General features: G+C 45.4%; 1 protein-coding gene across 6 annotated transcripts; it reads left to right on the top strand.

The window, feature by feature from the left end:
• Positions 1 to 14,014: 14,014 nt before the first annotated feature.
• On the top strand, positions 14,015 to 98,655 carry BCL9 (BCL9 transcription coactivator). 6 transcript variants are annotated; one of them, XM_042953690.1, is made up of 10 exons: positions 14,015 to 14,292; positions 77,444 to 77,578; positions 79,680 to 79,771; positions 84,226 to 84,538; positions 85,753 to 86,069; positions 87,286 to 87,475; positions 88,363 to 88,516; positions 91,338 to 93,579; positions 94,849 to 95,109; positions 96,215 to 98,655. In XM_042953690.1, the coding sequence occupies exons 4-10, from the start codon at positions 84,486 to 84,488 to the stop codon at positions 97,330 to 97,332; spliced, it is 4,335 nt and encodes a 1,444-aa protein (XP_042809624.1). In that variant the 5' UTR covers positions 14,015 to 14,292; positions 77,444 to 77,578; positions 79,680 to 79,771; positions 84,226 to 84,485; the 3' UTR covers positions 97,333 to 98,655. The 6 variants fall into 6 exon arrangements, with proteins under 6 accessions (XP_042809624.1, XP_042809625.1, XP_042809623.1 ...); XM_042953691.1 differs by lacking the exon at positions 14,015 to 14,292 and adding an exon at positions 73,360 to 73,377; XM_042953689.1 differs by lacking the exon at positions 14,015 to 14,292 and adding an exon at positions 73,737 to 73,850.
• Positions 98,656 to 119,774: the final 21,119 nt, after the last annotated feature.

Consider the following 119,774-nt stretch of genomic DNA (forward strand, 5'->3'; position numbering starts at 1 on the left):
ACAGCTTTTTAAATGTCAAGCCTCAAGTGACAATACAAGAACTAAACCAGAACTCCATTCCACTCTGTGGTGAAAATAACACATCAGGAAGGATCGGCCAGCACCTGCCTGGGTGGAGACCAAGTGCTGTGGGGCTTAGCAAGCCCTGGAGAAGGGGCTGGCTCTTGGCCGTTGTCACCCTCCCATGTGGCGCCCCTGAGACGTCTCGTTCCCGAGGTCTGCAGGCCTGCTCTGAGCCACGTGCACGGGCGTCATCGGGACTGCGAGGGCTCTTCCCGTCTCTCCCGGGGAAAGGCCAGAGGACTCCCAGCTCCTGTCTTTGTCTTTCTCATTCCTGCTACCACATGGTGACCGAAGGGTAAAGGATGAAAAGAAATGTTGGGAGATGAAATGGAGTGGGAAATATTAATTTGTACCTTGAGACACTATCCTGCCACATAATAAGAGTCCTATTTTGGGAAAACCAGTTCACGACATTGGACAGGGTCTGGTGGAGTGAGGAGACAACCAAGGAAATGGGGAGGCCAATTAGGAGCCTACCGGGGTCACGGGGTGTTGTATGGGCCACACAGAGTTACTCTTGAGCAACTCGCGTATGAACCGCGTGGGTCCACTTACACGCGGGTTTTTTGGGATGAGTACCGTACACAACTCTAAATGTATTTTCTCCTCCTTATGATTTTTTAAATAACATTTTCTTTTCCCTAGCTTCCTTTCCTGTAAAAGCACAGCGTGTAGTGTATATAACGTATAGAATATGGGCTAATCAACTGTCTATGCTATCGGTAAGGCTTCCGGCCAACAGGAGCTTTTGGGGGAGTCAAAAGTTATGCTTGGGTTTTTGACTGTGCAGAGGCGTGGCGTCCCTAACCCCCACAAGCATCAACTATAATTTATAATGGGCTCTCCCCTCTCGCTTGATGTTCACAGGGACTCTGTCATTTGGTCTTGTGATTCCCATTTTACAGATAAGGCAACTGTGCGAAGTTAAGCAGACAAAGCCACCTTGCCAGCTTAAATTAAACCTCGGTCCTGCATCGAAAACCTTTAAGGGAAGGAGCAACCCTTGTGCCCTCACAACCCACGCACATCCCGCAACACCTCCTTGCCTCTCCGGGAATACGACGCCTAAACATCAGAGCCCAAAGGTGCATGTGGTGGCTCTATGTTGAGAGAAGATCCCACTGGGAAGGAAGGCTGCAAGCCTTAAAGCATTCCTCTGGGCTTTGGAGGGACTTCCCACAGAGAGCTGCTTGGAGCAGCACCACACAGCCTTCCGCAGGCCCCGCTGTAACTTCGCTGTTGAGGCTCAGCGTACAGCCGGCTCTGACAACCGTCCTCTGATCCATGCTGAATGAATCCCGGGTACACACTGTCAGAATCTAAGAGGCAGGTGTGGCTCCCCTGACGCTTTGAATAGGAACTTGTTCAAATCATGTAGCCTCTCTAGGAATGGTTTTTCAAAGGAGTGGTTTATAATTTCTCCTCTGCAGCAGGAGTCAGGGGGTGGGTTGGGAGGAGGAAAGAGGAAGTACTGATGGGGGAGGCAGGGAGAGAGACACCTTCCTGGATCACAGCAGCAAAGATCAAAGGAGAGGGGTGATCCCGGCTTCTGGAGATGAGAGGCGGGGAGAGAGTGCCTGAGTAGGTAAAGGAGAGAAAGAAATGAGATGTGGCAGGTGGAGTCCTCTCTAGAGAGAACGAGAGGAGGTTTCCGTTTCCCACAGGAGTTTGCTATTCAGGGCTCCCTGGCCCCACCCTCAGCCTCTGTAACCACTTCCTCTTCGTCCAAGCTACAGCTTCTGGTCCCTACTCTTCCTGACCTTCCTCCCCACCGTCTCCTCCTCTCCTCCTGTGGTTTATGCGTTCCTACCCCTATACATCCACTCACGTAGATAGCCCCCAACCCTTCACCCTCTCTCATTGATCAGGACCAAGTTTAAAAGCTGAATGCCCTGTTAGTCTGACCTGAGCCTCCAGCCCCAGAACCGAATCGCCTACACCTGTGCTTTCAGGCGCTAGCCCACCTCAGAATCACCTGGGGGGCTTTATAAAACACAGACTGCTGGGACCCCCCCCCCACCAGTTCCAGATTCAGCACACCCGAGGTGGGGCCTGAGAACCGACATCGCTAACAAATTTCTAAGTGATGCTGAGCTAGTGGTCCGAGGACCACTAATCTAGATCATTCACGTAGCCTTAATCACGCACTGCCCCAGGGGCGCCTGGGTGACTCAGTCGGTTAAGCGTCGGACTTTGGCTCAGGTCATGATCTCACAGCTCGTGAGTTTGAGCCCCGTGTCAGGCTCTGTGCTGACAGCTCAGAGCCTGGAGCCTGTCTCAGATTGTATGTGTCTTTCTCTGCCCCTTCCCTGCCCACGTTCTGTGTGTGTGTCTCTCTCTCAAATAAATAAACATTTACAAAAATTTTTTAAAAATCATGCACTGCCCTGTATTGATACCTTAATTGAGTGTGTGTATCCTGCCTCCCAGATGAAACTGAACAGTTCAAAGGCAGTGGTAAGTACATGACTGTCTCCTCCCCCTACCTCCCGCAGTACTGAGCCGGCAGACTCTGAGCAGGTACCCAGATCCAATAAAATTTATTAATTGGTTGTGAAGGGTTAGTTTTGATTTTGGGTAAAATTATGAAATAGGCAGTTTGTCCACAGGAACCCTCCCACTTTCTTCTCCTCTTTTTCTCTGATTTCTGTGCCATTCACTCTTCCTCTTCCAGGTTGAACCTGCTCCCCAAACCATATGACCGTCCTAAAAACCCAGGGTTCTATTGTTTGCCCCCTTAGTGTCTATCAACAATTCTTATAAGCAGTTGGGCTGAGAAGGAGAAAAGTGAGACCAGGCAGTAGCCATAGAGGATACAGGGCCCAGGGGGCCTGTATTTTTATTTTATTTTACGTTATGTTATGTTATGATATGTTATTTTGTTTAAAGATGAGGGGAACTTGAGCTTATTTAAAGACTGACCGAAAGAAGCCAGCAAGGTGATGGTATGAAAAAGACAGTATGATGGACAGAGGGTGAAGATTGAGGGGGGGCAGGGGGATCCAGAGGAGGAGAAGGATTGACACAGACAGGAGCAGGGACTCCTCTCTCACTGTAGATAGAAAAAGGGAAGGGGTTTAGATTCAGGGACAATGAGGCTTTGGACTTTAGGTGACTCCTCACTCTAACATCTTATGATTCCACGAAATTAAATTGCCACAGAGTCAGTGGCTTAAGTCAGTGGCACCTGTCTTTGGCCAAGTTTTTCTTTTTTTTTAAAGATTTTAAAGTAATCTCCACACCCAGTGGAGGTGGGTCTCGAACTCCCAACCCTGAGATCAAGAGTCACACTGTCCACTGACTGAGCCAGCCAGGCAACCTTACTTCTCCTTAGCTAAGCTTTAACCCAAAGAAAATAATTTTTCCTGCAGAAGTCTCAGGCATAGGAGGCCTGGCAGTGGGGCCTTCCAGTGGCCTCAAACACCTGTTGTCCTACTCCATAAGGTGGAGTTGGAAAAGCAGGCCAAATACGTCCAACTGTGACAATGTGAGGTCTAGAGCAGGGTCACAGTGCCAAGCAAGTGCTGGAACCAGATTTGGAACCCTCCTCCACCTGACCCGAGAAGCCATCCAATCCACCCCTCTACACTCATTCGTTCTCTGACCACCTAAAATTGCAAGGAAGTGGGGGCAATTTTAAGACAGCTTTTCTCAGCCCTCGGCATTGAGACTGGAGATCCACGCAGCCCTAGCCCATCTCTGAGAAAGAGAAGAGTAGTAACAGCAATAATAACAAGTTGTAATACATCCTCAATTACGTTAGCATGCCAAGTCCTGCTACATTGTAGGAACAGGTCAATAAGTGTAGGTCGCCATCATCTTCTTCCTCCATCCTTCTCCTTACCATCATCGTCCCCACCATCATCATCATCACCATCACCACCATCACTGTGTGTCCAGGTCCAGGCACCATACCATGCTATGTACTTATGTGTTTATTTACTTTTAAAGTATATGTTTTTCCTAATTACAAAAGTAATAGATGGGCAGTGTTAAAAAGTTCTAACAAGAAATCCATAACAGAAGAAGTGCAAGTGTGGTGTCCTGGGAAGAGGGAAAGCCCTGGGCTCAGACTGCCTGTGTTCATATTAGGGCTCTACTGATGTTGGCTGTGTGATCTTGTTTAGCTCTTCTGTGCCTCAGTTTCCTGATTTGCTAGGTGAGGGCAAGAAGAGTTCTTAACGTCATACAGTTCTTAGGAAATTTAAGTAAGATGTTGTATACATAAAACATTGATCACCGTGCTCGGTACATAGTAAGCAGTCAGGAAAAGGGGATTGTAATTGATATTATTGCTGCTGTTCTGTAAATGAACTCCCCACAATTCACATCTCAGAAGTAACCAGTATTGACAGCTCTTTGCATATCTTTTCAGGTTTTGTTTCTATCTATCTATATCTATCTATCTATCTATCTATCTATCTATCTAATACAGGGCCCAAAATATGTATACTATTTCACATCTTTGTTCACATGACAAATATTCTAGATGATTCTCAAACAGTCCTACAAAGTACATATTGGTAACACCATTTGTTATGGATATCCATCAGTTATGGATAACTGATATACCCTCTCTGAAGGTGGCATCTTCATATCCCAAATGTTCCAAGGAAACCTTTGGAGGCTGAAGTATAGGGTGTAGGTCAGCAATCTTTTTCCACAAAGGGCCAGAAAGAAATAGTTTGTACTTTGCAGACCATATGGTTTCTCTTGCAACTACTTAACTCCATGGTTCTAGTATGAAAGCAACTGTAGATACTATGTGAAGGAATAAGGGTGATTGTGTTGCAATAAAACTTTATTCATGGAGACCAATTTGAATTTCATCTAATATTTACATGTCATGAAATAGTCATCTTTTAAAAAATTTTTCCAGCCATTATTTTGAAATGTAAAAACCATTCTTAGATTTCAGGCTATACCGTACAAAAATGCTACAGGTCGAATATGGCCCATGGGTCCTAGGGGGCACCCTAGATTGCCGTGCTGGAACGTGGTTGAAAACTAGAGAGGCAATGACGTGTAGAAGTAATACCTTAATATGACCCTTCCTACCTTCTCTGTAGTAAGTATCTTTTCCTCTGCTTGAAATGCATGAGCCCACCAAATCTCTTCAAATCCTACTCCAGGTTTAGATCACACACTGCATCCTCTGTGAAAGTTTCCCAAAATTCCTCTGAAGAAAGAAATGCTTGTTTCCTCCCCAGATTCTCTTAACACTACTTTCATAGTACTATATACGTACTTTTCACCTACCAGAATCCCTACTAGGCCTCAAACTCCTTGTGAGTTCGACTTATTTAATGTGCATCTGGAACAAGTATGCTGCTTGGCATCTAAGAAGGGTTGAACTGAGTTACTGAGCTTCATTCTCTCTACTGGGGGCAAGAAAGAGACACCTGTTAGAAGTAGTCTGGGGGGAGAGCTGGAGAGGGGTTATTTAGTGTCCTGAACATCTCAAGGGACCTCAGTTCAGGAAGCCTCCCCCAGAGCAGACAAGCAAGGATACTTTCTCTCTCTCTCTCTGTCAAGCCACAAGGATTCTCCTCTCTACCTCTCTGAGTAGGCTGATTTCATTACTTTTCTTCCCCCACTCAGAAGTTCTCTCAATTCAGGAGCTAAGAGAGATCAACTAGCTTCTCTTAAGTCCTGATTCAATTTCTTAGAGACAGAATGTTACTGGCCAGGGGAGCTGGTTACATCGTATAAACATAAGTGCTCCAGCTTTTCTGAGCAGGTGGCCTGGGTGTTATACTCCAGGAATGGAGGACATGTTTTGGGCAGAAACCTCAAAATATGTCCAATACCTGGGTTCCTGGCTGGCTCTGTTGGTAGAGCACGCGACTCTTGATCTCAGGGTTGTGAGTTCTAGCCCCACATGAGGCCTTCTTTAAAAAAAAAAAAAAAATGCCTGTGACACCTGTTGGCTTCATTTACCTTGTGATGGCTGGTGTTTTCATTTGGAAGCACCTCTCTCTTTTCCACTATCTAGAGGGCATGCTCCTTTAGAACAGAGGCAGTCTTACTCATTTTGGTGGCGCCAGGCCGAGCACGGTGTTTCGCACACAACAGGTCATAGCAAATGTTTATTGAATTGGACTGAAAATACCACCTTCTATTCAGTCTTTACTTCATCTTTCATCTTTATGAAAGGTACACATTCCATTGCTAGGCAAAAGACAGGTGGCATGAAAGATAAATTTCCTTTTCCTGGCTTCGGGATTTTTTTTTTTTTTATTAAATTGTCTTAAGCTCAGATAATTGCATTATTTCCATTCCAGGTTTTCAGAGGTCAAACGACCTCGGGTCCAGATGTACTATGAATGCCACTATCATAGTTGCAGAGCAATTATCTCCTTCCAGCTCTGCAGGGCGGAACAGCTCCAACTCTGGAGCCAGTCTAGGCAGAGATCCTTGTGTAAGTACCCCTCTCAGAGTGAGGGAAAAGTGAACTCCCAGCCGCTTGGAGCAGAGGATTACGTGGTTGTGGCTGGTGGCTGAGGCACTGGCTGCCTGAGCTGGCTTCTAAGCAGGCCCCGGAGCAGCTGAGGGCCTCAGGTCACACCTGAACCCCTCTGCCATTAACCAAGGCCAGGGAGGCCGAGCCTCCAAGGTCAATCAGGGGAGGCAGTCCTTCCCTGGCTGTCTCCCTGACTGCTGGAGAGAAGCTCTCTAGCCAAGTTACTACATCGCCTCTGATCTGTTCCCTTGGGGGAGAAGTTGGCTCATTGTTTACCAAAACCTGCAGCTCCCATCGGTACCTCTGCTGCCTCTTTCTGTGCTGATGAGCTACAAGCTTTGTATATGTATAGAAGCAGATCTCCGGGAAGGGGCATTACAGATAAAGCCCTCGGCAAATGCAGCGTGTTCTATAGTTTGTGCCTTCCTGGCCTTGGCTAATATCGATTCCTCAGGCCTTCTAAGCTCCCTTCCACATCTAGCTTAGAGGGGAGGGAGACGGGACACAGTGGCCTCTCTGTCCCACTGAAATGCCAGTTCCTAACAGACACTCTACAACCTGCATAGTTGGGGTACTTAATCATGCAGATCCGGGCCCACCTCTCTCCCAAGACACTGTGTGCGTGAGCACGTACATATGTGCCACGTCCCCCCTGTGAAATGCACAGAACTCCAAATTATCATTAGTTAACCCACTTAAACAACAATTATAAATATGAAGCAAATACATATGAACTCCAGCAAATCTCCGACTATCCTTTATCTCCTTTATCATTCAATTAGGGTCCTCTACAAGCATGCATAGGTCCTTTGCAACAATTAGAGCTTTTTCAGAAAGTTGCCTGGAAAAAAAAAAAAGATGAAATAACTCGAGCTTAAAAAATGGTGTGTGAAGACCTTGGGGCATTGAATCTGTTGGCCGCTTCCAGAATGGTTATCCTGTCAGCCTCCCCACATTGAGCCTGTTCTTCTGATTTATTGTACTTTAAAGAGAAGGAAGAAGCCGTATTCGTTCACTCTGCAGGAGAGGGGTTTCTGTTCCTCACTACGTGATGATCTGTGGTCACCTGCCATCTCTCACTGGAGCTCAATTATGTGAATCTCTCGTTAAGATACAAACTTAAGTTGTGCTCCCTTTAAATATTTTTTGCCTGTAAAATAGATCTTCTCAAATTTCTACGCATCTCTTAACATTTGGGGTGGGAGCGTACTATGGTTTGTAGATTACCTACATGCTTTGTTCTTCTTATTTTTTAAAAATCTTTTTAATGTTTGTTTATTTTTGAGAGAGACAGAGACAGCCAGAGTATGAACAGGGGAAGGGCTGAGAAAGAGAGAGACACGGAATCTGAAGCAGGCTCCAGGCTCTGAGCTGTCAGCACGGAGCCCGACACAGGGCTCCAGCTCAAGAACCGTGAGATCATGACCTGAGCCGAAGTCGGATGCTCAACCGACTGAGCCACCCAGGCGCCCCTGTTCTTTCTTCTCCACTATACTTTTTGGCCACTTATGCTCTTTTTTTGACCTGAAGCTTAGCTGAGAAGAGAAGATAAAATTCAAACTAATAATTTTTAAGTTCTAAAACACTAGTCTGCCACAACCATTTTCTGAGATGCTCACACTCTGCTCCAGGATTACTTGGAGGGATCCTTCCAACTAGTGTTTTCAAATAATAACATCATTTCTCTAAGATGTGCTATATGGAAAGTATTTTCCTTGAGTGTTTATGTTTACAGACCAACAGTTCACGTGGGAAAGCTAATAAAGGGTAAAGCAAATGATGATGCCATTAACATGTCCTTTCAATTACCTGCGGTTCAGAAAAATCAATGGCGAGATAGACAATATAAAAGAACAGTGAAGAGCAGGGGCTCTGGGTCCAACAGGACCACATTTGGGTGCCTTATATGTATAAGCCGTGTGACCTTGAGCAAAGCATTTCATCTCCCCACGTTTGTGAAATGAGAACAAATATAACATCTAACGTCTGCTGATTACTTTTCATGTGCTGGGCACTGTGCTAATTATGTCACATGCATTCATTATCTCATTTCTTCCTCAAAATAATCCCATGAGGAAGGTACTGTTGATATCCTCATTTTGCAAACGAAGAACCTGAAACTCAGAAAGGTTGAGTAATTTGTCTGAAATCACAGAGTGACTGTGACTCACTGTAACACGATACCATGCCCAGCTGGCTCTAGAGACCCAGTGTGAGCACGAAAGCACCGTGTTGCATTGTGTTAGCAGTACTTTTCTTACAGGGTGAGTTGTAGCAATTAAATGAGATACTGCATGTCAAAAGCAGCCCTGATGCATAGTAGGGCTCTTATTGTCACAAATGTTTACCTATTACTTGCTAAAATTTGTATAGCGCTTTACTCTTCATCAAGCCCATTGACACAGTAACTCATCACTTCATGATATCATGTGAAGTATCATCAAACTGTGGCTCAGAAAGGTTAAAAGCCTTGGCCAAGGGCATTTAGCTTAGACGTACATCGCATCAGAACTCATATCTTTCAATTCCAGAACCCAGAAACTTCACCCTGCCTTTTAATCCTGGAGGAGGTAGCTATATTTTTATGGAACGTAATTTATTTAATTTATTATTAGGAGAAGTGGCTATTTTCAAATCAGGTGAGTTCTAATCTTGCCTGCCCTCTAAATTGCTGCTTTATCTTGCTAAATCTTGAAACTTGGTTCTTGATTTTCTGCTTGATTCTCTCCTTTATGTCAGACAGTTCACCTTCCAGAAATGTGGACAGAGAAACCTCTTTTGTCTGACTCCCACATTTTTCCCCACAGTGAAATACATACAGGTAGATGGACATCAAATTATGAATGGGCTGGGTTTTGTAACATTAATTTGTGAGTTGGGTGTTTGGAGGGCTGAGCATTTTTCCCTCATAAAAACCATGTTTGAAATGGAACTTGAGCCCCATAGGGACCCCGCAGGGACCTATTATGAGCATGTGTCAGGTGCAGGGAAAGGAGAGTGTGGAGGATGAAATCAGGGTCCCTCTTCCTGTATGTATGTATTTATTATTTTTTAATGTTTATTTATTTTTGAAAGAAAGAGAGAGAGTCAGAGACAGAGTGTGAGTGGGGGGAGGGGCAGAAAGAGAGAGGGAAACACAGAATCTGAAACAGGCTCAGGCTCTGAACTATCAGCACAGAGCCCGACGCGGGCCCTGAACCCATGAACTGTGAGATCATGACCTGAGCCGAAGTCAGATGTTTAACCGACCGAGCCACCCAGGCGCCGCAATTTTTAAATTTTTTAAAAAAGATTTTATTTTATTTTTTAAAGTTTATTTATTTCTGACAGAGAGAGAGAGAGAGAGCTGAGCAGGGGCAGAGAGAGATGGAGACACAGAATCCAAAGCAGGCTCCAGGCTGTGAGCTGTCAGCACAGAGCCCGACGCAGGGCTCGAACCCATGAACCGTGAGATCACGACCTGAGCTGAAGTCCAGTGCTTAACCAACTGAGCCACCCAGGCACCCCTAAAAGATTTTATTTTTAAGTAATCTCTATACCCAACATGGGGCTTGAACTCACAGCCCTGAGATCAAGAGTTGCATGCTCTATGGACTGAGCCAGCCACGTGCCCTGGTCCTTCTTCCTTGAATTCCAGACTCGCCTCAGATACAATTTTGAAACTATTTGCCTTTATTGTGTTCTCACCTTCTCATAGTTAATGCCATCCCCTCGTGGCCCTTTATCTTCTCCCGCTTCGAGCAAGCCCCAAATCAGGCCTGTCTTAAACCAAGACGCTTCTCAATTCTGAAACTATTTACCTGCTTCCCCTAGTCTTTTCCACTTCACTCTCTAAGCTAACTGGCCATTTGATATGAATTAGGTATTTGGAGGAAAGTAGCCTAATGAAATAATTCACACTAACCTAAGACTGGCTGATTTTCCTTATCCCCTCTAGAAGCGTTTGTCTTTTTTTTTAAGATTGTTAATATTGCAAGCGAACGTGCAATTGTTGGAAATTCTGGCAGTGAAAGAAAATAAAGTGAAAAATAGCTATCACGTGGTAGGTATCTGGGGGGAGATGTGCCATGATTTGGGTAGATCCGCCCAAAGAGTCTTCCTTGCTCTATCCCTTCATGCCATGACCCTCTCCGGCACACATGTAAACACGTACCCAAACACACGTCTCATCAGCTACCTTGGCTTTGACCAGGGAAACTTACCAGAACGATAGCGTTTTAGTGCTAGACATGGCGCTAGGGCTGATGGCGTCAGCTCATTTTATAACTGACGACACCAAGCTCGGACAGAAGGGCCTGGTTCACATCCCCGTGAGTGGTAGAATGGCACTAGAATCCAGATCTTCCACTCAAGAATCCAGGACATTTTCTACCCTCCTCCATTCTTAGCGTTCAGAAGTCTCCTAAAATAAACTGAGGAACACTCACACTGTGACCTTGCTCACTTGCCTATTTGGATTTTCTCTTCTTGGCTCTTTGGACTTGGCAGGTGCAAACCATCAGTGGTAGAGGCAAGATAGTACAACCTGGCGTTCCTATCAACATGTTGTGACCCAGGCGCTGGCGAGTCTCGGCCCTCTGCCAGGTGGGACTATGGAGGAATTGGAAAACTGGGGCTGTCGGGGGGGACCCTGGCATAGGCTTTCTTCTCCATTAGCCCCTCCTGGAGATGTCACGTGAAGACATTAGCATTGTTATTGCCTCTCTCCTCTCTCTCTCTCTCTCTCTCTCTCTCTCTCGCTGAGCATTCAGATTGTCACTCTAATAACTGGAAAGGGTCTTCACTCTCCCACTACTGTGCAGCCGTGGAGATCACAGTCTCTGGAGAGGAGGGCCGCCTGGGGCCACATCTCAGCCAGCACTTCCTGCCTCACTGAGCTTGGCACCTTACTGAACCTCCGTGCCTCAGCTTCTTCATCTAGGAAATGGGAGCGGTAACAGTTTATACCTTATGGGGTTGTCTAACAGACGGAGGAGCTTAATAAATGTTAGCTACCGTCATCATCATCATTATCGTCAACACCTTGCGGGTGTTTTTAGTTTGCTTTTATTCTTTTTTTAAGGAAGGGAAGCCTTCCTGGCCTTAGCTGCCTTTCTCCATTGCCTGGCAATCTGTAAATCGTGTAGTCATTAAAGGTTAAGTTGACCCTTTATGCAATTTTTGCCTAGAAGGCCCCATTGTGTATAGTGAGTCATCATGGCTTAGAAGTGGACGGTGAGTCAGTAGCCTGTTAAGGGGAGGTCAGAAGGTCCCCTGGCTCAGAGTGAGAGGACTCAAATCCAGTTCTGAGGTGCAGAAGGAAACAATGCATTTGTATGGCCGAGTGGGGTGTTATGGAGAACCCGAGCTATGCAGGTGAGAGGGCATAAACTAGTGGGCAAATGCCGGGCCTTTGGAATCACACAGACCTGATTTCAGGGTCTGATTTCAGCTCCACTTGTACCTTGCTGTGTGACCTCAGGGAAGTTATTTAACCTCTCTGTGCCTCATTTTTTATCATCTGTAAATGGAGATGGTCTGAATAGAAATGCTTTCATGGTACAAATGCTTGGACAAGTGCTAACAATTAAGTAAATACTCAATCAAAAGTAGTTACTATTCTGGGGCACCTGGGTGGTTCAGTTGGTTAAGTGTCCAACTCTTGATCCTAGCTCAGGTCTCAATCTCAGCGCTGTGAGTTCAAGCCCGGAGTTGGGCTCCATACTGGGTGCGGAGCCCATTTAAAAAAAATAATAAAGTGGTTATTATTCTTATGATCACCATGAATGGGAGTTGGGACAGAAAATTCTAGGGATCGGCCCTAATGGAGAAGCAAACTAGGTGATGAAGTAACAGGAACAAGGATGTGCCTTTGACCTGGTGAGTTTTAGGCAGTGACAAGCCATGTAGTCAGCATTAGGTTTAAAGAGCCCTAATTTCCCCTTTGTCGCACCTCTACGAAGAGTGAGTGATGTGCGTCCATGTAATTTGCATTTTGTAGAAGATTCTGAGAAATAGAGTCTAAGCCACCTTCCTGTAAGAATGCAGGTCTAGATCAGCTCCAGTTAGGAGCTAAGCTTCCCCACAGACCCCGCGTGCTGGGGGGTCACTTCCTGGCCTAGGGGGAGACCTTGTCAGGTCTGTGACTGCACAACACAGTAAGCATATGAATGTCACATAATCATCCTGTCCTTCTTCTTGATCTCAATCGGCCCTCCTGATTTCATGCCATCTGCAAATTCGCACATCTTTTGTGCTCCTTCTTGTTCACATTTTATGCCTTCGTTTGCCATCTCAGTTCCCCCACATGTTTCAATCTCTGGGCTTCCATTTTTCTTCTTCCTTTTTCAATGCAGTCTCTCTCTCTCTCTCTCTCTCTTTCCCCCCCTTCTCTTCTCTCCTTTACACCCCCACCTTCCTCCTCCCTCCACACCAATCAAATTCCTGCTTGCTTCATGCCATATTCATTATCCTACCTCATTCCCCCCTCATTCCTCGAAAACAGCTCACTGAGACTCACCCTCCCCCCCTCCCCCCTTCCCCGCAACTCGCAGCGCCCACCCTCCATACATTCCAGCCGCCTGGCAATCAGTAACTGTAGCATCACACTTCACAGCTCTCGGAGTTTACACTACTTGTTACTACTCTCCTGGCTACTGCTCTCTAGGGTTTCTGCAAAACAAAAACAAAAACAAAAACAAAAACAAAACAAAAAACAAAACCCAAAAAACAAAAAAACAAATCCACTTTAAAAATATCCCGGGTACAAGTTGAACCCACAGTTAAAGTTTACGCGCACCTTGACACGTTTCATGGTTTTATTTTAGCTAGTAGCTCAGGTCTGGGCTCAGTTATGCAGTGAAGAGAGACCAGTTCCTCAGGGGACCAATTTTTGTCTACCTGAGAGAAGAAAAGGCACCTATAACATTCTACAGACGCGCCGGAGCTGGGCCCACCTACCCTCTCACGTCCCCACTCCCCCAGTGTGGAGCTGACGGGACCTTGCTGTTTTGTTTGTGGAGTCATTTCTTTCACTCTTCCTGGAGCTCAGGCTACCCCCAGGGGTTGGGGGGGGGGGGCGTCTCTGTGCACACGTGTGTGGCCACTGCTGTTTTTCCAAAGGGCTCACCTCTCTTCTGCCATTTTACCAGGACACAGGAGGCTCTCCTGCTCTCCCGCTCCCTCTCTCTTTCTCTCCCTGCCCCCAACTCAGCCTAGGCTTTTTCCTGTCTCTTAACTCCACCAGTGCAGCAACTAGCTGAGCTGCTTGCGTGTGAGTGAGTGAGAGAGAGAGAGAGAGAGAGAGAGAGTGTGTGTGTGTGTGTGTGTTTCTGCCTGCGCAGCTAGGCCAAGCCTGCGAGCCTGCCTGTCACTGGAGAGTTTTAGTTTGCATTCAGAAGAAAGGAGGAGGGGAGACAAGGGGGGAGGAGGAAAAGGTGGAGGGGGAGGAGTGGGGGGGGGGGGGCGCCCAGAAGGGAGGGAGAATGTCTTGTTTGTGGCTTGTCAGCAATTGCTTGAGACAAGCTTCCATGTGTGAAAGCTACTTGGCATGAATGCCTGGGCCGTACCAAGTGTCACCGCAGCAAGAGGGGGAGTCAGAAGAAAAACAGATCAGACCAGAGCAGACAATAGGCCCCTAAAGTGTTCCCCCTAAGTTGCTTTGATGTTGTCCTAGTGTCTTGATACCAGGAGGCCGGGGATTGCAGGAAAAGGGCCTTTTTTGTCTTCATTCACTTTCCCCCCTCAGTTTCTGAAATGATTCTCCAGAATTTCTCCTCATAAAAAAGGTAAGAGCCCTAACAATTCCTTCTTCTGTGGCTGGCTCGTTCGCCCGTGCCTGCAAGTGGGGGTCTCATTCCTGCGCTGCTCAGGAGGGAGCGCTGGGGTCCTGCCGCTGGAGCTCTTGCCTTTGCCCCTAGAAGTGCTGCAGGGCTGGGGATGGCCCCTCTTTCGAGGGAACCCCAGTAACACGATCTGTGCCTCTGGGTTGGTGGGGGAGAAGGGGTGGATGGAGAGGGGCGGGAGGAGGGTGTGAGGGTGGAGGTGTGAGGGGGAAAGAGAGAGAGGAGAGAGAGAGGGGAGGCTGAAAGAGAGGGAGAGAAGGGCAGAGCCCTCGTTCGGAGCAGCCCCAGCCTGGAGCCCAAGGAGGCCTTGCAGGCTGGGAGCTGTGCGTTCTCAGGCAGGGCTAGGGCTGGCCGGGGGGCGCCTGCAGAGATGGCCTCAAGCTTTGTGTGTGCGAGGGTGTGCGTGTGGACTTCCCCCACATGGCTCTGGCCCCCCTTGTGAAGGGGAGGCACCCCAGCCCTCATCACCCCGAGCCCAGACTCGGAGGCAGAGCGGCAAGCAGACGAGAAGGGAGAGCAGGAGAACTCTGCTGCGAGACAATCCAGAAACTTTTCCAGTCTCGGGGATTTCTCTGGTGGTAGATTCAGTAAAGGAGTTGTGTGGGGGGGTGGGGTGCGGGGGGGTGGGGAAGGGGGGCGTGCCTCAGTTTCCCCTTCTGTACAATCCAGAGAGCTGAGTGGGGATGCCGCAGGTCTGCCTGGGATTTGGCGACACAGTACAGATCCTTGTGTCTAAGAGGCATGGAGACATCTTCGAGCTGGCAATCCTGCAGGATCCCCAAGTAGAACTGTTATCATCATCATCGTCAAACCATCATTAAAGACACCCCGAGACAAAAAACCAGGGAACACAGATCAAGTGTCTGAGCATTTCTAAGGAAACAAAATGCCTTTTTCCACCTGTTGGCTTCTGTCCTTTCCTCTTGTGTCTTTTCGTTAGATTTATTGGCCGATTTGTACAGAGAATGGGGTGGGAGGGCTTAGGTTTTCCCCTTTCCTCCTCCCTTGTACATATTTTTTTTTAAAAGAAGGTCCCTGTAAGATGCTTGAGAGAAAATGTGCCTCCTGTTAGAGTAGTTTATTCAAGACCTTGTGTTTTCTGGCTCTGGTAAGGCTTGTAGACACATCTGTAAACTCTGCCTTGGAGGTTAAAGATTTTTATTGTGGCTTTTAGAGATTAAATGAGATTTATTTACAATTGCTGTTTATCAGAGAGTAAATGTCTTACTGTGTGTGTGAGGGTAAGAATGTGAAGGCTGTTTACTCGCTGGTGGTTTTGTGGATAAAACCTTTTGCTTTTTAAAGTGACATCTTGAGAGATGGGAAGAGAAGGCGAAAATCAGTGCCTAATACTCATCTTAAAAAAATTTTTTTAAGAAAAAAAAATGTCTGCTTATTTTCTTGAACTGTGTATTTCCTTTCTTTTCTTACGCGGCAAGGCTCTCAGTTGTAGCTCTCTTTGAATTCTCTGGGGGAATTTTGCTTTCTTACCTAATTGTAGGTTTTCTGTGACTCTGCTAGTTGTCCCCCCCAAGAAAAAAATCTGTGAAAGTCTGGGAGGCTGTGCCTCCTTCCATTCGAACTGCAAATGTTTATCAGACTGACTCCCTGTGATAGCTAGAGATTGAAGCAAAGGGCCAGCCCTGGTTCAGAATATTTATGTTTTTCTCTGGGAGGCCTGGAGAACCTGACTTCTGGGTGTGAGAAGGGCTGAAAGAGAGATACTAATTGGCCTGGATCGGGCAAGAAGCGCCCTCCACGCACCCATATAATGTTTCACTGGAATAGAACTGAACTTCGTATTTAAAAACTTAATTCTTTTCCACTTCGTAAAGCAAAAGATCTTACCATGGTTTGGTTCCGGATATCTTCCTAAAATGTTAGAGTTTCAGAACTGCCAGGGGAAAGAAAGGGTATTTATTCCTCAGGTCTTAAATGAGAACACCAAAGGCCTGGAAGGATCAGCAGTGATCTGAGGGGTTCAACGAAGCTGCCCTGGGGTTCTGGGTGCCCCGATGGTGTTGCGCTGGCCCCCTTCCCTGGCCTCCACGCTGGACCCTGTACGGCCCAGCACTCGGGTCTGCCAAGAAGATTGGCACCTTTTGGCTTCTGCTTGCTGTGCTGGACTAGAGCGGTACACTCAGCCCTGCTCACGGCACATGGAGCGGACAGGGCGACCCCGTGTGACAGCGTGAGTTCGCAGGAATTCATTCCTGTATTCACTTGTCTGTTCAAGTGATATTTGAGGGGCATTTCCTAGGTACCAGGCACCTTGCTGGACACCGAGGACACAGACACAGGGAAGGACCAGGCGCGTGGTCCCTTGCTCTTGGAGCACTTGGTCCTGGTGGTGTAATCAACATTCACCACACAGTTAAATTATAATCATAATACCGATAATTCACACCGAACAGCATGCAGATACCGTCGTAGGGCAGAGCATAAAGGCGTAGAGGTAACTGCCCTAAATTTGTAGCTAGACTTAAGCTAGCTGTCCTTTTCTCTTGGCTGAGTTCTCCCCCCAGCCAACTTCCATTTCACTGGAGGCATCCCAACTCCCGTAGAGTCCAGTGTTTGCAGTTAGAACCCCTCCCCCCACCTGCCCACAGTGCAACAGAGATACAAATAGTATCTATTAACCCTTTACACTTGTACTATTAAATAACTTCACACTCATTGTGAGTTGGCCTCTGTGGCAGCCATTGCCTGGGTGACTCACGTTAGCTGTGGCCTCTGCACCCTGTTAACCTCTAATGGGCATTGGGAGAGACATGTGGTTCGTGAAGCCCTTGTCTCATTTCACTTATTCCATAGTTTCTCCAGTTGATGCCAACTAACCACGTAGCTCTGGGAAACCCCGCCATTAGCACTGTCCCCTCACAATTCCAAAGACCATAGTGTAATGACACGGCTTTTCCCATTCCTCCTGACAAGGACGTGTATCTACAAAGGGCAAAATATTTTAAAGCCTCTTCATCTTACCATAGTCCCCTTTGGGCTGGGTTATTAAAATCTGACTGGCTTGATCCCCCAAAGTAGGAGAATCTCCCGTCCCCATTTTGGTTTTGCTTGGAGGGAACGTATGGTTGAATATGCCAGTCTCTTCCGTGCCGGCAGACTTGTGCTCACGCTTGTATCCCCATTTTCTACATGGTGTGTTTCTCTAGTACTCAGAGGAGTGCTGTCAATCCATCTTTTTTTTTTTCTAGGCTAATTTAGTAGTTTAAAAGGGAGACAGACATGCCCACCCACACATAAATCATAGGTTTGGTGCCTCTACTTGGGGAACCTACACAGGTCGTGTGGTTAAGTCGTGTGATGAGTCATGTCTCTGCACCCAACGTTGTTACGCGGTGAAGTACCGGCCTACATTGTAGCAACAGCCCTATCCACAGCTTGCCATCGTCATCTGCATTTGGCACCTGTGGCCATTGCCTTCTCCTGTGAGCTGTATGACTTCATTTGCAAGTATTTGATCACTTCCGACACACTCTGCCCGCCCCCCAATGTGTTACTCACTGGGGCGCTGCCTCTGGGGGAGGCAATCTGAGTCCGCTTTGGAAGAGTAATCCAAGGAGGGGAGTGGGGAGCTAAGATGTGGATAGAAGGAGGATCTGGTTGAGGGAGAAATTTAACAGAACTGGGAAGCCAGACAACAGTCATCAGGTCGTCCTTAACTCTGGGGGAATAAAAATGAAGACTGATGACATTTAAAAAGTGCATTGTTTGCGCACTGTGTGTAAATAAAGGTGCGAGAGCTTCTAGTCCCTCTGAAGGTAAAACCGTTACTACGTGCGGGACATTCCCCAAACTCCTTGGTTACAAATGCCGATTTTGCATGTAACTTTAGTGAAGGGAATTGTGTGTGTGTGTGTGTGTGTGTGTGTGTGTGTGTGTGTGTGTTTTCCCCCAAAAGATATAAATATAAGGTGTAAAATGGAAATTTTCTCCATTTCTTTTAAGCCTTGACATTTTAATGCACTTTAAAATATCTGCTCAGCCCTCTCTTACAATAGCCCTATGAATTAAGTAGTATCGTTATCCTTCTGTTATAGTTGAGTAAGGTTATGTGACTCACCCAAGGGCTCACAAGAAAATAAGGGACACCATGGCTAGCTGATTAAATTTCTGTTTTTCCATTAGGCCAAATCCCTTCAAGAGATGAGAAGCAGAGACGTGAAGCAGTCACCATTGATATTCCAGACAAATTTACCCCTTTCTTTAAAGACTTAAGAGTTAGAGTGTTCAGGTGCCTGGGTGGCTCAGTCGGTTGGGCCTCCGACTTCGGCTCAGGTCATGATCTCGTGGTTCGTGGGTTTGAGCCCCGCGTCTGGCTCTGTGCTGACAGCTCAGAGCCTGGAATCTGCTTCTGATTCTGTGTCTTCCTCTCTCTCTGCTCCTCCCCTGCTCATGTTATGTCTCTGTCTCTCAAAAATAAATAAATGTTAAAAAAAAAAAAAAAAAAAAGATTTAGAGTGTTGATCAAAAAAGAAGGGGCCCAATTCTAATTTAAGCTTTACATGGTTTTTACGAGTGTATTGGACCAGTTTCTGGTTTTGGTTTTGCCATTCTATGACCCAGGACTCCCCATTCTGCTCCTCTGGATCTCTTTCAGAATGAGGGGCTGGGCTGCCTCATATCTAAGTTTCCTTCCTGTTGTTCCCTATGTCTCGAATTCTGTGAAGAGAATGTTCCATGGATCTGGTCTTTTGGTTACATTTTACAAAGCCCAATTCAAGAACTGTGGTCCCCAGAGGGGAGATGTGAGTTTTGTGGGTATATGGGATTCATTCCTACACATCCAAACCACGTTGACGTTTTGAAGTGAAAAGCACAATAAGCAAAAGTGGGATTTTAATTTATGGATTTGAAGAGAATTGGCCAGTCAGCATGCAGGCGCATGTGCAAGGAGACTAAAGAACCAGTTCCAAAAGAATAGGCTGTTTTGAATGCACATCTTCCTGTATAATAAGTATGAATTGAAAATGGACGGGCCCCGGGTACATCTCTTAGCTTCACCATGCTTACTGCTTCCTCCCAGAAATTGTGCTGTTCCTTTTCGTACTATGCTTGCATACTGTTTTGAGGGCGCAAGGGACCAGTTTAAGCAACAGCAGTGCCGATGACACACGCTACGTGTTAAACACCGTGCTTTGGGGGATGAGAGGGCTACTGACGATCTTTATGATCAGCAGCTCCTGAAGGATATTGCTGAAGACTTGCTGATATGATGTGTGAGATATATATATATATACACACACACACATACATATGTGGAATATACCTTTAGGACGTGAGTGAAAAACTGCCTCTGAAATGTGACCAAGAGAGACAGATAGGGTGGAGACTGAATGATGTTTTTATTAATCATGTTTTGTGTGAGTAATTCCAAGCACTAGTCACTTGAAACTGGCTAAATCTTTGAAAAGATAGAATTTAAAAATTTCACATGGTAGCTCTTAATGCAATTTTTGGAATCTGGAGTAAGAACTTGTACCATATTTTTGGACTATCATCTTACTTGTGGCAAGGGAGACTAGTTCAAGGCACTTTGAGGATCAGTAAACCACTGACTCTCTTTGAATTGGTCTTACTTCTGTCTGCTAAAAAAAAAAAAGTATCTAAGATATAATTACTTTTAACTGGGGAAGGGAATTTGGAAGACCATATTTAATAATATTTTGACTTATACCTTTATTTTTGGTTGTTTAAAATTCCTAACATTGGGTATCTAGCTTAACTTCATAAAATCCTAAGAAGTAACTACGTAAGAGAAATATATTATTGACTTTATAGATGGGAAAACATGAACAGGTTTGTGAAATGATATACCAGCAAGCTTTTTAGAACATAAGACTATGCTCTATAGGGGCGCCTGGGTGGCTCAGACGGTTGAACGTCCGACTTCGGTTCAGGTCATGATCTCACAGTTCGAGCGTTCGAGCCCTGCGTCTCGAAACCTTCTTCGGATTCTGTGTCTCCCTCCCTCTCTCTCTCTGCCCCTCTCCTGCTTGTGCTCTGTCTCTCAAAAATAATTAAATAAACTTAAGAAAAAAGACTATGCTCTATAGAAATATGTGAAATGTGGTTATTGTTGAATGCTAAACTTGAAGGAAAAGAAAAACATATTCTTTTTTTTAATTTTTTTTTTTTTTCAACGTTTATTTATTTTTGGGACAGAGAGAGACAGAGCATGAACGGGGGAGGGACAGAGAGAGAGGGAGACACAGAATCGGAAACAGGCTCCAGGCTCTGAGCCATCAGCCCAGAGCCTGACGCGGGGCTCGAACTCACGGACCGTGAGATCGTGACCTGGCTGAAGTCGGACGCTTAACCGACTGCGCCACCCAGGCGCCCCAGAAAAACATATTCTATATATCAGTGTAGCCAATCTAACTTTTGATGATCAAGATAATTATCAAAAGTATTTTTTATGCTATATGTTAACAATACTGGAATTAAAATAAAAATCTTAAAGTATTTTTATTTTGTTCGTGGAAAGGTTCGAAATGCCTCTAATCAAAAGTTTTGGAGAGCTTTAGTAATTTACGTGAAAACCATAGTCGTTGGGGTGCCTGGGTGGCTACGGTTGAGCATCTGACTTCGGCCCAGGTCATGATCTCGCGGTTTGTGGGTTCGAGCTCCACGTCGGGCTCTGTGCTGATGGCTCAGAGCCTGGAGCCTGCTTCGGATTCTATGTCTCCTCCTCTCTCTGCCCCTCCCATGCTCATGCTTTGTCTCTCTCTGTCTCTCAATAATAAATAAAGTGTTAAGAAAAAAAATTTTTTTAATAAAAAGAAGAAAACCATAATCATTCTTTTCCTCGAAAAATACATACACAAACTCAAAATGAACAGTAATGACAGTTGAAAGGAACCAAGCCATCATTTGCTCAGAAGAGAAACTTGGGAGCCTTGCGGTAGCTTTACCTTGTCTAGTACTAGCTACGTTGGATTTTCTGCTATCCTTGGGGCTGGCATAGTTAGCGTATGGTTGGGGAGAAAAACTTTGCTTAATGTGTATGACTAAGGGACTTTTTGAATGTGAGTCAAGGGCATACTTGCCTTTTCTAAAGACGCCTGGATTGGTGGCTTATTGTACGGAAGTCCATGATATCCCGGGGTCTTTAAGGCAACTGTGGTCTAAAGGATGCAGAGCATTAGTGCCCAGGTCATTACCTTCGCCTGGACATCTTTCCGCCTCATCTTTTCCAAGCCAACTCCTGCCGCTCCTTCAAGACTTATCCTGGGCATTTCTTCTGGGAAGCTTCTTAGATCCTATCTCTGTCCCACTGCCTCTTCGTCCGGGCGTATGCTTATGTGGCCTTTATGACACTGCGCTGGAATAGGATACTTCCTGCTCTGGGCTGTAGCCCCTTCAAGGTTTGGGACTGTCTTTAGCTTTTGTGCACCTGCTGCCTAGCACAGGGTGAAACAGCAGGTGGTCATTTGTTGCTGTCAAGTGAATAGGTAATTCACAGTGAAATGTAGCTTATTAAGAAATTTAACTAAACCGGGGCACCTAGGTGGCTCATTCGGCGACTCTTGATCTCAGCTCAGGTCTTGATCTCAGGGTTGTGAGTTCAAGCCCTGCACTGGGTTCTGTGCTGGGCATGAAGCCTACTTAAAAAAAGAAGAAGAAATTTAGCTAAATGCAAAAAGAACAACAGGTAAAAATCTTAAATTATACAACCTTACATCCCAAGTTAAAAAAAGGAAGTTTCTTGTATTCACCCTTTTCCTCCTTTGCAGAGTAAACTATACCTTCATAGCAAAGTATTTTGTGAATCCCTGAATCTTTCCTCTTCTTGTGCTCAGCTTTTCTCCTGTAAAGTTTGTTAGTTGTGTTTCTCATTGGTCTAAGAGTTTACTTCTTATGTCAAAGGGTCATAGGCGATAAATGAGTGGTGCGGTCTGTACTGATATTTAGGTAGTAGCTAACAGGAGAAGTTTCTCCTATCTCAGAAACAGGGAAAATAGATCTTTGAGGAAGTCTGGACAATCAGAGGGTAGTCAGGTGAACGAATGACTGACTTCCAGGAATCTGCAGCTGAGACTCACCTGAAACAAGAGAACAATACAATTTAAACTTCATTTTCTAAAAGAGGTTTTAAGTGCTGAACCCTCAAGAAAAGGCCTTCTGGTTGCAAGAACTGACTCATGGAAGTTTCCTCAAGGAAAGGGATTTCCCTGTGGGGATGCTCAAGAAGGAACTTGAAATCAGAACTGAAGTCTTTCAGGACCTGAGGCAGCTCCAAGGGCAACCTCTTCTTTTATATCAATCTCGTTCTCTCACTGTGTGTTTGCCTTACTAGCTCCTTTTGCTACATGCTGATTTGGTCTTCCAGCTTTATTCGGCGTAACCTCTCTCCATCTCATAGCTTTTGCTTACACCTAGTGTTGCTTCTTTGACTTGCCAAGACTTCCATGTCCAGAACTCTACCCTCTCTACCCTGCTTCTTTTGTTTCTTCTTCCTCGCGCCTTCTTTCCCTACATTTTTCATCTGTAATTTTCCCTGATAATTGCTTCATTCTCTCAGGTTTTCCTAATTCAGATACCCAAGAAAGAATCCAATAACCCAGCTAGCCTTTTCCTTGCCCTTCTTCTAAGTCCCTAACCAGCCTTGCCCGAGGGTCAGACGCAAACCTCTAGCCTAGAGTGCCGCGGTAAAGGGAGGTGGGTGAGGGTGGGGGGGGGGGTGTTAATATAAAACTAGATTGCCGTTTAGTAGGAACTATGGAAGGGCCATCTTCCCTTCTATGTAGGTGTCAACAAATGTATTTGACATATCTAATATAAGTCCATTATGGAAATGTAAAGAAATTAAGGGTAACCAGATTATTAAAAATTAAAATGTTTCATGGTTGACAGTATACAGAGATAAGAAGACTGTGGGAACAAATAGCAAATTTGTAACCAGGAAAGAAATTAGGAGAGGGAAATGTATTAGAGTTAGTTCTTAGATGAGTGACATCATTTCATACATTTATTAAAAAGCTGGAGTGTGTGAATAGTGAAAGTGAGAATATATTGTGTCAGATCCCAGAGGCTGGCTTAAAAAGCAAGCCTAATCGAGGCACCTGGGTGGCTCCATCGGTTGAACGTCGAACTTCGGCTCAGGTCATGATCTCACGGTTCGTGGGTTCATGCCCCGTGGCGGGCTCTGTGCTAACAGGTGGGAGCCTGGAGCCTGATTCGGATTCTGTGTCTCCCTCTCTCTCTGCTCCTCCCTTGCTCGCACTCTGTCTCTCTCTCAAAAATAAATAAAGATTAAAAAAGTAAACAAAAAGCAAGCATAATCCAGGGCGCCTGGGTGGCTCAGTCAGTTAAACGTCCCACTTTGGCTCAGGTCATGATCTCACGGTTCATGGGTTCGAGCCCCATGTTGGGCTCTGTCCTGACAGTTTGGAGCCTGGAGCCTGCTTCGGATTCTGTGTCTCCCTCTCTCTCTCTCTGCCTCTCCCCAGGTTGTGCTCTGTCGTTCTCTCTCTCAAAAATAAATAAACATTAAAATTAAAAAAAAAAAAAGCAAGCATAATCTTGAAACTGGGGATTAGGGTGGGGATAAATAGGCTTCTTAGGGAGTTTCTGCCTATACTTTCTGCCTGTATTTTCTTTCTCTGCTTCCTATTCTGTTCTTGATCCCACTTACTTTAGCTTCTGGAACAATCTGTCATGAACTAATGATGTGACCTTGGGCTGGTTATTTATTCTCTCTGAAACTCAATTTACTCATCTGTAAAATAGGGATAATGATTATTATCTCGATAGCTTATTACAAGAATTAAGTTAGATGGCATAATATATTTAAAGGCATAATATATTACCTAGGATAGGTAATGAGCACATAGGTGCTCAGTCCATTGTAACAATTATTCTAGCACACAGGAAGGAAGGAAACACTGACTGAATGTGTTGGGTAAAATTTTGCTTCTTATATCATTTATCTCTTGTAAGAATCCTAAAGGGTTTGTATTATTATTTCTACTTTATGAACAAGGCTACAATTTTAATAATTAATTGAGTATTTGCTACGTGCAAAGCACTGACCTGAACCTTTTCCTGTGTTGTCTTATTTAAATCAAGTTAGGTGCTCGTTATGTTTCATGTCGTAGTTGAGGAAATTGAGGTCTAGAGAGTTTAACTTGCCCAAAGCCGTACAACTGGTAAGCGCCAATCAGAGTTTATGTGTAAGTCTGTCTGAACTCAGGTCCATCTGACTCGAATGTTTTCCAAAGTCACTTAGTGGCTGAATGTGAGTGTGATGGAATCGAGATTCTGGTCTTGTGTAGGGCAGCGTTCTTGAAGTTCACCACCAGAGGTATGCACTGACTGAATGACAGATAGTGGTAAGCACACACACACTTACGCTGCATCTGAGTCTGAATGCCATGACTAGACAGACAAGGGCAAATTTTGGAAAGAGTACAAAGGAAAAAAAATTTAAAAATTAAAATATGTCCAAATAGGCCTCCCAGACCTGATGAAACGATTTAACAAACATGTGTTGAATGTCTACTGTGTGTCAGGCAATGAAAAATGATCTTGGCCTTGTGAGAATGCAAGGCAAGTAAGACTGAATTCCTTCCTTTAAGGTGCTTTCATTCTGGTGGAAAGAGATAGATGCTCATACAGTTAATAAAGCATGTAGCGCTGGATCAAGGAACTATGGGAGTCAAGGGAGAGAACGGTTAGTTTGGTGGGTGAAGGAAACGGTGGTAGAAGGAACAGAGGAAGACTTCATGCAGTAGACAACATCTGCCGTGGTCTTTGAGGGGACAAATACAGAAGGACAAGAGGCCTCCTATAGTTTCCTTTTTCTTGATACCAATGGTTTTACAAAGGGTGGTACAAAGTAACTCCTGCAGTAATATATTGAGAGTTAGTAGTGTTTTTAAAGATTAGGTTCGTTGAGTGTGAAGAAACAGCTACTTTTGTTAATCATAAGAATATATTTGGGGCGTCGGGGGGGCTCAGTTGGTTAAATGTCCGACTTCGGCTCAGGTCATGATCTTGCGTTCATGAGTTTGAGCCCCGTGTCGGGCTCTGTGCTGACAGCTCGGAGCCTGGAGCCTGCTTCGGAGTCTGTGTCTCCCTCTCTCTCTGCCCCTCCCCAGCTCACACTCTGTCTCTGTCTCTCTCTCTCTCTCAAAATAAATAAATGTTAAAGTTTTTGTTTTTGTTTTAAAGAATATATTTGTGTTTTCCTGGTCTGCACTTACATGTGTTTCTATTAAAAGGACCAGAAAATGGAATCCTGTTTTCTATGCATTCTAGTTTGAAGATCTCAAGTTGTCCAGCAATCCAACAAGAAACTACAAGTCCCCCAAGTGGCCAAATGGTACACCAGTGTCCGCTTTCAGCTGTATCGTGAGGCGTTAAAAGTACTAAGTTACCGGCAAGTGGGTCACCTATCCATTTAAATTTGGAATGGAGATTTTAGTCTGTGGTTGGGAGTTCTCAATTTTTCTTACATACAATACCAGGTTTTCTGAAAAAAACAAAAAGAAAACAAAACAAAAAACAAAACAAACTAACAAAAGAAAGCAAAATACCAGTCCCAATTTAAAACGTTCTGCCTTCGCTCCATACGTATATTCATGATTGGTAATCTATGTGTTCTGATTGTAATTCAAAGTCATCAATTAAATGTTTGGAGAGGCCTGTAGACATCTTGTGCTCACAGACTTTGTCCCTTGTTTTTGTTTGGTTCTTTGCTCAAGTCCCTTTTTTCCCCGATCTCTGTTGATGGACATTATGCTCACCCTTCCTAGAGCCTGAGGAGTCTCTCCATCCCCAGAGTGTCCATGTTATCTGGTTCTTTTCTTGAAGTGACCATAAGAGCTCTACACATTCACCATCACAAATCCCTTAATAGACGATAAATAAGAGGGCAGGTTTTAGGTGCCATTCACCTACAGATCCCTGTAAACACCCAACACGGCCCCTGCCTTACGAGTAGCTGGCGCTCAGAGATGTTTACTGAACTGAACTGAATTGAGTTCTGGGTTTTGTTGGACTGGGTTTTTCAGAGCTATTTATTTATCTTGAGAGACACAGAGACAGTGCGAGTGGGGGAGGGGCAGAGAGGGAGAGGGAGAGAGAGAATCCCAAGCAGGCTCCACGCAGCCAGCGCAAAGCCCCACGCGGGGCTCGAATTCGCGAAACCATGAGATCATGACCTGAGGTAACACCGAGAGTCAGACGCTTAACCGACTGAGCCACCCAGGTGCCCCACGTCGGGCTGGCTTTGGGTCTAGTAACATTGATGTCTGACCTCCAGTTCCCTTTTGGAAAAGAAACGTTGTTTTAAAAAGAAAGCCTTTTAACTGATTTTAGGATGAAAGAAACCATGTAGTATAAACAGTAATTGTAATTATTATTAATACACATAATTAAAATAGCATGAACTGGTAGAAGTGCTTCCATGCTTACTCTTGCTGGCAGAGTGGGCAGGCCTGATGAACTAACTGGTCTTTTCCATCTGTAATATGTATGATTCTTTGAAATTTTATGTAGACAAGTGCGAGCTAATGTACACTGGAAAGAACAATTGAAACAGCTCATACTCACTGATGGGCTCTGAATTACTCCACTTGTAAGTGCCCAGGAAAAAGATCTCGGATTCATTGTGGATTGCTCAATGGAGACATCTGCTTGCTGTGCAGAGGCAGCCAGAAGAATGAATGAGATATAATAGGCTGTATTAACTTTGAGAATGGGATAAAGAATGATGCAGAAAATAATATAGTGCACATAATTTGGCATTGACTAGTTCTGTAATTACAATAAAACATTTTAATGACATACATTGATGTTATGACTTCACCTTAAAATCAGAATTCGGCATTGGGTCCTTTCGTCTCAAAGAAAACAAAGCAGAAATACAAAAGACCTAGAGAAAAACAACAGACCATCTCCAAGACATGCAAAGGATTTGCCTATAATGAGAAACTGAAAAGACAAGGACATTTTAATTTGGATAAAGGGGAAGGGGGGGAATGACATTGTATAAATTTATTTAAAATTAATGAAAGTTTCAGAAAATTGCTCGAGCTCGCTTCAGATTATCCTTGGTAATGGAGGTCAGAGATAGGCAGGATAATTGAAATCCTTGATAATCTCCAACCCTCATTTGAGCTATTAGTTGCAGCCTCCCGTCCTATGAAAAGTTTTAACAAATGAACAAATAGGGACATTGCAGCCCACGGTTTGTGAACTAAACGGCCGACAAGAAAGGCAGCCAGGGTGTTGGGAAGCTCACAGAGTTTGAAATCAGGTGACCAGGGTTCTGGTCCATATTCTGTGCTTATCATCTGTCCAACCTTGAGTGCTATGCTTGACTTCTAGGAGACCCAGTCCCCTCATCTGTAAGATGGAGATAATAGCAATACTTGCTTTGCACGCTTGTTGGGAGAACCAAATGGGTCCATTGAAAGTGGTGGGTGAGCCTTGATGTTTGATATTGCGGATTGGTTGTTAAGAGTATTGGCTTGCCGGTCTCCTGGCACCTGGGAACTTACATCACACCTTCCCTTCTCTTGAACTTTCTCCAGCTTATGTTTGTGGCAGGAAATTTTAGAAGAGGTGTGCCACATTTCTTTAATCTCCAGGATCATCCACAGATTGTCTTACTCCCTTGCTCCCAGTAAGCCTTAAGATAATTTTGCAATGTTTTTATTAATGCATGATTATCTAAAGGTCATCTCCTGTAATTTTCACAACAGTCTGCTGAGGTACAGACCCACAGTTGTCTTCATCTTCCAGATATAGACACGGAAGCACACACGACTTGCTTAAGGACACATAGCAATGACTGAACAGAGTCAGACCTGTGTTGTCTTACCTCTGGGTTGATTGACAAAGTCTAGAAAGCCGACTTTTGTGACTATGCTGATTCGTCTCCTGGGGAGTGACTGGCTTACTTATTTCCCTAGGAACGCCTACTCTATTCTTTGGCACCCAATTCAGGACTAACCTCCTCCATGGAGCCTGTCCTGAGCCCTCCTTTCCCCAAGAAGAAGTCGTCTTGTATGCCTCAGCCCCCCATATTGTAGCTTTAAACATACTATTATGTTAACAGTGGAAACTCTTATGCCCTATGCAATGAATAGTTGGTGATTTGGTTGAACAAGTTAGTTAAAGCAGGAATCATACAAAATGATGGAATCGTTCCTTAAGCTTTTATTTCAACTTAAAACATCCCTCAAATTTTTGATGTAGGGCCAAGGCCTCTCTTGTCTTTTGAGTTTCAGGCCTCCCATTAGAGTTCTGTGCCCTATTTCTCATATAAGCCACACCTCTGAGGTTTTTGCAATCATTTTGTCTTGGTTTCCTTTAAAGTAGAGCAAGATCTTAAAGCCATTCTGTGAAGCAATCAGATTTTTCCAGATTTTTTACAGGTGGCTCTCCCACGCATACACTGACGGCACATGTTTTTAGTAATTCACCTTTCCTGTGCCTTTCCCAAACATTCACCTGAGCTCCGGTAGAAACAAATTCTCTCTTCTTTATTCGTATTCCTTATGTTGAGTACGTTTACTTAAATTGTGTAATAACAGTGATGAGAGGAACTAGCCTAAGTAGGTTTGGAAACAAACATGCCAACTTCTGGTGGGCGGACAACTCGGCTGCGGGAATAGCAGAGGGCAGGCCTCCTAGAGGAGCCCACCACTGGCCGTGATCACCCCGCATCATGGGCCTATGTCTGTACCTTTACAGATGGAGTGGAGGCCACAGATGAGTCAGTGAAGTGTCAGTCACTCAAGGGAGCCCCTGCTCAGTGTGGCTTCTGCTCCATGTCTGGCCTCGAAGATGAATGCCTTGAAGGTCTAGCATTTATCTTTCTGGTTAGGATCTAGCACAGTGACGGGTATATAGTGAGCCCTCAATAAGCATCAACTAACACACCAACTAGCCGTGCCAAGAGAAACAAAACATAACTTTGCCACTGTTCATTTTCTGGTGGGAGTACTAAACAGCGATCACCTGTCCAGAAGTTGGTTTAGGGAGAGAGAAGAGCTAGCAAGTGAATTTCAAATATTAATGGAAGATAAGATAATATGTACCATTAAACAGTTAAATGTGAGGCAGCTATAAAGGATTGGATTTTGTTTAGGGGCGCCTGGGCGGCTAAGTCGGTTAAGCGTCCAACTCTTGATCTCAGCTCAGGTCTTGATCTCAGGGTCGTGCGTTCAAGCCCCGTGTTGGGCTCCACGCTGGGCCTGAAGCCTACTTAAAAAAATAAATAAAAAAAGGAAAGAAAGAAAGAAAGAAAAAAGAATCGGATTTTGTGTAATATGTAATTAACCTGTGTAACTCTAACACAAAAAAATGACATTGAGACAAGCATGCTTGATAACATTTTATAAAAGACAAGATATGTCCTTACGTGAGACAAAAATCCACACTTAAAACCATAGTATCTGACTACAAAGAGCCTCTCTGGTGATTATGTTCAGGGCCAGCCAGGTCATGAAAAAATTTCCCTTACTCATATATCATTGGAGCATGGAGTTGATTATACGCTTCTTGTGACAAAGTAAAGCATCTTGAATTGAGCACCAGAAGAGGAAAGGAGTCAGATGTGAAGGATATTAAACTTGACAAAGACATTCTGTGGTAGGTGATTGGTTTGGAAGATGGTGGTAGACTTCTGGTGAAGGCAAGGATATCCTCTTTCCCAAGATAAAGTAGGCAAAACATTTAGCCTTGCGCTCAATAAATGTTGAACCAAAATATACTCACTAAGCAAAGTTGGAAAATTATAGAAGGTTTACGCGACCACAGGAAATGGGATGATAAAAAATACACACACACACACACACACACATATATGTATATATATAAAGAATATATATATAAATATAAATTTATATAAAGTATATAAAGAATGTGTATGTGTGTGTGTGTGTGTGTGTGTGTGTGTGTGTGTGTAGAATAGAATGAATTCTCCGTAGGATCTAGTGCGAACTTTCTCCTTAGTTTACCATAGCGAGAATCTGTAGACCAGTACCAATTATTAATTCTTGAGGACCTCCCTGTTTCTCAAGAGGTTGTGAAGGTGTTATCTATCAAAGGAAAAAGGTAATTAGAATGGCACTGAGTGCTCATGGTGTGCCAGTCATTATGCCAAGTGTTTAATATGTGTTATATTCCTTTGAATATAAGTCGCCATTGATTTTTGTAAGACCCATATTACTTTATGTGCCACTATGACACAAAATAACACTCTCAATTAAACTATGGCACACTACCAGTGTTAAAGTGCATCTTGAGGGGTTGGGGGAGAGGGGAAAGTGGGTGATGGGCATTGAGGAGAGCACTTGTTGGGATGAGCACTGGGTGTTGTATGGAAACCAATTTGACAAGAAATTATATTTTAAAAGAATGCATCTTGATTTACGAGCTATTAAAAGGTGAAAAACTACCCATCTTAGAATTGAGGCGATATGGTATCTCATTTAATCCTCCCAACGACCCTTGAAATAAGTATTAATATTGCCAGATGAAGAAAGTGAGGCTCAGAGGAGTCAAGTAATTGGCCTAAATGCAAATAGCTGGCAAGCTCCAGGGCTGGAATTTGACCCCAATTAGTGTCTCCAAATCCAGTCCCCTTTTCATAGTCCTGTGCTGCTGATTGAAATCAGGGCTTGCTACAGAACTCAGAGATTTTTTTCCCAATAAAATGTGTTCTACTAAAAGTATTTACCTTAGGACCTATCTCCCAAAGACATTTCCTTGAGGGAAAACTGTGAGCGACACTGGGGTCAATGATGGCCATGGATTTCTAAGAGTAGAAGGAAAATTTGAGTTCCTCTGGTGCATGAACCCCTGATGATAACATTCTCCCAAGGAGCCACGCAGCCTCTGAGAATCACCAGCAGGACAGTCACTTGGGCGGCCCAGTGCACCTGTTGTGAGCTCGGCTTTCATCTACTCTCTAGTCCTCGTTCTGTCTGCAGAAATATATAGAGTTGGCCTCACTGTCTTAACCCCTTGTGGCCCCTTCCCATGTTTGAAACAGCTATGAGGGTCTCTCTAAGGCTTCTTTTCTCCAAGTTGAATACTCTGAGTTCTTCATAGGACATGGTATAGAAATCTTTATCTTTGGCCACTCTCCTGAATGCACCTCAGTTTGTCTGTGTTCCTTTTACAGAAAGGTATGCAGAATTGATCATTTTGCTCCATAGGAGTAGAGAATGATCACCTCCCTTGCTTTAGGTACCATACTTCTCTTGGTACAACCTGCAAGTACATCCAATTTTTCCAGCATCTCATCAGAGAAGTGTTATCTCTCCTTTCCCTGCTCTTTCTCCTTCCTTACTCTCCTCTAGAGTCTCCTTTTTTTTTTTTTTTTTTTTTTTTTTGAACACATGCTGCTATGTGGGCAACCTGGACTTTTTGGTAATTTCTGTGTTGGACCTAAGTCATTTATGCTTTGGTCACTTTGAAAATTCCTTTTGTTAGCACTGACATTTTGAGGATTTTTGACTTTGGGTTTTTTGTTTGTTTGCGTTTGATGGCCGTGACTCCCAATTTTGTAACATCCACAAATGAAAACATTTAAAAACGTCTTCTATAGCTTTAAATCATTGCTGTACAAATGGAGCAGGACAGGGCCAAAGACAGAGTCCTTTGGGAAGTCATAGTTGTTGAGTTACCAAGCTACCACATTTTTCTGTTGTTCCCCCCATATGTTTCCATCTTGTCTAGAAGAATATAAGAGGCTTCACATATGCCATCCCTTGTAACCTGGGCAGATAATACTGCTCCTCTTTAACAGATGGGCAAACTGAGCCTCACCAGGGGCCAGTGTTGGAGGAGGGGGTCGCTTACCCAGGACTGCCCATTTGTTAGGAGTAGAATTGGCATTTGCACCCAGTTTCTCCCATCCCATCCACTCTGCATGGCTGTACCCATTATGAATTACTTTGCTGCGATCCAAAGATGCAAATGTTACCCCGTTTTCCTGAGCTACAGGAGAGCCCTTCTGACCTCAAAGAGCCAAATGTTACAACAGAACCGCACTCTCTTCCTCCTTCCCCTAGAGAACCACAGGCAAGAGTGTGGATACCTCAGTCCTCTCTAGGCATAGGACTTACGCCCTCACCTTCCCATCGATGTCTCTTAGAAAGAGGTGTGAGAACAGTGTTTGAAAAAGATTTCCTGGACATTCTGGGCAATTTGAGTAGTTGGGTCCTGAAGGTGAGAAACTAGTCCCAGAGAAAACAGAGGTTTTTAAGAAGCTGGAAAAAGGCTGTTTACCTAAACTCTTGGTAATAAAGTCACACACACACACACACACACACACACACACACACTCTAGAAACCAGACTTAGAAAGCCTTTGCTCTCACTCCTCACCTTAGGACATGTTACAAGGACTTCATATTTCAGAATAAGTTACTATTGTGATGTTTAAAAAGAAAAGAAAAACAACAGAAATGATACAGGGAACTACTCCTGGGGCTCAAATCCCACAACTGGTATCCAGCTTGCTGGTGGGTGAGAAGCTGTGTTGGCGTGGATGAGATTCACAGGGGGCGGCAGCCCAGGGTGAGGTAAGACATCCTGAGCAAGTATCAACCTTCACATGTCTCAGTGATGGACGGACCTCTGGTGTATCCCTTAATCTTCCAGGAGGAGTCTGTTAACTCTTAGGAAGGAATAAAAACAGGTACCATTGCTTCGTGAGATCTTCATGATTCTCGGCTCTAATTAATAACAGATGGTTCACAGTGAAACCATGTACTAACAATATGCATAGCTTAAAAAAACAACACGGACATCTAGTTTTCCCCTTTCATGAAAAGAGTCAAGTCAAGATCAATGCATGACACCCAAGATAGTCGTGAGGAAAGGTTATCTTCTTGCTTCCCCAGCAAATGTACCCATTTTCTACATAAATAGGGGCCTTTCCTCCGTGGGGACATTCATTCAGTACTTTCTTCCAAAGCAAAGTCACTTACGATAAGTGAGCTCACAACACAATTGATTGAGGTAAACCCCAACACACTAAGTCAGTCTTTCTGGAATGCTAATATACTAATACTACAGTGAAGAATGAGGGAATTAGATGAAACTTTTATCTTTTTTTTTTTCTGAAAAGGAACTGCTCGACTCAAAATTAATTGCTAAGGGAAATGGTTCTACATTATTTCCCTAAACCTACCTTGGGGATTGAAGGACTATGGGTAGTGGGGAGCCCCAGACATGGAATCTATGTCCTAGGGCACTGTTAACACAGTGCATAATTTTCAGCAACTCCCAAGTGACTTTTTCTGACATCCATTCCATGTAAAACAATGGAAACCTATTTCCATGCTTATTTGTGTTTCCCGGGAGCCCTGAGATGCCATGGTGAAGATTAAAGGGCTAGACCCTTCTTCTTATTCCCTCTTATGATTATTCATAATTTTCTAAAATCATCTCATTGAACAATGCCGCCTAAAGATGAATTTTAGGTATATTTTTCTATTCATTTGTTCATTCATTCAACAAATATTTATTAACCACCTCCTGCATGCTATGTTCTCTGCTAGGGACTAACAAGCATAAAAAATGAATAAGCTTCAATCATCATCCTCAAGGAGCTAATCATTTAGTAGAGGAGTAAGATGTACGCGGATAGCTGTAATACAAAGAACAGTGGAATAAATGCCTTAAAAAGGTTCCGACAGAATCCTGTGGGAGGTTCACATCTAGTCAGAAAAAACAGAGGAGGCAGCGTGAAGATGGTGTCATTCGACTCTGGGGATAGAGCAGCGTAGGATCTCAACAGATGTGACCGGAGGGGGCATGCATTCAGACCCAGAACATCACAAAAGTAAAAGCAAAGGCGTGTTCCCAGAAGAGCCAAGTAGATTAGTTTGGCCAAAGCATAGAAGGGAACTGGGTGAGTGTGGAGAGAGGCACAGTTTAGGATGCATGCTGTAGGATCTTGAATACTGGGTTAGAGAATTACAGCTTAGCTTCGTAGGCAGCGGGGAGCCATTGAAAGTTCTTGAGCAGAGAGGTGGTGTAAGCAGATCTTTAGTTTGGGAAGATTCATTTGGCTGTGGTATGTGGGGTGGGCTGCAGAAGGGTTAGATGAGAGTCCGGAAGACCAGTGGGGGAGCTACCGAAGTCTTTCTGGCGTGAAGGCTTGAGGACTAGAATTGCGGTGATGGCCGTGGAAAGGCAGAGGGGGGGTTGAGTTTCAGAAACACTGGAGGCAGACCTGGTAGGATTTGGCAACAGATTACACGGGGGTGGGGGTTGACTCACACATGACAGAAAACTGGCAAAATGACGCCGCTCTTAAGAGGAACTGAACGCGTGCACGTGCACACTTGCACTTACGTGTTTGGGCGAGGGGGTGGCAGGATTAGGGGGAACCTTTTTAAAAGGCAAATCATATCTCATTGCTCCCTGCTTAGTAATATCCAAATGGCCTTCCACTGCATTTAGAATAAAATCCAAACTTCTTACCACTGCCCGGCGTAAGCTCCACATGAGCTGGCCCTGATCTGCTCCAACCTTATCTCCCAGCACTCTGTCCTGCTTCCGTTTTAGCCACATTGCCCACCTGGCAGTCCCTCAAATGTACCAAGGTCATTTCTGCCTCAGGGCCTTTGCATTTAATATACACTCTGCCCACAACACTCTGCCCTCAGATCTTCACCTACCTGGCCCTTTCTTGCCAGTCAGGACTCAGCTTAAATGTCACCTCCTAGGAGAGGCCTTTCCTACCCAATCCATTACCATACCCTTTGCCCACAGCCACCCTTTATCACATCATCCTGCTTTTTATTCTTCACGGCATTTACCATAATCCGAAATGCTCTTATTTATTTGTCCCCTTTGTTTGTGTCTGTTCCCCTCTACCAAAAGCAAGCTCTAGGAGTGCGTCTTGTTCGTAGCCATAGTCTATAAAACCAAGCCTGGCACGTATGAGGTGTTTCATGAATCGTTGCCAAGTGAATGAACGAATGAGAATCTGTTCTTCCGGGGGTATGTTGGCTTTTTATGCAGGTGTTACATTCACGTAGAGATGGACAACGAGGACTAGGGTATGTGGGGTTAGAGCTCAAGAGAGGACCATGTTTGCTATTTGTCTCACAGGAGTTGGAAAGTCAGGAAAAGTCAGCTCCTGGGCCACTTTGAGCAAAGGCATCTTTTCACTGCTTCTGCCTTAATCACTGATGCTAAACTTATAGTCAACTCAACCTGTGGTGTCCAAGTGAGTGTCTGTTGCCCTCCAGAGATTGTCTACTTGGTAGACTTTAGCAAAAATGCTACCTTGTCTGAAGTAGTTTTTGAAATTCCTGTTTTAGAACTGCAGACAGTCTGCAGCATCTCAATAATATTGTGAAATATTAATAACACTATTCACTAAGCACTTGTGCCAGGCACTGATACTAAGTATTCTCAGAAATTAGTTCACTAAGTCTACCTCAAAACCTTGTAAGGCAGGTAAAAAGATTCCCCGGTTTTGCATTGAGGAAACCGAGACCCAGAAACGTAAATCCCATGAGCAATGTCAGATGTGAGGTTCACATGGAGTCTGGGGGACTCCCAAGCCTGCATGCTTTCCTGCTGTACAGCGTCCTCTGTGATGAGGTGTGGGAGGGCAGGCAGGGGGTGGGTGTCTTCCTCGTTTTTGAACGTGAATGTGACTTTTATAAACAGCCAGGAGCTGTAGCACACAATCCTGGTTATACCACTCAATAGGTGTGTGATCTCAGACTAGGAACTTTCCCAATAATACAATCCTGCTGAGATGCTCCTCATAGAAGTGTTCTGTCAACTCTAATCTGCAAAAGCCTGGCACATAGTGGGACTTCATTTTGTACTCCTTTCTCTCTTATAAGACACACCACTAACTCTTGGTTTTTTCAGGGTTTGATTATATAGGTGGTAGATCACCGAGTCCCTTGCTTTCTTCCCATCTTTCTTATTCTTATCATGTTTAGAAGGATTATATAATTTGTTTCCACTTCTGTTGGTGAAGTTAGGTGAGAGGAAGGATTGGAGGTTGTACTGTCTGAGAAAGGAACTGGAGAAAATGCGGTCTGAAGTGATGGCTTCAGATTTCTACTTCATTTTTGTTTGAAGCCTGTGACCTTGGGCAAGCATCTGTGTCTCAATGTCCTCATCTGTAAAATGAGATCACATGACTTGTCTTCTACATCACAGGGTTATTGTGAGGATCAAATTATAGCCATAAAAGAACTTGGGAGAGCATAGAGTTATAAACAATTGTAAGATATCGTTATCATTGCCATCCTTACAAAATGAGAGTCCATCCTTCTTTTCAGAGGTCTAATACAATAATAGTACTTGCTCTGTCTGTAAATTGCCTGAATTAAACTCATGCCTTTCTTTATTCTTCAATTGAAACAATTCCCAAATCACTCCCTTAATCTTTTATGTTTATACTTAAAGTTCTTGCTTACAATGCAGTTGATATCTGCCCTATCCAATATGGTGGCCAATATCCACATGTAGCCAGTTACATTGAAATTAAGTAGAATTAAATAAAGTTTAAAACTCAGTTTTTCCATTACACTGGCCTCATTTCAAGAACTTAGTAGCCACATGTAGCTAATGACCACCATTTTGGACAGTGTCACTAGAGAACATTTCCAGCCTTGCAGGAAGTTCTGTTGAACAGCACCATTGTTGATTTTCCTGAGTTTCATTTTTCCATGCTTTCTCATAACTCTATAGCCACAATAAAACCAAGCTAGTTGTTCTTCAGATGAGGACATTGAAACCTAATGTATTTGCCAACGCCTATATGAAGAATATCAAGAATCGTAAGCCATCACCTACTCCAACTTTCTAATTTTACACACGAGACAATTGAAGCCCAAAGAGGTGAGATCACTTGCTCCAGCCCATACAACTCTTCAGTGGATTTCCACTGCTCTTCACACAGTGTAACTGTGGACACATGAGTAATAGAATAGGCTGATATTCCTTTTGCAGGGCTGCTAATACCATCCATCTCAGAAGAAGATATGCCTGAGACAGAATTTACAAGTAGCTTGCTATTGTCGTTCAGCATCCTTCTCTTGCCTGGCTAAGTGAACCCCCACTCGGTCACAGTGAAGATGTGCTGAAAGCTGGAGAGCATGCCCCTTCCATGCTGTCTCTAAGTTACAAGTGCCCTAGAAAATGGCTGCCCTGCAGACCAGAGTATTCCATGATGCAGAATTTGAATCAATTCCCCAGACCAGCTCAAATTACTGAGATTGGCTTCACTTCATCTTTGCACTTATTTAAATCATGAAATATTGATCTTTAAGCAAACTGCTAGGGAATTTAGAATGGGGATTGTTATTCCCCAGGCTTACATGCAATATGGATGTAAACTGCTAAATAGCGCTTGGTACCTAGTAGGTGCCCAATAGATGTTTAATTCCATCCCTCCAGCTCCACCCATTTCTACCCCGTCATCTCACCAGCTGCCAGCCCTGTCCTAGATAACCAACACAATACTTGTAATTCCCAGTTTGCTAGAACCCCAAACAACTGTTTTTTAAGTCTTATCGCTCTCATTAACCTTCAGAGAGAGACTACAATCAGTGTATTAACAATTTGTAAACATATGGGGAGAAGGGGGCACAAGTTTTTTTAATTTATCGTCAAGACAAAGGATCTGATTGGTTTAAAGCATTTCTAGAGGCAACAGGGAGTTGGCATTTCTACAGCCAACTTCCAATTGGAAGTAGGAAGTGTGCCAGAAAATTTGCACTGTGTGGTTGCTTTATCCCTCCGTATATGTGTGTGGACCAAGCAATATCATTAAGAAGTTTAGGAAGAGAATTCTACCCTGGCCTGCTTTTCACGGTTATAGATACCTTATTTCCAAAATATTCTAATTGAGAACACACATTTGGTATATGCTTAAGGGAAATTTAGGAGGGAAAAACAAAATGGAATCTGTTCATTTATTTCTGAGTCAAGTAAAAGCAAGGAGAAAATATTTCATTTTGAAAAACCAAATATCCGCAACAATTAATGATATAAAAATCAGTATTTTCCTAAAGCATCAAACTTGGCATGTAACTGAGCCTCAGTGGGGAATAATGCCTAACTCTGTTAGAGGAGAATATGGGTGGAAATAATGAGACCGTAAGAAGTGAAAGCGAGTAGTGTTCCTGCATAATGAAGCCTAAATCCGTTCTTGTCCTAGGACCACCCCCCCAATCTCAGGAACCAATCTCTCCTTCCTCCTAAGGCAGAGATCCCCTTATCTACTTTGAGGGTGGCTTTGCTAGTGACCCAGCAGGTCTGACTGCTTTTCCACTCTCTATTTCAAATTTTATGTTACATCTCAGTTCTAATAATTGCACTTTCAAATTGCACACAACCTACTCTGCAACGCGGTTGCACACACGAACACTAGCGAACCCCTTATACTCCCCTCCACGGAGCAAGCTTCATCCTCCCAGGAATGGAAGCCTTTGCCTATGGAGCTTTAGATATGCTAACGAGCCCACCTACCTCTGGAGCCAATGCCTTATCTTTTTAGACATCCAAGGCACCCTCTCATTCCAAGAAGGTTCTAGTCATGCTGCTTCTCGCCAATAGCGCTCTGTCATAGGAGTGAAGTGTTTTAGGGCACAACTGTGATCAAATGAGACTTTAAAACCCGACAGAGCAAATTCTTCGTAACAATGCCCTGTTGACACACACCACACAGAATGCTGGACTTCGTGGCACTGGGAAGTTTCAGAGACGAGATACCATTTGGTCCAACTTGTAACAGTGCTTAAATCCCTTCTCTCAGTCATTTCCTACCTGGGCAATGCTGAACCAGAAAGATGAAAAAGAAGCAAAACCAAGCAACTTTCTTAGTCGTTTTACTTGGATCCAAACAGAACAATTAGTAATCGTTGGTGACTTCTTATACCTTTACTTGAGCCTTTCACTTTTTTTTTCAAGTACAAGAAAGATGAGATGAAAAAAGGAGGACAATTTCAGGCAACCTGTTAGCAATCTTCTTTTACCTGCTTCCTTCCTTCCCACAGATCTTCCTAAAAGACTTAGTAAATGAAATCATTAGACATGAGGACGTCTTTGAAGAAAGGCGTCTTTCTGTCTAGGCCCAGATCAGAGGGCAGTTCAAGAGAGGATGCATTTCTTTTTTTTTTTATTTATTTATTTTTTTTTATTTTTTAAAATTTTTTTTTTTTCAACGTTTTTTATTTATTTTTGGGACAGAGAGAGACAGAGCATGAACGGGGGAGGGGCAGAGAGAGAGGGAGACACAGAATCGGAAACAGGCTCCAGGCTCCGAGCCATCAGCCCAGAGCCTGATGCGGGGCTCGAACTCACGGACCGCGAGATCGTGACCTGGCTGAAGTCGGACGCTTAACCGACTGCGCCACCCAGGCGCCCCGAGGATGCATTTCTTTATGTGTGTCCTTGTGCACGTGTTTCCATTTTCTATTTTTTTTTTTAAGTTTTATTTACTTATTTATTTACTTACTTATTTAATTTATTTATTTTTAAGTAATCTCTACACCCAACGTGGGGCTCGAACTCACAACCCTAAGATGAAGAGTTATGTGCTCTTCTGACTGAGCCAGCCAGGGGCTCCCCCCGCCCCCCACCATGGCTCTCTTGGTCATCTGTCCTGTCTCCCTCACCATTCTCATTATTCATTTACTTATTCAATCATTCCCTGAGTACCCACCACTGTGTCAGGGGCTAAGGATTCCTAGAAATCATAAGATAAATGCCCTCCCTACAGGAGGCATACTGTGTTATACAGTGATAAATAAATAGCCCTATATAAAGTGGCAAAAAAAAAAATATTAATTGGAGCCGAGAGGAGGGAAGGTGATGACTGGGCAGCTGGGGGAGGTAGGGGAGGAGAAATTCTTATAGGTCTAGAGGAGTCTTCTGGGTGAACAAATGGGGAAGAGAGGCAAGTAGAGGAAAGGCACCCAGTAAGAGGGAACAGAATATGCAAGATCGTGGAGCCATTTGAGACCCAAGTCTTCTTAGTAAATAACTACTTTCTTGAGGAGGATTCTTTTTGGAGAAAGTAGAAGGACATGGGCAGGGGGTTAGTGGAGGAAAAAGTCTGTCACATGATAAGGAATTTGAACTTTATCCTATAAGGTCATTCTGACAGTACTTTGGAATAGGACAAGACTGGGGACAGAGATATCAACCAGTAGACTGTCACAGGGAAACAGGAAAGAGGTGGTGAGGGTTGCTGGCAGGTAGAATGAGGAGGAAGGGGCGTATTTAAAACATATCGGAGGGACGCCTGGGTGGCTCAGTCGGTTAAGCGTCCGACTTCGGCTCAGGTCACGATCTCATGGTCCGTGAGTTCGAGTCCCGTGTCGGGCTCTGTGCTGACAGCTCAGAACCTGGGGCCTGCTTCGGATTCTGTGTCTCCCTCTCTCTCTCTCTCTCTCTGCTCCTCCCCTATTCATGCTCTGTCTCTCTCTGTCTCAAAAATAAATAAACATTAAAAAAAATAAATAAAACATATCAGAGGTAGAATCTGCAAGATAGTGTGGGAATAAGGAGTGGAAAGGGTCTAGGAGATGCTGTTTTCTGGCTCAGGCACTTTGGCATTAAAGGTGTCACTTTCTGAACAAAAAGAACAAATAGAGGTTAAAAAAGGAGGATTGACCACAGGAGATTAGTTCTGTTTATGTTGAATCTGAAGACTCTATGGGACTCTATGGGCATGGTGATGCCTAACGGGGCTTGTGTTTGGAAAAATCCAGTTAGAGCTCAGCTCATTTCAGCAAACAGTTATGGTGTGCTTTCTGTGTGCTCCCTAGGATGTCCGGGTTAGAGATATTGGTGTGAGAGCCAGCTGTTTGTAAGTGGCAATTGAAATTATGGACAATCACCCAGGAAGAGCACGTTGGGAAAAAAGACAGGTCTTGGGATGGAATGCTGGGGATCCCTGATCCTTAACGAGAAGGGAGAGGAGAGCTGAGGAAAAGTAGGGAGAATGAGAAGTAGAGAGGTGGTATCGTGGAAGCCACGTCAGGGAGAGAACCGCACGAGGCACGGAGGAGTCAATGGTGCAAATCCACAGGCAGACAAGGTGTGGGCTGGAAAGCGCTTTTTCCATTTGACAGCTGGAAGCCATTTGTGATGTAGGGGGAAGCAGTTTGTCTGAAGTGGGGCAGGCAGGGGATTTGCATCCTCATCGTCTTTGGAGTAGGGGTTGTGTTTTCAAGTTCTTATATATTTATACTCTCTACCATTTGCTGCTCTTTGTCACCCTATTCCCTTGGCCCATCCCCGCTCTGTAATATAACATTATCGACTGATTTCTCTCCCTAATTCCAGACACATTCTCAACTGCCCACAGACACTTCGATGGCCTTCCGTGGGCACCTCGAGCAAAACAAAACACATTCGCTTTCATCTAAAAAACCTGAATCTCCTCCAGTATTCCCTGTCCTAGTTAAATAATACCACCTTCCATCCAGTCCCTTAAGCTGGATACCTTGGCCTCATTGAATTCTTTCTCTCCCTTACCTTCTACGTCCAAATGGTCATGAGGATCTGTTGACTCTACCTCAAAAATGTCTCCAAATTCAGCATTTTCTTTCTCCACTGAGCACCATGTCCACACTCCTTCTCGGACTTCTTTCGTTCTGTTATAATTTTGCATATGTGCATGTTTCCTCCTTCAAATCCAGAGATCCTTGAGAATCAGACCGTTCCCTTATTTAATCTTATATCCCTACTCCTGGTACAGTGCCTGGCACCCAACTGACTCTCAACACATACCGGATGAGTGAATGAATAAGATCTTTTCATATGTGACATTCGCCTTCCTGTCTAAAAGCTTATGGAACCATTTCTCTGCCTGTGGTTCTGACCTTTCTGCTCTCTCATCTGCCCACCAACCTACCTGCTTCACTTTAGCTCTAGTTGGGTGACACGTGACTTTTGCCTGAGGAAGATCAGATGCATTAAACCAAGCAGTTATAAATTTGTCCCTCTCCAGTCCTCCAACAGGGGAAAACATTTCTCAGAGAAGAAAAATGGTAGACAACCCAGTCTTTAGGGGTGGAGACGTGAGTGTTTACCAGAGAGTAATTACTCCTTCATTGCAGGGCTACTAACTTCTCAAAGCTACCCTCATGTCAGACTCAGAATAGGAATCCAGTAAGTGCCAGCTGAACAAATGAATAAATGAATGAGCCGAAGCTTGAATGCAGAGGAGAAATGTGAATCAGACCCCCAACTTTATTTTTTTTTAATTTTTTTTGTGTTAAATTTTTGTAATATTTATTTATTTTAAAGGAGAGAGAGACAGAGGGCAAGCAGGGGAGGGGCAGAGAGAGAGACACACATACATAGAATCTGAAGCAGGCTTCAGGATCTGAGCTGTCAGCACAGAACCCAGTGCAGGGGCCTGAACTCACCAACTGTGAGATCATGACCTGAGCTGAAGTCCGACTGAGCCACCCAGATGCCCCAAAGACCCCCAACTTTAAACAAGAACCACTTTCATACCTGCAGGAAAGATTAGCTTTAAGGAAGACCCATTTTAAAGGTGGGCATGATGATTAGGTCCTTACTAGGGGCATTTTAGCCCTTCAGCCCCCCAGATGTGTCATCATGTTCTTTTTTAACAAATACTTGGCATGACACTGGTGATAGTTTCGGGGACAGGCATATTCCTTAAAGGGGACTGGACAGACATATACACAGCCTTGAAGCAACTGGCCCCCTTTGGGGCTCATCCTGGCCAGATGGGGTAAAAGAACAGGCAGGACATGATCTCCCTGATATCTCTGCCTCAGGTGACTTCCCAGTACCTCTGTCATTTGCAGGAGTCAGTCCTGGGCTGCTCAGAGCTTCATATCCACTGGGTCATTTCTGATGCCTATAAATGGGAAGCCTTGTTTTTTGGCAACTTCGTTGACTTTTTCCCCCTAAAGCAACAAATGTACAATGTTTTTGTTTTTCTTTTGCCTCAGATGAGAAGAGCTGGTATGTTTTCTCAGGCAAATATCCCAACATGCTGTCTTCAGAGGAGCATAGTTGTGTGCACGCGGGCACGTTGTGTGAGCTTTCTGGGCCACAATTTTCTCATCTGTCAAACGAAGGGGCTGGTTGACTTACCCACGTTCTCCCTTAGACCTAGTGTGCTGTGATTTGAGGATTCATAATATTTCCCTCACCACCCTCACCTCTCTGTCTGGCACGTCCTAGAAGCACAGGAAACTGAATTATCTCAGCTATATTAAGGAAACAAACCTGACATATTGAAACTCTGTATTCATACAAAAGACAAGAAGAGAATCAGGAGAATGGCACCACGATCCTTCTTATAAAAGGTGTCTTCATTTTGCGAGAGCATTTATTTATTCATTAATAGATGTGTTCATTTTTCATCCTCTTAGATTAATCACCGGTTAAGTTTACTATTATTATTATTATTATTATTATTATTATTATTTACTGTTGCTGTTCTCTTCTTCTGGAAGCTCCACACCCACCCGAGGCTCAAATACACACAACCCTGAGATCAAGAGCCGCGTGCCCTGGCCACTGAGCCAGCCAGGTGCCCCATTCACCTGTTCGTTTCTAAGGCCAGTGTTAAGAGACAGGACCCTGCTCTGTTTCAGGATTCTTTATAAGTGTGCTCTTGTAATATGTCACACTTGGGTTCCCTGGGACCAAGGGCCTCTCCCTGAGTCCCTCACTTGTCACGGCTGCCCATGCTCTTAGCCAGGGTAAGGAACCAATCCTTGTGACCCATAGCAAATGAGCAAGGAATCCTTAGTTCCTATAGGTGCTCATTCACATAAATCCATCTCTAGCAAAGGAAGGAATGGAGGTCAGGAATACCACATGTGTGTTATCTGCTGCTTAGGTCCAAAGCTCTAGAGCCACCCTGCTGGCTGAGCAGCCAGAACCAATCCCTGGCAGAGACAGATTGGTACTTGGTCTCAGGGAAGCGGCCTGCACATTCCCCATCCACCAGGCTGTACACACCGGGCCCACTCAGGTGCCCCTGAGGACACAGTGGGTCACAAGCATTCCTAAGCATATCCCACTACAAGGAGAGACAATCAGTGGGTGAGAGGTAGTCACTCACCTTTACATGACATTTGCAGGGTGCAATCAGTTGTGTTCCTCATTGTCTCTTTTGGCCCTTACCGCTCGGACGTAAGGAGGATTGGTCTCATTATCCCTGTTTTACAGGGGAAGAAAGTGAGGCTGCTGGTTCAAGACCTGAGTTTTCTGATTCCAAGTCCATTATTCCTTTTCTCCTTTGCCTTCTGATGCCCCAACCCTGCAGGTGAGGAGCGAAGCTGACAGCACCCCCCGGGGCAGAGTGCTGCAGACAGAGGCAAGGGTAGTTCTGTTTGTCAGTCTCCTAAGAGTCAGCTGCAGACAGAGACCCCCTCTTCCATCAAAGCCAGGCCTCCGGGTTGGGAGGGGCTCAGTGATCCGGGGCATTCAGACAGGGTTTACCCCCCCCCCCCCGCCCCTCCCCAGGTGACACTGAGGTCCCTGCTTCCTCCTCAGCAGGTGAGAAAGCCCCTTCATCCCTGCATCCCACTCCTGTTCCCCTCCCCCCAGAGGAAGTATAGCCACACCTCTGCAGGTTGAGGACGTGCCACGGGAAGGACGCTCCAAAGGCAAGGCACCTTCTTAGTTCCTAGGTTTTGCACCCAAACTCCTGCACTAACCCAGTACTCTAGTCGTTGGCTCCACATACATTTATTAAGCATCTACTATATGGAGGCCCTGTTCTGAGTACTAGAGATGAAACACCGTACAAAACCACTCTCCTCCTGGAGTTTACATTCCAGCGGGACACAGGCCAGAGGCCAGGTTTGCCACCAAGGCCTTTGCTGCAGAGGCTCCTAAGAGTCAGGCAACCAATGTGTTTCCATTCTAGACTTTTCTAGCATCAATAGAAATCACTTCCGGGATAGGCTGCAGCTTAGGTGGCTCAGGAAATTCCTGACCCGCACCGACCGTAGGTGACCGGCCAACACTTTGATCCCATTAACACCTTTCTAGAAGAAAAAGTCCACAGGTTGAAGGTTTCAACCCTCTGTAATACTTAAGAACAGAGGTTTGGGCTTCGTCTATTGGTGTTTGTTTTCCCCTGGTAGAGCATTCCAGCAAAGAAAATCTGTGTGTATGTGTACCCACATATTTCTGGAGTCTTTTATTAGACTCTGAAGATAAGAGACAACTAGAGAATCCCTAGCATTTTTTTCTCAGAAGAAAAAAAAAGAAACAACAAACTAAAACCCAAGTGCTAGCACTCAGATAAGATAAAGACTTTCCACAAATGGATGCAAGTGAGTTCTGTGGTGAAAAGAGTTAAAATATGTAATTCTGATAGGGGCAGATGTCTATCACAATATAGGAATTCTAAGGCAAGTGGTCTAATGAATATGCTTGTCAGGGGGTTTGTGTTGGGGGGGCATCTCATTTTCCATAGGGTGGAGCGTGTATTAGACACGCGGTAAAGACTCCTTAGCTGATGATGGTTGCTGGCTAAGAACAAGGTTGAGAGGCTCATCCCTCTGGACAGAACCAGAAATTCTTAGCCAGAAGTGACCTTGGAGATGTCAAATGGGAAGGGAGAATAAGGCAATTCAGTGTAACATCTAATAAGAGGGTACATGCTGGAGTGAGACCTGGGTTCAATTCCTGACCTTGTCCTTTGACAGCAGTGAGGGTTGTTGTACTGTCATTTGTTTGTTTCTGTTTTTGGAAATCATTTATTCCTTTTTTTTTTTCGAAAAAAATTTTTAGTGTTTATTTATTTATTTTGGGAGAGAGAGCAAGCAGGGAGAGAACGTGACAGAGAGAGAGAGAGAGAGAAAGAGAGAGAGAGAGAGAGAGAGAATCCCGAGCAGTCTCTGCAATGTCAGCCCAGAGCCCGACGTGGGGCTCAATCCCATGAACTGCTAGATCAAGAGTCGGATGTTCAACTGACTGAGCCACCCAGGTGCCCCTGGAAATTATTGATTTAGGTCTCAGTTCCCTCATCTCTAAAATGGGGGCATATTGTATAAAGGTTAAGTCTGAAAATTCACGTGACCTGGTCCAGCGCATACAGCGAATGTCATTTTTCTGGAAGAAGAAGTGATTTGCTCAAGTCGCACAGCTAGTTAGAGACAAACCTGAAAATAACAAGGGTCCCTAACTCCCTGTCATGTGCTTTTTTCCCACTACCCCCCTACACTAGGCCAGAAAAGAGAAGCAGAACAGGTAAAATGTAGGCTGAGTTCAGAAGTGAGTATGACGGTGCCTTGAAGAAAAAAAAAATCCCCACTGCTTACTGAGGGCGGCTGTGTGCCAAGTATGTATCCTGCATTCCACGTGTGTTATCTTACTAATCTTTGCAGAGACACTACATGGCATTATCATTATCCCTGTACTAACGACACAGAACTACAGCTTAGGTGGAATAAATAATCTACCCAAACCCAGATCTGTCTGCCTGACCTCCAAACCTGTGCCTTACTCTTAGCCGTGAAGACCGTGGTAAGAATATTGAGGCATTTTAAACATCAGCGCAAGGCAGACAGGCCCCGCCAGGCTGCAGGTGGATCCTCCCTTTACTGCTGTCACTGCTTTCGGTGGCCACCTTTCGTGAGACTGTGATTGTCATTTGTGGGAGGACACAGTGGGTTTGAGTGGACGCTGTTTTTATATTATTCGTTTGACTCATAGGATCTGTATAGACAAATGGAGATCCTACTGCCATCTGGGACCAGAATTCTGGAGGAACAAGCTATCCGTGCACCTTGATGACAAGGAATGGTGTTGTATCTCCAGTGTGAAATGCCAAATAGTCCAGGAATGATAAAATCACCCTAGTTTTTCTTATGAACTCCTAGAAGTCATCTTTGTTGGTATAAATGAGATCATTTAGCCTAATTAGTTCCAAGCTTAATTAGCAGTAATTATCCCAACATGGGAGTAATATCCAAGCAGGAAGTGCCGAGTCCTCGATTAGATAGATCTCTAATTGGTGTTACAATATTGTAATTAAAGCGTGTTTGTACGCCTCTGCCGCAGCACGCGATTTGTTTCATGTCTGATTAAACAGGGAGACCCAGCAGCCTTTGAGGGGGCCAGGACTCTGGATCTGACTCCTATAACATGTTAACCCTGTGACAAAAAAATAATAGGGCCCCCCTCACGGTCATGGTGACTGTGCAGCCCTGAGCCGAAGGCCTTCCCGCGGAGAGGACGTGTGCTTTGTCTCCCCGCCGCGTCCCCTGCCCTGCAGTGTGTGCAGGAGAACAGGAGCATTTAGCAGAAGGACCATTTTGTAAGTTGTATACTTTTGGGGGCCGCCTCATATGTAACCCAGAGGAGACGCTGCAAAAAGAGCAAACAATAACAGCTATCATTTATTGAGCATTTACTATGTGCCCCAAACTCCTAAAAGCTTTAAATACCAGAAGTATTAAGTCTTCAGAGTGAACCTCTGAGACAACTACCACGATCCCTGTGTTACACGCAAACACCTGAAGATGAGATGAGCTTAATTACAATTAACTTCAGCTAACTCCGAGGTCACAGCCTCAGGTCTCAGCTTGAACCATTAATCACCCCTCTAGAAGGCTCCCTCCGACCCGAGACCAGGTTCCCTCCCCTGCCGAGCTCCTTGTAGTTTTCCTCACTTGCTGTATTATAATTTTATGTCCCTCTGCCCCTGCTCTGTGCCCAGTGCCCAGCACCTGGCAACGAGCCAGGACCGGACAGGTGTTTGACAAACAGGAGTTAAATAAATTGTCAGAATGGTAAGTTGGGTGATTCGAACTCAGCTCCGTGTGCTGGCCTAGACTGTTTTCCACTGCATCATGCTTCTTTTTCTCGTGTTTAAAATTCTGGGGGCTCCTGGGTGGCTCAGTCGGTTAAGTGTGGTCTCTTGATTTCGGCTCAGATCATGATCTCATGTTTCACGAATTCAAGCCCCACGTAGGGCTCTGTGCTTACCTGCGGAGACTGCTTGGGTTTCTCTCCTCTCTCTCTCTCTCTCTCTCTCTCTCTCTCTGCCTCTCCCTGCTCGTGTTTTCTCTCTCCCTCTCTCTCTCTCAAAATAAATAAACCAACTTAAAAAAATAAAATCCTTAAATTAAGCTTCCAGGTAGTACACATACAATGAATATTTATTTGGGCAAGGGATCGGGGAATGAATAGATTTTCTTTCCTCTCATTTCAAAATGCTGTATTACAATTTTGCAATAGATCCCTTAACCATTCACCATATTTATCTATTTAATGCTTCAACTTATGGTACAATGTAGAGATTTTTGTCCATACTCACATAATCGATAATTGGATCTAATAAGCACAAGAGAATTTGAGTAAACCAGATAGACTTTATGTACATTTATGTATCATTGGATTCTGAAAAGTTGTAAAAATGTGGCGAGCACTTTCAGAACCTGTATTTCAGTGATTGCCAGCTATGGTTTTGGCATATCCCAAGAATGTGTAGTTATTTCGATTGGCAACACAAAATTCTCATGAATTATTATTTTTTTAATTCCAGAATAACTAACATACAGTGTTATATTAGTTTCAGGTGCACAACATAGTGATTCAGCAGTTCTGTACATTACTCAGTGATCGTCATGATATATGTCCTCTTCTTCCCCATCACCTGTTTCTCCCATCCCCCCCATCCGCCTCCCCTCTGGTAACTATCAATTTGTTCTCAATATTTAAGAGTCTGGTTTTTTGTTTGTCTTTTTTTTTCTTTGTTTGTTTTGGTTCTTAAATTCCACATATGAGTAAATCATATGGTATTTGTCTTTCTCCGACTGGCTTACTTTGCTTAGCATTATACTCTCTAGCTCCATCCATGTTGTTGCAAATGGCAAGATTTCATTCTTTTTTATGGCTGGATAATATTCCATCGTATCTATATATCATATCTTCTTTATCCATTCATCTATCGATGGACACATGGGTTGCTTCCCTATCTTGGCTGTTGTAAATAATGCTGTAATAAACATAGGGGTGCATATATCTTTTTGATTTAAGTCTTTTCATATTCTTGGGGTAAATACCTGGTAGTGGAATTACTGGATCATATGGTATTTCTATTTTTAACTTTTGAGGAACCTCCATACCATTTTCCACAGTGGCTGCACCAATTTGCATTCCCACCAACAGTGCACAAGTTTTCCTTTTTCTCCACATCCTTATCAATACTTGTTGTTTCTTGTGGTTTTGATTTTAGCCATTCTGACAGGTGTGAGGTGATATCTGATTGTGGTTTTGATTTGCATTTCTCAAAATTCTCAGGAATTAAAAAAAAATTAACTTTGCTGCCGGGGTGCCTGGTTGGCTCAGTTGTTAGAGCATGTGACTATTGATCTCGGGGTTGTGAGTTCAAAGCCCCATGTTGGGCATAGAGTTTACTACAAATAAATAAATAAAATAAATAGACCCTAAGGTGCAACTTTTAAAAAATGTAACTTTGCTGAATGTTTAAAAGTGTGACAACCTTTAAAAGAAAGGATGCATTGCGGAGGAATAAGAAGCAGGCTAGATCGGAGTGGAGGCAACACCTTTAAAACTTTGGAAATCAGCTGCTATTTAATCTTGGTCACTGCTGAAACATATTTAGGGATTAAGAAGCTCAACAGAAATATGTTTATTCATTAAAAATTTTTTATGCAAATAACTTTTTTTTTTTGCAAAAATTCCACAAAGTGTTTAAGTGAAAAGGTTTCCTTCCCACCTTACTCCATCCCCACCTCGCCACCCCCCCCCACCCCCCCCACCCCCGTCACTTCAGAGGTGGCCAGATTTGCATATACCTTTCTGGAGATATTCTATGCATATGCAGATATATCCATTTTGAAAGGCATTATTTCTTGACCCAACTCCGTAGCACACACTGAATCATAACAGTGAATTAGCTTACTTCCTAGTCTAGGCCAAGACAGGAAGTGAGAATGAGGCATTCAGTACATAGAAACCAGAAGCACAAAGCTCTGTGAGTCTATTTTTAAACAAAACTACTACTAAACATTGTGGCGATGTACTGAAATTTGAATGGTACTAATGGTACTGGGGCTAATGAATGAGAAATGCTTCTTGACTTATGACAATAATAACAACATCACGTGTGAGTCCTGAATCTTCCTGGGTTTTTCTGTTCTGACTGACTCTTAGGATGATGTTTCTACAGGGCTGTTCATTGAGTACCAGCATAATGAGGCGGAGGTGATGGGTTCCGGTCACTATTAGCAACTTAACTTGCTGCTGGTCTCTGTCACTAAAGGAGTTAGGTGAGAAAGTGAGGATGAATTCATGCAAATCTAGTCCCACCAAGAGAGAAAAGTCTCTTTTATATAAAGGATATCGTCATTACATTATTTTGTGTGGACAGGGCTTGGTTTATTATCTTGGATGACTATTTTAGTGCAAGAATAATTCACTAAGCTTCCTGTAGTATTGCACTAATATTTGGGGCTTTTTTTTTTTTTTTGGCTTTTAAATAACCAAGAATGATCTAACCATGATATGAAAATAATTGGATTTGCATTTATACAAGTAACAGGTAAACCATGTTAAAATTGTTGTGGTCCGAGTATCTTATGATACCCAAGGAGTACACTAGGCAAGGTCGTCATCAGCTTGTTATAGTTTATATTTAGAATTCATTGAGCCTTACGCATACAGGCTTTGTAGAAAACCTGGTGCCCTGGGAACTGATTATTTATCATCTCATTTTGTTTATCAAAGACTTGCCTAGAGTCTCTGTGGTTTTTCTTTTTCACGAAGGGCTCACTTTGGATGGAGATAGACTCTGACGCTTCTTTTATGGCTGTGGAAATCTCTCTTGACTCTGAGTAGACTGTTTTCTTCTGAATGTGCCTTTGGCAAACAAAAAGACCAATGCGATAGAATGTTCTGGAAACATCACCCAGGACCACTGTAACCTTTTGCCTTTATTTTAAATATTCTGCTCCATTATGCTTATAAATGCACTTGTATTTTGTGTCCCAATTTTTGGCTTAGACAATATAGCCACTGGAACTGGAACCAAGTGGCTCTAGTTTGGGGGCCGACCCTTTTTGCTTTCCTTGGTGGAAAAATAAATTTTTGCTTTGTTTCTCTGGACCTTGATCTTTTCGTTTGTAATGAGATGTTGGATCAGTCTCTAAGGTACCTTTTGTCTTTGAGATTCAACCAGTATGAGCTTGAGCAGTGCTTCCAAGGGTGTGTGTGTGTGTGTGTGTGTGTGTGTGTGTGTGTGTGTGTGTGTTTAATGTTTTCATGATATCAAGCTCTGAATGAATCTAGCTATGTAAGTCATTATGTCTATAAGGACAAACTCCATATATTTTGGAAGTTAATTGATTGTTTCCCTTTTACCCAGCTTAAATCTAGAAAACCTTCCTCCTCTGTGACACTTCAATACATTTTGAGTTCTCCCACTCAAAGTATATCCCCTCCTGGTTCCTGGCCAGTTTTTCTTTGCCTTCACAATATTTCCAAGAATCTGCCTTTCTCCTCCTGCTGGCTGATAACTGTGTGACTTCAGTTACTCCCCTTCTACCATTAATAAACTTAGTGGTACTCTTGTCTTTTAGAGCAGGGACCACGTGATATTCATCTTATTGGGCTTCCTCCTCTCTATGTCAAGTGCCTCGTACATATTGGGCTTTCAGAAAGGGTTGTTGATGGAGCTGAGTTTCTGACAATTGCTACCCATCACATCCTTCAGAACTTCCTCCAAAGAAACCTTTCTGGACTAACTCAATTCAGACTTTGCATTCCCTTTTTTGCATGCCATACTACTTCTGTACATGTGGCTTGCATCATATTAACTTGTGCAGTTCTGGGTTCTAGCTACTCCTTTTGAAGTATAAGTAAAGTATGAGAGAAAGGTCCTCAGTCTTGGCATTCAAAAACTTGGGTTCCGTCTCTGCAAATTTTCTAATTGAGTGATCAAGGACGGTCACTCAGCCTCCCCAGGTCTCAATTGTTATTGTTGCTATTTAACCTAAAAGATGGAGGGAGAGCAACCGTGTGGCTGGATCTAATGGTTCTAGCCTTAGAATCCTAATTTTTGGCCCACTGGTTCCCTAAAGAGATTATAAACTTCTCAAGGGCCAAGAAATTTCTTTTTTCTACAATTTGGAATAGACAACAGGCTTGACATAGATGGTACTTAGTAAATTCTTCCATAGAAAATGGTGGTTATTTTACCCCTTCGGGAAAGAAAGCTAAGCCCAAGAGTGCTCTTGTCATAACATAGCCCATGACCTAAAGTGGCTCTTGGATCCACTCTAGGAAATGCTATTCTGGACTCGGACACGAGCCGCGAAGAACAGCACAACATGTTAGTCATGAAGTTGAGGGGTACACCTAACAGCTTTGCCTTTTTAAGTAAATGTGTTTATGGTTTGCGCTGCTTTCCTCAGTAAGATCATTTCCTTCCAAGTAATGAGAGCTGTGTGTGATATGGTTGAAATCCTGTCCCTCGGCTGAGATGGAGAACTGACGTGATGCTTGAGTGGGGCCCATTATCCCAATGGCACTCATAGGAATGCTAAGTCTGGCAAATATTAACTCGGGAACCACAGCAGCAGTGAGGAGACAGCTGTCTGCCCACCTTCCTGAACCTACCACTTTGGGGGTGTTTTCTGAATTTCCTTTCCTTGGCTTGAGCATTGCATTTATTTCCCCCTTTCATTCATTCTTCTTTCTCCTCTAAAAACAAAACAAAACAAAACAAAAACATACACACACACACCAAAACAAAACAAAACAAAAACAAAAACAAAAACAAAAAACCCACCAAAAACAAAAAACCAAAAAACCTAAACCAAAACAAGGACATTGTATTTCCTCCATTTGTCTCCAACTGGAAACTCTGATGTTCTCATTCATTTCAGAACAGAACGCTTTTCCTCTTTTGCCTAAGTGAGGCACAGTACATTTATTCATCCTCTCTGCTTCCAAGCCACAGGCCTGGGCATCGGAAGAACTCTGGAATCTTCCAGGGGTCCCTGGGAACAGATTCCCATGCAGGCAGCTATAGAATGCATGGGTTGTGAGAGCAGCTCAAAACCATTCCTGTGTGCTGGAGACACTTTCTTCAGAGGAAGAGAAGCATATGATCTTTATCCATATGGCAGGGAAGGGAGTGACATATTAGGTGGGAGAATGCTAACGTACATCTGAATGGATGTAAAGAAACGACTTATAGCTAAGAAGGAGGAGTTTGTGGTTTAGGTTAAAACCACAAAGGAAGTGAAGGACGTTACCACCTTCCTCTTTGTGGGTAGAAGATTCTCCTTCGGCTCATCTCATGGGCTCTGTGAGACGGGAGTCTTCCTACAGGAATATGTTTATTGCTCCTGCTCTTCCAGAAAAGCATCCTGCATAGTGGTTTGTGGTCTTAGAGAGTTTACGCTTGATTTTTAAAGTATAAACATGCTATAAATTACCCCCATTTCCAAACCTGGTGTCCCAAACATGCTTCCCTTATCTTAAATAGAAAAGCAAAGAATTAAGGATCTCTGGGAAATGAAGGGAAGAAAAAGCCTTTTCCCAAGTTACCTAAGGAATTTCCTGACTTTAATTCTCTTTTGTTTTCCTGGAAGAGACCTTCTGACTAAGCTTTGACTTAGCAAAAAAATAAAAAATAAAATACAGATATACAGATATATATGTGTGTGCATGTGTATACATATATATGTAGCATATATATATATGTAGTATATATATGTAGCATATATATGTAGTGTATATATATATATATAGCATATATATAGGTAGTATATACATGTAACGTATATATATGTAGTATATATATGTAGCATATATATGTAGCATATATATGTAGTATATATATGTAGCATATATATGTAGTATATATATGTAGCATATATATGTAGTATATATATGTAGCATATATATATGTAGTATGTATATATATGTAGTATATATATGTAGTTGTGTTCTCTTAATAGCAACCATTTATTGAGGACTTACTATGTACTAGGTATTTTCGTTATATTATTTTTGAACTTGCAAAAAGTCTGAGAAATAGGTTTTATTATTCCCATTTTTATAGGTGAGAAAACTGAAGCCAAGAGAAATCAACTTGTGCTATGATCTTGAACCTTGCACTCTGTGTGTTTGATGGTAATACTTGTGCCCTCCCCGCCTCTCCTTACAGTCTGGTAGTAGAAGTATTTCAGCCACTGATGCCGAAAACTTAGAAGTAAGATTTGAGGGGCGCCTGGGTGGCTCAGTCGGTTAAGTGTCTGACTTCAGCTCAGGTCACGATCTCACGGTTCGTGGGTTCGAGCCCCAAGTCGGGCTCTGCGCTGACAGCATGGAGCCCTGTTTGGGATTCTTTCTCTCTCCCTCTCTCTCTGCCCCTCCCTTGCTCGTGCTTTCTCTCTCAAGATACATAAATAAACTTAAAAAAAAAAAAAAAAGATTTGAAAGCTGGCTCTGCCTCTTATTACCTAGATGGGCCTGGGCAAACACTTGGATCCCTCCAGGTCTTATCTGGTATGTCTTGACTGCTGTGACACTTGCTTAACGTTGGGAAAAGTTCCCCTCGTTGGCTTCTTATTGGAATTAACTGAAGCAACCAATATAAAGGTGTAGTATATTGACTGGCACACAGTAAACTCCCCAGAGGATAGACCACATGCTAATTGTGTATGGGTCAGGTTCTAGACCAAACTGCGAAACCATTAAAGTGTGCTTGGGGGAACTTTCCCTCTCTTGTTTAAAGACTGGCCTAACTCCTCTCTCTAGCAAAAAGATGCATCTAGGTGTAACACTTGGAAGAGAGAAGTCATACCTCTTCCACGCTAAAACAAAAGAAGCAAGCCTTGGTTGTAGAATTCTATCCTCCCAAAGCTTGAGGCAAGGGCTGTTTTGTGGTTAATTGTGTGTGTGTGGGGGGGGGGGCGGTGTCCAGGGGTAGGAACAAGAAGCCATCTGTGTCCCCCCTACCAGCCCCACGGAGCACAAGGACCCAAGGCAGCCTTTTCATCTCTTCTTTTCTGGATGTGTTCAGTGCAGGGGCAGTTGTAGATTCCGGGTCTCAGCTGCTTTTGATCAGAACTTTTTTCCCCTCCTGTGGTGATTTTGCATGAATTTTAGACCCTGGCAACTTTCAGTTGCCTGGATCTGGTTTTCATTGCAGATTTTGTCAAGATTTTACATTTAGGTGGCATTTGAAAGGCTTTTCTTTTTTTCTTCTCTGAATATTCTATGTGAATTTGAGATTCTGGACTTCCCCCCTGCTGCCCAGTTTATTCTATTTTAAATGTAATATTGGTGAACTTTCTTTTTCTAAAGGTTTTATTTTTAAACAATCACTACACCCAACACAGGGCTCGAACTCACAACCCTGAGATCAAGAGGCACACACTCCATCCACCGACTGAGCCAGCCAGGCACCCCAGTGTATTGTTTTAATTACAAAATTAATAATGATTCATCGTAGAGAATTAGGACAAAAGAAGAAAGAAAAACGTAATGACCCACGAACCCGGCTTTTAGAACGCTATTCACATTTTAATTCATTTCCTTCATTCTTCTATGCATATACATGTTTCTATCTCTGTAAATTGTATTACGTATGTTTTGAAAAATTAGGATGTATACATTTTGTATTCTGCTATTTTCACATAGCTTTATATCATGAGCATTCTTCTCATGTCATACATTTTTTAAAAGATTTATGGCTGTATAATATTTCACTGTATGAATGTACCAGGGAACACTTAACCATCCCTATTCAGCTGATGTTTAGATGCTTCTTTGTAAAAATTTCTGAGTGTCCACACTTTCTTTTTCCTTATAAATAATTCCCAGAAAGGGAATTATTGGAAAATCAGGGAATAGAGTATATACTTTTAATTTTTTATTTAAAAAAGTATTTGTACCTGATTACTTTAATACTGGCCAACCTGTATACAGTCAAAGCCTTTTCAAAGTCTCTTGATATATAGTGTTAAATTGATTACCAAAAATGTTGCTCTAGGACAGGTCAGTCTGTGAACCATGGGCCACATTTGTCCTGTGACCTGTTTTTGTACCACCCATGAGCTAACAATGGTTTTTACACATTTCAATGGTTGGGGAAGAAAAATCAAAAGAAGAAGAATATTTTATGACAAGTTAAAATTATATGGAATTCACATTTAAGTTTGCACAAAGAACGCATGTTGGGGACATGGTCATATTCTTTCATTGACGTCTCGTCTGTGGCTGCTTTCGCCCTACAGTGGCAGAGCTGAATAGTTGCAATGGGGACTATGTGGCCCACAAACCCCAGAATATTTACTGTCTGCCCTTTACGGAAATAGTTTGCAGAAACAGTTTGCTGACCCCTGCATTAGTATGTGATCCTACAAATTGCCAGTGGGACTTTCTTACTTATTGTTAATCTGAACAAGTCAGCAAATAATTATGAAGTGTTTACCGTGTGCTGGGCCATCACAGAAAATACAACTGACTTCCTACTTCTTCAGTCATTAGTTAGAATGATGTGTTCGCCACTTCAAGTGATTTTTTTTTCTATTAGTTTTCTGTGGGTGTTAAATGGTAAATTTTGAAATGTTAAAAATTGAAATGTCAAATTTTAACTCAGGTGTTTATGTTTTTCATATTGCTTTGTATGAGCTCTTTATATACTAATAAGGTTAATTTCTTTTTCAGTCATATTTGTTAAAATCCTATTTGTTGGAAATACTTTGTTTCTATTAGGTTGTTGGTCTTCCAGTTTTATGAATTTTTTTACAGACAGAATTTTACATTTTTGTGCAGTCAAATCTATTGAATTATTTACTTATTTTTCCTTTGATTTTATTCTGAGAATATCCTTCCCTGTCCCCAAGGTCAGATAAGTATTCATCTACATTTTCTTCCAGTTTTTTTTTAACTGATTCGTTTTTATATTTATCTCTTTAATCCCTCTGGAATTTCTTATTATACGATGTGAGACGAGGATCTTAAATTTTTTCCAAATTGCTGGCAATTCGACGCGGGGCTCAAACTCACAAAACTGTGAGATCACGACCTGAAGGGAAACCTAGAGTCCGAAGCTTAACTGACTCGAGCCACTCAGGCGCCCCGATGTGTATGTCTTTTGGTATTCTGTTTGTGTGTGTGTACGTGTGTGTTTTGTTGTTGATTCCCTACAGATATCCACTTTGTTGTTCCTGATTAAGTCTGTACAGTACACAGATCCTAGTGGATTTTGGCATTCTATTTTTTTTTCCTCCGGTGTCTTACTCCTTTACGGTGGTAAATTTCAGTAGCATCGCCCCTTCTCATGGCCAATTTGTCAGGCATGCAGTATAAGCTTATCTCCTACAAGTACACAAATCGTAAGGAAACTTCCTACCAACAAGAGGTAAAGGCCAGAGCCAGGCCTCACACATATGTGACCCATGAACCGTAGTGCTCGTTCATAACCACTCCAGGTGACAAAGCCTTCAGCTTTTGTAACCTAGGAGGTTGGAGGTTTTCTGGCTGAATAGTATCAACTGGTATAAAAAGAGCAAATCTCTGAAAAGGGTTCCCAGAAGAGCTGTTACATGATGCACAGCCCCTAACCTTCTGTTAACGGCTCACCCCAACCCGACCTTGGTTCACAGTGGAGTTATTTCATTTACCAGGTGTGAAAATTGGATTTTACCACAGAGGAGGGGAGTTATTACCTATCAGGTCTGCTCTTTAGGGGGGCAGAGATTGGTGTGGGATTTATTAAGAGATGTGCTTATGCACAGAACAAACCATTAGAGATGTGTTCCTTTAAAATGGATTTGCAACCTTTGTCATTTTAGGAGTGCTATTTTTTTTTTCTTTTACTTTTTCTGACAGCCTCCTTTCCCTTGTAGATTGCACACATCCCACCTAGGATGTGAATATTTTATATGGCACCATTCTGCCAAGACAGGGACCTCAGGGGTGTGACAGAGTGCAGTTGGGGGTGGGGGTGGGGACTGCCTGCCGTTTGGATGCTGATATTAGTCACACGTGGATACAAAGGATGGGAGGTGGGCTGATAAAATAATTTTCATGTTGATTCACTGCAGTCTGGTCCAGACCTCCGTTTGATGCAGGTATTAGGGTCACTCAGATTCTCCAATGAGGGAATTCTTGAAAATCAAGAGTTTAGATTTCCCTACTTCTTGTTAGAAGCCACAGACAGCCTCAAAGTTAGTATCTGGATAACCGCATCTGTTTTTGAAAGAAGACACCTTGTTTACTATCATGGTGGAGGAGGTGGCTGAATTTATTATTGTTTAGCATTTCTAGCACACTTTGTTCTCGCGGAGTGCCTTAAACTTATTTATGTATGTATATTGGTTGCTCTCCAGCACTCCCAGGAGATGAGTGGGTGATAAGTTTTATTATCACCTGCTTTTCCAAAGAGGAAACAAGAGCTCCTGAGAAGAGAAGGGGCTGGCCTGGGTTTACAGCTCAGGGCTCCTGTCACCCCGTTGGGGGACTGGGCCCTCAACAAAATGGTGATAAAGGCAGGCAGGCCTTGCTCTGCCCCCTCCCAGTCCTGGTGGGCCACCTGGGTCCCCTCCCATATCCCACTGAGCACCGAGTGCCCTCCCTCAAAATAAAAATCTACACGGTTCTTGGCCTCTGACTCTGCCAGCACTTGGCATCTAAACACACAGGCTTCCTCACACGGGCGCCTTACCCCCCTGCTTTCCTTGTAAAGGTCCTGCTGTTTTCCTCACCGCCCAGCGCCAGTCCCTGGAGTCATCTGTGACTCAGCCCCTCCATCCACTTTAGTTGTCCGGTGTGCCATGTAGATTCTGTCACCAAACATCTTCACATTCGTCCCTTCCCACTGCCACTGCCTGGACCCCTATAATAGCCCTTTCCTGGGTCCCCACACTTCCCATCCTAAACTCTTCAGTCCCCTCACACTCCCTTAAGCAACCGCCGCTCCACAAACACTGTGCTCCCTCGGGGTCCATTCTCAGCTCAGGGTGGCCTTCTAACCCAAGTGCACACTCCTAGCCAGCACTCAAGACCCACCTCCCTAAGGAGCCATTTCTGCTACCCAGCCCCTGAAGATCACCTTTGATCCTGCGCATCAAGATCACCTATGGCGTTTGGTAAACAGGCTCCAGCCAGAGAGGATCTGACCTGGTGGGATGGCTCTGGGGCGAGGAACGTGTGCGGTGGCCACGCTGCCCTGCCCGCCGCCTGCAGCCAGGTATCCTGCCCCCCCCTCCCCTGGGTGCGCCACTGGCCCCACACCCTGGGCCGCTCACCTCACCGCCGCGTGGTTCCCACCAAGCCTTGGGCTTTGGGCCCCTGCTGGCTCTGCTGTTCCTTTAGCCTGAAGCCCTCCCTGGCCGCCCCATCCCCACCTGTTGAAATTTTTCCAGTGCTTTAATGGCCCAGCTCAACTATGAAGGCGCTGCTTCATGAAGACTTTTCTGATTGTTCCAGAGGGATGGGGTGCGAGTTCCTCCGCATTCAACTTAAGATCTTTTCACAGCACAGCTTGGTCTTACCATTCTAGTGCCCATCTTTCCTGCCTGGCCCCTTCGCTCTCCCTAAACTCTCACTTTACAGGCATCCCCAGAACAGACCCAGGACGCATACCTCTGCCAGGAATGCGGTGCCCCTCCCCCCTCCCCTCCCCTCCCCCACCCCCCTCTCTTTTTAAAAAACTTACCCTACTAGGCTCAGCTCATGTGTCATTTCCTCCGTGCCACATTCATCACAACCAACAGTCTTTCTAGACTCTCCCCTGCCCCCACCGGCCCTAAGTCACTCCCTCCTCTCTGCTTTGCAGGCCCCAATCGAGAACTCAACTGCCCTGGCTTTCTTCCTGCTTTGCTTAACCTGGTTAACGCCACACTGGGCAGTGAACTTGGCCAAGGTTGTACTCTGAGGTCCATACTCTGTCAGTCCTGGAATGCGTGCCTGAAGGAATCTGTTTGCTCCGAGCCATTCCGTCCCAGAACGAGCTCTGCTCCCTGCCCTTCTCCCCTGCCATTTGTCACCTCCTGCCCTTTCTGTGCTTTGTTTTATTCCCCCCACTAGATTGCAAGCACTCTTGAGAGGAGAAACCTTAGAGGATTTCCCTCTCTATCCCCAAGCCCGGTTCCTTACCCGTGGCAGGAGCTCAATAAATGTTTGTTTAATTGAATTGTAGGGTGTTGTGCTCAGCTAGCTGGTAAACAACCCTATTTAAGGGGTTAACAAATAACACGCGGAGAAGTTCTTCTCCTTTGGGGGCATTTGCATTTTAATGGGAATCTTAAAAACCCGAAGGAAATGTTCTCTAATGGTGGGATTGCCTGCATTGTAGGAAGGCTCATTTTTGGTGGTGCTGGAGAGGGACTCGGGTAAAGTTTTCCAGCCCTGGAGTCCTTCAACTCTTTTGGGACATGGACGCACTTTGAGCAGTCTGGTGAAACCTATGGTTGGAATTATAATTTTAAACACATAGAATGAAATGCATAGCATTGCAAAAATCGTTACAATGAAACATGATCAAAATGCCAAAAGCATCAAATCCGCCATACACTAATATATGTGCTTCTTTATTAGAACATTAATAAAAAGGTCTACTGGCAAATTTAGTAACTACTGTAATTGTGTCATCGGTGATGAGTTTAAGCGATATTTGGGATGTCTGCCACAACTGAAAGGTGATACAAAAATCCCTGTGATTCTATTGGTGAAAAAGTCACGGGTGGTTCATACGGCCTTGATCTATTGCCTGTGTTCCTGTTTGAAGGAAATGATAAGTTCCAGTTAGAAGTTAGTGCAAGTAAACGTATATTTTTTTCCTCCATCCAAAATCCAGCCTTAGTCTCCAGGTAAACCTGGGATTAAGAGACCCTGCTTAGCTGCACAACCCGCCCCCCCCCCCCCCCATGTGATGTTGGTAGTGGGTCGTCCTGAAGCCAGGGTCAGTTGGCTGGCCCTGGGCTTCCTTGTCTATACTCCACAGCCTCTATCTGGAGATCCTAGATTCTTTTCTTTTTCCCCCTATATTACACAACCAAGGGCAGTAGTCTAAATTTGTTTCATTTTCACTGGAGACGTGAAAGGAGAAACATAAAAGGATTGTCAGGCTTTGGGGGAGGGAGGGGATCTTTTAGTCCCTAGCCTGGGAGGATCCCTTCCCAAAGTCCTAGGCTTGGGGTGGGGGCCAGAGGAAGAAGGTCATTGTATGTATGTATGTATGTATGTATGTATGTATGTATTTATTTATGAGAGGAGCAGAGAGAGAGAGAGAGAGAGAGCCCGCGCGCGCGCGCGCGCGAGAGAGAGAGAGAGAGAGAGAGAGAGAGAGAATCCCAAGCAGGCTCCATGCTCAGCATGGAGCCCCACACGGGACTCTATCCCACGACCCTAGGATTATGACCTGGGCTGAAATCAAGAGCCCAAAGGGGCACTCACTCAACCGGCTGAGCCAGCCAGCCAGGCGCCCCGGGGTCGCTGCATCCTGGGGAAAGCAGTTGTAGAGTTTCCCTGAAAATCACTGCTGGCTCCTTCTGAAGTCAGAAGTCCACATGGAGGCCAAAGAGCCTGATTCCCGGGGGGTGGTCCAGCATGATATCCACCCCGGGTGTTGGTTAGTGACTAAGTGAAATATCATTGCTCTTGAAACACCACACTCCCTAATGCTGATGTTATTTCTAATTTGGGTGAAAGTGTTTGTGCCGTTCTCTTTTTAGCAGCCAAATGCAGGGAACACGTTCAGTCCATTCCCACTCTCCTTGTGTGTTTTAGTCACGTAGAGACAATTTTCCCCCACATAGACTGACCCTGCCGTTTGCCGTGACTTGGGGCACAGACCTCTGTTCTCCGTGGTGGGGGTGGGGTGCGAGCTTAGGGAATATAAGTAAATTTTAATATTAGTGGGACACCTGGCTACCAGAGTGAGCACCCTATCAACCAAGGCAAAGCATCATCCCTGCCCCGAATGGTAGTGACACCAAAGGTTTTGTCCGCGACACCTTTCTTTCCTCTTGTGTGCCTTTTCCTTGCCACTAATCTGCTTTCTGTCTCTATAGATTTGCCTTTTCCAGGACATTGCGTATAGAGGGGATGATGCAGGCTACAGTCCTTGTGCGCCCGGCTTCTTTCCCTTTGTGTAGCGATTTTGAGGTACAGCCATGTTATAGTGTGTGTCAGTACCCCATTCCTTTTTATTGCTGAGGAACGCACCACATTTTATTTATCCACTCATCGGTTGATAGACACTTGGATTATTTCCGCGTTTTGGCTGTTAGAATAATGCTGCTATAGAACATTCACACACAAGTCTGTGTGGACCTGTTTTTCTTTCCCTTAGCTAGACACCTAGAGGTGGAACGGCTGCTGGGTCATATGGTCAACTTACGTTTAACTTTTTAGGGAACTACCAAACTGTTTTTGAAGGTGGCGGCACCATTTTCCATTTCCCCCAGCAACGTGCTGGAGTTACAGTGCCCCCCCCACCCCATTCTCGCAACACTTGATGTCGCCTGTCTTTTCTTTCATGGCTGCCCCTGGGTGACATGTAATATGTCTCACTGTGGACCAGCGTTGGTTTTGAACTATGCGCCCCCCCTTTCTGACCACAGTGCTCCTCCCACCCCCACCAACCCCGCCACTTCCCCCCATTTTAGGCTAGAAACCAAACTGGAGCTCTTTTCCTTCCTCTTACGTTCACACGCTTCAGCAATGAGCTACTCTAGCCTTCCTCAGGTGGTGCCTTTTCATTCACCTTTATGTTACCCTCTCTGGGTCTGCATCACCTCACACCAAAATTTCTACAGCCTTCCATCTGCTCTCCTGGCCCGCTGTGGGTCTACCTTCCTTCCTGGAGCTGCAGATTGTTAGAAGAGTAACATACAAAGGGTGTGCGTGGATGTGGAACCAGGGGAGCTGTGCCCTCGTCCAGGAATCGCACTTAACTGCCACATGACCTTGTATGAGTTCTGCAACTTATCTGAGCCCAGCCTCCTTCATTAAGTTATTTAACCTCTATGAGCCATGGTTTCTTCATGTGCGAGGTAAGATTGATAATAGAGCCTATCTCATAGGGTTGCCGTAAGCCAACCATACAATCCATGTAAAGCCCTCCGCACAGTGCCAGTGGTATGGGGAACTCGGTGCTGCCTAATATTATTACTTTAAATTTTTTTAATGTTTATTTATCTTTGAGAGAGAAAGAGACAGAGTGTGAGCAGGAGAGGGCAGAGAGAGCGGGAGACACAGAATCTGAAGTAGGCTCCAGGCTCTGAGTTGTCAGTACAGAGCCAGACGCGGGGCTCGAGCTCATGAACCATGAGATTATGACCTGAGCTGAAGTCAGACGCTTAACTGACTGAGCCACTCAGGTGCCCCGTAATATTATTATTTTAATTATTGTTATGACTATTATTATTATTATTCATTATGATGCAGGTTTCTTCCAAACCTAGCACATGGCTATCATAAGGATCAGGTGTGGCTGCGAGTATGAAAAGGCTTTGAAGAATGCCATGCAAATTGCAGTAGTGTTATTTTTACCCAGTTTTTCCTGTGCTCAAGGAGGGAGGCAGGCAGGAAAAGCAGCGGGAACACAGGCTTTGCTGCTGGCCTAGTGTTTGAATCTGAACTGTGTGCTATTTAACAGCCGCGAGGCTTGGCCAAGTCATTCAACCTTACCATTTTGATTTTCTCATCTGTAAAATGGGTATAACTATAAATCACATTCTGGATGATGCTGTAAGGAAGGTGTCTATTCCTTAAGCAGCGTTTGGTAAAGGGTGGCTTTTTCGTTTTTTTAACGGTGTTATCATTCGTGCATGCTTCACTATTGTGTTCTGTGTAATGAACTCCTACCCTAGTTATTCAGTTGCATTTGTCCCTGCACCCAACACCTGCTTTCACCTCAGAATGACTTGGGTTTTAATCTCAGCTCCCACTCGGGTTTCAATCTCAGCTCCCACTTAAACTACATGATTTTAGGATAGTGACTTATCTCTCAAAGTATCTGACCCCTCAACTGTAAAATGGGAACAATAGTTCATGCTTTGTGGGGTCATTGTGTGTATTATAAGAGACGATATAAATATAGTCCTTAGACTATTGCCTGGCACATGCATATACCAAATACTAAGTAAAGGCAGCGGTCGTGTTGGCTTGTAATCACCATTAGTATTATCGTTTTCTGTCCACACATACACTGTTCTCCTTTCAGCCTCTTGCTTGGCTCCTTGTCTCTCCCTCCTGGGTCACTATCCCCACCTGGAACTGCTCAAATCCTATTCAAGGCCTAGTTCAACTTCTGGTGCTGCAGATGATTGCTCCAAACTCTACTCATTGTTTTCCACCCCGCCCCCCGCCACCCACCAAAGTCGAGTTTGTTTCCTGTCTGTCATGTCTGTAACACAATTTAGGAATTAATTATTACTAAACTTTTTGTGTTTTCCCAACTGAACTGTAAGGTTCATGACAAGGACTATTTCTTCACCTTCTACTGAAATTCTCACTCGATTTAATTTGGCACTAAAATGCATATTAAGTGTTAATTTAACTTCTCATTGATAAACAATAACTAAGAAAGCAAACATGTAAAAGTCATTATGAAATTTTAAAACCAGGGTTTTTTTGAATCACCTTTTTTGATAGTGTTCTTCATTGATACGATTCAACTTTGATCCTGAGTGAAATTATTTACTCTGAAACACAGAGTAGAGAAAGTGGAGAGTCCCCAAGTCAAGGTCAGCATTGTCTGTTAAGTTAGTAAAGCTTGTTTTTACTGACACAAATGACCTTGTTTTTGTTTTCACTGTTACATCTTGGCATCTCTGTCCAATCCGACCCTTCCCCTAATCCCAGAGGACCTACTGCCTTCAGAAAGCCCTCTGAGCATCTCCTGGCTTTAATTTTTGGGAAGGTTCTCCAAACTCCAGAATTAGTTTTTCCTTTCTTCTCCACAACATTCCCTCCATACAGTTAACAGTTAAGGAGGGCAGAGGTCTGGCCAGATAAGTTATTAAAATAATTTGTTGTGTTACGCTTCCCAAGGGCTTGGGGAAGGGACATCTTAAATCCAAAGATATGAATTTCTAATGGCAGAGTTTAAAGGAGTGTGTTAGGAGAGTTGACAAGATCCCACTGAGGGAGATTTAAATGTGAGAATAAGTGAGGTATTGAGGAGGTAACCTTCTCAGTGCTCCTAAAATCTCCCCCTAAAGCCAGTCCCATTGTGGATAATCCAGAGATGATGAAATGTAGTAATAACCAACATTTACTGGGGACTTACTATGTGCCAGGCACTAGTCCTACATGTCTACATGTGGGCGCTCATTTATTCCTCACACTACCCTGTGAGGAAAATATTAGCATCACTCCACTTTATGAAAGAAAAGACGAAACCCTAGAGAGGTTAAGTAATTTTTCTAAGATCACACAACTCTCTGATGGTGGAATTCAACGCCGGGCAGTCTGATGGAGGGCCCCTCTACCCAGAAATGGCTCTGCTGAATCTTCAGTCTCCCCTTACAAGCATTCTAGGAAATCAGAAGAGCCAACTTTATGAGCAAGACTTAGATACCATCATCATCATCGTCATCCTCATGGCAGCAGACAAGGTGTGGTGCCATTGTGCGAGGGTGTGCTGCATAGAATGTGGAGAAGACATTGATTTAGCCCCACTGCGGGTCTGAATCAACCTGCCTGCTGCCCCCTTTGGGTAGTCTCAAATGCCTCCACTTCCATGATGCATTTTTTGCTCATCTCACCCAGCCCCCGGATAATATATCTCCTCTGATTGCCATTTTACTTTTTGCCTCTGCTCTGCCACTTATTTATTACTTTCTATCTTGTTTTGTGGTTATTTATATACACTGTCACACAGCTGAGCCGTTGCACATTGCTGAGTCCTTTGCTGGGCTGACTCCTACGCGTTCTTTGAGATTCTGCTCAGGTCTGGTTGCATTCCGTGACTCTCTTGTGTGGATTAGATGCCTCTCTTCTGTGTGCCCTGGACACCTGGTATTTATCCATTTCCTAGCATTTATTATACTTGATTATAAATGTTCACTTGTCAGTATTCTTAACTAGATTGATCCCAGGTACCAACATGAGGGGACTTGTCGTATACTTACTTGAATCTTTGGTGCTTTGCACAATACCTGGCACTTACTGAACCCTTCCCTCCCCCCTTTTTAAATGAATGAATCATCTGTATAAGTCTGATTAGACTTTGAGGACAAAATTTGATACCTGATTCATATTTGTGCACCCCCCCCCCCAAGATGCCCAGCACTTAGTAGCTGCTCAGTAAATATAGCAATGACTAAATGATTGCAAAACACAGAGAGGTATATGATTTTGTTCTCCAGATATAGGGCAAGACCAGGAACTACCTTAAAAGGTACAGGGTGTTAAAAGTTTGCATATCCATGCTATGTTCTAAAATTGGAGATATAAACACCTTCTATAATGGATGAGAAAGAAAAGAACATTTCTTTTTCTTCATTTTGAAGTTACTTGGTTAGTAAACTGTAGTCCAACATTCCATCAAACCCAGGTCCAGATGACTCTAAAGGCAATATTGTTCCTGTCACACCACACCATTGAGATCTTAGGGTAGAGGGGGCCTAGTTGGGCCCAGAAGAACCAGTAGGGCTGAAGTAATCAGACAGGAATAGACACTGCATTAACTGTAATATATATAAACAAGTCTTTTAGGAAGACCTATCTGGAAGGAGCATGGAGAACTGACTGACAAGGGGAGAGGCTAGAGGCTGGAATGACTATTTGGAGGCTATTACAGCAGGCCCAAGTTGGGACCAGAAAACAATAAACTGATTTAAGGAGGAATTTGTGGACACTGGTGACTGAGAAGAGATAGATGGATGGAGATTTTGAGTCAGGGTTACGCCAAAGTTTTGAGCATGAGTTAAAGATAGTAAATTCAGAGATGAGACTTAATTTTGAAAGATGGTGAGTTTGTTTTTTGACATGTTGAGTTGATTGTAGATAGGCAGGCTGAGTAGACAGAAATGTAGGATTTAAGCTCAAAGGCCCTAGGATGTGTTGGTCCTCTGCAAAGGGGCAATGGCTGTAGTTAGAAGAGTGAGAGAGGCATCTTACGGAGACTTGGAGAGGGGAAAGATTAAAGAAGCAAGGACTTTAAGGAACATTCACAATTAGGAGACAAAAAGAGGAATTTAAATCAATAAAGGAGACGGACCTCTAGGTATCTATATGAAGGAAGTGAAATCACTGTCTCAAGAGACAGCTGCACCACTAATTACAATAGCCAAGACATGGAAATGATCTAAGTGTCCATCAACGGATGAATGGATTAAAAAATGTGTTATATGTGTACAGTGGTGTATTATTCAGCCATAAAAAAGAAAGAACCCTGCCATTTGCAAAAACGTGTATGAAACTTGAGGGCATTATGCTGAGTAAAATAAGTCAGAGAAAGAGAAATACTGTATGATCTCATTTATATGCAGAATCTAAAAAAAAAAACCCAAACTTACAAGAACAGAACAGATTGGTGGTTACCAGAGGCAGGAAGTAGGGGGTCGGGGGGAAATGGGTGAAGGTGTTCAAAAGGTACAAACTTCCAGTTGTAAGATGAATCAGTTCTGGGAATGTAGTGACTATAGTCAACAATACTGTATATATTTGAAGTTGCTGAGAGAATAGATCTTAAAAGTTCTTATTACACACAAAAAAATTATAACTATGTGAGGTGATGGATGGTAATTACTCATAGTGTGGTAATCATCTCACAGTACATACATACATCAAAGTATGTTATTGTATACCTTAAACTTATACAATGTTGTGTGTCAATTACATCTCAATAAAATTGGGGGTGTGGTGGGGGAGACAAAATCAGAATAACATTCTATCTTGCGGTTCAAACTATAAGAGATTCAGAAAGGAAATGATATTCATTGGATGCTTTGGGCGATTAGGTTTGGCCATGTTGAAGAGAATTCTAGTAGAACGCTTGGGTTAATTATAGAGGAGGAAAATGGATGGTGAGAATGTAGGTTACCCTTTGGATAAATTGCGAATAAAAAGAAAAGGGAAGAAGAGTGTTGGAGTAAGAAAGATTTTACTGAGATACTAAGGCAAAGGCAAAGTAGATGGAAGAGAAATAACCAAGTAAAAAACTCCTTTAGAGGTGGGGTGAGATGACAAGGTAGGTCTTGCAATGTAGGAGGAGTAGTGGATAAAATTTGGGATAATTGTTGCAGGAAGTGTTATAGGAGGTGATGACGATACATAGAAGAATTGCCAAGTAAATAGTAACAAAGTTCAGTTGAAGCTCTATCGCCTAAATGTTGACTGGGACCCACTTTCTCGGTTTTGTGGGTTTTTTTCTAATAATGTCTGGCAGCCCAGGAGTGGAAACAAACATTAGGCATTTTCACTATTGGAACAATGGGTGGCCAGGCACTCCAGAAAGGCATCGTGGCACATGAGAGCAACCTGGATGCAAACCATGGAGGTGTGGTCCAGTTGCAGTTCCAGAGAAGCCAGGGAGAGGGTGATTGTGGGAAGTGGGAGGCCTCCAGCTCGGAGGGTGGAAACCCAGGAGAAATAAAATAGGTGTATCTGAAGGGCAGCGTTTCTAGAGGTATGTCTGGGAGAAGAAAATGAAATGAAGTAGTAGAAATACTTAGAATTATTGCTGGGAAAGAGGTGAAGAACAAAATGAAACAGGAAATTAATGGCAATTGAAGAGGAAAAGGGTTGTGGGTCTATAATGGCAGATGTGAAGGACTGGAATGAAGATGAAGAGATTTGGGGAGACATGATTGGAGCACCTAAAACATCCCACGTGTTTCTTGTTAAGCTATGATGGACTGTGGTCCAAAGACTGGGGAAGAAGATCAGCATTTATATTTTATTTTTTAAATGTTTATTTATTTATTTTTGAGAGAGAGAGAGAGAGAGAGAGAGAGAGAGAGAGAGCGCACAAGCAGGGGTGGGGAAGAGAGAGAGAGGGAGAGAGAGAGAGAGATTCCCACGCAGGCTCCACACCGTCAGCAGGGCTGACTCAGGCCTGACTCAGGGCTGGATCCCCGAGTGAGATCATGACCTGAGCCCAAATCAAGAGACTGGGCACTTAACCGATTGAGCCACCCAGGCACTCCGAGGATCAGCATTTATATATCAGTCATTCGGGGCTCCGGAAGGAAATAGCAGTCTGAAAGTCACAAGGCTTGACCTTTAGATGGCAGACATGAGGTTAGGAGACACAACCACACAGGTCTGAGTACGAAAAACAAAAGGGAAACATCGATGGTAATTTTTCAAAGAATCTGAGCGTCACATCGCAGATCTGTCAGAGCTTTCACAGAGAGGATGCCTCTAATTCCCAGATTGTGGACAGCAGGTTTGTGGTGACAAAGAGCAAGACCCACACTCACATTCAAGTGCCAATGGCCCCAGGTGGAGTGGCCAGAAGGAAGGAGGTGGGAATATTGATTTCTTCCTTACAAAAGAGACACTTAGCCCTAAGTTTTCCCAGTAGGGATGAAGCTCTGAGACTCCCCATTGACTTAAATGGACTGGTGAAAGCTGGGTTAGGGAGATTTGATTCTCCTTCATGGGCACCCTAGCAAAGAAATTGCCTGCTGGGTATTTTATTACAGCATTGGGCAGTAGACTACAAAGGTTAAGACACCATTCCATCCTAACCCTTCATTTTCAGTCACAAATGACTCTCTTGGTAGTATTCCTTTGGGGTTGAAACTTGCCTGTTTTGGTTTGGACAATGGAGTAGATGAATCAGTAAGAAACAGTATAAACAGCAGGAAACTAGACAAACTGAGGGCTTTGACCAAGGCAAGAATTTGTTAGGGCCTCTGAAAGCCCTAGCACCAGCTGGCTGAGTGGGCTCAGCCTTTCTGAGTCTTACTTTCAACATCCTGAGGTAGAACTTCATGTTCTCTTCTACAATGATAAATATTAGTAGGAATGAACAACGCTTGGCAGTTAACAGTGCTAAAGAGTGTTGGACTTCAATTCTACTCCCTAAAAATGGGTATAATCTTGGCAAGTCATTAAACGTCTGTGTCTTAGAATTCACCTCTGTAAAACAGAAGGGGGTTCTTTCCAACCCTAAAATTTCAGTCTAAGTTTATCAAGAGCTGGGGGAACAAAAACATTTTGAAAGCGGAATTTATAGGTAAAAAAAAAAAAAAAAGACGGGAGTCAAACTTAAATAAAAGATACTGTGAATAGTTGAAGAACTAACAGGCCAAATTTATACCATCCATGTTTACATCAGAGTCAGTGCTTTATCATCATTATGAGAAGCAAATTTCAAAAAGGAAACAACAACAACAACAAACCCAGGTCTCTTCGGTGTCAAAAGCCTCAATTTTTAACATTGTTAACCATTTGGATTAAAAATGATTTATCTTAGAATTTCAAGAGGAGCAGAAATAGTTTGAAGCTCTTATTTATAGGATGCTTTTAAAAATGATTCCATCATCATCCATTAGTATTTATGTACATACAGCATGCTAGATCTCTATACAGCAAAATAGAATTATTTCTCAAGTGAGATGGAAATGAATGGAAGTTAGAAAATTCAGAAGACAAAAATTCTAGTAAAATAAACTATTTGATAGAATAAATAATATTTTTAAATGCATTTCAATCCCATGTGCAATGCAGGTAATTTAACATTACTATGGAGACTCTAACCTTTCGATTTCATGACTTTTAGCACACGTTATTCTTAATATATTGCTCTGTTACCCTAGTGTTGCACATTTAGTATTCATTTACATTTTTCTTCTGGTTCAGTAAATAATTTGAATTTTGACACATAAAGTTGAGGGCGTAATGCCTAGTGAAACGGTTAAGACTTTTTTGTATGTATTATTGTTATAGTGAGCTTGACTTTGAATAGAAATGATCAGGCCTGGAACACCCCACCCAGGAGCTTATTTTAGTAATGGTTTTCTCTTACAGGTACCTTCTGTAAATCCCTTCTTTCCACCTACGTTTGCAATCCCAAATGTTTCTTGCGTATTCCTGGTTTTAGTTGTCTTTTCACAAGTGCATACCTTACTTTTCCCCCCTGTCTTCTTTTTATAGAGGTTCTCACCTACCTCCAAAACTTGACAGAAAAGCATTTTAATTGTTTCTCATTTGGAATCCTTCAATTGATCTTAGCTTTGTATTGTTGTTTTCTTTTTTTTTTTAAATTTTTTTTAACGTTTATTTATTTTTGAGACAGAGAGAGACAGAGCATGAACGGGGGAGGGTCAGAGAGAGGGGGAGACACAGAATCGGAAACAGGCTCCAGGCTCTGAGCTGTCAGCACAGAGCCTGACGCGGGGCTAGAACTAACGGACCATGATATCATGACCTGAGCCGAAGTCAGCCGCTTAACCGACTGAGCCCCCAGGCTCCCCAGCTTTGTATTGTTTAAATATACTATTGTCTTTTTTTCCTTATTTATATCCTTAGTCATAATGGAAGACAAAGAGAAAACATCTTGCTATGAAAAAACAGGTTTTCATAGGATCTAGGCTGGGGAGACACGGAATAGAAACTTACATGGCCACCCAAGACTTCTAAGTGGTTTCCAAAGCTTCATCATTCAGGGTTCTCCTTTACAACCAGCACCATTAGTTAAAAGATTGCCCCAGGGTAGGTTTCCTACTTTGTAGACAGGGAAACTGACTACAGAATTAAGCATCCTGCTTAAAACTATGGGTGGTAGAAGCAAAACCAGAAGAAAATTTATCTATTTCTCTTGGCCATGTTGCCCCTCTTTCTTCAGGGAGACTAGGCACTACATTGTAACATAGGCAGTCTTCACTTAACTGATTCAGAAAGGCTGTAGGGCCAGTGCACGAAGTTGCAGAGAAACATCTTAGACCAAGATTCTACAAAGCACAAATACAGAGATGTAACAACAGTGTGTTCCCGGGAGGACTGTGGAGTAGACGTGTCTGTAATAACAGTTGGTCACGGCAGCAACGAGGGCCACAAAGATAAAACAGGAGTAGCCTTAATCTGAGCTTTATTCAGCAACATGCGGTCACCAGGATGCCGTCATTTTTCCTTCTGAGAAAAAGTGCAATCTAAGGGGTTACCTTCCCACTCCACAGGGGACAGTGCCGGGATGCCTGGGCTTCGAGTCCTCCAAAGCACAGGCCTCCCGAAAAATCAGGGGAGCGATACTTCGATCAAAAAGCGGTTGTGAAGCCATTCGAGGATCTGGGCATTAAGTCCTCTAGGGCACCAGGTTGCGACGCGCGAGCGGGGCTGGGCTGGGCTGGGCTGGGCCGGACGTGGAAGGAGAGACCCGGCACCAGCCATCGTGTCTGCAGGACCCGGGCGAGAGTCGGCTTTGGAGAGGGTGGGGGAGAGTGCAACCCCAAGAGGGGCCTGCTCCCCTGGGAGGGGAGAAAGCAGGCAACCGCTAATGCAGTGCACAGATTGAGAGGTGAAAACGCGGGACCTGCGCTAGTGGCATCCTGGAGGTGTGAGGGGGTCGCCTTGAAGACTGACGACTAGGCCGGGACCAGGGCAGCAGGGAAGAGTGAGGGAAAGACCCCTTCCTTTGGCAGCTTCCAATTCGTTTCTGTCAAAGATGGCCAAATTCCACGCTGCCCTGCCCCCCTCCGTGCCTTTACTGGTCCCCTGGGGTTGCTCCCCGGTGCTGCAGCAGGCGGTGGGGAGGTCCGGGTGAGTGCGTGCGCGCGGAGGACGGCTCGGGGAAAGAAGAGACCCTCCCCGGCCGCACCTCCCACCCCACCGGCCCTTGGGGAGGTGCTTTCAGTTGAGAAACAGGGCTCTGCCGCTTTAAGGTGGGGAGTAGGCGTCACCTCTGGCCGGGTGACGAACCGGGGCGGGGACCCCATGGGCGTGCCCATGCAAAACAGGAGGTGGTGCTGGCGGTGGGCGGTCCCATAGTAAAATGTTCCGGGGAGGGGCGGGGTCGAGGAGGCGAGGCTACTTGGTGGGCGGGGCGCTGGGGGCGGTGCCTCTCCGGGAAGGCCGGGGAAGGGGAGGAGGAAGCGGCCGGGTTGGTACCATCGCGCGCGTTCCGGGAGGGGGAACAAGTGACATTCCCTTGGAGGGGGGCGGGCCCTTCCCGGCGGCGGGCCCAGCGCCGAGGCGGGGAGGGGCAGTCCCCAGTCCCCCGCCGGGCGGGACGCCGGGGCCGGGGGAGGGGGCACTTCTCCGCTCGCGTCCGAGGCGGGGCCGGCGGTACCTTTCGTGGCGCGGTGCGGCTGGGGGAGGGCCGAGGGGAGGGGGAAGGGGCGGGACCGGGAGGGGGGAGCCGGAAAGGGGGAGGCGCCGGCGGACAATGGAGCCTATGTGTGCCTGCGGGAGTGGGACGGCGCCGCCGCCGCCGCTGCCGCCGCCGGGGGGAGACGCTGCGCCGCCGCTGCCGCTGGCCCCGGCCCCGGCCCCCCGGGGCTGAGAGCCGCCCCGGACCGAAACCTCCTCCCCTACTCCGCTCCTCCTCTCCCCTCCCCCACTCCCGCCGCGGGGGTAAGTGGCACCTCGGGGGGAGGGGGAGGGGAAGGGCTGGAGTCGGGGGTGTGGGGGGGCCGGGTCCGCGTGTTTTGAGCCGGTTTGGGGGCAGGGGTGGCCACAGCCGCGAAGAGCCGTAGGGGTTGGGGGGGAGGGGAGAAAAGGGGCGGGGGTCGAGGTTGCGGATTTAGTGAGTTGAGTCTGGAGAAACCTGTGGGGGAGGAGGGGGGACGTCCTTTGCCCACCGCTCACTGAGCAGTGGGAAGAGACCGCGGCATCTCTCGATTTTTTAGAGGTTGTGTCCCAAGCAGTGCTTGGAGAGGCTGAACGAGGAGATGGGACGGTCCCAATGTCCGGGGATGGAGGGGCTTTGGAGGGGGGAGATGGAGAGCTAAATAAGGGAATTCGGGTTGAGTTTGGTGGGTCTGTAAGACCCCGGAGGTGGATAGAGAGGTAAAGGGGACTTTGCAGGCCAGTGACTTGTTGAAGGGTGAGGGGAAGTGAAAGCTAAGAAGCATGTATGAGTAGTAAAGGGCTCCAGTAGGTGAGGTGGTGATGTCTAGGTCACTGAGTCATTGTGGGGGTCGTGGACACAACAGTGATTTCCAAAGTGGAGCCCTAGCCATTGACCTTTGAAAGTTGCAAAGACTATTAAGATGTCACTGGTTAGTGTTGGGTGAGCCTGGTGAAATGGAGATATCCTAAGGAGAACAACAGCAGGGTTGGTTATTATGTTCAGAGGGAAGGGCCAGAGGCCTGTAATATTGTCGCTGGGGGCCTTACCTGGTGGCTCCCAAGCCTGAAGGAGGAGGCCTCAAATCTGTCCTCCAAGGGCCCCCTGGTCTGTGATAGAGAAGAAGGACTTAGAGCCTAAATTCTAGTCCAGTTAGGGACGAATAAAGTTACTGGACAAGGTAGAGAAATATGCATAAGTATCTCTTGGTGGAGAGAGACTCTAAGGTGGGATGGAATTGGTGCAAAGTTAGTCTTTGGTTAAGGCAAACATGGATTGCTCCCTGGCCGTGACTTCAGTGGGAAAGTGATTTGGTGGCTGTGTAAAGAGATACATTTTGATCAGTGATGTGTGGTGGATAACTAGCATTTGAAATATTCGAGAATTAAGTGTTCGTTCTTAGACCAGAGATTTGGACTCTTGTGCACAGAGCACAAAATGATGAGTCCGAAGTAGCAGGTAGGAAGGATGAGTAGTAAAATAGTTGAGAGGTAGGGCCTGGGAGGGGCAAAAGGTTATGGGTGGGTAACAGTCATGTGTGAGTTTGACTCTGCATGGAGATTTTGCAGCATGATTGCCCTGTTGATTTTGGTTTTTTGTCTTGGTACTAGTGGTTTGGGATTTTAGCAAGAGATTAATGCTACTGTGAATAACGTTTTGGTCCTAAGTACAAATGTAAGAAAGACATGCTTACTAACTATGGAAAAAAGACCCAAGCTATTAAAGACAGAGATGAGTTCATGAAAGGACAAGTTAGATGATGTAAGGATGCTTTGAAGAATGAGGATTCCAGTAATAGGTGGTTTGAATAAAAAGAGAAAATCTAAGGCAAAGTTGGGGCTGGGGTGACATCTCACAGTTTTAGGACCTAGGATCTATAATTGAACCATTATAATGCTATTTTGTAGTAACAGTGTTGAATGTTAGATGATAATAGTTCCACAAGATATGGTAGGTTGGTAAGGAGGTCATTGACTAAAAGGTGAAGGAACGATTCCACACTGGTCTCTTCTTAGAAGGCAAGTTGTATGTAACTTGGCTTTTGAGCTCAGGATCCCTGACCTCGATTTTTAGATGACTAACATAGGTGAAAAAGTACTTATGCACATTAGAATTTGTTCTATGGGATATTTGCCCCATAGCCTTCAGAAGTGTCTGCTGCTGTGAATCAAAAGAAAATGCTCTCTGGCTTATAGGGGGGAAAACGTACAGAGGTTTCACAAGCATTATAACCAACTAAATTATTTGATCATGGTGACTTGGGATGGTGGTTAGAGCCATGAACTTGGAATCAGGAAGCTGGCTTCCCATTGACTTCTGTGACTTTGAACTAATCTCTCATATTTATTCTCCAGTTTTCCCATTGATGAAGTGGGGATCCCACTGCCCTGACCACTCATAACACATTGCATTGCTTAACAAGTGAATGCCTATCTGTAAACTGCTTTGAACACTTCTGAGAATGAGAGATGATGTAGCCCAACTTTTTTCTCACTTCTAAAAGACTGCTCTCTCAGGAACAGACCACTTTCAGCTTTTGTAACAATCATGGCAGCATAGTTGATCGAGGAACAAAAAGGAGTACCTTATGCATCTGTCTTGTTCTATCATCTGGGTTTTGGTTTCCTACTGATTTTTTGAAAGGTGATACCTCTTCTCCATTTACGAGGAAGTTAGAGTGATGACAATCGGAGAATGTAAGGAGAGGTCCCCATGCAGAGTAGGAATGTACATGCTGTGAATGCTCACCTAGACTGATGCCTGCCCTAAATTTGTGTGATCTTGGACATGTTACTTGGCTTCATGGTGCCTTAATTTTCTTCAACTATGAAATATTGTTGGTGGAATAACCCACTTGTCCGTCTGCCTTGGTTGACTGCGCTGTTAGAGTCTATAGAAACTTTTATTTGTCCCAGAACAACTTTATTTGTTCCTAACCTCCTATGTCACACATACACCTTTGGCAGGCTAATGAAATATAGGACCTCTTTTGGGAACTGTGTTTTTAAAATGCATAAAATGAAACACATGGACTTACAAATGACATGGAAACAGTTATCAAAATGTTAATCAGTTATGATATAGTAATACATATGCTTCTTTCTAACACATTAAATAACAAAATGTAGCTGCAGGTCTCACCATACTGTAATTTTGAACTAGTGATGAGTAAATATTGTGTTGAAGTATCTGCAGCAAGTATAATGTGACATGAAAATGTCCTGTGGTTTGTCTTGGTGACAGTCACAGGGTTGCTAATACTATCACGGGTCGTTAGCTCCCTTCACAATTGAAGGCAGTGCTGACTTTTGCTGAAGAGGTGAGTGAGTACAAACGAAGATGGACGTTTCCCCCCAGTAAGTCCACAGCTGCCACCAAGTCTCTCCACAGACCCCATGTGATGCAGTGGGTCCCAGGTTAAGGGCTCCTGCCCTAGACCAGCTGATTTTTGAAAATTAAATGATCTTATGGCCACTCGCGGTTAAAGCTTTGCAGTATTTTTTTCAACATCTCCATCATGCCAAATCCAAGAGCGTAAAGAAGGTATGAAGTAAAAGTTTGTTTTGCAGCCTGTTGGTGACTATTCTTGGTTGTGGAGAAAAGTAAAAACGATGATTAGCATTAGGCTTTCACATCTGGCGGATTTTGTTTTGCGAAACAGCCCCGTCTTCAGGGGGGCGGATTTGGGCTGTGCTGCTCCGTCTCCTTGCATTTTGAGTTTTAGTGGTTTGCCTTCATTCTCCATTTTTGACCTAATTATTTTCTCACTACTCCTTCCAAATACTCTGTTGGCCACAGAGCATTGGGGAATGGGTGGTTTTCTTTGCAGTTGGTGTGAATTGGGGTATGAACTTCTCCATTCTTCTCGTCCCTGTAGGACTCAATGTGGGACTAGCTGGTGTCACTCCACTTTGACCTAAAAATCCCCTTCTGTTTGGGAGGCAGAGCTCATTCTTGGAAAGTTCTTCCGTGTCCCAATGTAGAAGAGAGAGCAGATCGGACATCTCGAAAGGTAAAGAACCTGATGATGAACATGTAACTTCTGCGATTCACTCTGAGTATTTTAGAGTTTTGTTTCTGTTTCTGTAGGGTCTCTTATACCTTCCACTTGTTCATTATTGTAACAGTTCCCAAGGCAAAGGTCATCAAGTCAAATGCAAGTCTAAACTGTAAGTGTAGTCACCTTATACTTTCCTGTGAGCAGGGACCTCTGCAATTGCTCACCTCATGGGAAGGGCAGGTGGGAAGACGTTAAACAGGTGTTTAGCGTGTCTTCATTGGTCTGTGTACATACAAGCCAAAGGTAGCAAAACTTCAGCCCCAAGCTCATTATAATCCTTGGATCACTCAGTATTTATTGAGTTTCTTTTGGGCATCGGGTGCTGAGATGATGACCCTTTTTCTCAGGGGGCTCTGTGTCTCCACATAACAGGGATACAGTTTATAAGGTGTAATAGTGTTGTGACTATGACGCTGAAGGGCCACAGAGGACATGCCTAGGGATAGCTGGGAATCAAGGAGAATTTCACAAAGAAGGGACATCTGTGCTGACATTTTACTTTGGGTGGCCGTCATTCCAAATGATAGTTGAAGTTCCTTTTTGAATGTTTACATTTTGCCAAGACTCTTTAGTTTGGTAGAAATGTTTATTTGCTTGCCTAAGGTTTGTTGGCCTGCAGGGCACTAGAGGCATTTTGACCCTTCGAGTATGAAAACACAACGTTAGTATTTTGTGTGGACCAAGATTTTCTGCACATGCCTATCGCCTAGTTGTCTTTCCCCCACATGTTGGAGAGAGAGTGGTTCTTCCTGTTGTGTACTCTTTCTGCAAGGAAGCCTGTTAGGAGTTGGCATGCCAGAAGTCAAGAATGAGCTAGGAATGGAATCCTGCGGCCTTTTCGTTCCACATTCTAAGTTTGATACTCTGCCTTTTATGGAGCAGTGGTCATAGTGTAGAAATGAAATTTGTTAAACATGACATAGTTGTAATAAACTTGACTTCTTAGAGCAGGAAAGTGGGAAAGGATCATTGGAGGAATGGAAATTGGAATTGTAGAGGTGGTTCTGAGCTTGGTCAGATTAACTTGTGAATTTCTTTACAACACTGTGACCACCTTGTAGAGTCTCCTTTTAAAGATTCCGAGGTAGTGTGGCCTTAGAACAGTCTGGAACTTGGTTCTTCCTTGCAATTTCAGAACTATAAAATCTGGGCAAAGGGGGAGGCTCAGGGTTCTAATTCTGTTTTACAAGGACTCACACTGGAAATTGTCCTGCTCGACCAGTAGCTTGTTTTATTGACTTACCTAGCTCAAGTCAATGTAGCCTTGTGCCACAGTAGGCACTCAGTCAGAGGAAATCATCTGGCCAGGTCGTTTGGCCCCAAGTTCTCCCGAAAGTATGTGAACCGTGCTTGCTGAACGCTTGTGATGCAGAACCCGGTTGAGAAGGGGGAGGACTGTGCTGCATCGCTCTGTGCCTTTGGCATCATGTCTCCAGTTGTGTGTCTCCCGCCTTCCCAGCCAGCTCTCACTTCTCCCTAATAACAAGGACTGGACAGAAGCAAAAATGGGAGGGGTGTTTTTCTCCTACCAAATGCCCAGAAATTTAAAAAATAGAAACATTGATTTTATTTGCTCTTAGTATTTCACCAGTCGCTGAAAATAAAACGTGCAGTTGGGGAAGAGGCAAAGTCCCAAGGCCTAGGGCCTTGAGATGTCTGCAGATTGGATAACACACTCTTTAAAAAATTGGAAGTTGATTCCCTTTACCTGGGAGGTGACAACAGCCTCTCAATCTAGTATTCTAGAATAAATAGGAAATCTGTTCTTCTCTTAAGGTGTTCAGTGACAACACGATATAGTGGATTTTTTTAAAAAATCCATTTAGGGGCGCCTGGGTGGCTCAGTCAGTTAGCGTCTGACTTCGGCTCAGGTCATGATCTCACAGTTTGTGAGTTCGAGCCCCATGTCGAGCCTGTTTCGGATTCTGTGTCTCCCTCTCTCTCTGCCCCTCCCCAACTTGTGCTCTGTCTCTCGCTCTCAGAAATAAATAAATGTAAAAAAAAAAATTTTTTTTAATCCATTTAGAAGTTTTTCTTCTTCATCCTCATCCAGGTGAGGGTCACCTTTGAGAAAGGGGTTCCCGGACTCCCCCAGCTCCTCACCTCCAGGATGAGCACTGCGGTATCGTGACCCTTGGGGTTTCGGTGAGTAGCCTGATGGATGGTGGCACTAGAGAACCTGGCTGGCTTAGAAAGATGATCTTGGGGAAGAACTTCGGCTTTTGTTCAACAGATATTTTTTGAGCAGACACCTCATGCTGGGTGCTATAGTAAGCGCTGGGAACACAGAGGTGACCAAACAAATCACCCTTGACCCCTGCCTTCCCTTCCTGAAGAAGAAATCCCGAAGCCGAGATTTCAGGCATTCGGCAAAAATATTCAGACTCCATACGGAGGGTTGTGGTGAGGGAGAGACGTGTCGGGAATGACTCCCGTGTTTCCGGCAAGAACCGACCGGGTGGACGAAAGTGCCATTGACCACAGTGTGGAAGACTGAGGGGCAGTTGCGTTGGGGAGGGATGAAGAGTTCTTCTCCCATCTAGGGAGACGTCAAGGTGGTGGCTGCGTGTGCAGGTCTGCGGGGTGCCAGCTGAGCTGGAGATGGGAAATTGGGAGTCACTGGCTCCGAGAGAGCTTACAGAGTGGGGAGAGAAGAGTGCCGAGGAGCTCTGAGGAGCTCTGAGTCGTAGAGGCTGAGTGGAGAAGGGGCTGGCACAGGGCGCAGGTGGAGAGCGACTGGGGAGGCAGGAGGGAAACCAGGGAAGTGTGGCGGCCTGGCAACCAAGAGGGGAGAGTTCCAAGAAGGAGGTGATCAGCTGGCAGACTAAGAGGTGGAGTCCGATGAGGTTACAAAAGTGGCCAGTGGTGACCTTAAGCAAAACAGTGGTTTCTGTGATCCGGGTGGGGGTGGGGGGTGGAAGTCAGTTTAAAATGGTTAAAGGGTGAACGGCAAGTAAGGAAGGGAAAACCACGTGTCTTGTCAACTCTGTGGAGAGACTTGGCTCTGAGAGGGACTAAGAACATGCTTTGTTTTTCTGTAATTTTTTGGTCTCTGTTCAACGCTGGAAGACATACCACGCACGTGTCTGCGTGGTGGCTGGAAGCACGCAGCAGATAGCGGGGAAGACCCGAGGAGAGAGAGAGAGAGAGAGAGAGAGAGAGAGAGAGCGTGCTCGTGGAAAGCTGGAAGGGATGGGGTCTAGACCGCCTGTGGCGGGACTGACCTTTGAGGAAAAGTGGGCTATTTTCTCTGTTTCGATGATAGAGAAGAAGGAGGAGGTGGGTACCGTGAAAACAGGTTTGCAGACTTGGTGGTGAGGACGACGTCACGTCCTGCCTGGTGACTTCTTTTCTCCTTGTTAAGTCCTGGGCAGGACCGTTCCCTGAGAGAGGGGAGGGCGGGGTGGAAGGGGACAGTTGGAGAGGAACAAGATATGAAATGCCATTGGGCAGGATAAGCGAGTGAGTTGGCTAGACAGTGATGGTTGCCGTAGTACCAGTTAACCCAGAGGCTGATACCGTGCCGCCAAGCACTGTCTTCTGGGCACTAGCTCACCTTGTCCACCAAGTCCCCATCTTGACAGTGATGAAGAGCACAGCCGGGGGCCTGGCCGAATGCCAGCTCTCCCACTTACTAGAGTATGACTAACTCGCATATGACTAACTCACGTATGACCCAACTCGCTCCGGCGAACGGCTAAACGTTTCAGAGCCTCAGTTTCCTCACCTCTCAAATAGGTGGGGGTACCTGCCTCCCGGCGCTGTGGTCAGTGACTTAATATGTACAGGCCTTGCCTGAAAGAGTGCCTGATACCTTGTTAGGAAGAATTTTAAATATGAGCTAAGAAGAAAAGGGAGAAGCATTGAATGAATAGATCTTCAAGTTGGAAGCCTGAGTTCTATTGGAGGAAAAAGTCTCTCTGTGGCTGTAATGAATCATCTTCTGTGGAAGACCTTTTCCAGTCCTTAAAATGACAGCTGAGCACCAGCCTGCAAATGTAGGCACCAAAGAGCCAAATTGTAGTCTTTGGAGCTATATGATGAGACACTTGGTGGATTCTTTTGCCGGGCTAAGGCTAGGGTGACTGACTTCAGCTACTCCCCTGGCTCATCCAGGGGTTTTGAAAACCCGGGATTTTGAAAACCCGGGATTTTGTTCCCCGTCAGTCAGGGAGTCCACATGCCTGCTTCAGCCTTCGTGCTGTCTCTCCGCCCATGAGGTCATGGTGAGGAGGTGAAGAGTAGGGTCGATGAAGAGTAGGGTCGGGGAGAACCGATTGCAAACCTGGGAAGAAGCCCTGCACACCGTTCACATGTGCTCCCCCCATTCACCTGTAAAATGCCCATCCATCAAGGCTGAGAAACATGTGAGAATAAGAAACTGTCTTTAGGAGTACTTTGAAGATAAAAGTATTGTGTGCTCACAGTATTATTATCAGAAATCATCTTTGCTACCAGTTCATCAGAAATGCCTGGCAGACTGGGGCACCTGGGTGGCTCAGTCGGTTAAGCGACTTCGGCTCAGGTCATGATCTTGCAGTTCCGGAGTTCGAGCCCCGCATCAGGCTCTGTGCTGACAGCTCAGAGCCTGGAACCTGCTTCGGATCCTGTTGTCTCCCTCTCTCTCTGCCTCTCCCCTACTTACACTCTGTTTCTCTCTTTCAAACATAAATCAACATTTAAAAAAAATATTTTTTTAAAGATAGGCCTGGCAGATTGAGGCGATTTGATATTTGTAATATGTTTTGAGTTCCTTTGGAGAAAGTGTACCACAAATGCCAGGTGTTTCTGTTCTGGGAGAAGCAGACGGAGTATGTCACTGAGGGTCCGATCACATCTTAGTACATCATGCTGAGTATTATAGACAAGCCAAAGAACTTGAAAACAAGATTCTTGTCTTCAAAGAACATAGTCTTTCTTCATAAGGAGATAAAACATACACATAGGACTATTCAGTATGACATATGATTGAGTGCTAGAATGTGTGATGCAGACAGAAAGTACCAGAAGTTACAGAAGGGGACTATTTGGTGGGAACCACTTTTCTGTTCCTGAGGTAAATGTTTTCTGATGGCTTTGTCCATGCAAGATTCAGTAGCTACTTGTATGTTACCAGGGATTCCTGATGTTTAGTGAGAGGTTACAAAATGGTTTATGATTATGTATGTCAGACTTGACAACCACGATCAATTTTATAGTTCAGACTGAAAAAAAGAAAAAGCTGAAGGTGGTGGGGGCTAAAAGTACAACCTTAAATACCATCAAGACCAAAATGTTTTTTGGGGATGTTTTTCCCCCCGAGGTCGGCATAGAAAACATTCCATACCATTTTCTTCTAGTTGTTTTTCCTGACTTCATCATTTAAAAAGGAAAAAAAAAAAAAAGTAATTGTGTGCACTGAGAACTTCCATAAATTCCTTTTAGCGTCTCAGGTAAAATGCTGGGACTATTGCAGATTTCCAAAGGAAGACATGGATGTTTAACCCTTGACCGTGATCGGACTCGGCGCCAAAACCTGTAACAACTCCCAATCTCCAGTCCGGTTCTGGAGTCCCACAAAGTGTGTGTAAGCGGTAACACCCGAGCTACTTCTGGCTCCCTGTGATTCTTCAGCCACGAGTCCCGCATCTTACATCCTTCTATCTCAGTCCCGGGCCCCTTTGCCAAGCTATCAGAAGTCCCGCCAAGCTATCAGAAGAGAGTAGAGGGGACAGCGGTTACCAGAAAACCATATTGGAACTGCCCTGGAAGGATCAGTGACTGAAAGTGGGTTTTGGTTGTCCCTGAACTAGTCCAGGCGTCCTGAAGTAAAGGGCGTTCTCATTTGCTCTCTGGCTAGGTTTGGGAATATTTTCTTGACCTTTATGCTTCAAATTAGCCTTGCAAATTGTCTCAAAAACTATCTTAGCTTCCAAAGATGTTCTTTTACCTTCAATATGATGGATCATTCCCATGCTTAGCCATGCCTACGGTCCCTGTCATTAAACAGCGAGAACTCCAGACACATCCTTGGCATAATTTAATAGAAAGATCGTGGAAGTCAGGGGGCAGAACTGATTGTATTTGGTATTGGCTCAGCAGCCGATCTCAGAAGGACCTCCTCCAATGTCTCCCCACCCTGAGGCCCCGAGAATATAAACAGAGATTAATTTGTTTCGTGGTTTGACATCGGGATGGGTTTGCTACATTTCAGTGCCGTTGTCTGCCATCAGAGGCGAAACACCGGATAGTTGCTATGGATTTGGGAGTACCCTGTGGTTTCAAAGCATTGTTTTGAAAAGAGCAGATAAACCTGCGTTTTGGGCGGGTTTGTATCTGGAAGTGGAGAAATGTAAGGGAGAATATATGGCTGAAGATGAAATGTTTTTCTCGTGTGCTTGCCGACGCCCGGTACATGATACTTGGTGGGAGGCCCGTGTGCTTGGCAGAGAGTCCTGTCACTCTCTAGCTGCCTTCTCGCCAGAGCATGAACACCGCTCCCCCTTTGGCCCTGTTGGAAGCCGAGGAGTGATGTAGCCGCCGCGTCTAGTTGGCTAGACTGTAACCTTGATCCTGTTGTAAGGGTGTTTTATGTCTTTCTGGGTGGCCTTTTCCCATAGTGTGCCCTGGAGATGCGAGATTTTCCTTTGGCAGCAGGAGGCACACACCCAGAGGATGCCGGAGCTGCAAGGGGAAAGGACCCACTTCCACAGCAGAGAAAAGCAAAGAGGAAAAAGGCATACAGGTGGCCAGCGCTGAGGGCCGCGCCCAGCAAGCCGCCGGCCGCCGCCACTGCCCTCAGCAGCTGTCTGTGCTGCAGCCCGAGAGGAACTCGGTGAGCCCGTCCCTGTTTGTGACTGCACGCTCAGGATTTCAATCAATGCATTCCAGTAACCCCAAAGTGAGGAACTCTCCATCAGGAAACACACAGAGGTAAGGGCTAGAGCCCGCCCGGCTGCCCCCTGGGGGTGTCGCAGGTGGACCATGAACACTCCTTGAGGGAACGGTGTGTTTGGATTGGACGCAGATGAGACTCGAGCAGGGAAAAGAGGAGAAAACAGAATAATAAACGGGCTATAGTACCATCGGGCTTTCTGTTAGAGACGTCCGTTGGTGTTCTTCCGCCCATTGTTCTCCGACGGCGCCTCTCCACCCCCGCCCCCTCCCCAAAGCGCAAAGGAGAGGACCTTAGAGTTCACCCAGCACCATGTGCTAACCTTGGCGAGTGAGGAAGCCGAGGTCTGGAATGGTGAGGAGGCCTGAGATCCTAGGACTAAAACACCAGCCCTGGACTGGACTCCCGCTGTGAAGCTTTCTCCTCTGTTCCACAGTACTTAAATTGAAACTTTTTTCTCTTTGTTTTGAGAGAGAGACAGAGAGAGCACAAGCAGGGGAGAGGCAGAGAGAGGGGGGGCAGGATCCAAGAGGGAATCCCAAGCAGGCTCCACACTGTCAGCACAGAGCCCGACACAGGGCTCGACCCACCAACTGTGAGATCGTGACCTGAGCCGAAAGCAAGAGTCGGACACTCAACTGACTGAGCCACCCGGGGGCCCCTTAAATGGATATTTGAAAGAACTTTTTCCACATCCCTTGGGGCACTGGTTAGCATAATCTGCTCTGGCGTGCGATACTGCTTGTTTGAGGGACTCGTGTCTGGCAGGGTTTCCCTAACCTGCCATTCAGCAGCGGGTTTCCTCGTGTACTCTCCGGGTCTTGCTCGTATTTTCCAGCAGGGAAGCTAGGCTCTCGTTACAGCTGTTCCTTGTCATCAGCCAGGGGGTGGGTAGTATTTTGATCTTAACGATGCCTGTTTGTTTACTCTGAGCTAGTCTTAGTGTGAGAGTCACTTCTCTATGTACATAGAAACCATTGTCCTTTATTGACAGAAGCCCTAGAGATGGGTCCCCATGTGACTCTAGGGTTCCTGAGACCTGGCAGGCCACTCTGCCTGACCCTCCTCTCTGTCGATAGCTCCGAGATGAGAGTGGGGTTGGAGGGGGTGAGGAAGGAGCCGAGGTGAAAGGTGGGGTAGTTACTTAGTCCTCTGTGTCTCCTTGACCTGCTCCTAGAAACTGCTTCTTCCTGATTTGGGCTGCCCAGCTGTATCCGGCATCTGATCTCTCTTTATTATTTGTCTCTTTTAGTAGCCCTAAGTCAAAGCAGGAGGTGATGGTCCGTCCCCCTACAGTGATGTCCCCATCTGGAAACCCCCAGCTGGATTCCAAATTCTCCAATCAGGGTAAACAGGGGGGCTCAGCCAGCCAATCCCAGCCATCCCCCTGTGACTCCAAGAGTGGGGGCCATACCCCTAAAGCACCCCCTGGCCCAGGTGGGAGCATGGGGCTGAAGAATGGGGCTGGAAATGGTGCCAAGGGCAAGGGGAAAAGGGAGCGAAGTATTTCCGCCGACTCCTTTGATCAGAGAGATCCTGGGACTCCAAACGATGACTCTGACATTAAAGGTATGTCTATAAGATCTTTGAGACTCAGAGGGAAGTAGGTATTCCCGAGGGAAGGCCTCCGCCATTGCTGGATGCCAGAGAGCCTAATAGCAGCCGAGTGGGGAGAGTAGGTATCAGACTCAGGCGTTGTCACGGCTTATTAAGAGGGAACCATTTCTTCTCATTTTCCTGCTCACTGAAGAGCAGTGTGGAACCACTTTGTTGAGGAGCTCTTGCTCTTGATGATGCAGGTGTTCTGGGGGTTACAGTAGGACGTTCCGTGGTCCTAACCACGTTCTTATGGATGTGTCTGGCCTCCGTGCTATTTATACTCCAGAATCAAACCAGCAGCTCCAGCCTGTCGACCCCAGTGGCCCGCACTTGAGCAGTTTTCCTGGCGTCCCTTCCTTTTCTCTGTCAGATTCACCCTCTAAGACGTGGGTTTTGTGCTCTCTGGCTCCCACCTTGCCAGCATTGTAGGCACGAGGGTTAGCGCTGGCACTAGTGTGGGTTTGTCCCGGCTGATTTCAGTGTGGCAGGATGAGTGGCTACGTTGGGGGAGACATAGGGGAGGCCCCACAGTGGAGCCAGCCAGGAGGAATGTGGGACCAATGGCTGTGGTTTTAGTTGTTTTTCCTCCTAGTGTAAAACCAAAAATCCTAACTGTAGGCCAGAGCATGAAGTTAGCATTCCAGGAGAGGAAGTGTGAGCCCCCAACCCAAATTAGAGATGAAAACCTGGTGACTGTCCCCGTCTTTCGTTCCTCCCTCGGGTGTTTGTGGGGAGGCCTGTCATGAGTGCCAGCGCTGTGCTGGGTGCTGGGGGGCCACGGTCAGCAAGATGGATGCAGCTGCTGTCCCTGAGGATGTGAGCGCACCTAGACGGCACATCGTTAAACGATTACAATCAAATTGGACAAATGCTGAAATCAGAGAATGTGGGGGCTATGGGTTCAACCCACAGGGGCATCCAGTCCAAGAGGTTCCAAAAAGGTTTCCAGGAAGGAGGGATGTTTGCGCTGATATCTGAAGGATGCGCCCTATAGAAGTAAGGAGGTGGGGGAGGAATGCTTTGTAATTCATCATTTCGGGGCAAGTGTGTTGGAGTTTTTAAAATTAGAGGTCTCCTGTTAGCAAGGTGCCTCCTCCTTGAAATTCTCAAGGTGGGCTTGTGCTATATAAATGCTGGCAGAAGAAGTTTTATTCTCTCCGTGACGCGGATCTTTTCATTCTTCTAGAATGTAATTCTGCTGACCACATAAAGTCCCAGGATTCCCAGCACACGCCACACTCGATGACCCCGTCAAATGCTACGGCCCCCAGGTCTTCCACCCCCTCCCATGGCCAGACTACTGCCCCAGAGCCCACACCTGCTCAGAAGACTCCCGCCAAAGTGGTGTATGTGTTTTCTACTGAGATGGCCAATAAGTAAGTTAATGGCTGTGTCTTGCTGTTGGCATGGCTTGTGTGTTTGGACACCTAAGTTCTTATTCCCACTGAGGACTACTCCTTCCCCCCTCCCCTAACCTGTGTTATGATCACTTAAAGTTAACAGGACAGAAAGGGGTAAAGTAAAATAAAATATTAAACCTCCCTACCCTCTCTCCCCAGAGGCAACCACTAATGATACTTGGGCTTTCCTTCCAGAAGTTTTTTATGCTTGTAATATACATCTAGATCTTTTTTAAACATAAAAGAGATTAATTACACAATATACACCTTTCTGTGATTTAGCATCCTTTTTTAAATAACACAAGTAATACAGGTCTATCTTGGAATAATTAGAAAATATGAATAACTAAAAAGAAAAATCTGCCTGGAGTTCATAGAGATAACTACGGTGGACGTTTTGGTACCTATGTCTCTGGTGGATGGACCAGCAGATTTTTTACTTATTTAATTTATAAAGAATGTGACTATACCTTACATACATACAAAGTGAATTTTGACAGCCTTAGAGTATCATTAGGTATTGTGAGATTTCGTATTTGTGGTTGGGATTTTGAACTAGGATTCCATAAAAACACACCTACCACAGGACATTGGTTTGAAGGAGAAAATCTCAGGTTTTTTACATGCCTGTTTTGAGATTTGCTAATGGCTGTCATTAGATTTCAGAAGTCTGGTGGTAAGTGATAGACACAGATAATGAAAACCCTGTGTTTCTTGATTCTTATTCAACATTTCTGGTGGCTGTCTACACGGAACGCCTTCCTTCCCCTTGTACAAGTTCAGTCTGGGGTTAAAACGTTTTGGAATTACAGGTAGTGAAATAGAAGCACGTCCTAGCGTATGCATCTCTTTCGTCTCTGCAGAGCTGCGGAAGCTGTGTTGAAGGGCCAGGTTGAAACTATCGTCACTTTCCACATCCAGAACATCTCTAACAGCAAGACAGAGCGAAGCACAGCCCCTCTGGTAGGCCATTCTGGAAGTGGAGTGTGGTTTAAAGGCTCTACAGCAGCTGTACAGGTGGGAGACAGTGAATGTCATTGGCAGGGAGGGTAGTCTTGATGGTGTAAGCTGCATTCTGGACACCTAGTCCTGGCACTGTGTGGCTTCAGGCGGATCGCACTGTACTGGCCTTTTCTTTTTTTTCTTTTTTTTTTTTTTTAATTTTTTTAACATTTATTCATTTTTGAGACAGAGAGAGACAGAGCATGAACGGGGGAAGGTCAGAGAGAGAGGGAGACCCAGAATCTGAAACAGGCTCCAGGCTCTGAGCTGTCAGCACAGAGACTGATGCGGGGCTCGAACTCACAGACTGCGATATCATGACCTGAGCCGAAGTCGGACGTCCAACCGACTGAGCCACCCAGGCGCCCCTGTACCGGCCTTTTCTATCAGCATGCTGGTATACTGATGGATTACTGGGAGAGAAAGACACAATAAAAAAGGAGTTATGTGGAGACCTTAGATTTCCTTCATGTTAACTAACCATCTCTGGGAAAAGCTGACTTCAGACCCTGTGTACGGGGCAGGTTTCTAAAAACTGACAAACATTCTTGAGTTAGTTGCAGAACAGAAAAGGAATAACTAAAGCCACAGTCCTGGAGCACATGCTGATAATACCATAATTACAGTCTCAGTGACTTTCAGAATGATCCTCATGTATTTCAGAGTGAGAGGACCATTGAGTGCTTTTAATCGCTTGATATTTCCAAAATTATAATAAACGTTAGTCTGTTTCCTGTCTGGAACTTAAGTGCCTGCTGCAAACCACATTAGAAAAAGCATGCTATGGTTGCTTCAAGACAGCGTTCCAGATGGAACCAAAAGTTATTTCTTGGGACAGGTGTTGGCGAGTGCCGTGGGGACACTAAGAGGTTCCAGACACAGTCCCTGCTTTCAGGAAGCCTAAGATCTAGCGCTGGGTTGGGTCTTCGACATGGGAACAGTTAAGTGACATTAAATGACTGAAGTGACAATTCAAGATAAAATAAAGTTTTCATCTATGTCGTTTATCAACGAAGCCCCTCTCTGTTGACATAGCAGAGCTTGGGCTTTGTTAGACTTAGAAAAGGCATTTCGCGCTGCTCATACATCTCTGCTAGTCAAGAAGGATAGAGGTGGACATACATAATATTTAAATTTATATATATATATATATATATATATATATATATGTTTTTTAATTGATACTTAAACCTTTTAGACACATATATAATGCTTAAGATTTATATTATCTGGAATGCACAGGGTTCGTTGTAGTGCAGACTAACATTTGATCGATTGGATGACAGATTGTACCAGTTTTCACCTCCACCTTCTCCGGTACTGAAATGAGTCAGAGAAGGAGCTGGAATTGGGAATAATCAGATTGCCGTTGCTCCAAATCTGAAATCGAAAGTGGCACTGAAGTGCTTCCTCTGTTCTGGTCACATGACAGAGTCCATGCCCACCCCCCCAACAAACAAACAAAACCTGGCCACCAAAGGCAAACTTAAAATGGCACTGGAAGGAGGATGAAGGTGACCTCCGCGCTCCAGTGAGGGAGGCGGGGACATGGAAAACACTCGGAGCACACAGAGCCCTCGCAGGTTTAGCCAGCCTTCCCCGAACCGGTCTCTGTCTGCAGACATATGTGTGTGGCTACCTGCAAGCGAAACATTTACATACATATTCACAGAACGGGAACACCCGAGGATAGTCTTTGTGTTTATGCAACACAAACTGTTCCATGCGGAGATACACATGACGAGTCGTGTACAAATGTGCACACAGGGAACCATTCCAGAGAGTCAGTGGGGAGGCAGGGGTTTGGAAACGCAGACTGGATTAAGTGAACAAGTAGGAGCGAATGAACATCAAAAAACGGATCATGCGGCTCCCTAGAGCCTGGCGAAAGATCCCTGAGCTGAGGTTTGTAGGCAGGGCCCTTTGGTTCTCCTCCAGTACCTCCCACAGCACCAGGGTGTAGACCCAGGACACACACGTCCCTCTTCCAGGCACTAACAGCATCCTTGTCACCTGCTGCAGGACTTAGTGTAGCGCTGGTACTTAATAAATAATAACGAGGCTATCATCCAGCCTATAGAAAGGGCAGTCCGCCGTCTATTGGAAAGAACAGACCGAGAGACACCATGAGCTAGATAGCCTCAGATTTCTCCACGGACGCTTCCTGCCTGCGGATTATCTTACTACAGTTAATGTACAAATTCTTATCGAATATGGAATCAGTGATCACAAACTGAAAACAGAAACCAGAGATGTCAGGCCCCCTGGAAACTCAAGGAGAGGAGTACTTAGGTAGTCCCCCTGCCAGAGGAGACGCCGACACTGAACGGCCTTTCCTGCTTCCTCCAGCTGGGAGGGTACAGAGCTGTCAGTGACAGGGACTTTCTCTTTCGGTTGAAAACATCAGCCCTCTTGATTGACAGTGAGAAGTCTGCATACCCAGTCGTACTTTCGGGGAAAAGAAAAGGTGTTAGGTACAGCCTCCCACATACCAAGAAACTAATCTCTCTTTGAATCAGCAACACACGGTACATGCGATATCAAACCTGTTCCTCGAAATAGATACTCAAATGTATTCACTTTGGCAGAGTGGCTCTCCCCCTGGCATGCTTATAAAGTTATTGAAACCTGATCTTCAGCACGGGAAAGAGGATGCCATTTGACAGTAAAGGGAAAGAAAAAAATCAGAACGTCCCCATGTCCAGAGTGGGGCTGTACAGCAATTGTCAGAGTAGATTTATGTTGTGGGGACAAATCCTTTATAACGTGCCTTGCCTTTTTCATCGCCTCTTTGTACAACTTACCAATGATTTTTTAAAATCTCGTTTGTTTTCAGAACACACAGATATCTGCCCTTCGGAATGATCCGAAACCCCTCCCACCACAGCCCCCAGCTCCTGCCAGCCAGGACCAGAATTCTTCCCAGAATACCAGGCTGCAGCCGACCCCGCCCACTCCGGCACCAGCACCCAAGCCTGCTGCACCCCCGCGTCCTCTGGACCGGGACAGTCCTGGTGTAGAAAACAAACTGATCCCTCCTGGGGGCAGCCCCGCCAGCTCCACGCCACTGCCCCCAGACGGTACTGGGCCGAACTCGACACCCAATAACCGAGCGGTGACCCCTGTCTCCCAGGGGAGCAGTAGCTCTTCAGCAGATCCCAAAGCCGCCCCACCTCCACCAGCGTCCAGTGGCGAGCCCCCCGCGCTGGGAGAGAACCCCGATGGCCTGTCTCAGGAGCAGCTGGAGCACCGGGAGCGCTCCTTACAAACGCTCCGAGATATCCAACGGATGCTTTTCCCCGACGAGAAAGAATTCACAGGAGGACAAAGTGGGGGACCCCAGCAGAACACTGGGGTATTAGATGGACCTCAGAAAAAACCAGAAGGGCCGATACAGGCCATGATGGCTCAATCCCAAAGCCTAGGGAAGGGACCTGGGCCCCGGACAGATGTGGGAGCTCCATTTGGCCCTCAAGGACATAGAGATGTGCCCTTTTCTCCGGATGAAATGGTTCCACCTTCCATGAACTCCCAGTCTGGGCCCATGGGACCTGACCACCTGGACCACATGACCCCCGAGCAGATAGCTTGGCTGAAGCTGCAGCAGGAGTTTTACGAGGAGAAAAGGAGGAAGCAGGAGCACGCTGTTGTGCAGCAGTGCTCCCTCCAGGACATGATGGTCCATCAGCATGGGCCTCGGGGCGTGGGCCGAGGGCCTCCCCCTCCATACCAGATGGCCCCCGGTGAAGGCTGGGGGCCGGGGGGCGCAGAGCCCTTTGCTGATGGGATCAGCATGCCTCATTCTCTGCCCCCGAGGGGCATGGCTCCCCACCCCAACATGGCAGGGAGCCAGATGCGCCTCCCTGGGTTTGCGGGAATGATCAACTCTGAAATGGAGGGACCGAACGTCCCCAACCCAGCATCGAGACCGGGTCTTTCTGGAGTCAGTTGGCCAGACGATGTGCCAAAAATCGCAGACGGTCGAAACTTCCCGCCTGGCCAGGGTGTCTTCAGTGGTCCTGGCCGAGGGGAACGCTTCCCAAACCCCCAAGGATTGTCCGAAGAGATGTTTCAACAGCAGCTGGCGGAGAAGCAGCTGGGCCTCCCCCCGGGGATGAGCATGGAAAGCATCAGGCCCAGCATGGAGATGAACAGGTTGATCCCCGGCTCCCAGCGACACATGGAGCCTGGGAGCAGTCCCATTTTCCCTCGAATACCCGTCGAGGGCCCTCTGAGTCCCTCTCGGGGCGACTTTCCGAAAGGAATGCCCCCGCAGATGGGCCCTGGTCGGGAACTGGAGTTTGGGATGGTTCCCGGTGGGATGAAGGGAGATGTCAGTCTGAACGTCAACATGGGATCCAACCCTCAGATGATACCTCAGAAGATGAGAGAGGCTGGGACGGGCCCTGAGGAGATGATGAAGTTACGCCCGGGTGGCACAGACGTGCTGTCTGCTCAGCAGAAGATGGTGCCCCTGCCGTTTGGGGAGCACCCCCAGCAAGAATACGGCATGGGCCCCAGGCCGTTTCTCCCCATGTCTCAGGGTCCAGGCAGCAACAGTGGCTTGCGGAGTCTCAGAGAACCAGTCGGGCCCGACCAAAGGACTAACAGCCGGCTCAGTCATATGCCAGCACTACCTCTCAACCCTTCCAGTAACCCCACTAGCCTCAACACCGCTCCTCCAGTGCAGCGTGGCCTGGGGCGGAAGCCCTTGGATATATCTGCGGCAGGCAGCCAGGGGCACTCCCCAGGCATCAACCCTCTGAAGTCTCCCACGGTGTGCCAAGTCCAGTCACCAATGCTGGGCTCGCCCTCGGGGAACCTCAAGTCCCCCCAGACTCCATCGCAGCTGGCAGGCATGCTGGCGGGCCCGGCTGCTGCTGCGTCCATTAAGTCCCCCCCCGTCTTGGGGTCTGCTGCTGCTTCGCCTGTTCACCTCAAGTCTCCATCACTTCCTGCCCCGTCACCTGGATGGACCTCCTCTCCAAAACCTCCCCTCCAGAGTCCCGGGATCCCTCCAAACCATAAAGCACCCCTCACCATGGCCTCCCCAGCCATGCTGGGCAGTGTAGAGTCAGGTCAGTACGCTCGCGTCCTCACGGTCGCCCCTTGTGAGCCAGAGATTGCAAAAGCCTGGTTTATGCCCTTTGAGGAAGCCGGTGTCCTGACTTGATGATGCAGCTGGTGCCCGGAGACATGTCTCTGAGCTCTGCACTCGGAGGTGCCCTCTGCCGAGACGGACGTATCTGTGGCCGTGTGCATCGTCGGTACTTCCACGGGGTTAGGCACAGGCGTCCCATCCTGGCAGAGAAACACGGCTCTCAGGGCAGAGTATGTGTGTCAGATGGGACTGTTAAAAGGAAGAGGAGAAAATGGGAAGTATTTGTCATTTCACAGACAAATTTACATTTGCACGGTGAACATGTTGGTGAAATAAAATGCCTTAACGGTGGGTAAATGTGGCTGCTTTAAATACTAGGCCCGCCCACTGGAGGGGCTGCCCTCAACATCCACAGGCTCTGAGTATAATCCTAAGCACAAAGGGGAGGCCGCTGAGAGATTTGAGTGGTTCTCGTAAATACACGTTGGCCACAGAAGCAGTTCCCAAAACCTCTTTGGTAGACTGCTGTTCTCACAGATCAGCCGCAATTTATCAGTATTTTCTTCCCAGGAGAAGCTCTCACTGATGATGGTGGTTTTATGAATGGGACCAGAGGTGGTCCGTGGAAGATGAGCACCGAGGTGTAAATACTAGGTCCGCCTTGTCCCCACTTGAGAAAAACTAGACTCCGAGTAAGATAGAAAACATATACTACCAAGTTAAAGCGCCCCTCTCCATTGGTTAGCGGGTCATGAAAGCAGGACGGTGGGACAGCCCCCTCAGAACTTTTTTGTTCAAACACTTTGGTTGTGGAAATTAATCAAGAGCATGTGTAGGGTTGGTGGCTGGGGTCAGATCGCTAGTCTGGCTCCACAGCAGACTAAATACCGGAGTTGAATTTTGAGTTGTGATCGGCAAGGGAAAGACCTGCTTATGTCGTGTTCTTTTCAGTGAAATAGTTGTCCGTAAGCCGTGTTTTTCCCAAGCTTCAAGTTCTGTCTGAGGCATTCTTGGTGTGTTTGTCTTCACGTCTGCTGATTCGTCACCTCTGTATTACGCTGCGGTCTGCCCTCTGCACACACACAGATCTTGACTAGAAGACTGATGATTCCTGTCCCGGGTCTAATAACACTGTCCTGTTCATCTGTCGCTTCCCTGGCCTTGCTAGTTCATAATCATAGGCCTGATAGCCTTCAAGAGCAATCTAATTCCCTGCCTGTTTTTGTTTCATTTTGCTTTCTTCTAGGTGGCCCCCCACCTCCTACAGCCAGCCAGTCTGCCTCTGTGAATATCCCTGGAAGTCTTCCCTCTAGTACACCTTACACCATGCCTCCCGAGCCAACCCTTTCCCAGAACCCACTGTCTATTATGATGTCTCGAATGTCCAAGTTCGCAATGCCCAGTTCTACCCCTTTATACCACGACGCCATCAAGACTGTGGCCAGCTCCGATGACGACTCCCCTCCAGCTCGCTCTCCCAACTTGCCATCAATGAATAATATGCCAGGTAAGCAATCAGGATGGAAGCTAGGATACGGAGCCCGTGTTAGACAAAAGAGAGACTTCTCGCGTGCTTTGTCGACAGCTGCAGACCTCAACTGGTGGAGGTGCAACGAGTTGAGAAAGAATACCGTCGATAGAATTAAAGTGTCTGCACTAGAGGAAGATAGCAATTTTGTATTAGTTTGACTCAGTCCGCGCTTATTGGAAAGCAGATTTCTTGACAGTTCTTAGAATGAACTTATAGAAGTTCTGATGCTTCTGTGTGCCTGGATGGGTTCGTTTTTCCCTTTTTGTGGTGGGGGGGGGGTGTCGAGGGTCAGAGTAGGGAGGGTCCTCCTGGAGCAAGACTGAAAGCAGTTTCCTTTTAACATTCTGATTGGATGTCTTTAGTTTTTAAGTGTTTTTCTGGAAGGGCAGCCTCCAACTACAAGCAGCCACGGGATTTGAGATGGTGGAAAAGCCCCTATTTCCTAGCAAGCACCGTCCTTACCATACTCAGTAGTAATTCCACAGAGAAACCAAATACTTAAATGTCCCAGAGACTATAGTAGAAACTGCATGCTTTCCCTCTCTGTTAAAAGCTATGTTTCTTTAACGTTTCATACACCCTAGAGTGTGAAATGCTCTCTGAGTAAGGCAGTCTAAAAAGATAATGCTAGATGTCATTTGGTAAAGGCCTGTTTGGTTTCCTTGTTATTATTTCTGATTCTTGGACTTGTAGGACTGATTAATCCTCTTTCTCCAAAGAGGACCATACTTACTTCAGACAGATTCTTTTTTTCTGTATGAAATGTCTCCAATGAAGAGGACTACACTGGTTTGCATATTAATTTGTAACTTTTCACACAGGAGACTTTCTTCCTGGTTGTTTTCTACACACTCTTACGTCATACAGTTTGACACTCAAAATATAACCTCTCGTAGAGCTGTTGGGTGTCTGTGCTCAAAAATGCATTTCGATCTTGTTGAGGGCAGGGACTCCGTGACATATGTTTTCCCAACAGAGTACCTTGCACGTTTGACTTTTTGTTGTTGCTGATTGGATTTGTTGTAGTTTTTCTAAGTTGCTCTCGGTTAAGGTGATTCCTTTGATATCTTTATTTTTCTAGGGATGGGCATTAATACACAGAATCCTCGAATTTCAGGTCCAAACCCCGTGGTTCCGATGCCAACCCTCAGCCCAATGGGAATGACCCAGCCGCTCTCTCACTCCAATCAGATGCCCTCTCCGAATGCCATGGGACCCAACATACCTCCTCATGGGGTCCCGATGGGGCCTGGCTTGATGTCACACAATCCTATCATGGGGCATGGGTCCCAGGAGCCTCCGATGGTACCTCAAGGACGGATGGGTTTCCCCCAGGGCTTCCCGCCAGTACAGTCTCCTCCACAGCAGGCTCCGTTCCCTCACAACGGCCCCAGTGGGGGGCAGGGCAGCTTCCCAGGAGCTATGGGTTTCCCAGGAGAAGGCCCCCTTGGCCGCCCCAGCACCCTGCCCCAGAGTTCAGCAGATGCAGCACTTTGCAAGCCTGGAGGCCCCGGGGGTCCCGACTCCTTCGCCGTCCTGGGGAACAGCATGCCTTCGGTGTTTACAGACCCAGACCTGCAGGAGGTCATCCGACCTGGAGCCACCGGAATCCCGGAGTTTGATCTGTCTCGCATTATTCCATCTGAGAAGCCTAGCCAGACACTGCAATATTTCCCTCGAGGGGAAGTCCCAGGCCGTAAACAGCCCCAGGGGCCTGGGCCTGGGTTTTCGCACATGCAGGGGATGATGGGCGAACAGGCCCCCAGAATGGGACTAGCATTACCTGGCATGGGAGGGCCAGGGCCAGTGGGAACTCCGGACATCCCTCTTGGCACGGCTCCATCCATGCCAGGCCACAACCCAATGAGACCACCAGCCTTTCTCCAGCAAGGCATGATGGGACCTCACCATCGGATGATGTCACCAGCACAATCTACAATGCCCGGCCAGCCTACCCTGATGAGCAATCCGGCTGCCGCCGTGGGCATGATTCCCGGCAAGGATCGGGGGCCTGCTGGGCTCTACACCCACCCTGGGCCTGTGGGCTCCCCAGGCATGATGATGTCCATGCAGGGCATGATGGGACCCCAACAGAACATCATGATCCCCCCACAGATGAGGCCCCGGGGCATGGCCGCTGACGTGGGCATGGGTGGATTCAGCCAAGGACCTGGCAACCCAGGAAACATGATGTTTTAAGCTGCTAAGATTGGATGTGCCGATCCTTGTCAAGATGAGATTCCGGGTCCTGAGAGCTGCCTTGAGGGAGTTCCGGGAGTGCTGTTGGTCAGGCAATAGGAGAGCAGAGACCCGAGGGCTGCTTTGGGGGAGGGGGGAACTCGAGAATGTATGGATTTACCTGAAAACAAATGATTCATTTAATCAACAGGTGTGTTTTTTTTAAGATTTATTTTTTAAAAATTATTTTTGTGGACTTGGGTATCCCATGATGGCACCTACTTTTGGGAATCTGTAGCCTGTGCTTCGAGAATTGCCATCGGTCATGTGTTGCACCGTTCTCTGTATGTTTACGTCCTTTGGACTGGCTTCTCCCAGGATTCTTTTCTGGTTTTGTTTTTGTTTTTTTGTTTTGTTTCGTTTTTTTGTTTTTGTTTGTTTTTTTATTTGCTTTGGGCTTTATTTTTTTGTGTACTGTACTATATTGTAAAAGGGATTTTAGCAGAGACTTTAGTCTTTGGGACAAGAGGAGAACAGGAATGCTGGGCCGTTTACTTTAGGTGGAGAATCCGTCTTCAGACCTTTGGACTATTTTCTTTCAACTCCAGTGTATAGAAAAAAACCAAACTACGACCTCAGAGCAGAGTATTAATGAAAAGCACAAAAAAAAGGAACTAAGTTCAGCGAGGGGTGGGGGGAGGGGGGAGATTTTTCTTTTCAAAAATAATGAAGCTTAGGACGTTTGTTTTTCGGTTCGAGTGCTCTCCGGCACGGTCTGTCTCTTCCAGTCTGCAAACCCACCTTCACGTTTTTCTCTCAGTTTCCCTCTCCTCCCCGCCCCCCCACCCTGCCCTCATCTCCTTGGTTAAGTGTATCTCCTTCTCCCGTGCCCCCGCCCCCAACTGGTGACCCCTGCTTTCCTCCTCTTTCCCTTTGGCAGCTGCAATACACGGTGTTCTTTTGGGGAAGTAAATCTAATGAAAGCCTCGCCTTCCAGGCCGAGCGTCGTCCCGGTTCCGCGAGGGAAAGGCCTGTGCTTGGGATGCTCGGCGGTCTTCTGCTCCCTTTCTCTTCTTCCCCAACACGCCCTTCCCTGCCCACCTTGTTTTCTGTTCTCCTTTTCTTAGGAATTCCCAAGTGAATTTTATCGATGTGGGAGTGGAACAGATGCTAAAAGCTATCCAGGATTTCGTTTTTGTTTTTGTTTTTAATTTTGTGGTTCCTCCCCTGCCCTCCCCCTCCCATGCGTAAAACGTTCTGTGTAACCTCCATTAAATTTGGTACAAAACCACTCACCAGAGCTGTGGTGTCAGAAAAATAAAATATATTGTTTCTTACAAAATCCAATTGCCTTTTTTGTTCATTTGGGTTCCTGTGCTGTTTGGTATGGGGCATGGTGGCTGCCAAGTGGCCCAGAGGGTTCCACCTTGTAGGGAGTTGGCTGATGAGGAAAGGAAGGCTAGCAAAGGCTACAGCGGCCCAGGTGAAGCCTCTTCCCTGTGGACGAGGCAGAATGAGGAATAAGCCCCCGAGGATTTATCCTGCCAGAATGGGTCCTGTCCTAGTCGTGAAAGCCAGGCAACCCCCCTCCCCAGTGCTGAAATTCACCTCTTTACCAGAATGGTCTTTCCCAGGAATTTCTGTGAGAGTCAGTTTAATGGCGTGAAGTAATTAAGGCTGAAGGTAGATTTGCAGTCATTTGCATAAGCTGTGAAATGTCCTGGATCTTGTTAAGGCAACGCATTCCTGCTGTCCCTGCAAATCGCGGCTCTCCACAGTCCGTGGGTTTCTGCGGTCCCTTCTGGCTCCCGTCCTCACTGCCTGCTCGTCGGCGTCTTCCCCTCCCCCGGCCCTGCTCAGGCTGTGCTCTGTTCGATCCCCCATCACACACAGGACCCCCAGTGCAGCAGCGTGCACCCTGCAAGGTACTCGTCTGAGGGACTGGCTGTTTGTGTTTCTGTGCCTTTGGATTTGTTTCGGCGTGTGGATTTCTTTAGGTCCTAGGCGTTTTTAGCTGAGCGAGTGGGCGTCTGTGTGCGCGTTCCTTCACAGGTGAGAGAAGAAGTGAGGAGCTGCAGGTGCGGAGTCAGCTGCAGACAAACTTGGACAAGTTGGGCTCTGCTGGCGTTCTACAGTCCGGAGTTTTTCCTGTGACCGTTTCTGTCTCCGGGAAGGGTGTTTGAGAGCCGTTTTTCTCTCCCACCGTCGGCAGCCCTGGCTTCTCAGTAACACTGGAGCCCCAGACAACAAACGTGAGAGCACCTCCCCCACCGTCCCTTCCATGTGTGTTCTCGTGCAGATCTTTGAGGGGCCTACGAAGTAGGTGGTACTCATCTCCTTTGCAGATGAGAAAGCTGAGCTCAAGTTTAAGGATTCTGGCACAATCAGATATATTCAGATGGTCCTGCGTGGTGAAAAGTTTATTCCAGGGGAGCAAAAATGAGGCTTTTGTTTCATGAACTTAGCCATATTCCTAGGTCCTCTGGCTTTGAAGCATAGAGAGGAGAGCAGGGAACAGCGACACATGGGGAACATGAGAGGAGAGCCCTAAGGAAGGTTGGGGGACCTGGCATTTGCCCACTGGACTGGCTTCTTGGGCAGCCCCACTGCCTGCTGCACCTGATGGTGCTGTGCTCACTGATAGTGCGTGGTCCCTTGCTACTGTCCCTAAGAGAGAGCCAGGGGAGGGCAAGAGCGGGCTGGCCCCTGCTGGGAGGCGCTGGGAATGTGGCACTGCTCGCGCCGCCCCCTGCTGGACAAGTGCGGCAGTGCAGATGAGCTGCCCGCTGCAGAGCCGCGCAGTTTTGAAAAGCCCCCTTCATAAATCTTCATTCATTTACACTGTCAGCAGATACCAACAACATTTCATCACGATGATATCTGATAAACTAAGTTCATTTGGGGTTTGAACAGAACAATTTCTAATTTACTAAGAATGCTGTGAAATAAAATCACATTTGAGGGACTGGATGCTGTTGCACAGAGAACTAATTTTTAAAACTTAGCAAAAGGTTGATAAAGATATTTCATGTTAACATAATCCTGTGAAAGCCCAGCCAGTCTCTCCGCAATTTCAGGACTAAATGGAGGAAGTGCAATAATGATGGGTTACTTCATTTCAGGGGGTAAGTGGTGGGGTGTGGATCATAGCATTATTTCTTAAGGACTAACAGAGTGTGGTGTTTTTTTCCCTAAAACAACGTGAAATAAAACAAGCTTTTTAAAAGGATCTGCACTTATAAATGAAAATAAACCACTGTGGGGGTCTTGTGAAGGGCGAGGCATGAGAAAATAGAAATTTTAAAACAAATTTGCAGATTTTAAAGCTACTTTTTAAAAAAACTCATCCAAAATTTCTCCCAGACTCCCTACTCCCCTGCTGTCACCAGGGCCAGCTTTCATGGATGGGAAACCTGTGCAGCTGCCCAGGGCTGGGGCTTGGTCTGCTGTCACCTTTTGAAATTCTCAATAATCGTTGGATAGGGGACCCCACAGTGCCATTCTGCACTGGGCCCCACAGATGGTGTAGCCAGTCCTGACTGTTGTAAACTGGACAATCACAGCAGCTCCATAGTGGCCCTGGGCTCTCGGCCTCAGTCCTTCCTCCTCCCCAGTGGCACGGGTACCCCAGGCAGGGTGGTGGTGGTGTTCCGTTTGAACAGTCTACACTTTAGTCATTTCCTTTTCTGAGTACTTTCAAAGTGCTGCGAGGATGGGGAAGCTGTATTTAACACAAGGACTCATTGCCTTAGCAACCACCATCTAGAGAGCTCCTACGGTGTGTCCAGAACCGTGCTGAGGCTGGGACAAGGGAACAGGTGCAGAAATTGATCATTACAGTACAATACGGTCATTACCATGGTGAAGGTGCAGGGTGCAACAGGCCAGAGGGGAAGGTGATTTTTCCTGGTGGAAGGTGGTGGTGGACCTTTCAACAGGCCTGCCTGTTGAAATTTGATGGGCGCTATAGAGGAGGTGGAGGTAAGAAATGAGCAGAGGGAGAGAGGTCACAGAGAGCCGGGTGGGGCCCCTCGAGGGGCCCGAACTTCAACGTTTGAGCAAGGGACGCAGGTGATCAGCTTGGCCCTTCAGGAGTGTGCTGTGGTGTGGGAGTCAGGCTGGGGGTGGGGTGGGAGAACACAGGAAGGTCACTTGCAAAGACTTGCTTATTCTGCAAAATCCGTATGTGCACAGACTCATCTCTTTTGCTTTAAAAAACATTAGATTGAACTGTATCTTCGGTGCTTGTTTAAAGAACTTAAGGCTTACTGCTGCTTTCTTTTCTCTCACCTAGACCAGTCATTGTTTTTCAGAGCCACAAACCCTTGTCTCTAAGAACCATCATGGCATCTCAGTTCGGTGGTAAAATTCGAACAATACATCTAAAGCAAACAGTTTGCAAAGCAGAAAGACCAGTTTGTGGCCAACTGGTATATTTTATACTGGAGGGAGTTAAATAATAAACGAGGTTAAAAAGAAGGTATGCTATGGGGACTGTAGGAATAAAAATGGTCTTGCTCTTTAACATGGCTCTTTATCTGGGTTACTGTAATAGACTCCATCTGTTTTCTGCCTCTAGGTGACCACACTTCAACTGTTAACTTTCTGGTTCAGTGCTTAGTTGTGTTTGGCAACCAATACTGCTAGAGAAAGAAGGTGAGTATATGATCACAGACACAGTGGATAAAGAGAAGGTGCTCGGTGCTAACCACCCTCTTCCTTTCTCCAGCAGCATCTGGAGCTAGAGTTGAGGGCAGAAAGAACTTACAAACCTTAATGGTATTCAATGTCTAATTAGTTAGCGTTCAAGATGGATTGAAATTTTAAAGTTTTTTGTTTTTTGTTTTTGCCGCAGCCCAAGTTCTTTCTGTTAAAGGTTCCTTGGAGCCTGTGGTTTTTTTGTTTTTTTTTTTTTTCTTTCTCATCTTTACCAAGCCTCCAGGAGCTTTCCTTTTCCCAGCTTCCCACACAGAAACCCTCCGTGAGCTTCTTTGCCTGGAGACTCCTGCCCATCCCCACACATCAATCTGATCTAAGCGCACATGTTCAGTTCTCAGTGGTGCTATAAGAGCTCGGGAGTACTAGCCTCCGGTTGCTAGGTTCTCAGCATCAAATGCAGCCAAGCCAGGCCCAGCACCTTGCTAGAGACTGAGTCATCCCCACTGCGTTCAAACCAAACATATTTGGTTACAGGGAATCCATGGACGACTGTGATTTATTTCTTTCCCCAAATGCAAAAGGTCTCCCAGGCTTTGGTGAAGTTCTTTATTCTAGCTGTCAGTAGTTGTGCTATTAAAATTTTTTGCACACACGGATTTATTTATTCAAGTGTATATGCACCTTTAATATACTAAGGTATGTAAATAATTAAATGCCAGTTTTGAAATGTCAACACGCTGCCGTGAAGATTAGTTTGTTTTTTCCTTGTCAATGAGGCTGGAGAATCCCTAGAATTCTCTTCATTCCTGCAAGGCCTTTAAAAGGCCATAATGATACCAGTAAGGAAATACAAGGAACACATCCATACAAAGTACCAGGCATCACTTGGCCCAGGAAAGAAAGGATCTTTAGCATCTGTGTAACAGAGTCCAAGGTTTCAGCAAGGACTGTTATAAGAAGGTCTTCCCACCAGTGGAATATGAAGGTATACAAGTTGCCTACGAGAAACATGCATATGTCTCATTGAGAATGCTAGCAATGACTATAGAGTATGACCATATTCTATTCTCTGCATCACCATATTCATGTTGATATCACACCCCAAAATAATTAGTGAATTCACCAATAAAGATGACTGGGGCTATACAGAATGAAGTTAGTGATCTTGTGACTACTTGTGACCCCCTTCCTGCATTATTAATCTCTCCCCTGGCTTTCCGTCATTCCCATCAGCATACAAACAGGCCCTACATTTGGTCCTAGGCTTTCTGCTTAGTCTTCTAATTCATCTAGTCACCGTCTGTACGCTAACTCTAGAACTTCTATCTCCCTCTCTGCCTATTCATAGGAGTTCTAGACTTGCAGCGTCAACTGGCGCCTGGACACTGCCTTGTGGGTGTCTTGCAGGCACTTCAAACTTAACAAGTCCCACACTTGACTTCTGAATTTCCCCCACATCTAATCTTCATAAGTGATACAGGTCCATCCACTTAGTTCTCAGCTCAGACACAGGGAGTCATTCTTAATTCTTTACTTCTCACATGAAGCCAGCAGCAAATCCTTGTATGTCTATTTTCCATTCTTCTCTCCATTCCAGTTCAAGTTACCATCTTTCACCTGCTCTATTACATTCATTTCTTTTTTTTTTTCCCTTAAGCTCTTATTTGTTTATTGATTTAAGTAATCTCTACACCCAACGTGGGACTCAAACTCACAACCCTGAGATCAAGAGCTGCCTGCTCTTCCAACTGAGCCAGCCAGGTGCCCTACATTCATTTCTTTTTCTTTTTTTTAAATTTTTATTTTATTTTATTTTATTTTCTAAATATAATTCATTATCAAGTTAGCTAACATACAGTGTATACAGTGTGCTCTTGGTTTTGGGAGTGGATTCCCATGATGCATCACTTACATACAACACCCAGTGCTCATCCCAACAAGTGCCCTCCTCAATGCCCATCACCCACTTTCCCCTCTCCTCCAGCCCCCATCCACCCTTAGTTTGTTCTCTGTATTTAATAGTCTCTTGTGGTTTGTCTCCCTCCCTCTCTGTTTGTAACTATTTTTTCCCCTTCCCTTCCCCCATTGTCTTCTGTTCAGTTTCTCAATTTCCACATATGAGTGAAAACATATGATATCTGTCCTTCTCTGTCTTACTTCACTCAGCGTAATACCCTCCAGTTCCATCCACGTTGCTGCAAATGGCAGAATTTCATTCTTTCTCATTGCCAAGTAGTATTCCATTGTATATATAAACCACATCTTCTTTATCCATTCGTCAGTTGATGGACATTTAGGCTCTTTCCAGAATTTGGCTATTGTTGAAAGTGCTGCTATAAACATTGGGGTACAAGTGCCCCTATTTCTATTTTTAATGTTTTGAGGAACCTCCACACTGATTCCAGAGTGGCTGCACCGGTTTGCATTCCCACCAACAGTGCAAGAGGGTTCCCATTTCTCCACATCCTCACTAGCATCTGTTGTTTCCTGAGTTGTTCATTTTAGCCACTCTGACCGGCGTGAGGTGGTATCTCAACCTACATTCATTTCTTAACTTCTGCTTCCAGTCTTGCTCTTCTCCAGTCTACTCTCCACATGGTAGCCAGAGCGATCTTAAAAAGTATAGCCCAGATACATCAATTCCCTTCCTTAAAAATCTGTAATGGCTTCCCAGTGCAATTTGTATAAAATCGAAGATCTTTCACATGACCCAGGTACTTCTCCAGTTTCACTTCATGCCCTTCTATCCTTACTCACTGTGCTCCAGCCAAACCACTCTAAGTCCAGTATCTCCAGTGTGCCAGGACTCACATACACTGGTTCCTTGGACTACATGCTCTTAACTCCAGCCACTCCCAGTGACTGATGCCTTCACCTCCTTACATCCCAGATTGTCACCTCCTCAGGCCTTTTCTGATCATCCATCTAAATACCTGCCCGTCCCTACCACACACACACACACACACACACACACACACACCATTTTGCATCACAACATCCCATTTGTGTCCCTTATAGCAAGGGTTCATTCTATTTCACCCACTCCATGAAGTCAAAAACTGAATTTTTCTGGCTTATCACTTATTCACCAGCATCTAGCATAGTGCCCACCTTCTAAGAGGGATCAGTAAATATCTGCCAACGAGAGAAACGAAGGGTCCGTGTGAGTTTGGGTGGCAAAGGAAAGACATCATGGTGGTTATGGTACATGAGGTGGTCTGTATAATAAAGCTGGGGGTGGGGACAATACACGTGAGGGAATGGAAGAGGGAATGAACAGGGGAGACAATCAGACCACTTGACATTGAAGGGAACAGCTTCAGCAAAATAGTCATTTGGGTAACAGAATGAAACTGAAAAGAGAGGGAAAGAAGAATGGCTCCAAAAGCCAAGAAAAGTAATCTCATCTTGATATGGGAAGTAGCAGAAGCCACTCTTTGGTCTAGATCAGGGGAACTACACGATAAGATAATTAGTGTATAAAATGGGTCGGGTCTGGCGGGGGGACTCAGAAGGGACTGAAGCAAGGGGCAGCCCCAAAGCTGGGAGAGCTGACTGGCGGCATGTACAAGTCCTCCAGGGTGGAGGACGAGAGGCTGCTGGCAATGGAGAGTGAAGAGTGGAGCCAAGAGAGCTGTGAGGGAAGAAGCCCCGAGATTTCATCAGACACGGGGTGGGGGGGGGGGGTGGGTAGGAGGAGGGAGGACTCAAACAAGACACCAAGATTTCGAGACCAAGGAACTGAAAGAAGGAATTATGGTGTTGGAAAGGACCTACCTCCTGCTCTGCAGTGTCCCTGGCAGGTGGCCGTCCTGTAACAGGAGGCCATGCTGTTGAATAACATCAGTTCTAATATTTAGAAAATTCTGAACACGGGGGCGCCTGGGTGGCTCAGTCGGTTAAGCATCCGACTTCAGCTCAGGTCATGATCTCACGGTTTGTGAATTCGAGCCCTGCGTTGGGCTCTGTGCTGGCAGTGCAGAGCCCGCTTCAGATCCTCTGTCCAATTCTCTCTCTGCCCCTCCCCTGCTCATTCTCTCCCTCTCTCTCTGTCTCTCTCAAAATATAAATAAACATTAAAAAAAAATTCTGGACACAATGAGTCAGGTTTCCGTTAGCTCTTTGGCCATCCCAATTTTGCCCTTAGGAATATAGAATAAGGACAGTCCTTACTTCACAGGCCAGCCTTCCAGATGTTCGAAAACAGTTATCAGGTCCCTCCTAATTTTCTTCTTCCCAGGCTAAATTCCCTGGTCCATCAATCACGACCAATGAGGTCTGGTTTTGGGTTCCCTAATAGCCCCCATAGTTTTATTCTGTTTCATTACAGTTTATAAACCTCTTAAAAGTATGCCACTAAGAACTTAAGACAGTAGTATTTGGTGCCCTAGTAATATCTGGTCAACACAGAGCCCGGTGAGACTGTTGCCCCCTTTTATCTAAACAAAGTTCCTCTCCTTGGTGAAAGTTCACCTTCCCCCCCTTTCTGTGGGGGGAATTTTAGGAAATGAAAACCCCAAGATCCTTTTCATGTAAAATTAACCCTTGCCCCTAATTCCGTATATTTTTTGCTAATTTTTTTAACCTGAATTCAGGATTTTACAGTTATTCCTCTTTAATTTCAAGTCCAATTCTGATCTATTATCCTAGAATCTTCAAGTCCTTAAAAACCTGTCCTAAAATCCTTGGCATTGGTTCTCACTGATTTTCATATCAAAAGCAAAGATGTTAAGATTTTCATCCAAGTGATGAAAGGGTCCAGAATAAAGTCCTGAAGCTCACCATTAAAGCTACATTTTTTTTTAAACCCGTTTGTTTTTATTGTGGTAAAAAACAAAACAAAACAAAACCCAAAAAACAAAGTTTACCATTGTAACAATTTAAAGTGCATAGTTCTGCAGCGGTAAGGGCATCATTGCCATGCAACCGTCACCACCATCCATCTCTAGGACGCCTTTCATCTGGCAAAACTGAAACCCTGTCCCCAGTAAACAGTAAGTCCCCATTTTGCCCTTCATGTAGCCCTAGCAACCACCATTCTACTCTCTGTGTCGATGAATTTGACCACTCTTAAGTACCTCATACAGGTGGGAACATACAGTCTTTGTCCTTTTATGACTGGCTTATTTCCCTTAGTGTAATGTCCTCAAGGTTCATCCATGTGGTAGCAATGTGGCAGGGTTTCCTTCCTTTTCCAGCCTGTGTAATACTCCCCTGCATGTATCTGCCACATTTTGTTCATCCCATTCCTCTATCTATGGACACTCAGTTTACTTCTGCCTTTTTGCTATGGTGAATCATGTGCTATAAACATGGGTGTACAAATATCTGTTTGAGTCCCTATTTTAACTTTTTTTTGCTTAAACTTCTTTTAGTTTAACTTCTTTTCTCTTTTGACTTTCCTTTAAAAAAATGTTTATTTATTTTTGAGAGAGAGAGAGAGCACAAGCAGAAGAGGGGCAGAGAGAGGGAGACACAAAATTTGAAGTAGGCTCCAGGCTTCTAGCTGTCAGCACAGAGCCCGACATGGGGCTTGAGCCCACAAACCGTGAGATCGTGACCTGAGCCAAAGTGATGCTTAACCACCTGAACCACCCAGGGTGCCCCTCTCTTTTGACTTCATTACAGAGGTGGAAGTGCTGAATCCTATGGCAATTCTAAGCTTAAATTTTTGAGGAACTACCAACACAGTTTCCCACAATGGCTATATCATTTTACATTCCCACCAGGAGTGTACAAGGGTTCTACATTTTCTACATCCTTATCAATACTTGTTATTTTCTGGGTTTTTAAAATCATAGCTATCTGATGGCTTATGGTGTGAAGTGGTATCTCATTGTGCTTTTGATTTGCACATCCCTGATGATGAGCGTCTTCTCATGTGCTTATGGGCCATTTGTATGTCTTCTTTAGAGAAATGTCTATTCAAGTCCTTTGCCCATTTTGAACCGGTGTGTGTGTGTGTGTGTGTGTGTGTGTGTGTGCGCATTGAGTTGTAGGAGCTCTTTATATATTCTGGAGAGCAATCCTTTATCAGATATATTATTTGTAAACATATTCTTCCATTCTATGGGCTGCCTTTTTACTCTGTTGACAGTGTCCTTTGATACACAAACGTTTTAAAATTTTGATGAAGTTTAACTTGTCTAGTTTTTCTTCTCTTGCCTGTGCTTTTGGCATCATATCCAAGAGATCACTGCCGAATTCAAGGTCATAAAGCTTTTCCTCTATGTTTTCTTCTAAGAGTTTTATAGTTGGAACTAAACTTCAGATTGACATCAATTCAGTAGTTTGTTAATTTTTAAATGTACTTTTACAATCACTTATAAGTCCATTATCACCCAGCTCACATTTCCCATCTACCTATTAAGTGATTGATTCTTTTATTTGTTTCTTTAGTCAGAACGTACAAAGCTAGGAATGATGGATACGGCAGCAAACTGGTCAGGGATGGTCACATCTGGTCCTCACCAAGCTCATAGTCTACTAAAGAAGTCAGACACGAAACAAGTGATCACAAACACACGTATGACACCACAGAAGAAAAGGAAGTTGCCAACATGTTAAGACTGGGAAACATACACTGACTGGAAAGATTTTTATCGAATTTCTTGAGAATATTTGATTTATTGGTCTATTAACCCAAACAGAAAAGAGAGTTTGCTCACAGACTTTTACTTGTTAAAGAATCCACTCTAGGGCTTGGGTGGCTCAGTTGGTTAAGTGTCCAACTCTTGATTTCAGCTCAGGTCATGATCCCACGGTTCGTGGGTTCAAGCCCTGCATCAGGCTCTGTGCTGACAGTACGGAGCCTGTTTGGGATTCTCTGTCTCCCTCTCTCTCTGCCCCTCCCTTGCTCTTGTGCTCTCTCTCTCTCTCTCTCTCACTCTCTCTCTCTCTCAAAAATAAATAAACGTTTTAAAAAAGTTATACAGAATAAAAAACTCCCCTAAAAAAAAAAAACAAAAAGAACCAACTCTAGACCTACTGGGGACAAAGAAGCTCTTGGTCTTCAGATTCTACAGTCTCTCATTTTATAGGTTTTGAAAAACTAGGACCACATTTGCCTTTATATTTTGGCTCTCTGAGATAATTATAACTTGTCCTAGGCTACTCTCTGAAGTAACATCTAGAACTTCTTCCTCTATCTCAGAGCATGATGCATCTGCACATGAAGATCTGAACTCATTAGAAACAACCAGGTGCTTATATGCTCATCTGTCTAAGTTTTTCATCCATCCCAACAACGCTTGGCCTTTTTTGGCTTGAAGATGGCTTCCCTTCTTAGAAAATCCTGATTAGGGAAGAGAGAAGGATCTGGAGTTAAATGGTTTCATTTTGTCTTTCCTCTACTAAATCCCTTTACCCAGATAGCAGCCCATTTTTTACTTCTTCATTATTTTCTCAGACTGTAGCCTAGAGGCTGTTAGCTTCCCCTCCCTGCCCTGCCTCACACAAGCCTCTGGTATCATGGGTAAAAACTGGGGAAGTTGGGAAGCCAGTGCTTGTTGGGGTTGAGGAAGTGCTCAGTATGAAGGGATGGTTTAGCAACTATGTGCAGACAGTTGGAAATAAGAGCAGGGGGATGACAGGTTTGGATTAGCTATGGAAATGTGAATTCCTCCACCGGGAGCTGAGTATGGGTTATCTCTCCGTGGAAGTAAGAGAAGAGAGAACCAAGTGGAGGGCGAGGAACTAAGTCATGAAGGATTGGCACCGTTGGAAGTAGGGGAAGAAATTCCAGAGAAAGAAGCTGAAATTCGTAACATAGGAAGAAACCTTAGAAATGATCCTAGCCCACCTCTCTCATGTAACTGATGAAGAAATGGTTGTCCAGATAAAAAAGAATCAATCCGGTCACTGAGGTAGCTACAAAAGTATAGAGTTGCATAAATCCTGAGGGGGTGGGAAAGTGGCTTGCAAGATCCAGGAGGTGGTCCACAGGGCCAAATGCTCCTGAGGAATCCAGGAAGGTGAGGATGCTAAGAATGGCTCTCAAAATTGATTGACTGATGCTCTGGTCCCCCAGAGGGCGTTTCTGGTTAAGAAACGGAAGTCAGATTGCCAGCGTAAGGATCAGGGGAAAGGGTTTGGGTATGAAAGAGACGGAGATGCTGAATTGTACACATTCAGTGGGTTTGGCAGTACTAGGCAAGAGAAACAGGATGCTGGCTAGAAGGAAAGCAGAAATAAAGTTTGAGACAATGGTAATATTACTAAGTCAGGAAGAAAGGAAGCAATTAATTGAGTGGGAGGGACCGAGGATACGAGAGAACTTGCGCCATCCTTGGCAGGAAGACCTCAAGAAGGAGGTGAAGAACCAGAGCATGCGTAGAGGTAAGCTTTGGAGAAAGGAAGACACCAAAAGGAAGGAGGTACCACATGTGGGGAAGGAGACAAAGCCAAAGGGAAAGCAATATCCCAGGGGACAGATGTGGGGAGAAAAACCAAGCCTACCCCAAGGTCAAAGGTGGGGGTCTACGTCCTGCCTCTGCCTCTTGCCAGATCATTGACTTTGAACTCTCTGAGCCAGCTGCTTCACATTTCAATGCCACCGAGTTTGTGAGACTGATTTCAGATAACATATGTGCAGAGGTCTACTACCAGCTGAGTTATCAGAGCATTTTTGAGATTTACCCCAGAGCTCACAATGCACACATCTGAAATGTCTCTGCTAGTGAGTAAATTCTAAAAGCTTCACAGATGTGCTGGTTGGACAATAAGAAAGTTCTATTTGGAGCTGGAAAGTTTCTTCTTTCAGAAGGGAGACCCAGGGAGTCCTCTCGCTGCTCCCCTGAAAGGTAGCCCAGAAAAGCCTTAGAGAAAGCTGCACCAACTACAGTGGACATTGTAAGATGGGATGGGGGGAACAGCCACAAGAAGGTGTCTGCAAGGGCTACTATTCCCTGGCGCCTCCAAGCCCAACTGGGCCCAACATGGTGGGCTCTTCAAGGGTAATAGTGAGGTCACCAGATTCTCAGGCACTTCCCTCTTCATTCTTTAAGGTTCAGAATCATCAAATTAGAGGACCAAACCCCATCCCTGACCACATGAAAAGAAAAATGAGGCCTGCCTCTGACTCAGACTGTTTACAGGGAATGAAAGATGCTGTGGAATCACAGAGCCATGGATTCTCAGGGTGGGTAGAGACTTTAAAACCATTTATTCCAACCCTTTGGATGGTGTATGAGCCTTTACAATAGTCTGGCTAAATGCCAGTGTAAACTCAAAATCCTTCCGTGACAGGAACCCTCTGAGGTAGCCCGATTCACCCACGGCCAGCTCAGATTATCTCAAAGGTTTACCTTACATTGACCTCAGGTCTCCACGGCCCTGTAGCCTATATACTGGTCTGAGTGCGGTCCTCAGGGCCCATGTAAATATTGTATCAAATATGTCCTCAGTCTCTTTGATCTCTCCCCCTTGGTCCTTCTCCGGTTGGCGTGTTTGTCGGTTTCTGCTAGCAAGTGTGGCTGCCAGATCCAAGCCTAGGTCTCTGGGTTCTGCAGAGGGACAGCACCACGGCCCTCATTCCAGGCACCGGCACAGCCACAGCACATTTAGAACTCTGAGGAACACATCATACTCTTGATTCACATGGAACACATTGCTCACAACAGCGCTTATCCCGTTGTGGGCAATTGATTGTGAGATCAAGAAATTTGTATTTATTCCCAGTAAGTTCCATCTCATAATATTTGGCCCAGGATCAAAACAAACAAACAAACAAACAAACGATATTGGCATGGACATATCTAATACACCTATCATTTATTCACTCAGTCATTCAGTCATTCAATAAGCTATTCCTCCCAGTTTTATGTCTTTAGTAAGTGTATCCAGCCTGCACACCCTGGTTGTTCAGTTGTATTTTTTACTCAGATTATTGACAAATATGTCCAAATGGGCAGAGGCCTACATATGCCACAAAACACTTCCCTGAAAAACGATTGACTATTGACTTAGTTACTTTATGAATTCAGCAAACACATTCAAATTAAATATATATTGAAACCCTCCTATGTGCCAGGTCCCGATCTACGTGCTAGAGAAACATCCTGCAGTGAGCGAACCAGACAAGATTCCCGCTGATTGCAGAGGGGGAGACAGAGGATGATAAAAATAATAATGATAGCTGACATTTATTGAGTGTTTCCTATGTGCCAGGCATTGTTCTAAACACGGCACGTGTTTGTTCTTCACAAAATCTTGTGAGGTAAATACTATCACTGTTCCATTTTCTAGATTAAGTGTACAGAGACCCAGAGGAGTGAAGTTACTTGCTCGAGATCATACAGATTCTAAACCTGTTCAACCTCGGCAGTCCGGCTGCAGGGCCTGAGCATCTAGCCACTGGGTTTCTAGTGTATCTCTACAAAAGTAAACACTAAATTAACCATACACGTAAGCACATAAGGAAATAACCCACACAAGACAGAATCACATTCAAGCTGAGGTCTGAATCACAAACAGGAGCCAACATCTCAAGATCTGAGGGGAAAGCAAGGGGTAGGGGATGAGGTGGAAGGGTGGGCAGGGGTCCTGTCAGGTGGGGCCTTGCGGATTAGGGAATATTAGGTAGGGATTTGGGGTATAGGAATTCAACCAGTTATGAACAGACCTAATTGTTTTAGTATCTGGCCAACACATATCCATCTTGTCCACAGATATACTGTGAATGGTACCCTTTCCCGGGATTACCCTCATCCCGGATACAGGACACCCCCTTCACACACTGGCCAGTTCCCTTCCAGCTGTCACCCTCCACGTGGCTCTGCAAGATGCACTCTGGACCCACAATCAGGACTCAGAGTCCATTAAAGCTCCTTCACGCTATGGGTCCTTGGCCAAGTCACAGGCCCTCTGATCTTTCAGTTTCTGGGGATTGTTCCCATTGCTCCGTAATGTTATCTCACTCCCAGAACAGAACCACCATGGTATTGAGCATCTGGGGATCCTCTGATTTAGGGAACACTCACTCAACCTTTCCCCTTCCTGATCTTTTCCATCCTCGTCTCCACAAGGCCCAGGTAAGCGGGATCTAAACTTATGCATCTGGCTTCCCTTACTAACAGCTCCAGGGACCACTCTCTCATCTCCCAGAAGCCCTGCTGGTTTGACCCCATCAAATTCGACTTACCCAAGTGTTATACAACCCTCCCCTTAATTACACACTCAATCAGTTCCTTCCGAGCTCAGCAATTTGTGGTCTCTGGGCATCCCCCGACTGCTTTTCTGGAAGGAGCTCCCGGGCTGGGCCTTGGCAAGCCTCGTTTCTAAGGCCACAGTGCCCAGAGTTGAAAGCTCTGCTGCTATTTCACACTCTATTTCCTTCCAAATTAATTCTCTGATGAATACTGTCCTTTGCAGTGATTCAGTGCAGGCCATTTCCTTACATCTCTCCTTTACCTTTGAGACGTTTAATCTCTCTCGAATCCAGATTTTCCTCTGCGGAAAGCCTGCCTCAGAGAAAAATGCCCTGCTTTCCCAACCGGTATAAACAGCCTTATCACCATTGGCCCCAACCTCATGGCACACCTGCTTTACTTGTTTACCTGGGCCATGCCTTGGATTCCAAAGCACACACCTGCCTTCTCTAAGGATCCCCACACCACAAGGAGCGACTCACACTTCTGGGCCTATGGTGAGCCACTGAAGTCTAGTTTAAGGCCCAAACATATGAAGATGTAGATTCATTCAAGAAGCTGTTCTTGAGCAGCTACATGTTCCAGACCTTTCACGGAGCTCTTTTGCTCTCACCCTCTACCACTAGCTCCCTCCCACTCCCAGAGAGCAGCCTCCCCATCAATATTCTCATGAACAGAGGCTCTGCAATGTTAAGTGGGTTGTCCAAGGTCATAGGGCCCGGGAGAGCGTTAAGGCTGGAATCCAAATCCCTGACTCTTTATCTTTACTCCAAGGTAGGCATTTCTTTCCCCGTCCCACAAGCGGCTTAAACTCCCCCAAAACAGTCACCAGGATCTTCTCACCAACAGTACGCTATCCAGCACAGGGTGCCCATGCCTCGGGAACCCTCAGAGGAACGCTCAGAAGAGGTTTCTGAGGAATAATGTGAGTGATGCCTTACATTTGTATGGCACTTTCCTCCTCACATCATTAAGTGCATGGCATAGCTAATCAAGGAGAAGAGCCCGGGGATAATTCTGTGAAGGAGACACTATATGAGAGCCTCATTTCACAAATGAGGATATACAAGCTTGTTCACGGGAAGTTAACGGACTTACCCAAAGTCACACGGATGGTACATACAGAGGTAGGACTTGAACTCGCAGCCTGTGATTCCCGGACCGGTGCTCTCTCAAGTTCTGATACCAGTTTGGATCTTTGCTTCCAAAATGGAGACTGTGGGTCGTGCCACCTCACCCCAACTCCAACCTTCAGGGAAGCCTACATTTCAAAAGCCAGGTAGAGAGAAAGGAGTCCTTGGGAAGATCAGCTTTTTATTGAGGACAGTGCTTTTCATCTCTCTCTCTCTCTCCCCATCCTTAGACGGGGACCAGGTTCCTAGAGGCTGGCAGGGTAGACGGAGCAGTCAGGACTGCAAGGCCAGTCCCCTGGGCCACTAGAGGGCAGGGTCTGAATGGAGCACACAGCCCTCTTCCTAGAGAGTTCCCCAGCCAGGCAGAGGGACTTGAGCTTTCTCTTGCAGCCCCAGGGTACTCAGGGAATGGCAACTCTAGCCCCAGTGTTGAAGAATGATACTTCCCTGGCATATAGTAAAATATATATGAAATAGTTGTTCTTAACCCCTCCTGCCTCTGTTGCAGATACGTGGGCAATGCCCCCCGAGGATTCCAGCAAAGAGAAGGAGTGCCAGGTACCACGTGCAAAGACCTGAGTTGCTTACAACAAATACAAACGGGCCAGCAATGCCAGGTCCTGGTGCTCTGAGAACTGGGGCTGGGGTGGGATGGGGACTCTCTTCCTCCTCTGCAGGTGGGCCCTTTGGAGTTTTGATCCCCTGGCTGTCCTTTTGAACCATCTACATGAAACTGTTAAAGGGGAGTCAGCACATAGCAGTGACTGGCCTTGTCTAATGCCAGTTATTTCATCTCAGCACCTGCCAGACAGACAAGAGCTCTGGGAAGTAAGATCAGCCACGAGGCCCTCAGGAGGGTCTGCCGGGTGAATTCCCACCAAAGTCAATCTACCCATACAAGCCAGGGGATGTGGGAGAAGAGTCACCACTGTCTGCTACCCGGGGAGGTCCTAACTTTGGCCATCCAAGGAGCGACTCACTCTGCAAATCCTTTTAACCTTAGGAGCACTCACTTAAAAACATAAAGAGAAAGGAGTCAAGGCCAAGGGCGGGTGAGGAGTTTATGAAATGCTCACATCTATCCTGAGGGCAGATCGTCAGGTAGGCAAATGTTAACATCCCTGCTTAATAATTGGAAAAACACAAGCTCAGAGAAGTTAAGTGACTTGCCCACAGCCACGTGACTGGTGAGGGAGGGAGTCAGGGCTCCCCTGTACACACAAGCACACTGCCCCTGGTAAGGGGTAAGAGAGGAGGCACTGTCTGCTGAGAGGGAGGCTGGGAAGTGCACTCCCAAATTTCCCTACGAGGTGAGGAAGCCTGTCTCAACTCAGAATCTAGAGGGCAGAAATAACAAAAAGGCAAAACAAACAAACAAACAAACAAACAAAAAACCCTCTCTGAAGGCTCTTACATTTACTTAATTAATTCTCACAACAACACTAATTAGTTGGTATAATCATCTCATTTTACGTGAGAGTCTCAGAAATTCCTGTCCAGGAGTCACAGAAAAGCAGAGTAGTGTATAATTTGAACCCAGTGGAAGCCTGGGTGTTTGCCTTCACTCCATGTTTCCCCCTGGTGGCGAGTGGGGAAGAGTGCACAGGAGCACAAACAAGGAGGGATTTCAGAATCCATCAGTAAGGGCCTCCGGGTGGCTCAGTCGGTTGAGCCTCCGACTTCGCCTCAGGTCATGATTGCCACAGTCTGTGGGTTCAGGCCCCACATGGGGCTCTGTGCTGACAGCTCGGAGCCTGAAGCCTGCTTTGGATACTGTCTTTCTCTCTGCCCCTCCCCACTCATGCTCTCTCTCTCAAAAATAAAAACATTAAAAAAAATCCATTCAATAAATCTTTGCCCCCTGGGCATCACACTCTTGATTTGGGCTCAGGTCAGAATCTCACAGTTCATGGGATTGGGCCCAGCGCTGATGCCCAGAGCCTGCTTGGATTCTCACTCTCCCTCTGCGCACCCCCTCAAAATAAGTGCACTTAAGAAAAAAAGAATATTAAAAAAAAAACCCAAATCTTTGCTGAAGTCCATTGTGCCAACTCTTGTACTTGGCTCTAGGAACACAACAATAAACAAGACAGACAGCCCCCTGTTGCGAGACAAGCAGAAACATGAGAGGTATCTAGATAAGCAGGGGTGAGGTGGGAAAAGGGAGTGTGTCGGGGGTCAGGGGATGGAACAATGTGTACCAAAGTCCAGAGGCCACAGGAGGCTTCCTGTTCCTAAAACGGTTCAGTCTGGCCAGGGGGGATATGTGAGGAGGTGCAAGGCATGGATTGGAGATAAGCAGGGGCCAGCTCTCAAAGGGAAACAGAAGGCAAGAAAGGGTATTAGGATGCCACTAAGTAATGCAGGAGGATATTATGGGCCCCAAGATAGTAGTGACAGAGGGGATGTGTTCATTCAACAAATGTTTGAGTGCTAGCATGTACGAGGCACTATTCTTGCTGCTGAGGGCATATCAGTGAACAAGGTGAAGTCTATCTTTATAAAGCTTGCGTTCTAGTCAAGCAAATAAATATCAAGCACTTATAAATATCACGAGAGAAAAAAAGATACAGGACCAGGTGTATTGGTTGATTAGGGCTGCCATACAAAATACTACAGATCAGGTGGCTTAAACAGCAGAAATGTATTTCCTTACAGTTCTGGAGGCTTGAAGTCCAGGATCATGGTGTCAACAGGCTGGGTTTCTTCTGACGTCTCTCTCCCTTACTTACAGATGACCATCTTCTCCCTGTCTCTTCACATGGTCCTCCCTCTGTGGATGTCCTCATCTCCCCTCTTCTCATAAGACACTGGATTAGGGTCCACCCACATGACCTCTTTTTATCTTAATTACCTCTTTAAAGTCCCCATCTCCACAGAGTCACATTGAGGTACTGGGAGTTAGAGGACTTCAACATAGGAATTTTGAAGCGACATCATTCAGCCCGTTAACACAAGGTGATAGAGCATAACTAAGGCTGGACGTAGAGGGAAGAGAAGGGTCTGAAATCTTCTACATAAGCTAACATGGGAGGGCCTCTCTGAGATGGCAGTGAGCTGAGATCTGAATGAAGAGAGGAAGCTAACCATGCAAATGTCTAGGAGAGCATTCCAGGGAGAGGAAACCGCTTGTGCCAAGGCCCCAAGCTGAGGTGAGGCACACCGCATGGCTATGAGGCATATGAGGACAGCAAGAAGGCTTGCACAGATGGAGGACAGTGGGAAGAGATAGGAGAGGATGTCATAAGGTCCTGAGGACTATTATGATGACTGGCTCTTTCTTTGAGATGGGAAGCCGGGGTGAATTTCGAGAAGGGTGACATGGTCTGTTTTAAAAGCAACACTTATGCTGAGAAGTTGGGGGGGAAGGACAGGACAGAAACGGAGACTTCGAAGAGGTAAGAGATGATGCCGAGACTAAGTAGCAATGGATGTCTTGAGAAGCGGTCAATGTAGTCTGAAGAGAGACACAATAGGATTTACTGATGCATTAGATGTAAGACATGAGAAACGGGGGCAGCAAGGGAAATTCCCAAGTTCTTAGCCCAAGCAACTGCCCAAGGTGGTACCATTTAAACCTAGATGCGGAAGCCTGTGCGACAAGTAGGTTTGAAGAGGCAGAAATTAAGTTTATCGTGAACAATGGGAAGTTTAATATACAGTAAATATCTTAAATATCCACGTAGAGATGTTGAGTTGACAGTTGGAAATGAGACTAGAATTCAAGGGAAAGGTCCAGAGCGAAGACATAAATTTGGGGATAAATTTGTGTAAAAATATGTTAAACTATGGAACTGCTTGAGATCATGTAGGGAGGGAAAAGGTAGAAAAAAGGTAGAGAAAAGATCCAAAGACTAAGACCTGAGATACTCCAACACCTAGAGATTAGGAAAAGGTAGATTTAGCAAAAATTAAGAAGTTGAGAAATTTGAGGGAAACCAAGAGAGTATTTGTCATGGAAGCCAAATGAAGAAAATATCCCCAGACTGTTGATGAGAAGCTGAGTGAGCCCGGAAATTGGCTGTTGGATTTAGCACTCAGAGGTCGCTGATGACGTTGACAGAAGCTGTTTCCATGCAGTGGTGGGGTGAATCACAGTTGGCTCAAGACAGAATGGGAAGAATCAGAGTCTAAATGACTTTTGAAAAGTTTTGAGACGTTTTGCTGTAAAAGGGGAAAGAAAAGTAGCAATAGTAGGTCAAAGATGTGGGAAAAAGTTGTAAGACAGATTTTACAGCACATTTGTATGCTAGTGAGAATAAGTAGGGTAGGAAGATAGAAGTAACAATGTAGAAAAAAGGTAATTGTAGGAGTCAGTGCAAAGCTGGAGGTTGGCCTTAGATAGGAGTGGGATGGTTCATTCTTAGTAACAGGACAGAAGGCCTTATGGGCACCAATGCATGTGAGTTAAGAGATTTGGCAGTGGTCGGGGGTGAGCAATCTTCTGATTGCTTTTACTTTCTTGGCGAAATAGGAAATATAGTAATTAGCAGAGTGAGGATGGGGAGGGGACGATGACCGTCAAAGATAGATATGAATAGATTCAAACAACAAACATGAGAGACTGGTAGAACTTAACTGATTAGACACAGGAAAGTGGGAGAGGAAAAAGACAAGAATGGATTTCTGCTTTAGCAACTGAGTGGACGGTGGAGGGGTCTTTCATTCAGATACAGAAGGCTGAGGGAGGAGTAAGTCTGAGAGAGAGGGGGCTGATTCTGACATTGAAAGTTCGGGGCCTATGGGACGTCCTAGTGGTCATGAGTGTCTGCAGGCCAGATGAAAAACCTCAGCTACAGAAGTAGGTCTGGGAGCTGTCAACACAAAGATGGTTGGAAGTGGAGAGGGTTTCGTGATTGCTGTTTTCCCTAAGAGGTAAAGAGATCAATTGGTTTGAGATGAGAGCAAGTTTGAAAGAGAGTCTGGGGAAGAATGAGAAAATTGATAAGGAAATAGGGGGACCATCAGGTACCTCGGGGGGCCCAGTTAGAGGTGGAGTTCTTAGAGTGGCTCCAGCCTGCCACTGTGGAGCCTGCATCCTTGCTACTGGGGCTACAGCCACCAGAAGCCGAGTGTCTATCCCGCGCCTTCCAGCCGGGTCTCCACAGCAGGGCTCATCTCACTGACCAGCAATGTCCCCTGACCTCCAAGCTTACCTTTTGCCTACACACAACACCCTTCCCTCTTTGCTTTACCTGGTGAACTCCTACTCACCTCTCCTACTCAGATCAGCACAGAACCTCCCTAGAAGCCTTTCTTAACTGCTCCTCGGGCCCCTGCCAGCTGGGGCTAGGAATTTCTTCTCTGTACCCAAAGAGGTCGATACACCTCATCACAGAACGTAACACACTGCATTATCATCACTGACTTACTGCCTCTCCCATGGGCGAAAACAACGTGAGGGCAGAACCGTTCCACCTTTATAATGCCCACTACTTAGTAGGTGGCACAATGTATGTTTGTGAAATGAAGACAGGTAAAAAGAACTCGAGTCCCAAACCAACACAATTCTGCAGGGTCACGA

This window comes from Panthera leo, chromosome C1 (genome assembly GCF_018350215.1).
Source record: "Panthera leo isolate Ple1 chromosome C1, P.leo_Ple1_pat1.1, whole genome shotgun sequence".
In the NCBI taxonomy this organism is placed as follows: Eukaryota; Metazoa; Chordata; class Mammalia; order Carnivora; family Felidae; genus Panthera; species Panthera leo.

What these genes read in the sequence shown, in the direction of transcription:
- BCL9 (XM_042953690.1), top strand. Translation starts at nt 84,486, where the DNA reads ATGCATTCCAGTAACCCCAAAGTGAGGAACTCTCCATCAGGAAACACA. An exon ending in GCTCTACAGCAGCTGTACAG is followed by an intron (nt 88,517 to 91,337) that starts GTGGGAGACAGT and finishes GTTTGTTTTCAG; the next exon opens with AACACACAGATATCTGCCCT. An exon ending in GCTGGGCAGTGTAGAGTCAG is followed by an intron (nt 93,580 to 94,848) that starts GTCAGTACGCTC and finishes GCTTTCTTCTAG; the next exon opens with GTGGCCCCCCACCTCCTACA.